Source organism: Zootermopsis nevadensis, unplaced genomic scaffold (genome assembly GCF_977971745.1).
Source record: "Zootermopsis nevadensis isolate Lab colony 2312 unplaced genomic scaffold, Znev_1.0 Znev_ptg000016l, whole genome shotgun sequence".
Lineage (NCBI taxonomy): Eukaryota > Metazoa > Arthropoda > Insecta > Blattodea > Termopsidae > Zootermopsis > Zootermopsis nevadensis.
The window spans coordinates 10,452,947-10,597,125 of record NW_028259148.1 but is presented as its reverse complement, the minus strand read 5'-3'; the positions used below and the strand labels follow the sequence as shown (position 1 = coordinate 10,597,125).

General features: G+C 38.7%; 7 protein-coding genes and 2 long non-coding RNA genes across 24 annotated transcripts; 4 read left to right on the top strand and 5 right to left on the bottom strand.

Annotated features, from left to right (window-relative positions):
• The first annotated feature begins 32,886 nt into the window (after nt 1-32,886).
• On the top strand, nt 32,887-39,515 carry LOC147873744 (uncharacterized). Its single transcript, XR_015535399.1, has 2 exons — nt 32,887-33,022; nt 34,638-39,515. It is a non-coding gene; the product is annotated as an uncharacterized LOC147873744 (long non-coding RNA).
• Nucleotides 39,516-41,580: 2,065 nt separating this feature from the next.
• On the bottom strand, nt 41,581-74,870 carry fzr (fizzy and cell division cycle 20 related). The gene is made up of 11 exons (XM_087349896.1): nt 74,784-74,870; nt 74,590-74,692; nt 61,167-61,277; nt 60,556-60,738; nt 55,628-55,765; nt 55,146-55,334; nt 53,675-53,899; nt 53,228-53,360; nt 47,566-47,729; nt 47,055-47,252; nt 41,581-46,932 (listed from the first exon to the last, which is right to left on the bottom strand). Exons 2-11 carry the CDS (start codon nt 74,593-74,595, stop codon nt 46,891-46,893), a joined length of 1,389 nt encoding a protein of 462 aa, XP_087206022.1. The 5' UTR covers nt 74,596-74,692; nt 74,784-74,870; the 3' UTR covers nt 41,581-46,890.
• Nucleotides 74,871-75,168: 298 nt separating this feature from the next.
• LOC110835006 (uncharacterized protein C9orf85 homolog) lies at nt 75,169-77,151 on the top strand. The gene is made up of 2 exons (XM_022074797.2): nt 75,169-75,867; nt 76,561-77,151. Exons 1-2 carry the CDS (start codon nt 75,429-75,431, stop codon nt 76,692-76,694), a joined length of 573 nt encoding a protein of 190 aa, XP_021930489.1. The 5' UTR covers nt 75,169-75,428; the 3' UTR covers nt 76,695-77,151.
• Nucleotides 77,152-80,868: 3,717 nt separating this feature from the next.
• LOC110835001 (uncharacterized) lies at nt 80,869-94,698 on the bottom strand. Of its 5 annotated transcripts, none has more exons than XR_002544753.2 (5): nt 91,408-91,830; nt 90,848-90,927; nt 89,607-89,909; nt 88,464-88,601; nt 80,869-82,586 (listed from the first exon to the last, which is right to left on the bottom strand). It is a non-coding gene; the product is annotated as an uncharacterized LOC110835001 (long non-coding RNA). The 5 variants fall into 5 exon arrangements; XR_002544754.2 differs by having other exon boundaries at nt 80,869-81,558; XR_015535396.1 differs by lacking the exons at nt 80,869-82,586; nt 91,408-91,830 and adding an exon at nt 94,589-94,698 and having other exon boundaries at nt 86,508-88,601.
• On the top strand, nt 82,735-87,617 carry LOC110835003 (fizzy-related protein homolog). 3 transcript variants are annotated; one of them, XR_015535389.1, is made up of 5 exons: nt 82,739-83,042; nt 83,357-83,489; nt 84,196-84,357; nt 84,449-84,614; nt 86,710-87,617. XR_015535389.1 is itself a non-coding variant. In XM_087349926.1 (4 exons), exons 1-3 carry the CDS (start codon nt 82,893-82,895, stop codon nt 84,324-84,326), a joined length of 414 nt encoding a protein of 137 aa, XP_087206052.1. In that variant the 5' UTR covers nt 82,735-82,892; the 3' UTR covers nt 84,327-84,357; nt 86,710-87,617. The 3 variants fall into 3 exon arrangements, 2 of the variants coding, with proteins under 2 accessions (XP_087206052.1, XP_087206051.1); XM_087349926.1 differs by lacking the exon at nt 84,449-84,614 and having other exon boundaries at nt 82,735-83,042; XM_087349925.1 differs by having other exon boundaries at nt 82,825-83,042; nt 84,449-87,617.
• Nucleotides 94,699-94,746: 48 nt separating the features above from the next.
• Nucleotides 94,747-124,329, top strand: LOC110835000 (cAMP-dependent protein kinase catalytic subunit PRKX). 10 transcript variants are annotated; one of them, XM_087349929.1, is made up of 8 exons: nt 94,747-95,043; nt 96,388-96,494; nt 96,960-97,104; nt 98,221-99,668; nt 100,493-100,783; nt 113,325-113,474; nt 119,514-119,607; nt 122,580-124,329. In XM_087349929.1, the coding sequence occupies exons 1-4, from the start codon at nt 95,005-95,007 to the stop codon at nt 98,260-98,262; spliced, it is 333 nt and encodes a 110-aa protein (XP_087206055.1). In that variant the 5' UTR covers nt 94,747-95,004; the 3' UTR covers nt 98,263-99,668; nt 100,493-100,783; nt 113,325-113,474; nt 119,514-119,607; nt 122,580-124,329. The 10 variants fall into 10 exon arrangements, with proteins under 10 accessions (XP_087206055.1, XP_087206057.1, XP_087206056.1 ...); XM_087349931.1 differs by having other exon boundaries at nt 122,558-124,329; XM_087349930.1 differs by lacking the exon at nt 100,493-100,783 and having other exon boundaries at nt 98,221-98,344; nt 119,514-120,178.
• On the bottom strand, nt 106,124-111,711 carry LOC110834997 (cuticle protein 18.6). Its single transcript, XM_022074787.2, has 4 exons — nt 111,618-111,711; nt 109,830-110,102; nt 107,472-107,697; nt 106,124-106,553 (listed from the first exon to the last, which is right to left on the bottom strand). The coding sequence occupies exons 1-4, from the start codon at nt 111,630-111,632 to the stop codon at nt 106,489-106,491; spliced, it is 579 nt and encodes a 192-aa protein (XP_021930479.2). The 5' UTR covers nt 111,633-111,711; the 3' UTR covers nt 106,124-106,488.
• Nucleotides 115,311-117,586, bottom strand: LOC110834998 (cuticle protein 19-like). Its single transcript, XM_022074788.2, has 3 exons — nt 117,497-117,586; nt 116,306-116,413; nt 115,311-115,879 (listed from the first exon to the last, which is right to left on the bottom strand). Exons 1-3 carry the CDS (start codon nt 117,509-117,511, stop codon nt 115,649-115,651), a joined length of 354 nt encoding a protein of 117 aa, XP_021930480.1. The 5' UTR covers nt 117,512-117,586; the 3' UTR covers nt 115,311-115,648.
• A 4,648-nt stretch (nt 124,330-128,977) lies between the features above and the next one.
• Nucleotides 128,978-131,624, bottom strand: LOC110835014 (cuticle protein 19-like). The gene is made up of 3 exons (XM_022074807.2): nt 131,528-131,624; nt 131,092-131,172; nt 128,978-129,934 (listed from the first exon to the last, which is right to left on the bottom strand). Exons 1-3 carry the CDS (start codon nt 131,540-131,542, stop codon nt 129,593-129,595), a joined length of 438 nt encoding a protein of 145 aa, XP_021930499.1. The 5' UTR covers nt 131,543-131,624; the 3' UTR covers nt 128,978-129,592.
• Between the last annotated feature and the right edge of the window lie 12,555 nt (nt 131,625-144,179).

Sequence of the window (144,179 nt, the reverse complement as noted above, 5' to 3'; positions counted from 1 at the left end):
ATTAAACATTTTATTACATAACTGAATTCTATTTCCGACGTTTAGATTGGATGATAATAATAGAATCACTTGGGAAAAGGTTCCGACAGATTTTGAATTATGCATTAAGCATGATAGATTTTAAACACCTAGGATGTATTTCACTGCTAACAATTGGAGGAATATACGTCAACTGTGGCATACACCAAACTTGGTACAGAAAGATAACTTTTGCAAAAGTACTGCTAAATATTTGACAAATGATGGCTTTTCTTTACGATTATTTTACTCATTGAAAATGTGAAAATACTTATTTCGTACTTTCATGTAACTGAACCATCAGTATGATTGATGGAGACAAATACAGCATCGCAGTAGAATAATCTGAAGATCTGAGGCAACGAATATAAATTCAATAATGGGGCAAATATTTCTTATATCTCCCACCGACAAAGTAACATATTTATTTGTATATCAGCTGCTTATAATTACATTAATTAATTATCGTGTGGCCGGCAACTCAGCTATGCTGAGGTCAGCGCGGCGTGCACCGGGGTAGTGGCCGGGAGACCGGGTAAAGGGGCGACTGCTGGGGTGGATTCCTCGGCACCGCTCCCCACTAAAGCCGGGGCCTCACAAGAGGTTAAAGGAGTGAGGGACGTGAAGTCGTCCCGCGGACCTCCCCCCGCTCACCCCGCCGCGCTGAAAACGCCAGGCGGGCCAGTCAAGCCCTCAGCCAAGGGACCCGACTCCCAGCCGGGACCCGCTTCCTCGATGGAGGAGGCACTTAGGCGCAGGTCTCCCCGGGCTTCCGGGGACCTGTCCGGGCCGCTGACTGGCGTGTCATCTGACGCCGCTTCATCCACGCCCAAGTGGAGAAAACGGCTCCGGGGGAGCGCCGTAACAAAACCCCGGTGTACGTCTCTGGGGTGAAGAACGTTCGCAGCTTCCTGCAAAGGATTCGCGCGAGGTCGGCCTGCGGGATCGTGGCGCAGATGAAGGGAGACCTCGTGACTCTGGTGCCTGAAACCGCCGACGGATTCCGGGCCACCGTCAGGGTCCTACGGTCCCTCGGTGAGAGCGAAGGTGTGAGTTTTCACACATTCTCCCTCCGCGAGGATCGGTGCGTGCGCCTGGTGATCAAAAACCTGGGCGTGCGCATGCCCGAGGCCGAGATACGCGGGGAGCTGGCCGCCATGCACATTGACGTGCAGGGGGTCATGCAACTGCGATCGAGGCGCCTGGCAATGGACCACGACGGTGACTGTCCCCTTACGTCGCAGTTTATTGTGTCGGTAGCACGGGGCCCCGACGTGGCGAAGGTACGTTCCCTTACCGAGATCTGCGGTCTGCGGGTCAAGGTGTAAACGTACGTCGCACCGAAGGGGCCCATGCAGTGTAAGCGGTGCCAACGCTTCGGGCACACGCAGCGAAACTGCGGTTATGCACCCAGGTGCGTGGCCTGCGGGGACGCCCAACCATCCGGGTCGTGTGCCACCCCCAAGCAGCAGCTTAAGTGCTGCAGCTGCGGGGGCAAACACACTGCAAACTATAGAGGTTGCAGTAAGTGGAGGAAGCTAAGGCGGCCGCTGCAAAGCGTGCAAAAGGGGATCGCGGCCGAAAGGACGGCGTCTCCACGCGCCTGCCAGCGCCCAAATCCGTGGTGGCCGCGTCGTCAGGGCTGAGGCTATGAAGAACCCCTCCCTAACGCCATCCGGCGCCATTGCACGGACTGAGCGGCAGGCTGTCCTTAAGGACGGCCGTACCAAGCCCGCTCGTCCTGTGGTGCCGGTGACAAATCCCACTGCACACGCTCCCAAGAAGCCCGCACCCGCTCCCAAGAAGACTGACCCCACCCCACCCAAGGGTCAGTCCCCGCTCCAGGGCATCTCAGATCTCCTGGAGAACCTCTCTCCACGGGCCTGCGTCCAGTTGACACGCCGTCTCCTCGCCGCGGCCCCTCCCAACCGGGGAGGCTCGTCCGCGAGCCATCCTCAAAACCGTTATTCTCTTCATAGCCGAGTATGACTGCACGGCCTAGAGGACACGGTGGTAAGGCCTTGCGGCTGGCTTATTGGAACACCGACGGTGTTCGCGGTAGGAAGCTGGAGCTGGAAAAGTTCCTCGGTGACTACGGAGTTGATGTTTGCCTCCTGAACGAGACGCACCTCACGTCGGGTCGGGCCTTGAGGTTCGCGAACTACGTTTGCCACCGTACGGACCGCCCGACGCAGGGGGGCGGCACAGCGATCCTTGTCCGCAGGGACATTGATCATTACCCTGTGCCGGTCTCGGGGTCTGCAGCAACTGGAAGCAACCGCCATTCACCTGGTGCTGGCAACCAGGAAAGTCAAGCTCGTGGCGGCATACCTCGCATCCACCCGGCCCTGGATTGAGTCGGGCCTGACCGAGTGCTTGGGCGGGGGTTTCCCGGCTGGTGACCTCAACGCGAAGCACACGGACTGGAATTCTAGGCTGATCTCTGCTAGGGGCTCGCTCCTGCGTGATTACGCCAACAGAAATAAGCTAAGGGACAACGCAGCAAGGTCTGGCGGGCTGGTGCCCTCCACACCGGGCATACCAAAGTTAAGTGCAGGAAAAAGCCTTAGGGGCTTCCTCCTCCTGGCAGGCGCGGTGTTGGTGAGTACACCGCGTGAGTCAGGATGGTGAAACCCAAGGTGGTTAGACATAACCCGCAAGGAGTGAAGAGAATTCTAGACGTCTCAGGCCCCTCAGGCCGACGAACAAAAACCAAAGTGACAACTAAAACGGATAAAGACAAACTAATAGACAAATCCATGAAAATGAAAAAACAGGCACAACATACACTTCGGTCCCCGTTAAGTACTGACTTCGAAAATTCGTCGTCAGAAATTTCAGACACAGAAATAACGTCTACTTGGCAACAGGGTCAAGTCCTTGCATCCGTAGACCCCTCAAAACACCTACAAGGAGCGAGAGTAACGGCAACCTCGCCAATAGCAGGCCCTTCTGGCACTCAAAATTTAGTTGTAGAGGCGGAGGTCCACTGTTCCCAAGGTGGGACTAAAACCGACAAGGTCAGTGCGCAGAAATCAACAGACTCTGCTACAGCGTCCTCTGAACTGTTGAATCCGGATGAAATTGTGGAGGGAGATGACTTCATTGTCATTACCTCCAAAAAGAAACTAGAACGAGCAACTCAAAAGCCCGCAATAACCGAAGAAGCAATTCACACTGAGTTACCTTCCTCTCCCACCCCTGAGACCCGTGATTCTGGGAAGACAGGACACACCAACAACCAATACCTAAACGTCCCGCGAGCGAAAATCCCACCGGTAGTCATTCACCACCACTATGAAGGTGACATGACCAGACTAAATAAGGACTTTCACGCAAAATTCCAGCGGCTGGGCTTCATTTCTCACAGATTAAAGTCCGGAATCGCTTGTCAAACGTCCACATACAAGGACTATCTAAACCTACAAACCTTCCTGAAAGACAACAAGGTGCCGTTTAATCTACTAAGTTCGAACGACTCCAAGCCGTTCAAAGTGGTCATAAAAGCCATTCCGCCAACCACCCCCCTAAAACCATCCAAAACGAACTGATCGCACTGGGACTGGCAGTTCAAACCGTTATCCCAATGACCGCTTGGAGAGACAAAACCCCTCTGCCAATGCATATACTCGAACTGGACAACGTTCCCCAAAGCCAAGAGATCTCTCAGCTGTCCCATCTCTGCTTTATAAAAATTACTGTTGAACCTTATAAGGGGCGAACCGTGCCGCCTCAGTGCGCACGGTGCCAACAGTTTTACCACGTGGCGGCAAACTGTCAGGCCCCTCCGGCCTGTGCCCACTGCGCGGAGGAACATTGCTCGTGGCAATGTGAAAATAGATTCCTCCCAAACTTTGTGCCGACCTGCGCCCTGTGCAAGATCGGGGAGCACGGCTCAAAGTACAGAGGGTGACCCTTCTTCCGTGACCTCATGGAGAGGGAGACGAAGAGCAGACCTCCGCAGGAAAATTCAAAAAGAATTGTTGGAGCGCGGGTCTCAGCTCAACCCCAGTGACCGCCCCCCCAAACGTTCCGCGACTTCCCCCCTATGGGTGCTGCAAATGCCTGGAGCAGGCCACTGAACTTTGTCAGCTCGCAACACAGCCTCCACCACATCCCTACAGCTTCCATCAACCACGGGACCTTTATTCTACCTATCATTTCACAAAGCCGCACATCATACAGCAACACGCCCGGCTTGCACACAGTGCTAACTGTCCCTGCTGCGTCCGGTCCAACACGTCAACACAGGCTACAGCGAGCAAGCCTCCGAATTCTGTAACCGGCATCTCTTCGCCGGTTCCGGACAGACCAGTCTTTCCCGCTCTCTGTAGTAGCGCAGGACGTCACACATGCCGAATCATCTCTCGGCCCAAAATCTAGGCCTTCAGGCCCCAAGACCAAAGCAACTAAAGGGAATAACACAGAACTACTCAGGCAGGGAAAAGAAGAATACACGGGTCAGAGAGAGACACACACACATCTCATGAACGCACCCAACAATACCCACACCCTCCCGCTGGTCTGAGACTCGGAAATCCTCACACTCAGCAGCAGAAAATAGAATTTGTTGAAATTGTTCGGACTTTCAATCCGAAATTCTCTTTCCAGTACCTTCTGACTTCCATCTCAGGAATGCTCCTGCAATTCATGCAGCACCCATATGAGAGCGCCCTCCCAATAATCTTTAATAACTTCCTAGCTACCCTCCTCGGTCTTCCTAATCATGGGTAGGTCCCTCAGTAACACTGACATCCTGTTCTGGAACGCCAGAGGCGTCAAGACAAAAAAATCAGAATTATTAAATTATTTAGAAACCAATAACATCCCCATAGCACTAATTAATGAAACTCATTTACAATCTGCAACAAAATATAAGTGCCCAAACTACACGACATTCCGGTCTGACAGGCTAAATCAGAGGGGTGGCGGAACGGCCATTCTAATTCGCCAGGGTTTCAAGCAACACATGGAAGCGACAGCTATCCAAGTTAACATCAATAGGGAAACAATAGTACTAATCTCTATCTACAACCCCCCGGGCAGAATTATAGAGAGTGACCTGGACCATCTTTTGGAAACCGGAAACAAAGTAATTCTAGCAGGCGATTTCAACGCCAAGCATTTAACCTGGAACGCTAGGCAGAAAAATGTAGCTGGGCAGACACTTCTCAAACACTACTATAAAAGTAATTACATAATCTCGGCTCCATCTCACCCCACACAGTTCCCAGATTGTAATCCTGGTGAAGCCGATATACTTGATTTTTCCATAATCAGTAACGTGCTTTCCAGCCACTCAATACGCACACAAGGCAGGCATTCGACATCCGACCACAACCCAGTTCTTCTTAGAATACGTGGTCCACTAGAACCAGACGAATTAAAACATACATTCGTCTACAGCGAAGCCAATTGGAATCTTTTTCAAAATTACATTTCTGAAAACCTAAAAACACAGTGCTCAGATGGGAACTGCTGTAACAGTGAGATTGATACAGCTGTTGACCATCTTACAGACGTTCTTAATAAGGCCATGCACCATTCTATTCCGCTCAGGAGAACTTTCAGGTCAATGCAAATTGCAGCATCCACTCGACTTCTCATTCAAGAAAGAAACAAACTGAGAAATCAGTGGCAAAGAACTCACGACATTAGGCTTCGTCCTCTCATTAACGCCTTGAAACAGAAAATAGACTCAGCCATTAAAGATCAAATATCGAACACCTGGCAACAAACACTCCAAGGCCTAGACACTACCAACACTAAAGACACGTGGAGGATAACAAAAAGCCTCACAAACACGGGCAATAAAATCCCACCCCTGAAACACAATGGCAACGTTGCAATTACAAATCAAGACAAGGTGAATATTTTTGCTGATACTTTAGAAGAAATATTCCAAACAAACCCAGACGTAGACACCAACTTCACCGTTAGCACAGAGCAGGTAGTAACCGACTTCCTGATGCAACCTCTGCAGGCCTCCGTAAGGCTTACAAACCATTGCGAGGTCGAATGGATTATCCGCCACCTCAAACCCCGCAAGGCTCCTGGCCCTGATGGGATTCAGAACATAGTATTAAAACAACTGCCACGGCCAGTTCTCAGATTTATTGCAAAAATATTTAACAAGTCATTAGCTTTAAATTATTTTCCTACCCAGTGGAAAAACGCTAAAGTTATCATGCTCCCAAAACCAAAACAGGGCCATGCCTCCCCATTAAATTATAGGCCAATAAGTTTATTAAATTCCCTAGGCAAAGTTTTTGAGAAAATCATCTTGAAAAGACTAAATTTTCAACTTAAGGAGCTCCACATTATCAGAAATTACCAGTATGGTTTTAAACAAGGACAGCTCAGTCAGTATAGTGACGAGCTACGGGCTGGACGACCGGGGTTCGATCCCCGACGGGGGCAGAGGATTTTTTTTATTGGGTACAAATGACCTAAGATCGACGAGAAATTTGGACTTGGTAATGGGAGAGGTGTACTCGCTGGTGACTACAGTAAAGAATAAATGTCGGAACTGCAACCTTGTCCTCAGTGGAGTGCTAAGGCGTAGAGATGTGTCATGGCGGCGTATTGGTGCTCTAAATGAGAGATTAGACTGGGTTGCAAACGTCCTTGGAATTACATTTGTTGATCCGAACAGCTGGATACAGGAAGGGGATTTTGCTGGGGATGGACTGCATCTGAATGGACGGGGAAGGAGACGATTAGGACAACTGTACGCTAGAGTTAGTGGACTTGATGGTGGAGGAGCAGCACGAAGGAAGACGTGACACGTTTGGGTGGACGGCACTCACAGAACGAGGACAACCAGGGAAACGCGGCATTCATCAACTGGAGAACAGAAGGCTTTGCATGAAATAAGGGGAACAGAGACGAGTAAATTGGTGAGTAGGGAAATAGAAGCTAGGGCAGGGGCAGAAACTTTAACTTCGGTAGCAGCATATAGGGTTGAAGGCAAGTCGTTAGTGGTGCTGCAGGTTAACTGTAGGAGTATCTATAATAAAGCCTTAGAGCTTTGGAATTTAGTTGACACGTATAACCCCGATATTGTTATAGGCACGGAGTCTTGGCTTAAAGAAGATATTAGCAATGCTGAAGTTTTTAGGACAGATTTTACAACTTTCAGGAGAGATAGGTCTGCCCGTGGTGGTGGGGTTTTCATATGTGTTAAACATTTCATTGCCTGTACGGAGTTATGGGTAGATGAGGATTTTGAGATGATTGCGGTAGAAGTGAAAGGAATAGATACAAAATATTCGTGGGAAATTATAGGAATATACAGAGCTCCTAACGAGGACATGCAAGTTTTTGAACGATTGGCAGCACGAACTAGTCATTTAGGAAATTCTACGAAGCGTAGTATCATTGGGGGTGATTTAAATTTGCCCTACGCAGATTGGAAGGGAAACGTGGAAGGTACTAGCAGAAATCAGGCATTTATAAATAGACTGGTATGGGAAAATGGGTACAAGCAGGTAGTCGATAGGCCAACCCGAGGGGATGCATTGCTGGATGTTTACCTGGTCCGGCCTGAAAGTTCGCTCACCTCTTGCAGCATTGTGCAGGGGATCAGTGACCACAGTGGGGTAATATTAGAAGTGGAATGGGAAGAAAAAATCCGTGAACCGCAGGTAGAAAGATTAGTCCCCATGTTCCATAAAACAAATGTTTTAGGATTACAAAGCTTTCTTCGGGAAAAGTTTAAATTATGGGCTGGAAATGGTAGTAGCGTGGAAGAGATATGGGAAAGCTATAAGGATATAGTCTTCGAGGGTATCGATCGTTTTGTACCTCAAAGAATCCTGAGTAAAAATCCGGATCCGGAATATTATACCAAGGAAGTGAAACGTCTGAAGGTAAAGGTGAGGAGGGTTTATAATAAGAGAAATTCTGGAGGGCAGTACCAAGCGGAGCTGAAACGGTTATCCAAGGAGTTGCTGATAGTAAAAAAGAAGGCTCAGGAGACATTCTTAACTTCGGTCTTGCAAAGAGAGGGGAGAAGCTGGACAGAGTTTTACAAATATGTTAAAAGACGTAAGGGTAATAGAGAAACTATTCCGGCAATCAAGGGCGTTAAAGGAAACCTCATCACAGATCAAACAGAAAAGGCCAACTCCCTTAACGCTTATTATGCGTCGGTATTCAGTTGCGAACGGATAATTTCGCTAAATAACCAGCTAATCCAATCAACAGATTCAGATAAAACGTTTACCATTAGTATCAATATCATAAGGAAACGGATAGCAGCAATCGGGAAAAATAAATCCGTCGGACCAGATGGCATCCCCGGGGAAATTTTAAAGTTAGGTGGGGAAGCAATGATTCCATACCTTGCGCGTCTGCTGGAGGTAACGATGAACAACAATTCTATCCCAGGGGACTGGAAGAAAGCTATAGTGGTCCCTATTTATAAAGGGGGAGATCGATCGGTAGTTGGGAACTATAGACCGGTCAGTTTAACCTCGGTGGTTTGCAAGCAAATGGAGCACGTTATAGCAGGGTATCTAAGGCAAGTCTGGGAAAGGAGTGAGTGGTTATATGAGGGTCAACATGGGTTTAGACCAGGGTACTCATGCGAAAGTCAAGTAGTCACGGTTTGTCAAGATGTTGCTGATTCATTGGACGAGGGAATCAGGACTGATGCGGTTATAATAGATTTCTCAAAGGCATTCGATTTAGTCCCACACGATAGGCTGATTACAAAAATTGCTGCAACCGGTGTGGACTTGAGGGTAGTGTTATGGGTAAAGGAATTTCTCTTAGGACGTTCGCAAAGAGTAAGAGTGGAAGGACAGCTATCTCATGAAGTCAGGGTAACGTCAGGGGTGCCGCAAGGGAGCGTATTAGGTCCCTTGCTATTCCTAGCTTATGTTAATGATATTTGGAAAAACATTGATTCAAATATACGGCTTTTCGCTGATGATTGTATAGTATACAGGAAAATAATGGATAGTAGTGACATTGATAAGTTACAGACAGATATGAATAGATTATGGGAATGGGCGGTAGAAAATGAAATGAAGATAAATCCAGGTAAAAGTAAAGCAGTCAGCTTCAATAGAGCTAGGGTGAAGGATAAGCTGAGTTACTTTTTTGGGGATCAATTAATTCCAGAGGCAAATAGCTTTAAGTACTTAGGAATACTTATTCGCAGTGATCTGAGCTGGGCAGATCATGTGAATTATACACTAATTAAAGCATGGAAGGCTCTCCATTTCGTAATGCGTATACTAAAAAAGGGAAATAACAATACGAAACGTTTAGCTTATACGTCGCTAGTGAGACCGATACTTGAATATGGAGCTGTGTGTTGGGACCCTTACAGGGAAGGACAGGTAAGAGCACTAAATCGGGTGCAGAAGAGAGCGGCTAAATTTGCTAATTTCACGAACGAATCTGGTTGGGAAACATTGGCACAGCGTAGATTGATAGCCCGAATGTGCGCCCTTTTCAAAGCATACACGGGGGGCCGGGCTTGGAAAATGATAGAGGATAGATTATTAAAGCCATGCTACCTGGGCAGGGACGATCATACTCGGAAAATTAGGACTAGGAAACAAAGAACGGATGTAGGCAAATATTCCTTTGTAAATAGGACCATAAGAAGCTGGAACCAATTACCTCCAGGCGTGCTAGAGTCTTTCCCCTGTAAATTAGGCACCTTTAGAAAGAGGGTCAGAAAAGTAGTTACAAGCTAAGGGTTATTAAGTTGGGAATAAATGGTGATAAGTGAAGTGAAGTGTCTTAGTCTCCAAGTGATGAAGGGCTGTAGTTCTTTGGGATAAAATTTTCATGTACTGAGAGCGGACTTTATATTCCACTCTTAAGTATTGTGATTAATTAGTGGATGTGTGTTTTTTTATTGTGTCAGATGTTTTATTTTGAGTGTGGTATGTTGTATTGTTGTGTCTCATTGTATTGTTGTGTGAGTGCATCAGTTCATGACGTTTGTAATACATTACAGTTATTGTCTTATGTCTAGGTGGTATTAAGTTCTTTTTTTTAAGTTAAGTACTTGAGGTTGGATGGTTTTGTAATTTATGAGTTGGTTGATTTTGAGTGGGATGTGTTGTTTTTGTTGTGTCCTTTTTTATTGTTTTGTTCTGTCTCTGTGTTGATGTATCTCATTGTATGTTGTGTCTTATGGTTTTTGTTGTGTCCTTTGTTTATTGTTTTGTTGTGTCTCATTGTGTTGATGTATCCCATTGTTTGTGTGTCATATTGTTTTTGTTGTGTCCTTTTGTTTATTGTTTTGTTCTGTCTCTGTGTTGATGTATCTCATTGTTTATTGTGTCTTATTGTTTTTGTTGTGTCCTTTGTTTATTGTTTTGTTGTGTCTCATTGTGTTGATGTATCCCATTGTTTGGGTGTCATATTGTTTTTGTTGTGTCCTTTTGTTTATTGTTTTGTTCTGTCTCTGTGTTGATGTATCTCATTGTTTATTGTGTCTTATTGTTTTTGTTGTGTCCTTTTGTTTATTGTTTTGTTCTGTCTCATTGTGTTGATGTATCTCATTGTTCTGTTCTGTCTCATTGTTTTGTATGTTATTGTAGGACACTGCCACCGGGTATAAACCCATTTGCAGTCAATAATAAATAATAAATAATAATTCCACAACACACACACTATTAAGAAATATAGAGAGAATCACTCACGGATTTAACAATAAGAAAGCTACAGTGGCATTGTTCCTGGACATAGAAAGAGCATTTGATAAAGTTTGGATCACGGGGCAAAATAGCAAAACTCACTAAAGTCAAAATTCCGCCTCACCTAATCCACGTAATTCTTAGTTACCTCCAGAACCGATCATTTTCTGTATCACATGGGAGCTCTCACTCAAGCTGCCGCCCCATCAGGGCCGGCGTTCCCCAGGGTAGCCTACTCGGGCCCACACTTTTTAACCTCTACATCAATGACATTCCATCTATTGAAAATGATTCCAACGTATCCATCTCGATCTATGCAGATGACACGAATATCAGTGCTCGCACAGGAAAATTAGACATAGCAATACCGAAATTAAACAGAGCAATAGGCCTTCTCGAACTCTGGTTTCGGAGATGGAGAATTAAGATCAACATTGACAAGTGCACCACGACGGTGTTTTCAAAACGTTTACGCGACTATCGCTGCACTGTTTCCACCGTAATTTTTTTTTAATAAAACCGTAGCTTTTACCTCCGAAACCAAATATCTGGGTGTCATTCTAGATTCTAAATTGACGTATAAGGCCCACATTCATCCATTCTCCGTACAGCAAACTTCAGACTGAGGCAACTATTTCCTTTACTAAATAAATCCTCCAGAATGGATGTAAATTCATCGTTAATGGTCTATAAATCACTCCTCCGGTCCATACTGACGTATGCCTCCCCCGCCTGGGGCTACGCTGCTAACACTCACTTTACAAAAACTTCAGACTTTTCAGAACAAAGTCCTCAGAATAATTAACAAATTGCCAAGGGTTGGTCCAATTAGTACCCTGCACGAACAGACCGGAATGCCGTTGCTCAAGACTTACATTAAAGGATTAGCGAATAGGCTATACTTGAAATCGGCCACGAGCTACAACAGCCAAATTCAAGAGCTAGGTCAGTACGATCTCAGCATTGACAAATACCTCCGCCCTCGAGCCTTTCTTGCAAGGTAACCCAACCTGCGGAATCCTCCAATCCTTTTGCTCAATAAACGGTCAGAGGAGTGCCTATGTAGTACATTGTTCTGAAACATTAGCCTAACAGCACACCTTAAAATTTCCTTCACCTCCTGCAAAAACGCAGCTAAACCTCAGCTTTTCTTTTGTAGCCCCCACTACAGAGCACCACCAGCCCGTTTTAGGTACCCCGGAGGGTCCAGTCCATAGGCGGTCACATCGACCACTCCCCTACGCTGGACCGACCGTGAACCAACGGACACAAGACGACCACGGCAAGGAAAATGGAAAAGTGAAAACGGATTTGTGGATTTGTACACTGTTTGTAATTGGATAAGCAACGAGGCAAGTTGGTCGTTTCCTATCCAAAACATATCTATGTAAAAAAAGAAAAGAAAAAATGTATCAATTTGTTAATAAAGGAAGCGCATGGACAGAGGCTAAAGTTAGGGCTCGTGATTTTAAATGCCGGACTGCTGGCTAGAAGTCAGCGCGCGTCCGGCCAACTCGACCAAGGTTTTCCGTGGTTTTCCTCGGTACTAGAGCAAATGCCGAGTTGGTACCCAAATTCCACGTTGCTCTGCATGCCTCCCATGCAGCCCTCCCAGAGTTAGCATCAAAGCTCCCCCCAAAATTCACGTAAATATTTTCCTAACGCCACTCCCAAGGCCAATATCAAAATTCAAAATAAACGCAAAGACCCGGATAAACTCCCCCCCTACTCCATTTCTTACCCCATCCCGTCTCTTAAATCCCTTGTCCTCACTAAACCTATTCATACCAGAAGGACGAGCGGGCACAAGAAAAACAAGAGTGGCTTAGACAAGAGAAGAAATGAAGGAAGTAGTGTGGTGTCACATGTATTGTGAAATATTTTATAATACATGTGGCACTTGTTACAAACAAATAGCTGCTGCCCTATGTACCTTAGGGACAAAGTCTGTCTCGGGTACATGGGAGTACATACCCCATAAAGTGGTAAATAGGTGGAATAATAATAACAACAATAATAATAACCCTGTCATAAAATAAAATTATATAATACATGTAGCACTTGTTAAAAACAATATGGATCCCGGAAATAGCTGCTGCCCTATGTACCTTAGAGACAAGGTCTGTCTCGGGTACATGGGAATACATACCCCATAAAGTGGTGAATAGATGGGATATAATAATAATAATAAATGCAGTGCGATTTTGTAAAATTAACTGTAAAGTGTGGTTAAGAAAGCAACTTTTAGGGTAGGATCTGAGGTTTTCACGATGGCGAGTCTAAAGATTGCTGTCTTCTAATTTGTTGTGCCCTGTAGTCTGGCAGATCATCGCCCTGATTATGGAGGCAGCAAGGACCTCTGAAACGTGTCGGTAAACTTCTATCAGACTACATAGAACAATAACCCAGAAGACAGCCATCTTGAACTTTTAAGGAACTGATCAAATATTTACAAGGAAAACCATAAAAACTGTATAGTTTACGTCTAGCTGTGAGAAAAGAAAGCAAGTCTTTGCGCCTGAAGTGTTCCACATAAAACCGGACACAAGAAATAAACACCTAAATCTGTTCGTAGCCTTATTTTGTCTGTTTCTGGAGGGTGTAGAGAAACGGAAGCGACTGATTGCAGCTCTTGCCCTAATGTGAATTGTTGCAGGAAGCTGATTGGTGGAGCCTTGAGATTTTGATATACGAGATGTCGGGCTCCACAAAGTCGAATTTGTCACTAGCAGATTTCAGTCCGTCGGTGAAAGCTTTTTGGACTTTGTAGACTCCGTTGTCGATGCTGCTGAGGTTTTACTGGGTTTTTCTCAGGAGCTTGAGATGGTGGATCTCATTCTACAGAACATGAATCCGTGGCAGAGGAACCACTTTGTTTTTTCCAAACGGCCGAAGGCAATGGGGGAATTATATGCCTTGGGTGGTGAACTATCAAACAGTGGTCGCCAGTTCGCAAAGGCTGGACGCCCTAGGCACCGTGCCTTCGGCGAGTGGTTCCAGCGGTTATTCACTCTCCCGCAGTAACAGAAGCGGCCCGAAGGGAGGTCGTTGCTGGAACTGTCGAGTTATGGCATAGGCGGTCAGAATATAAAAGGGGTACTAGTGGTCGTGGGAACCGACTCAAACGCCCTCCCTTGAGGAGCGGGCTTGTGCAGATATTTTCCTTCCCTAACGCGAGATTTAGGGCAAGACTATTCCGATCGCTGTGACCATGGATTTCTATATCTTGTAAACGTCTCCACCAGCCATCTTCGGTAGACACGGGCTGTGTGATTTCTCTGGTCTCTACGGATTTTGTTGAGACGTTACGGACGTCGGGCGTGCCGTGAGAAGATGCCGTCTGGAGTTAGTTTAGTTACTGCGGCATGGCAATAGAATCGAGTCTCTTGGAGGATCAGCTGCATATTAACATCCACGACTTCTCGTGGGACGACTTTCTCGTAGCGAGACGCTTACCTATGAGAGTAATTCTGGGCGCGGATTTTGTCTGTCACAGTGGCATGTTTCTTAATCCTCCTCGGGGGATATACCGCTTCCTGTTCAGACCTCAACAGAAGTACAAATTTATCTTTACATCGACAGGCACCTCCAGAAAGACAGCGATCCCCGTAAGTGAGAAGTCCGCTTGTAGTACTTCAACCTTCATCAAAGAATTTCCCGCGCTGTTCTCCGATAAATCGGGAGCGTCGAGGGGGCGCATTTGCGACACAGAACTGTCAGACGATGTGCCAGTGAGATCACCGCCGTAGGAGTGTTCGCCGCCAAGACTGATCGCCCTCCGGAATCATGTGATCGACTTGTTGAGAAATGCGAGTCCAGCTTTCCTCGTCGACAAAATGGGGGATATTTCGATTGGTCGCCTTCTTTAGTCGCCCCTTCTCTCCCGCTGATAGTACTCGACCTACGAAAAGGAATGTCTCGCTGTCGAACTGGGATGCGAGAGATTTCGGACGTATTTAGAACACAAGGAATTTGTGGTCCATACTGACAACGAGGCGCTCTCGTGGATGCGGCGGCATCCGCGTCAATTACAGCGCATAGGAAAATGGCTGCTACGCCTATTGTCGTTTAAATTTAAATTAGTTCATATCCGGGGTAGTGAAAACGTCGTGACTGGTTGCCTGTCACGAATGTTTGAGCCTGTGGATTCGCCGACTGCAGGACCTTCGGTGCGAGTTCTACAACCCCTCCCCGCCTTGTCTGAAACCGTAAAATATCACCAAAGTAAGGACCCCTATTGTATTGGTTTCCATCAACGCATTGCGGCCGGGGACACATCGGAAACTGTTCCGTGGCCTAGCAGTGTTTCTTCCGCGACGAGCAAAATGACCAAGGGTTCTGGTCCCGGAAGCTCTATTACCGATGATCTTGAATTATTTCCATGGTTCTCCTTTTGGAGCACACTTAATATCTACAAAACATATTACAAGATCAACAAGGATTTTTTTGGCCGTGAATGAAGAGCAAAATAAGGGATTATGCCTCAGATGTCAGAGTGGGAAGCCTGCTAGGAACACAAAGGTCGGATTTCATTCGGCCGACGTTTCTGTATGCCGTATGCAGCGAATATATGTTAACTATTTCGGGTTCATGGTGCGCTCGAAATCCGGTTATCGGCCTATTCTATAGAAGGGTTTTCCAAATTTGTTAACATGTATCCCGTACGGGCCACTGCAGCTAAATCAAGTGTCTCCCTCCTCGAAACCCGTCTTTTTGGAAATTTCGGGGTCCCGAGAGATATCGTGTCGGACTAGGCTTCAGTTTTCAATTCCCAGACACCCAGAGACATGTGTTTTAGATAGGGGAGGGGGGTTCGCATTTTACCACCAGTCTCTACCGACCCTCTCCCAACCATATCGAACGTTTTAATAGGAATCTTAAGGCCGCGTTGTCTAGTTTTTACGATTCTCTGCAGACTACATGGGATTGCAGTCTTCCCTACTTTGTCATATCTTTTAATAAGCCCTGACACGAATCTACTAAACAAACGCCAGCGAAGCTTTTCTTGGGACGAAATCTTAAGGACTCTTTTGACCTTCGTTGGGAGGTTACAGAGGTGCTGGGAGGAGGAGGTCTGGAGAGGGGCTCTGAGAAGCCTGCGTGTTGCCCGACAAAGGGTAGCACATCGGTACTACGACGGTAGATCAGCGAACCCTTTCAGGCCGGGAGATCGGGTGTTAAAGTTAACCCGACGAGTTCGGCCGTTAATCAAACTTTGGTCAAGTTGAGGTTAAGATGGTGACCTCGAGGTTCCTGACTAAAGTAACGGTTCAACTGGTGAATCATATGACTGGCGCACGAGTGGGGAAGGCCCATGTGTCTCAATTAAAAAGAAACGTAGAGCTTGTTTTAGGTGCCTTCCTCACTTGTTTTTGGGAGTGCCTCTACGATGGGGACTAGCCAGGGAACACAGCCCGATGGAGACACACACAGATCCCTCCTCCCATTTGCTATGCGAGGGGATAGGTACTCTGTATAATGTACATAGTATATTGTAAATAGAGTTAGAATTGTATAAATCCTTTTTTAAGAAATGAGACGGTAGTCCCCAAGATCATGTTTCGCGATAGCCCACCACTGGCTTCAAGTGCTCCTGCATGAAAGGCAAGATAATTTTTCATAATGGTTCCAATCTTTCGCGTTTTGTAATTGTAGACTGTTCGTTCCTTGATGTGGATGAATCTGACGTCGTTTGCTCTCAATATTTCTTCTCTTTTTTTCGTTTAAATTTTGCCTTCAATTTTTTATTCTTATGCATTTAAGAATAACTTAGTAGGATATGAGGTTTCCACGGCAGAGTCTTATAGGTTGTTACGCCGTGTAGTCTGGTAGAATTTTAGCCACGTTTTACAGGTGCATGCTGCCTCCATCATCAGGGCGACAGGCAAGGACCTGTGAAACATAGGTATACTTCTACCAGTCTACACGGCGCAACAACCCGGAAGACAGTCATCTTCAAGCACAATTTGTGTAGAAATTTTTTGTTGAAATATACACAGTGAATGACTTCGATTTCCTTATGTTATGCAGTCCGGCACAACACTCGTTATACACTTACTTCAGAATATCAGTGCATAACGAGAACGCATTATCGGCAGGTTATATCTGTACGTCCGTCCAATAATTCCAACTCGAGAAGCATTTGATGAATTTAGATGAAATTTGACGTAGTGCAATTCTGCACGACCTCAAAAATATTTTTAAATATCCTACGAGCGGTGACCATAAAATGACGGGCGAGGAAATTCGTGTGGCAGACACTGAGATGCTGCGATCTGGTGGCCTAAGTGGGAACTATCGCACAATTCAAATTTAACACCTCTGTCTAAATGTAGGCTGAAAAGAACGCATGAGCATGTTTGGTGTATTCCGGTACAGAATAACATATCCAAGCTTTTCGTGAACTACAGCAGGACTTCAGCCCTCCCTTTACTTCCTCATATTCTTCCCTCCATCTTATATATCATCCCATAACATAGTTTTAAACTTGACTCTACTCCATTACAACGTTCCTACAAATGCCGTATACACTAAAACCAGAAAGTGGTTTTTAATCGGTTAATGCACAGCATACGCTGCGGTAGCGCTGCATTTCCATATCAAGTGTCTGCAAGAAAATCGGCACAAGTGAGTTTAATATACAGGCATACCTCGGGGATATTGCGGATTCAATTCCAGACCACCTGTCGCATATGGACCATCTTGTCATATATCGACCCTTCACACATGTAATTGTGTATGACCGCATGCATTGTTTGATACTTTTAGTTCGTATTATTAATAGATACTTGTAATCATCAACCATATTGTAAGAGTCAGTAAGATACAGATGCTACAGGCCAGACTGGATATATTGAACTATAAATATGATGAGAAGATTACTATACAAAATCCCGATTATACTAATACCCCACGCCTCTCTAATTAAGTGTCGCCCTACGATAAACCCCCGCAGCTGTTGATGAGTCTGTTGCCCCCTCCGGCACTACAGCACACGACACACTTTTAATCCCTTTATAAACCACTGTCTGTAAGCACCACGCGGACTACACCGGAACTCACCACCGAACGTTACGTTCAACTCTGCATTACGCCTACCACAGTCTTGCTTCATAGTTTTCTGACTCGAGCTACTGTAAACTGGTGTAACTTTATTTCGTCGTTTGTCCTAACCACTGATGCTAGCAACGAAGCCAATGGAGCAATCCTAAGCCAAGGCCCAATAGGGAAAGATCTCCCCTTTGCCTACGCGAGTCGAACCCTGAACAACGCAGAATGAAACTATCCCACTGTAGAAAAGGAACTGTTAGCTATTGTGTGTAGGGATGCAAATATTTCAGGCAATACCTGTATGGTAGAAGATTCACAATAGTTACTGACCACAGCCCTTTAACATGGATATTCAGTGTAAAGTTTGGCCGAGATGCTGGCAGCTGCGCCATGGCCTCCCGTTGGCATCCTAGTGCGATACCGCCCTTAAAAAGTCTTCACCAGAATATCAGATTTACAATGGAACTGGAACAGAACAAAGTTCTGCCCTTATTAGACGTACTGGTAAGCAAAAGATCGGATGGCGCACTGGGACATACCATATACAGGAAACCGACACACACAGATTTGTATCTACTCACGAGTTCGGAACACCACCCGGCACAGAAGACGCTGGTTCACCGGGCAAGAACTATCTGTGACTCAGACAGCTTAGAGAATCAGATCAACCACCTGAGTAAGACGTTCAGACAGAACGGATACAGGAACCACGACATCAAGCGGGCCCTCACTCCAAGACCGAGGCCCGGAGCACAGAAGGAGAAACCGGTGGGCATAGCGATGATACCGTTCCAACAGGCGATTTCCCACAGAATTAGCAGAATCTTGACAAAAACATAACATCAGGACCATCCACGTCCCAATGAAGAAAAATAGTCAAATGCTGAGACCTATCAAGGACAAATTAGGCCTAAAAGTTGCGGGTGTATACCGCATACCATGTGAGTGCGGTAAGGTCTACATCGGAGAGACGGGCAGATCTATCGAAGCCAGATGTACGGAGCATAAAAGGCATATACGGTTAGTCCAGCCCGAGAAGTCAGCGATGGCGGAACACAAGTTTGAGACAGGGCACAACATCGATTTCGTCAACACCACGGTCCTGGAGAAGACAACAGGATATATGGACCGCAAAATAAAAGAGGCGGTCGAGATCAAGCTCCATCCAAATAACTTCAACAGAGAAGAGGAGAGAGAGACGGGGAGCAGTCAGAACACACACAACATTTATCGATAAAGTTCGCCGTCTTATATGGGCGCGGTTCGTGGCGCCCCAAAACAATTACAATAGTAACATCAAAGATCACTGATCACCATAACAGACATAATAATAATGAAAAAGTTGCTGTTGGAAAAATGGCGCCGATAGACTTGCTCGACGCAAGGTTGTCGTATCCCTGGCAGGGAATCGATGGGCCCTTGACTCCCCGCGTCAGGATACGAACTGTAGATCTGCAGAGCAGATGCAATCTTATCTGGTGGCCTTGGAGCTACTGAGTACGGCAGCGTTTAAGGGTGAAAGCCCAAGAACAATCTTCCGTCGACTATATAGAGATTTCTTTATTACTTAATATTAAAATGAAGACGGTGATACAGCAATGGTAGTTGTGCTGAGACGTTGGATCCTTGACTGCCACGGCCAAATCGTGAAGACCGGCGACAGCGTGACTGCCTCCGATAGGTTGTGAAAGCGTTGTCCCACCGATACTAGTTTTCGAAGTGCGTATAAAGGCCTCGGCAAAGGGACCTCCATGAATTAATTACTAAAGGGTACCCGGTTTCGTTCTTGCTGCTTCAAGGATCCACGTGACAGTGCGTGGAATGTGGGCTATACTACCATAAGGTGATCTTGCTGTTTTCTCGCACTTTGTGGTTTATTATATTTGGCGTTCTTCTCTGCACCAATTGTGTTACTTTTTGCCCCAAAATGAGTGGACAAAATAGACAACGGACCTATAATTTCAGTGCCGAGTGGGAAGAATCATATTGCTTCGTCGACATCAAAGGCAAATGTGTTTGTTTGTTGTGTGGTACTAGTGTTGCAGTACCGAAGAAACATAATGTTGAGCGTCATTCCAAGACTAATCACAGCTCCTTTGACGCTAACTATCCATTTAAATCTGAGTTAAGAAAAAAGAAAATAAAGGAACTGAAATCAAAACTCTCAGGCCAGCAGTCGATTTTCACTAGACCCGTGGTAAAATGTAGATGTGCCACTATTGCTTCCCTTAAAATTACTCACTTGCTTGCAAAGAAGAAAAAACCATTTCAAGATGGTGAGTTGTTGAAGGAAGCATTCCTGACTGGTGCTGGTTGCCTTTTTGAAGGGTTTTCCAACAAGCGTGAGATTATTATGGTAATACAAGACTTGCAGTTATCTGACAACACAGTTACGAGGAGGATACAAGTAATTTCATGCGACATGCAAACTCAACTAAAGAGTGACTTGGAAGTGTGTGACTGGTTCTCACTGCAATTCGATGAGTCGACAGATATATCAGACACTGCACAATTGGCAATCATGGTGAGAATGGTATTTAGCGACTTCACTGTAAAAGAGGAGCTGCTCAAAGTATTGCCTATGAAAAGGCAAACAAAAGGTGAGCATATTTATAACACATTTAAAACCTATGCAATGGAAATTAGTTTGCCTCTGCACAAGCTGTCTGCGATCGCTACTGATGGGGTACCAGGAATGTTGGGTAGCGTCAATGGATTCATTGCCCTCTGCAAGAAGGATGAATCCTTTCCGGACTTTTTATCTTATCACTGTATTATCCACCAGGAAGCTTTGTGTTAAAATACTTCCGTTTGGACACGTCATGAATGTTGTTAAAAAGACAATTAACTCTATTCGCGCGGCACCCTTGCAACACCGACTTTTTAAGGCCCTGCTGGAAAGGTTGAAATCAAACATTCTGATCTTATCCTATACACAGAAGTGCGATGGTTGAGCAAAGGTAAAGTTCTTGCACGGTTCTTAAGCTTGATTGAGGAGATAAAAGATTTTCTAAAGTCCAAGAATGCGGACTTCAACGAACTAAGTGACTCTTGCTGGCTATTGGACTTGGCCTTCCTTACCGACGTCGCTGACAAAGCGAACAGTTTAAATCTGGAGCTTCAGGGAAAAGAAAAACATGTGGCTCAAATGAGAGGCTCTGTAAAATCATTCAAAGCAAAACTAGTCTTGTGGATGTCACATATGAAGATGAAGTCTCTCGTACACTTCCCAAGTATGAAGAAAATGGTAGGGGAGAGTAATTTTAGCCCGTCACCATTTGTTGACCACCTTCAAACACTTCTGGAGGAGTTTGAAAAGAGATTTCAACAGTTCACCGCCATTGAACCAGTGGTAGCTTTTTTTTGTAAATCATTTTACTTGCCAAATAGAGGTTACAGAAACTGCTGCATCTATTGGAAGACTCATTCAAGCAAGGACAGAAGAACTGGAAATGGAGATTTTGGACCTTCAAAATGACGTTGTTCTGAAACCCTACGCAACACATGAAAACTTTTGGAATCTGGCTGATCGAGAAAAGTTCCTTCCGTAAAAAGTGCAGCGTACAAGATAAAATCTTATTTTGGTTCCACTTACCTGTGCAAATCACTGTTTTCAACCATGAACATTATAAAATCAAAGCACAGATCTCTACTTACTGATGCCCATCTTGACGATTGTTTGCGAGCAGCAACATCATCCTACACTCCCAAATTTGAAAAGCTGACTGATGAAATGCAGTGCCAAACATCACACCAACTTCCCACTTGAGTAATAATAATTGTACTTATAAAAGTACGTATTTTTGATTGCATGGTTTCTTGTATCATTAAACGTCGTGTTGTTTTGTGTATTATTTGGTGCCCATATCGTATTTGTCCAGAGAAAAGAAAATTTGACTTTGTTAATTGGTTGGTGCCCGCCACGATCTCATAAACTCTCAAATGTGCCCGTAGGCACAAAAAGGTTGGGGACCACTGCACTACAGTCTAGCGTGAACAGACATAATACCAACAGACGCGATGCTTTTAGTTGTCTTGGCAGTAATAGCCATAAGGGTCTCCCAAACGATGGCTGCGTTGACACACAGTGCCCAAGATCCCTATTGAAATAATCTCCCAAGGGATTCTCAACAAGTGGTCCGCAGTTCGGATGCGACAGGGTTGCCACAAACCTTCAAATTATAAAAAACGCAATATCTGCGAAGCGCAATAAAACGAGGTATGCCTGTAATAGCGAATTACCAGAGTGGATTTAGAAGTGGAAAATCAACAATAGATCAAATACACGCCTTGAGACAGATATTAGACAAAACCAAGGAGTACAATATAAGCACATATCACATCTTTGTTGATTTTAAAGCCGCATATGATAGCATTAAGGTCCCGCGCCGTAGCCGCGCGGTCTGAGGCATCATGCTTCGGACCGGCGATACGGAATGCGCGCTGGTTCGAGTCTCGGGGGAGAAATTTTCTCATGAGCTTTCGACCGGTGTATGGGACCGGTGCCAACCCAGCATCGTGAGGAAATTGGGGAGCTACAATGAGTAACGTAATCCAGTCAGGAAAACTAGCAATGGCTGGGGGTTCGTCATACTGACCACACGTCACCCTATATCTGGTTGGATGATCGTTCACCTCTGCTTAGGCATGTGAACGTGAGGCCAGCAGTCAAGCTAGTCGGCTTTGGATCTCTGGAGCTCTTACGCCACGATTTAATTTTTAATTTTTAATGATAGTATTAAGAGAGACAAATTATATGAGGCCATGGAGGAATCTGAAATGCCTGGAAAGTTAATAAATCTCACTAAAGCCACAGTACATAGAGTAAGGCCGGGCGCAAACGGGGCCACTAGTCACTGCCACAAGCTGCGGTCTGTATTTTGTATCCAGTTGTAATAGACTCAGCGCAGACACGGCGTTCGTAGTGGCCCGACCGGGCCACACGCTACGGTAGTGGCCGTGTCTCGCTGCTTGTGGCTGCGTTCGACCACCGTTTATCCCGCGCAAACGCAGCCACTCGCGTTCGCCACGCCAATCCTGATCGACAACCAAATACTGATCGAGATGGAGATGCGTCAGAAGAAATAATCCCCCCAAAAAACAGTGGGGGAAAAGTCTCGTACACCGAAAAGGCAGAAAATGAATTGCTACAATGAATTTCAGACAATATAACAAACAGGAAACGTCAAGATGATGATAATGATGATCCAGATCGGAACGTTTTGGTAACTCTCGTGCCTGATTTAAAAAGCATTCATGATGATTTCAAATTAGACATCAAGGCAGACATTATCGAACTTTTTAGAAAATACAAGACTTACAAACCAATGCAAAGTTATCATCCTCAAAAGAATTGATAGGCAGTGTCGCACACTGCCGCAGTTATTTTCGTGAAAACGTCAATCGTGTATAGTATATTGAAATTAAACAAAATTTTTGTTTTGAATCGTTTAATTCATTTGCAACTTACATTTATTGAATACAGGGTAGTGGTATGAGAAGTAGGATACATATAGCTTTGAAATTATTTGAATACCTCTTGCAAATGTCAAATCTATACAAGTTTTCCTTTGCGTGGTTGGTTTGTCCAAATCATTCACTAGTTCAAGTTTAAAGAATTTCTAAAGGTATGCAAGTAAGAGTTCTAAATTTTCGTCACTAGTGTTTAAATCGCCCATCAATACGAGCGGTATGTCACTATTATATTCTAGTTCGAATGTCTCTGCGTATTCACTGTATTGTATCAATTGGCTTATGATACGTTGCCTATATTCGCGGCAGTACTGCGCGTTGGTTTTGGGTCCGGGCCCGGCGTTTTCGGTGTCATTCTCTTTGGAATTTTATGCTCTACGCATTCGTGCCCGATTTTTGTAATTCTGGTTTTACTTTGCCCTCATATATCGCGGCATTTTAAGAAAATCGGGAAATTTTCAAACTTTTTTAAATTCACGCCTCGTATCTTTTTGAGTTTTTGAGATACACACTTGGTGGCCAGGATGAGTTGTAACATATACACTCCTCTTCAAAACAACACTTGGTTCACTCGGATCGGATAATTAGTCTCTGAGATATGATCCCGTTTATGGACACGTGTCGAATCCGGAAAGTCGAAAATCGTGGGTTCACTTTGCGCGTGCGCAGTTCGCGACGTCCGGCCGCCAGGAATGTCGGAGCGCTACTGGCACAAACTTTCATCCTTCCTCTTTAAAACGAGACTAAGATGGCGGCGCTATGTCTATTTTTAGCCGAGTTATTGAAGTTTTAAATTACTTCGACAGAAACTGTCGCTCATTTGGGCGCGATTGCCTCCCCACACCCGACATCGATTTTAAAGACGTTTTCACGTCAAAAAGGTCTGCATAAAGTGGGGACCACTAGTGGTCGTGTTTAGCCACAGGTGGCAGCCACCGGTGGCGGTGGCTAGTGGCTGCCAGTGGTCATGTTTAGCCACCAGCCACCGGTGGCTGCCACAAGCTGCGGTCTGTATTTTGTATGCAGTTTTAATAGACTCAGCGCAGACACGGCGTTCGTAGTGGCCGTGTCTCGCTGCTTGTGGCTGCGTTCGACCACCGTTTATCCCGCGCAAACACAGCCACTCGCGTCCGCCACGCCAATCCTGATCGACAACCAAATACTGATCGAGATGGAGATGCGTCAGAAGAAATAATCCCCCCACCCACTACCTCACCGCAGCCGGCAGGCCAGTTGCCGTACTGCGCGTTACCGGAGTGTACATGTACGCCATGGAGACATTCGATACTGAATTATTCATCCATGGAATTGAGACCCGTCCAGCTATCTGGGATATGCGGTCTGAATTATACAGCAACAAGACAGAGAAAACAAAATCCTGGGAAGAACTCTGCCAACTTCAAGGAGAAGAGTATATAAGAAAAAAATATTGCGGGTGAGTTAATATTTGTTGATTTTTGTATATTGATACACATATTTACTATAAATACATTGTATACGTACTTATATACATATACAGAGTGATTCAAACTTTACAACTTTCTATACACTTTCAAAGTTGTAAAGTCCTTTTTGAATCATCTGGTATACTAACGAGTAGGCCTCGCCACTGTCCCGGTGGGTTTGCAAGTTGTAACGTTTACCATCGGAATCAAACTCTAGTAAAATGGGGTTACAACAACTACGAGAATAGTACATATATTGCTACTGTCAAAATGCAGGTGACAGGACTGTACTAATGGTGGATAGCTAGTCATCGTTTAATAATCAACAAGTGCGAACATCATTAACTGCCGCACTTTTGTTAGTTAGACGTACTAAACTTGCACATAGGTTCATATACATCGATGTCCAAACTGCACGTTTTGGAGAAGAATGTATAATAATGAGTTATACAGACTGTATGGAAACCAGGATTTGGTCTCACATATTAAAGTGGGACGGATTAGATGGACAGGGCATGTGACCAGGTTAGAGGATTCAGACCCAGCTAAACAACTTTATGGAACCCAGAAAGTTGGTATGCCCAAACTGAGATGGGCAGATAGCGTAGCCCAAGATGTTAAAAAACTTGAAAGCAACAATTGGAAGAAAGTAGCCCGGGATAGAATGAAGTGGAGGAGATTTCTAGTGGAAGCCAGGACCCGATCTGGGTTGTAGAGCACGTAATGATGATTAATGAAAGTAAGACAAAATACATGGAAATATCACAGACCAACCAATATGCAATGCTTGAAAGTAAATAATTACAAGTTTGGAAAAGTAAACGAATTTAAAAAATTTGGGCATTAATATAATTTGTTATTTATTGAAATAAAATATAATAACTTTCAAGTATATGTCATTTATCCACACGCATTAAGCTAACCTAACCTAACCTATTTGTAAAGCGATGTGTCCCGATAACCCACAAGATCCAGGCTCCTCACCCTTAAGACAAAATGCAAACTATACAAGACACTTCTACGACCTTTGTTGCTCTATGGGAGTGAAAGCTGGGCTCTGACGAATTACATGAGAACAAATTCAGAGTATTCGAAAGGAAAATCTTAAGGAAAATATACGGTCCAAAGAATGAAGGGGGAAACTGGCGAATCAGATATAATGATGAATTATACCATTTATATATTGTAATTAAAGTAATAAAGACAGGAAGAATAAAGTTGCTGGGACACCTGTATAGAGCCAGTGAAGCACACCCAAGCAAGAAAGTAACATTTACCAATATAGAAGGAACAAGAAAGAGAGGAAGACCCCCCCCCCCCACTAGGTGGCTGGAAAGTGTAGAACAAGATCTTCAAGCTCTTGGAGTACAGGGACCAAAAAGGAAGGCCATACACAGGGACCAATTCTCAAATCAAGTACACATTAAGTAATTTTTAAATGCTTTAAAATCTGTCTCAGCCTGAATTTCGATGTATTTAGGGCCCTCTTCAGTTTCCCGGGCATTAGCAGCAATAATCTGAGGTAGATTGCCACAAATTCTGCAGATTTCTCCATTTGTATATGAGACGGTTGGCTACCTAGTCATGGTTCTGTGGTAAAACAAAATGTTCTCGCTTCCCTACCTTTCGGTGAAACTGGTCTTTATTCTTTGTTCTTACAGCGACCAGTAGATGGTGACACTGTACCTGCTACAGCAGTCGCACCACCACGCAGAGTACTCCAGTAGCTCTCAGCTGTTTTCATACCTTTGTCACACTATTATGATCGCTGTTCTCCTGGAACCAAGATTTTACTCTGTAGCTGTGAAAGTATTAGACGTAATAATTGCTAGAAAATTAAATACTATTTATATTTTCAACTGAGCGTGAACAATTTAATTAATACAAAAACAATGAACATCACAATGGCAAATTCTCGTCTACAAATCAGGTCTTTAGGAAACCCCCAAACAAAAAAGCACCATAACGCTAAAGCAGGGCTGTGGAGTCAGTACTAAAATCTCCGACTCCTACTCCTTCATAAAAGCTCAATATGTATTAATAATGGTAAACCTACTAAAATGGTAAATGGCACCACAAGCGATTTCATCAGGCTACTTTTTAGACTTATAACCTATATTTAAATATACGGGGTCTGCAGTGGCCGCGCGGTCTGAGGCGTGGGCCTTCCTCCGCTTGGTCGCTGGGACCATGGGTTCAAGCCATGGATGTTTGTCCGCGTTTTTCTGTGTTGTGCTGTCCTGTGTACAGGTAGAAGCCTTGAGAAGGGCCGATTCCTCGTCCAAGGAGTCCTGTCGAATGTCTATAGATCAAGCCAACGAAAAGTTGGGACACGCAGTGCTCAGGCACTTGAAGAACGGGTCGTTCCCAGTATAACATTATTTAAATATGAAATCTGAAGATTTTATGTCTAGGTCGGTACATTTTTACCGACTCCACAGCCCTGAGCTAAAGTCTCATAAAAATTCTAAGAATAATAATTCAATTAAATGTCCTTTACAACAGCTGAGAAGCCAAAAGAATGCCCCATTAAGGAAAAGCTCCTATAGATGGCGTTGACAGCAGAAACACATTTGGCTGAGGCAGTGACCTTCAAATTACGAAGTGCAGTACAAGCAAAGTAATCTCTGATTTAACCTATTGGGTATGCGCATTATGACAATCCAAAGTGGATGAGCACCTTTAACAGAATTAACAATAAAATGGCATAAATTTGAGTCTTAAATTTAGTGTTAAGAGATTCAAATCAAGTATATTATCTTCATACATACAGTTGCAAAACGCCATTAAAATCCTGCATAACATAAAGTTGCACCAAACTAAACGTAACTAACAAACTAGATGGCTTAGGGAACCAGAAGGTTCATCACCAAATTAACCGAAGCCCTTCACCAGTCCCTGTACTGGGCCAGAAAAATCCAATCGCCTTCAACTCCTACCTCCCATAGATCCTGCCTGAGATTTTCCTCCCATCTACGTCTAGGTCTCCCCAGCGGTCTCTTCCCCTTAGGCTTCCCAACCAATACCTGGTGGACACCTCTTACCCTCCTGACCCATCCATGCGCCATGCCCATCTTCTTGACTTAATCACCCTGACAATATTGGGGAAGGAGTATAAATTTTTAAGCTCATCATTATGCAGTTTTCTCCATACCCCATCCTCTTCTCTCCTAGGCCCGAATATCCTCCTCAACACTCTATTGTCAAACACCTGCATTCTATGTTCCTACTTCAGAGTGAGAGACCGTATTCGCATCCACACAAAACAACAGGCAAAATTATTGTTTTGTATACTTTAATGTTTAGGTTCCAAGAAATCACATGGGAAAACAAAATATTTTGGAATGAAAAGTAGCAAACACTTCCAGAATTTAGTCTCCTCCTAATTTCCTCATAAATAACATTCTGGTTTGTTATTGTTGTACCCAAATATTTGGACTTTGTGACACTTTCAACCACGGCATGGCACATCCTCAGGTTGCAGAAAAAGGAACAGCCTCCACTTATGGAGGTTAGCTGCGAATATATTGAATAAGCAGTCGCATACAGCTGACAAGGGGTGGTCCTCCAGCTTGGGAGATGGGCGTGAGGCCAACAACTTTTGGCCGTAAACAAACTGTATAGTTATGAAAAATTATACCAACCCTTGAAACCGGAGGGATGACCAAGGCTATTAAAAAAAGGATTTGAGTTTCTGAACTTGAAGTGTTAGGAGTCTCTAAATGGCAGGGGCACTGAAATCAGTGAGTAGGGAATTAAGAGAATTTTAAGTTATATTTAGTGGCAGTGCAGGAGGTGCGATGGAAGGAGGAGGGGAAGGTGTGATCCCAATGGAATATTCCACATTTTTCTATGAAAGCTGGAATGATAATCATCACTTAGGGACAGGTTTATTTGTTCATAGCAGAATTAGGGCAGCAGTTAAGAGAGCAAAATTTGTTTGTGACAGGTATTCTTACATAATTCTGGCAGGACGTTGGTGAGATATTATTGCCCTTAATATTCAAGCCCCTACTGAGGACAAAAATGATGAAACAAATGATAGCTTTTATCAAAAAGTAGATTCAGTATTTGATACATTTGTCAATTATCACATAAAATTTCTGCTAGGAGATTTCAATGCAAAAATTGAGATAAAAGATATTTTCAAACTAACAATAGGTAACAAGAGTCTACATGAAATTAGAAATGACACTGGTGTTAGAGCAACACACTTTTCTATGTCAAAATATCTAATTGTAAAGAGTCAAAAATTGTCACATCATAATATTCATAAATACACTTGGGCAACTCCATATGGTAGCACAGTATGGATGGCTCAGGGAACCAGTAGGTTCATCACCAAATTAACTGAAGCCCTTCACCAGTCCCTGTCCTGGGCCAGAAAAATCCAATTGCCTTCAACTCCTACCTCCCACAGATCCTGCCTGAGAGTTTCCTCCCATCTACGTCTAGGTCTCCCCAGCGGTCTCTTCCCCTCAAGCTTCCCAACCAATACCCGGTGCACACCTCTTGTCCCATCCATACATGCCACATGCCCCGCCCATCTCATTCTTCTCGACTTAATCACCCTGACAATATTGGGGGAGGAGTACAGATTTTTAAGCTCATTATTATGCAGTTTTCTCCATGCCCCATCATCTTCTCTCTTAGGCCCAAATATCCTCCTCAACACCCTATTCCCAAACACCTGCAATCTGTGTTCCTCCCTCTGAGTGAGAGACCATGTTTCACACCCATACAAAACAACAGTAAAATTATTGTTTTGTATATTTTAATTTTCAGGTTCTTAGGACTCAGATGGGAAGACAAAATATTTTGATCTGAGAAGTAGCAAGCATTTCCGGAATTTAGCCTCCTTCTAACTTCCTCACGAGTATCATTTTGATTGTGACACTGATCATTATCTGATAGTGGCAAAACTGAGGGAGAGGCTTTCAGTAGATTGACGAACTAAGCAAAATTTTGACACAGATTTCAAAAAATTAAATGAGGGAGAGGTAAAGAAATAATATGAAGTTAAAATTTCGAATAGGTTTCAAATTTTAGAGACAGATAAAATTATGAAAACATGGATATCAACAGAAAATGGGAAAAAGTCAGAGACTGTACCAAACTTTCATCCAAAGAGAACCTTGGATACTACAGGAGAAAGCATAATAAACCATAGTTTGATGAAGAATGTTCAGAATTAATAGATCAAAGAAAGCAAACAAGATTTCAATGGTTGCAGGACCCAAACAAAACAAATATGAATAATCTATGTAATGTAAGACATGAAGCTAGTAGAATCTTTAGGAATAAAAAAGGGAATATCTGAAAGCCAAAATTAATGAGCTTGAGATAAATAGTAAGAAAAAAAATATCAGAAATCTGTAAAGAGACATAAATAATTTTAAGAAAGAATATCAACCTCAGACTAATATGGTAATGGATGATAATGGCAATTTATTTGCAAATCTAATCAAAATGTTGAATTGGTGGAAAAAATTGTTTGACCAGCTCTCAAATGTTTATGAGACAGATGATGTTAGACAGATTAAGATACATACAGCTGAACTGTTAATGCCAGAACCTAGTTTAGATGAAGCTGAACTACCCATTGGAAAGTTGAAAAGTTATAAATCTCTAGGTAGTGATTAAATTCCAGCAGAATTAATTACAGAAGGTGGCAAAGGGTTGCATATGAAGACCTATAAGCTTATTCAGTTAATTTGGGATAAGGAAAAGATGCCACAACAAAGGAAGGAATCTATAATTATTCCTATTCATAAGAAGGGGGACAAGACTGAGTGTGGTAATTACCGAGGAATTTCTCTCCTATTAGCCTCATACAAAATTATTATATTAAACATTCTTCTGGCAAGATTAACTCTAAATGTGTATATAATTGTTGGTGATAATCTGTGTGGTTTCAGATGTAACAGATCAAGGACTGATCAGATCTTTTGCACCCATCAGATACTACAGAAAATGTGAGAGTACAGTTTATAGATTTCAAAAAGCCTATACCATATTCTTATTGAATATGATATACCAAAGAAGCTAGTGAGTCTAATAAAAATGTGCCTAAATGAAACCTGCAGCAAAATTCATATAGGTAAATAGTTATCTGATTTATTTTACATCAAGAACAGTCTGAAACAAGGAGATGCTTTGTCTACATTGCTCTTCGACTTTGTGCTTGAATATGCCATCAGGAAAGTCCAAGATAGGCAGGAGGGTTTGCAAATGAATGGGATACATCAGCTATTGGCATATGCTGATGATGTTAATTTATTGGGAGACGATATGAATACAATAAAGAGGAACACAGAAATTTTACTAGAGGCTAGTAGATAGATGGGGATAGAAGTAAATTCAGAAAAAACAAAGTACATGATAGTATCCCATCGGCAGACAGGCGGGCAAAATCATATTAGGGTGGATAATAAATCCTTTGAAAGTTTGACAAAGTTCAAAAATATGGGAACAACAATAACAAACCAAAATGATATTCATTAAGAAATTAGGATGAGACTAAATTCCGAAAGTTCTTGCTACTTCAAGTTCAAAATATTGTGTCTTCCTGTCTGCTTTCTAAGAACCTGAAAATTAAAATATATAAAATAATAATTTTGATTGTTGTTTTGTATGGGTGTGAAACATAGTCTATCAATCTGAGGGAGAAACAAAGATTGCAGGTGTTTGAGAATAGAGTGTTCAAAAGGATATTTGAGCCTAGGAGAGAAGATGATGGGGAATGGAGAAAATTGCCCAGGGCAAGGTCCGGTGGAGGGCTTTGGTTAGTTAGTTAGTTATTGATTCTTTGAGGAATTGTGAGGTGGAAGGAACACCATTCAGTATGCGATAACAAAGTTTTCCAAACAGGTATGATTGGTTATGTTTTCTGACAACTTTCATGTGTTTCTATAAAGTGAATTGTGTCTTGTCATTAGCAGAAAAGCCTCCGGCATAATGAAAGAACAAGTTCCTCTGTAACTTCTACTTGAGGATCTCAAATATCAGCTTGGTAAGGTGTTTCATTAAAGTCATGATCGAGTCCTAGTGTTTACAAAAGCTGTGTTGCATTAGCCAATTATATAATGAAGCTATACCTCAATTCCACCGCGTCTTCATAGCATGGTATTACTTAAGCATCACAGATAAATTTATATTGCCTTCATAAGTTTAAAAAAACTGATGCTTGCCTCAACTTCAAAGTCCTTAACATTAATTATTACACAGAACGCTTTACACTGCAGTGTCGTAATCATTACTTTCTATAAAAACGATGCTTTGAAAGAAAATTTTTGTATAACCTGTTAGTCTCTTCCCACATTTCAAGGTGTGTTGCTTGAATTCATATCCCAAGATCAAATACAGACTATGATGGAACAGAGAGAATTCTGCACACATACGCCTCCTGTGAATTTCAAACACGAAAAGCGATTTTGTGTAGGCCTACATACAGCAGCATCCTTCACGTCAACATAAGCCTAGTAGAAAATAAACACAAAAACATTGAATCTGACTTCAAACTCACCTTTATCTTTCCTTCCGTAAAAAGTACACATCAATGGAACAAAATTCCATCATGTCCATCCAGTGCTGAAAGTTATTAGTCCTCTCCGTGTCTTCATTGTGCCAACTGTTCAAGAATGTTCTGTGAGCAACTTCGTATTCTAATCCGTGATTCAATGTGTACCAGCAGAAATAACCCTTGATAATAAAATGTTTCATATTGTTTTATCATAATGCACACTGTAAGACTGGTATCTTCTACACCACAAATAAAGACATAGAGTATTTAATGCTGTATGGGACTGCGCAAACACGATTCATAGTTACACAAATTCTCAACTGACATTTTAAGCGTCACTTCAACTGTAATCTGTGTCACACCTGCCACGCTATATTACAATGAAAACCATCGACAATAAACACAAATCTGTATTTTATTACTATTCAAGTCACTTTCAACACCACACAACGAAGCGTGACTACCTAAGCATGTAACCTTGCAGCTAAGAGGGAGAGTCAAAGAATATCGTGACGAGAACGAAATGATGATGATGATGAAGAAGAGGAGGAGGGGAAGGAGAAGACATTATTATAGGTGCTTCTGTATTTTTGAGACAGTTTTGTCCCACGGACTCATTTTTCCATGTAAAGTGGCAAAGATTAAAATATAGAACACTACAATTTTAGCTGCTGATTTGTATGGGAGTGAAAATATATTTTAGGGAATTAAAATGTGGGTTGGAAGGATCTGGTGCATGGTAGGGACTGGCTGTAAGCTACAACAAACTAGACAATAAATCATTTCCATAAAGAGAAGAGAATACCTTGACTATGTGAGCATATGACCAGCTAGTCCTTAACTATACAAAGGTATATTTTTGTACTTTTTTCTTAGGATTAAAAAACAATTTGAACCCATATTACCTTGGTTGTTGTTGCCACTTTGAATGTCATGTAAATGATATCCAGCCTTGTATGCAGTCTTCCTCACCTTTAATATTACAGGAGTAGGTTAGTTAATGTCAACGATGGATGTGCTATTTCAGGGTAAAATGTGGTTTGGATGAGAAGTAGAGGTATTGTCAAATCTGGTCCCTAATGAATTATAACCAGGTTTCTTACTAGAATGTCTCTTAAAACTGTATACACATGCCTGTTAACTATCACAACTAGAAGTCATATATTTCACCATACAACACACCCTCATAATTTGCCAGAAATACAACTAAATGTTCATAATGCTTGATGTACTGCAACTTCAAATACCTCAAATTAACTTGACCCAAATTTTTAACTCTTGCCTCACTTAATTGTTTATAAACTATTTATATAATTTAATTTCTTAAAGTTGGTTCCAAAATTCTTTTCTAGTCATAAATTTGATTCATTTATGAAGACACATCTCCTCTGTTTAATAACTGGTATCCACTGCCGCCACGGTGGTCTAGCGGTCAGAACACTAGCCTTGTAATCCTGGGGTCCCGGGTTCAATTCCCAGTGGTGCTCAGATTTATAACTTGTGTTGGGCAAGGCCGTGGTCTAGGCATCACGGAGTTTTCCTCCTTCTCCGGTTTCTCCGTGGCATCCCAACAATTACTCCACTCACACACACAGGAAGGCAATGGCAAACCACTTCTGATCATCTGCCAAGAATGTATATATGTATGAGCAGGTCCCTGACAACCTGAAGAGGATGGAAGGATCCTGTTCATAATATATGGACCTGTCATCAGACAGAACACTAATAATAATAATAATAATCCAAGCATGTGTAATTTTAATAATCTTGGAAGACCACAGCTTCTAAAACACCCTTCTCAGTTTCTGATTTGATTTAAAATTCCTCACAACTCACTAGCAGATTTTAGTCAGTCCCTTCTACTTATGAGGCGTCACCCCTCAGAGAACATCTCTGATTGGCTGGCTTCTAACAATGTAGACTTTTGACAGTTGAAAGCAAGAAATGCCCTGCACTTTTCCTTCCATCCATTCTTCCTTTAAGAATGGTTTAACCAGTCTGTCACAACTGAATCAAATGGCAGGTCCAACCTTGGCTTGAATTTCTTGTGTTTTATCCAAGCTTGAAACAGTAACCTTTAAAAATTTAGCTCTGGAAAATACAAAAATATCAAGAAGTTCATTTTTAAACCAGTAAAACTAAATTATAAAACCTATAGGTGTTCAAATTCTATAGCTGTCTTTTCCATTCATTCAAGTCACTTTTTGCTAACTAAATTGCTAACTAAACTGAAATTGAGAAATCTCATAATTCTCAGATACTGATGAGTTCCTAACTGTTTGTTCTTGACTGCTAGGACTGTGCATTGTATACACTTTATACTCCTATATAAAAAATATCCAATAATATCATAGAGACATGAGTAACAGACAGAAAGAAATATGATCTTGGAAGAACTCATACTCTTCCATGCATAAATTATAATGTAATAAGTATGTAATAAAGGAAAGAATCTTATGTTCATAGGTTGTCACCATAAGACATATGTTACAGTGATGACCAAAGAATCACCAATGATAAAACTGTCTTCCTGAATCACCAGAATTACCGAAGTTGCACTTCACAGCTATAACAGTGGTGCCTGTAACTGAAACTTGTGGCAGACTGTATCTTCAGAACCATAAAAAATCAACAAATATTATATTCTTCACAGGTAGGTCTTTTGTGGAGTTGCAACTCACTGCATTGTCACAGTTACCAAATATCTGACATTCATACAGTCCTTATAATAACTCAATTTTGTAAAGGTTGCAGGCCATTTTTATATGCATTCCTTGCACAATGTATCAAATGCAGAATTTGTGACCATCCATCTGTTCACATTTGTTCTACTTTGCAATATTTTAATTATTTTGTAATTGAGGTTTTTCTAAAACTTCTGAGCAGTTTTAATTTTGGTCAGAATTAGTAAAATAAGTAATCTAATGTGCATGAAGCTGACATGAAACTAAATATTTTTTAGATAATTACCATACAATTTTCTGTACATAACCAGCACTATCACATTCATAATTTTCTAAAAAAAAATTGGTTATAAATGTTAACTGTTGTGAATTTAAAATAGAGTCTATTTGGCTGTCTAAATTAATTCTAACTAACTACATAGCTTAGGGAACCTGAAGGTTCATCACCAAATTAACTAACTTCTACAAATTATATATTAATTACTTTTGAATATGTTGAATGTGTTGCTTGAATTAACAACTTCATGAGGTAATACATATTTGAGACAACTCTGTACATATTCACCTAGTCTTAACTCCAACAATGACAAAAAGATGGATTTGTTAGTATTTATGAATACATTTATAACCTGAATGTAAAGCTTACTACAAATAAACAGAAATATATTACATCTGGCTTCACACTCACATCAGAAATGTGTTTCATGATATGCTCAGTCTGTACAGTGTAAATTGAGATAACTGGAGGAAACAAGACTTAAACAGTTGACATCACAATTTCCAGGACATAAACTTGCTTCTTTTATGCAATACATAGAACGATTACAGACATGCACTCTGCAGTTGTTTGACTGCTGATGGAGTGTTCAAAATTTGTTCTGAAACAGTCATAATTTTATTGCCTGCATGAGATTAAATGCTGCTTATAACAAACCATTAGACTTTACACATCAGTCCAAATAAATTAATTCCTTTAGAATTATATAAGGCAGATACAATTACTGCATCAATATTTTCACATTCACATTCTATTAACATTTCCAAACAATGTACACGAAATTTGTGTTACTCTCTACAGATACTTGTACATAACAGTTAGAGTAAATTTCAGCCATCCACACAAAATTTGGGTGACACTTCTATTGAAATCTGATGAATTAGAAAACAATGCATTGCTATTGTGGAGTCTAACATTAAACAATGTAACTAATTCTGAAAAAATGTCAGTTCAGAATGATTTCATTGTTATTCTTTGGTCTATTTATTTGTCTGCACTGTGGCATCTGTTCATGTTGTCTTTGGTATGATGGCAGACACCTGTACAAGGTACATCCATAGAAAGTTACAGAACCAGCCAAAACCAATCTCCTTAAATGTAAATCAAGAGATGCAGAAAACGATGGCCAAAGTGATAAAGAATGGACTTCTCCCAAACACACTTTTGCTGCAGCACTATGGAGCAACATACATAGGTTAGGTTAGGTTATGTCTGGTTGGGTTAGAACACTAGCAATAACTTCAAGGGCACCAAGTTTCGTGATGTCTATCCTCTGTATGTAGTAACTCCAGAACTCTAAACACAGTATCATGAAATTTGATATTGGATATTAAACTAGAATTTTGGATTAAAACTGACAACAATAACAGACACTTTAAAGAACATGCATTTATGTGTACATCATCAGCAATATGCAGAGTTGCAAATGCACCAACAAACATTAATATCTCATACACATGCATGGAATAGAAACTAATTTTCAGGGAAGACACAGATCTATGATAATGTGGTTTGAACACAGGGGAAAGACAGTCACATCCTGTGTTATATCAACCTGTAGGAGAGAGGAACTGTGCATGAATTCACACTACTACTTCTACCATGGCTGTATCTAAAGTTGTCAACTGTTTCTCCTGTCTTTACGTTCAGTGAACTTCATGTATCATATCAGGTTCTCAACTGGTGTGCCATGAGCTTTTACCAAGTGAGATGCAAGGATCTGAATACAATAAATGTATAAAATTACTAAATATGCAAGTTAAAAAAATGAAATAACATTGTTATTTGTAATTGAGCATATTTTAGTGATAAGTTAAAGTTCATCATCTTTGATTTGTGATAATTTTACATTACTTTAAAATTTGTGTACCTTTTGTAAATTTTAGTTCTCAGTTTTTATTCTAGTGTACCACAATAAAAAAGAGTATCCCAAGTATGCTGCAAGAACCAAAAGGTTGAGAACCAATGTATCAGAACCACTGCCTTCTGAATAATTTCTCTGCTAAGTGCAAAGTTAAATTTAAGATTAACTAATGCTAACACAACAAAGATGTAAGAATGGTGATAGAAAAGAAAGATAAAAATACTGATAATGAGACTGCTGTCTATAGACTGAATGACTGGGTTTCAATCCCCAGCAGGGGCAAAGGATTTCTCTTTTGGCCTCAGAGTGCAGACTAGCTCTGGGGCCCCTGCCCAATGGGTACCACAAGTCATTTATTTAAGGGTAAAGCAGAGCTGGGGTATGATGATGCTGACTACTCACCCCCATCTAGTGTTGAGGTCAAGGATTAGCAGCAGCTGTATCTCCTCTGCCCCATTTGCCTCCATGGCATGTATTGGGAGAGCTTTACTTTTCTTAAAAATTATGTATGTGAAAGAGCTAATGACATCTCAAAGATACATGACAATTCTGACATAAACCTTTCAAATCACATGTATTCCCAAAGGATTTCAAGCCCCCAGTGGCCAAGTCACTTTCTTCCCCATCATAATCTTTATGGCATTCTTGTCAGGGTATTTGCAATCATAAATTATTAATGGAACAAATCAATACAGAAAGATAAAATTTGAAAGCATAGCTTAAAAAGAAGAGTCTGAGAAACTTCTGACCCTGACAGAGCTCAAAGTATTTCTCAACAAGGGCATGAAACCAAAACCAGAACCCAAAGACTATTTTTTCTGAAGGCTGCCTGGACAGATGTCTGTTTCTAAAAATATATATTTACTGGGGATCAGAGATCTTTCAATTGTTCCATGTTGAGACCTCTGAGCCCTGCTGCTGCTCAAATTATTTATTTTTATTTAGTGTTCTGTCTGATGACAGGTCCATATGAACAGGATCCTTCCATCCTTTTCTCGGACTGGGACCTGTTCATATACGTTCTTGGCAGATGATCCAGAAGTGGTTTGCCATTGCCTTCTTCTGTGTGTGAATGGAGTAATTGTTGGGATGCCACGGAGAAACCGGGGAAGCCCCCGGAGGAAAACTCCGTGTTGCCTAGACCACGGCCTTGCCCAACACAAGTTATAAATTCGGGCACCGCCGGGAATCGAACCCGAGACCCCAGGAATACAAGGTCAGCGTTCTAACCGCTAGACCACCGTGGCGGTCGTCTGCTCAAATTAGGGGAGACAAAATTTACAAGTGGTGTATCATCTTGAAGTGCTACAATCCACTAAAACCAGTTCATCAAGCAGAAATACATTTAAAATTATGCAATTTGATTAATAAATCTCTGATGTATGTGTTTTCATTAACCATATACAAAAAGACTGGAAAGGTGCAAAGCCCGCAGTTTCTGCATTTGTTCTTTGCACCTTGGCTTCCTGAATGTCCTAGCAATGGTTTGATATTGTTTTCACATTTTATTGTACTAAACGTTCATATTCATATTATGACATCTTCCATATCCTTGACTTGAACTTTGAAGGATGTATAGAATATAAATACATTCTAATTGAAATTCTAATGATATACTGACAATGTTCAGACAACATTCCAGTTAAGACAATTAACACTTTAGTCTTGTAGTGAAGATTGCTGTCTTCCGGGTTGTTGTGCCGTGTAGTCTGGTAGATTTCCACCGTTTCAGAGGTCATACTGCCTCCATCATCAGGGCGATGAATGTGTCTTGTGGTCATTGCTCTAATAACAACATTCCAAAATTAATATTTAACATTTTAATGCTGAGAGGTAATTGTGTGTACCACCACCTTTAATGTTCCATTCTATTTCATTCTATTCAGTAATTCTGCATTTTACCCACAGAATATATTTATGGGTTTCATTTTATTCTCAAATTACACAGCAGTTATTTCCTTAAACAGCATCAACAACAGATCTTTGTGATGGAGATAGTTTTCTTTTTCAGGAGTAAGAAAATTTTTAATTATTTGAACTTAAAACCCAAAAGGTTAATTATTGAGTTAAGTGTGAACAGTGAATCCAACCAAATAATGTTGCAACTCTCAATTATACTCGGCTGCAATCATTACAGCTGTGCACCATCTCTTCTTATAATGTACTGTAGCTCATAAGTTGGTGCTCTTGTCTCATGCACAGATGATCTTATGATCAAATCCAACTCAGGTCAATTGCTTTCATCACTTGCACCTGTAAATATGTCAGAAAATGTTGTTACTTTAGAGGGGACAGAGAACTTATATACACACTTGTATGTCAAATTTGTCGAGCATAACCTCAAAGTTTCGTATTGTCACCATGTCGGTAACTGTAAACTTACAAGCAATACTTCATGCTATTTGTAGGTATAATACATTTACAATCTATCTCTGTACAAAATTTCAAATGTCTACCTATAATGGTTCATTAGTTATCACAGTCAAACATAAATCTGAATAAAATATTTGTAAAACTGCCATGTTGTTGCTTTACATTCTACACAAAAATCACAAAATAATGATGTTCTTCTGGATCGAGATCCCATATGGACCTAAAGAAGTCTATCTATGAGTCCTCATGACTTCACAACACAAAAGGACAATATTGTTATCTTCACTGCTATGAGAACCTCACATTTCACATACCTTAACAAACGTTGCATATTTTATTATTTATTGCCATAATTTCAGGGCCCTACATTAAGTAGTGCTAGTGTTGTTACCACCTTACTAGTTTAGCTTACACCATATTGTTAATGCCTATTTTAGAAAATTAAACAGTACAAGTTTGGGGTTACCTTTAATAGCATAACATAATCAAATTTCACCACAACAAACCCTAGAGTTCTTGATCTGAAACTTACAAAGAGAATTGCAAAACATGTGCATTTTATGTGCATGTGGCAAAGAATGCAAAATAACGGAAACAGTATGGGTCATGTTCCACCACATCCAATTAATACCTCCACCAACTGGATGTCAACAATTTACTCACAATGCATGAAAACTTTCTCAATTTGGCTTCATTCCATAGCATCAACAAACTCCCAGGCTTTCCAGTTTAAAGCTGTCACCCCAAAACATAACATATTAACAGGGTTTACCAAGAACATGAGTGTAGAAGATGTTGCATAGTGATCAGAATGGTCATAAAGGAGGACAAATCAGAATTTTTGAGCTGTCCTTGTTCTTTGTACAACATTGTGTATAAACACCATGCCACTTGTTCAATCTGAGCTCTCAAAGTGACTAAGTATAATAGCTCTTCTTGGGCTACCAGCAGTGTAAGTTGGATTAATGAATAAAACATCATTTCAAGATCCAGGGTACCCTGAGGACGAGGGCAAAGACGGTTCTCGAAAGCCAACTTACATAGCTGGTATAGCCTGAGAATAATTTATTATACCATGCCATTCTATTGCATGACTAAAACTGTGTTATCAATTTTTCTGTTAATGTAACCCTACAAGAACCATTTTTCTTCTGAATCCACATTGCTATACAATGGTCTGAATACAAAACAAAATCTAATCAGAATCTGTAGGTTCCTGATGATGTAAAATTATTATTTTGAACTTTGTCCATCATCAAATTATAAAATAATAAAACTACAACATTTTGAAGTCTGGATTCTGCTTGTCTTCTGGCTAAAAAGGGAAAGAGGACAGAAATCCTACCTGCTGGCCTCTTGGTTCAGCTAACCTCATTGTCAGACCTGGTCCAGACCAGCAGTTGGAATTTCTACCCTCTTCTCCTTTACAGGAAGATGGAAGAATAATTCAGCTTCCAAAACATTGTAGTTTTATTATTTTATAAATCAGATAATAGACAAAGTTCACCATCGCCAGTAACCTTCAGACTTTGATTAGATTTTATGTTTTGTATTCAAATCATTTAATAACCATATGAATTCACAAAAAAAAAAAAGGTTCTTGTAGGGTTACATTAAGATAATACTAAATTTAATGCAGATGAAAAAAAATACTGTCCTGAATGAATGTTACATACTTCTGTCACTCAGCAGTTTAGCCACAGCCATTTGCCCTGTCTGGCATGTAACACGCCCAAAGCACACATCTGCTTCAACAGCTAACCCAAAACTGAATGCATAAGTCAGGGTAGACAAGATTACAACAACAGGGCCTGTGGCAAGCCATCCTGTGACATACAGACAACATATTAGCATTTCAGTACTTTCATTTTCCATTATATTTCAAAAGGATTTTTTAAAATATGTTTTGAGTCCTTAATCCTTTTAGTGATCTACATGTCTGTTTTATATCTGACTGAGAATTTCACAGCAATGAGAGATCAGACAGTGGTCTTCTGTACTACAACAATGTGCAGTCTCATAGGTTATTACCACCATTTCATAGGTACATACTGCCTCCATCTTCACATTCCTCAAAAACAATGACAAGACTGCATGGTGTCATAATCCAGAAGACTACAATATGTACATGTACAGATTGTAGTCTAACATTACCACATTTTCTCAAATACCTCATGCATTTCTTTCTAAGAAAGAGAAAATACAACCAAACTTTGGGTATATATTTTATTTGTATGAAATTTGGCAACAGTATTAATTAACAGTGCCATCTTAAACTTCCATATACCCACAAGCCAAGCCAAGCACAACTTCAGTGTACACAGGTACTTTTTGCATATGATGGAAGGAATCCTAGAAATCAGAAATATAAATCAAGTTGTCATCCCCAGGGCAATGACATGAATGCTGCATCTATACATAAGCTGTGTAAGATTTGACGTTTTCACAGCGGTGAGTACGAAGATTTCTGTCTTCTGGATTGTTGCGCTGTGTAGTCTTGTCAATGTTAACCAACGTTTCAGAGGTCATACTGCCTCCGTCATCAGGGCGCCCTGATGATGGAGGCAGTATGACCTCTGAAACGTTGGTTAACATCGACCAGACTACACAGCGCAACAACCCAGAAGACAGAAATCTTTATACAAAAGCCATTTGAAGCTGGAATGAAAGAAAACACAAGCAAGAGATGGTTGAAATTTTGAAAGCATTAAATCACACCAACAATGAAAATAAAGTGGCTCAACACTCAACAGTTTTGTATGATGATAAAAAGTGCACAGGCATGCATAATGTCCGTGTTAATGTGAAAAGGAGTTGATGGCACCGAGGATAACCACTCATGGGACAGCAATCCTGACATGTCATCTCCCTGGGGCCACCATAGAACAGTAAAACCTCTCTAACTTGGACACTTGCAGTTCCACGATAATGTGTCCAACTTACAGAGGTGTCCAGGATAGAGGGAAAATCATCCTTTCAAATTGTGGTGTAATGACAGTGTGGTAATTGTAGAGTATTATGGAGCCCTTCCGAAAAAGGAAATTATTGATAAGAAAAAGCAAAAGAGTACATTACATTTTTACAAATTTTGTTTTCACTAAATTAAACTTGCATGGATAAGCTCAAAGGGAAGGGCACCAATACTTTAAGTTTACCGACAATGCAATCTATTTACTTACATAATCTAACTACTGTAGGCTTACTTGAATTAAGACTAATTTAATTATTAATTATAATAATATTTTGAAACCCACTCTCATGGTTGCACATTACACCCCAGCCTCAATGAAATTTTAAATATTCAGAATGTATTTTTTTAATTGTACTTAAGCTGTAGCTCAACATATGATGTCACTTATTTCTTGTAAAAAGGTCCGTCACAAAACACTGCTTTTTTGCTTTTATCTTGGAATTTGCCATCCTCTTTCTAATTTTTGCCGCAATCCAAATAAGGTTTCAACCATTCCTTGTTGGTTATGAGCGAAAGCATACCATTCTAATTTCTGTTAACACTGTTTAAATCAGTTGCAAGCACAGTACTGACAAAGTTGAAACTCCAGTGAGGGGTTTAACAAAAGAATAACTTTTCACTTTCACTGCATTCCAATGATGTGTTCAATGACTCACGCCCTCAGGTAGAAGGCATTCATCAGTCAGAAATTCAAAACAACAAAATATTAACTGTAAACGTTTCCCATAAAAGCATTGAAACTAAGTGCATGTGTGCACCTGTCCAACTTACAACAAAAGGGGTGACCAAGTTCCAGGACAAAGGGGTGTCCAAGATATAGGGTGTTGTGGACATGTAAAATTATAGGATATTCGCCGGTTCCAATTAAAAGTGTCCAATATAGAGGGGTGTCCAGGATATATGGGTCCAACTAGAGGGATTTTACTGTACTTCATAAATCAAAATGATGAATGAATTCTGTCCCATTCTGTACATTTATTCCAGTTAGGCACCTACGAATTTGAGGACTATTCATGAGGTGCATTTAAATTGAACTCATTATCCTCACAGGATAGTACAATGTATGCAATAAAAAAGGTTGACAAATCAAATACCAACTTTATAATTTTTTAGATGTACCTAAGGCCTTTCTATTTTTTATCTTTACATGTAAATAAAGATCTCATTGCTAAAATTACAGAAGCAATGCACCCAAGTAAATAACTATAACAGCACTAATTTATACATAAAACTGATAATGCTGCATTAACTAGGGGTGGCAGAATTTTATCCAGATTAATCCATCACCCCTAATGAAGCTTACTCTTTACATGCATGTCTGTCATTACACATATGCAACACAAACAGACGAATATGCATTCGCTCTCTCTCACAAATTATTTAACAGAGAACCCCCACCCCCAAAGGATGATCACAGATAATGAACTTAAAAAAAATCAATACACTATACAAACATCATGAATATAACAGGTGCTGAACACTTTGTGTACACTTTTCCAGAATCAGTGAAATGACAAACAATATACTGTGCCATGATTGCAGTGTGCCAACTGAATAATGCCAATACTGTATGTGACTTTAAATGGAGCAGCAGTTACAGAAATACAGTTCTCTTAATGCCAAAATGTGAGCACCAATCCTGCTTACCTGAATTATTACAAAATTTTACAGAATGAAAGTTACAATATAGCTGAAAATATTTTACAAAATAAATAAAGCATTTACTATGTTTAATAAGATCAAGAATATAATTCTGTGCAAAAAGATACAGAAAAACCCAAAAAGGGTAAATATTTCGCAGCTGTGATATGTCATGAACTTTCTTTTATATGTGATACTGCATTAGCTGCTGACAGCAACTCAAGTTAGCAGTGAAAAAACAGAAAGTGGTATTACATTCCTTTGCAATATTCATGTGTGACTCACTGCTGGATACAAATAGGCTTAAACAATTAGCACAAAGAATGACAGAGAAGTCATAAGAACAGTCCTTGGTGTTCAAGTTCCCCACAGAAACAGTTATTAATAAAGAGCTGACATTAGTACAACAAAATGTCAATATAAAGTTCTAACAGAAGAAAAGAATGCCAATATATGACCTTGGCATCAACATTCACCTTATAAAGCTCATATGGGTCTTGTGCAATAAAACAGATCTATCAAAAGAGACCATGAAAACTGCTACAAAATTACTGAAACTATGTAGGATTTGAGGTTTTCATGGCAGCAAGTCTGAAGATGGCTGTCTTCTGTGTTCTCGTGCAGTGTAGTCTGGAAGAAGTTTGCCAACATCTCAGAGGTCCTTGCTGCCTCCATCATCATCGCACTGATGACAGCAGACAGCCATCTTCATCACTGAAACCATCCGTACCTAATACAGAATGAAGTATTACACTGCACCATACATGAGTACTGCATGGGAGTAAGTATACATCACTTTCTCTACTGACTAAAATTAACTTGCGACAAGACACAGATATCACTTACAGTGGAAAGTTAATGCCATAGCAGTTACCAAATATCCATACAGTAGAAATACTTATGATTATAAAGCACCAAAAACCAAGTATTACAATACACCATTAAAAATTATTTCCCAAACATTGTTCCAAAAGAAGCATAATACTGGGAATTACATTCAAAATGCAGCCCCAGCTCCTGCACATGAATCCCTTTTAGACAAAAGATGATGAAACGAATGGTGATATTAAATTTTTGCAGCTGCATCTTGCTACAGCAGATGATGCACTACTTCAAATTGGAACGGCCATAATTCCAGGTGTTTTGTCACTCCATGAACACCTGTCACAGATAAACACTTTCTTTGTCCCAAAATTTTATTACTTCTCTGTGTATTGTTGTCTTATTTGACACTTCCTTGAGAGAATATGCATTGTTAAATACTTAATAAATAGCTGAAAATGATTTTGATACAAAGAAATGTTTGAGAATAAACACCTTCCACTCATCAATACACCTTGTTTGCAAATGAACAGCCCAACTGGTGTGAGCAACGGCCTGGTAACCAGAATGAACTTCACTGGACTGTCATGGGGAAGGTTGGGAGAGTGCATTACACTGGGTTGAACATGCTTCTGATTCCATTTTTGTACCATAGTACAAGATACTCAGTTGCATTTTCAATGGTATACAATTAATTACAATTTCTCAAAAACTACCTAAAGAGTATGAAGAACTAATTAATTTTCATAAAGCTCTTATTTCATCAAGAAAGAAACATGGCTACCTTCTTTTTCAGATAGGAAATGCTGATCAGACTCCAATATGGTGGGATAACAATACCTGCAAAATTCTAACTGCTATGATTTAACTCAAGATAAATTTTTAATCTGAGTTAATTTCGCAAGACAAATGAAGTGGTTAATTATGATAAATGGCATGTCTGAATAACATATATAATGGCAACTGAGTATATATGAAAAACCTGATCAAAAATAAATGGACTTAAGTGCAGTTTGCATGTAATATTGTAATGCCTGCCCATTATTTTAGTACATCTGGAATTTTCCTGTTTCACTATAACAGAATGCAGCACCGAATACCAAAACAGTGTCAAACTGAAAAAAAATCTGAATAGCTGACACTATACATAACATAAAACACAGAAATGAATCTTCACATAATGGCTGCATCCAGAAAAGGAAGTACATGAGCACCGGAAAATAATAATAAATGACTCACAAAGACACATTCCTGTTTGTGGAAATGACCAATTTTTTAAGACAGTGTGGATGCTGGCTTCGCCATTTACAGCCTGGTATCCAAACAGTTGCCACTGCTCAATGTGGCAAATGAAATCCCAAATAGATTTGAAAATGGTGGTGCTTTACAATGCCGGGATAAGACAATTCATCAACTGTAACCTGATCATACACTGGCAGTGAAAGATAATGATGTAAAAGCATACAAAACAAAATTACAAACAACAGAAAGAATTACAGAATGTACAAAAGGTTACAAATGTCTCAAGTGCTATTAAGAAGTATCCAATCCATATTTGGCGTGAAATTTCAGGATAACTACAAGTTACATTTCAAAGACAAGAATACTTTTAAACATTGAAAATTATATTATAAAGTGTATTATTTTAAAGTACAATTTTCAACATAATACACATTTTCACCAATTTTAATTTTACAATGTTTTTAAGATCTAACACCACCAATATGACTGCCAAAATGCAAAAATTTGGTTAATTTCCATCTGAAAGTCCTCCTGGTTCCACAGCAGGCATATTAAAAATATTCCACGATACAGTAATCGTGATAGCAATCAGATATTTATCAGCACCCTTTCCTAGTTTTTGCATCTGTAAAACAGATTCTTATTTCTTCTTTAAACATAAATACTCTACTACTTTCTTGTTTATATATATATAAAGATGCCAAATAGCTGGTTACCTATAAAAAGATTTATAAACCATGTACTTTTGTGTACATGGCATTAAAGAGTCAAAATGAATTTTTTATCTAACAATATAATTAAAAATAAACACTTGAGCAATACATCAACTAGCATCTTTAGATTCTTCAACGGATGCTGGTGAAAAGGTTCAAGACTGATTTGTTCTCCTAAAACAAAAGACAAAAATAACATCAATTTTTTTATAAGTGTCTACAAAAATAACTTTAAAAAATGTTAACATTACAAGATATATGCACCCCCCCCCCCATGAATGAGTTAAGCATCTTACCTTCTGTGATCGAGCTTTGCTAAACACATTCCAGAAGCGAAGAGTCTCATCCCCAGCCCCAGTTACAATTGCTTCTCCATCAGGAGACATGGCCAGATAGAGTACTCTATACGAATGGCCAGTAAGATTTGCAACCTGTGTCAGGCTAGGATATTTCCAGACGAGAATCTGGTTTTGAGAGTAGCCATGGGTGCTAACCTACAACAAACAATTAAATTTCCACAAGAAATGAAATTAAAAGTAACAGTCTGGAATAACCTTCAATGACATCACATTCATATGAAATTCCATGAAAATTTGTCAGCCATTCTCAATTAGCAGGTAATGATCCCCACAATGGTGCAGCCAATGACAGCATAACAGGTGATGACATAATCAGTTATTTCAATTTAATCTTATAGGTTACAAACACTGCACAATTTGTACCAAACATAAAATAGAACTTCTACTTCTATCAACATTATCATTCCAAGTACAAACTGCAGTGCACATCAAAATGCAAGGAACTTACCAGTTCAGAGGAATGTTTTGACCATGCAAGATTACAGACTTGAGATCCCGTGTCTACACACTGCATTGGTTGGCCTGTGAGTGTGTTCCAGAAACGAATACATCGATCAGCTGTACCTCCACCACTAGCCAAGAGTCCATGATGATGCGGGGACCATGCAATAGCTGTAAAATAAAATTTGAGTACATTAATAAATTGTGTCCAAATGATCAGTATGATGCATGTTGACACATAAAATATAACACAAAGAAAGGGAATGGTGGAGGCATAAAGGAGAAATGTAAAAAATTTAGTTTGGTAATTATAAATGCTGAATAGTTGGAAAATTAACGCAAGAAGAGGAGTTAAAAACAGAATGAAAGCGGTCTGCAAAGGCCTCTGCAATAGACTGTGGTTCAGTAATAAATCTCTCTCCACCTTTAATTTGTGTAATAGAATGATCATTCTTTTTAAATTTAGAAATATATTTCCAAAAGTGCTTTGGTTGGGTTCTCAAATTATCATCAATTGTTTTTAACCAAATCAATCGATCTGCCTTAATAGTCATTTTAACTAGTTTACAATAATACGAAAAAATGTCGTAATGATAATCATCTTAGGATTTTTTAATTTCTTAAGAGAAAAATAAGAGATTTGGAAAACCAGTGAGGATAGGTAGAATTTTTGGGATTTACAAAGGGAATAGCTAGGCTAATAGCCTTTGACACAGTAGCTGTGAGATTATTAATTGCAGCATCAACAAAATGATGGTATAAATAACTATAATTAATGGAAGGCAGGTTGCCCTAAGTGGAATAGTGGTTAGCGTGCTCACCACTAGGCCCAAGTTTCCACGAGTTCAAACCTGGCTGAGGTCGATGGATTTTTAAGGGTGATAAAAATCCATAGCACAACTTCCTTCAGAGGGGAAGTAAAACTGGTGGTCCCATGTCGCAGATTTACAGCATAAAAAAGAACCTTATGAGCATGAATGAGATGTTTTGTAAGCAAAATTCAGCAGCCATGTGTCACGCAAGGCTCTCCTGATTCTCTACTAGATGGCTCTAGCAGACAAATCAGGATTGGGTAGAAATTGTGCAGAGGCAGTGGGCCTGTCACTCTAGTTGGGTTGTTTTTGTGAGCAGACGTGTTTGGGAAAGAGCTGTGAATAATGGGTTGCTACCTGGAGGACTACTGAGCCCGCATGGGTACCTGGGCAGGGAGAACTTCATGGCGTACTATACGAGGAGGAGACAGATTTGGACATGGAAGCTACTTAGGGAACACGATTCTGTGTGCAGCGGCTTTAGCTGTACTCCTGATAATCAGTGGTGTGGAGCAGAATCCTGGACCTGGTTCTGAGAACATTTTGCAAGTCTTGTGTTGTGTCTGCGACAGAAACTTAAAATCTGGAACACAATGCGACACATGTGGACGGTGGTTTCACAACAGTTGTGGAAACGTAAAAGCTCATATGGTGGACAGCGGGAGGTGGTGCTGTGATAGGTGTAGATGGGACAGACTTCATCAAATAGAGGAAAAAACTGGAAAACGCTCTGCATCAAATTGAAGATCTAAAACGGCAGAACAAGAGACTGGAAGAGCAGTTGCGAGGGGCTGCAGCGGGATGTGAGGTTAGCAGGCGGGATACGGCGCAGAATCTTCAGGGTGGTGCAGAGTGCCTAATGTTGGGTGACTCTATAATACGAGACGTGGGTACTGAACATGGAAATATCAAGGTGGAGTGCTTTCCAGGAATCAGAACTGAACAGCTACAAAGAGTTATGGAGCACAGGGATCTTGGGAGCCCAGACATGGTCATAATTCATGTAGATACAAATGATTTAAGAAGAGCTGCAAATCTAGACTATGTGATGGGCGATGTGTACGCTCTTGTGCAGAAGGCAAAAACTAAATTTCCCAAATCAAAATTAGTCCTGAGTGGTGTGCTTAGGCATAGAGACGTTTCATGGCGTCGTATCGGAGCATTAAACGACAGATACGACTGGGTAGCAAGGACCACTGGAGTTACTTTTGTAGACCCGAACAGTTGGATTGATGATTGGGACTTCGGCAGGGACGGATTACACATCAACCGAGGAGGAGCGAGAAGACTGGGCAAACTATATCATAGAGTTTGTGGATTCGACGGCAGAGGTCAGAAGTTGAATGAGTGAATGTTGCTGAATACTACCAGTGAGGGGGCATCTAACATAACGCGGAAGATCATCAAGGAAAATCCGACGCTGGTCTGGGAGAAGAAAGGGAGGAAGGAAGCGAGGACAATTCAGGCTAGGAATGAGACAGAAGGCAGGATAAGTGATGATGGGGTAGCCAAGAGCAGATGGAGGAAAATTCGCTGGTTTTGCTGCATGTAAATTGGAGGAGTATCCTCAATAAGTCTTTGGATTTTTGGAATTTAGTTGACACATACAATCCCGATGTTGTAATAGGCACAGAATCATGGCTTAGAGAGGAAATTAGTAATGCCGAAGTATTTAGGGACGATTACAAAACCTTTAGGAGAGATAGGAATGCACGAGGTGGCGGAGTGTTCATTTGTGTAAAAAATTACATACCTTGCGCGGAACTATGGGTGGACGAGGATTTTGAGATGTTAGCAGTTGAAGCGAAAGGCAGGGACCCTAAATTCACATGGGATATCATAGGCATCTACAGGGCTCCGAACGAGGACATTTGAGTTATAGAAAGATTGGCAGCCCAAACCAGTTATTTAGGAAATTCTACAAAGCGTAGCATCATTGGAGGTGATTTAAACTTGCCCTATGCAGATTGGAAGGGAAACATGGAATGTACTAGCAGAAATCAGGCACTTATGAATAGACTGGTATGGGAAAATGGGTACACACAGGTAGTAGAGAGGCCAACCCGAGGTGATGCACTGCTGGATGTTTACCTTGTCCAGCCTGAAAGTTCGTTCACCTCTTGCAGCATTGTACAGCGGATCAGTGACCACTGCAGGGTATTATTGGAAGTGGAATGGGAAGAAAATAGCTGTGAACCTCAGGTAGAAAGAAGTGTCCCCCTGTACCATAAAACAAATATTTTCGGATTACAAACCTTCCTCAGGGAAAAATTCGCAATTTGGGCAAGTAATGGGAGATGTGTCGAGGAGATATGGGATAATTTCAAGAATATAATATTCGAGAGTATCCAACGTTTTGTGCCACATAAAATACTGAGAAAAAATTCAGACCCTGAATACTACAATAAGGAGGTGAAACGGTTAAAGTCAAAGGTGAGAAAAGCATATAACAGCAGAAAATTAGGACAACAGCACCAAGAGGAACTGAAACGTCTATCAAAGCAGTTGCTATTAGCTAAACAAAATGCGCAGGAAACATTTTTACGGACAATATTAAGAAATGAAGGTAAATGCTGGGTTGATTTCCACAAGTATGTAAAACGACGTAAAGGAAACAGGGAAAATATTCTGGCGATCAAAGATGGTAATGGACGGCTCATTACTGACTCGATAGAAAAGGCCAACTCCCTTAATTTCTATTATTCTACGGTATTTAGCTGCGAGCGTAGCATCCTGCAGATATAATGCGCTAACTCAGGCGAACCCTTCGCCATTAGTACTAAAATCATTAGGAAAAGGCTAGCAGGGATGGGAAAAAGCAAATCAGTAGGGCCTGACAGGGTTTCTGGGGAAATTCTAAAACTGGGTGGGGAAGCCATGATTCCATACCTGGCGCGATTATTGGACGTAACAATTAATAATGCCACTATACCAAGGGACTGGTAAAAAGCCATAGTGGTTCCTATTTACAAAGGAGGTGATCGATCATTGGTCACAAATTACAGACCGGTCAGTTTAACATTGGTGGTCTGCAAACAAATGGAACACGTTATAGCATCGTACCTGAGGAAAAACTGGGAGGAAAAGAATTGGTTATTCAAGGGTCAACATGGGTTCAGGCCGGGATATTCATGTGAAAGTCAAGTAATCACGGTTTGTCAGGACATTGCAGACACACTGGATAACGGAGGAAGGTTAGACGCGATTATAATCGATTTTTCGAAGGCCTTCGATTTAGTTCCTCACGATGGGCTGCTTATGAAAATCACGGCATTGGGCGTGGACTCGAGGATAGTCGTATGGGTAAGGGAATTCCTTTTAGACCTAACGCAGAGAGTTAGAGTAGGAGTGCAACTATCAGAGGAAGTCAGAGTAACGTCAGGTGTACCGCAAGGGAGTGTATTGGGTCCACTTCTATTCCTCGCGTACGTAAATGATATTTGGAGGAACATTGAATCGACTGTTAAGACTTTTTGCAGATGACTGTATAATATATAGGAAAATTATAAATAGTAAAGATATAGAAAGGATGCAGATGGATCTAAACAGTCTGGGGGAATGGGCGGTTGAAAATGTTATGAAAATTAACCCAAGTAAAAGTAAAGCAGTTAGTTTCACGAGAAGTCGGGTGAAGGAACCACTAAACTATTTGTTACGGGACCAAATAATTCCGGAAGCAAGCAGTTGTAAATACTTGGGAATACTCTTAAGCAGCAATTTAAGCTGGGCTGATCAAGTAAATTATACGGTGAAGAAAGCCTGGAAGGAACTTCATTTTACAATGCGTGTTCTCAAAAAGGGGAATAGTAACAATAAAAGTCTAGCCTACACATCACTAGTGCGTCCGATTCTGGAATATGGGGCGGCGTGCTGGGATTCTTACAGGGAGGGACAGATAAATGAGTTAGAACGGGTCCAAAAGAAAGCAAGTAAATTTGCATATCATAGGAGCGATTCGGACTGGGAAACCCTGGCACAGCATAGAAAGATAGCACGTATATGTGCTCTCTCCAAAGTGTATACGGGAGAACGGGCATGGAAGGCAAAGGCCATACTATCTGAGCAGGGTCGATCATATTCAGAAAATTAGGAGCAGAAAGCAAAGAACAGATATCGGAAAATATTCCTTTGTAAATAGGACCATCCAACTCTGGAACCAGCTACCTGCTGATGTTTTAGGGACTCTCTCCTGTAAACCAAGTACTTTTAGGAAGAAGGTTAGAAAAGTGATAAATGAGGTGAAGTGAAGGGAATACATGGGTGGGTGCAGTGAAGGGGGGTAAAGTGGGGTGAGGATGGAAAGGTTTCATAAGTGTAGTGAAGTGTAGAGAAGGTCCTGATGAAATGTGAGTGCATCAGTTCATGACGTATGTAATTCATTACTGTTACTATCTTATGTCTAGTTGGTATTAATTTTTAAGTTATGTACTTTAGGTTATATGGTTTTGTAATATTATGAGTTGTTTCATTTTGAGTGTGGTGTGTTGTTCTGTTGTTTCTTATTGTTTTTTGTGTCTTATTGTTTTGTTCTGTTGTGTCTTATTGTAGGACAACTGCCACCGGGTAAAAACCCATTTGCAGTCAAATAAATAATAATATACTCATAAATACACACTTGAAAAGATAAAGAAACCTCCCACATGGGAGGAGGCCAAGGCTTAACTTCAGGCTGTTGCACCAAGGAATAAGAAGAATGAAAGGCAAACAGAAGTCACATATGATGCTTCCATCACTTCTGGTTTTAAGTGCTTGATTTTTGTTGCAGCACAGAGTGAACAAACACATGATAATATAAAAACAATATTTACTCACTTCATAGAATCTCATTTCAATCTGTTATAAATGGCGATAACAAACCTTTCACTGCTGCCAAATGCTCAGTGTAAGTCTGGACAGGTGAAAGCGAATGCAGATTCCAAACATGGAGGCGATTGTCGTTGCCACCAGAGGCCAGGCTCTGGTTGTCTGGAGACCACTTCAAGCCACAAACCTTTAAACAAAAGATACTTATAGTAATTCAAATTAATGACAATAGATTTTAAAACATATTCTTAACCAGCAACAATAATAGAATTATTTCAGGTGAGATTTGAGTTTCTCACAGTTGTGAACATGTTGATGCTGTTCCTCTGGCTTGTGATGTGGAGATATATTGTCTTTATCTTAGGAGCTGAAGATGGAGACTATATGTATCTCTAAAACTCTGGTATCTATGTAAGTCCACATGGTGTCACGATCCAGAAAAACAACAACTATTTTGTAGTAATAACAAAATTCATAACACTTAAATACTTCTCTACTAACCTCTTGTCGATGGCCAACCAATCTTCTCTCTGTAACAAGACTAGGAGTTCTGACATCACGTTGTAAGATAAGTCGATCACGACTTCCTGATGAGAGAACATCACCATTCCAAGCAAGTGCTCCAACTCTGGCTGAATGTCCCTGCAGCTTATTAACTTGTTTGTTTACAGCAACGTCCCAGACTTGCACGTAGCCATGATGTGTGCCAACTGCTACCAAATTTCCCTACAAATGCAACACAACAGGTCATAAATGTGTCCAATAATAAGAGCCATTCCTAAATTATGTTAGATGTGATATGATGGGTTATCTGTTCGGTAACATTTCCTGGTCAGAATATGCAATTTCTTACCTATTATCTACAGTTGCTGCAGAATATGGCCATAAAACTTCAGTTATATAACATTATGACATCGTGGTACATCAGAATACAGACAAATACATTTTTGATCGTAGGTCTTCATGATTGGAGTAGCCTATATGAGGCCTTCAGAACTGCGTGTATCTGCAATGTTTGCCGAATGATGGTTAACACTAAACAATTGACTTGGTTCTCACCCAAAAACTGAAGTTGCAGAGACAAATATATGTATCCTGAAATAAATACAGCTGCCTCTCAACAAAAATCTGTATAAGACAAATCACTTGGCAGGCTGAGGACACAATTTTTTTTCTGCTTTCCTCCAGAAGGTTTGTAACAATAAATCCAAATTTCCATATTTTTTTATGCAAAGAACAGTGAGCTTTAGAAATCCCAAGATGTTTCCTTTGTACTGATATAGAACATAAAATGGAGCAGAAAGAACCCATAGAATGGGGTTAGTAGCTGACACTGATTCAAGATGTATACAAGACAACTAGAGCAGAACTGCAGGAAGAACAAGTGGCCAGTATTGGAAAATATCAAAATGGGGACTTTGGAAACTTTCAGAATTCAAGACAGAAGTTCGTAGACTTACTGGGCATGAGACAGGCCTGAGGAAAGTGAGATTCTGACCAGCAGTAAGGATTCAAATCTTACCTTTACATAACCCTTCGTATTCCTGTGTTGCCCATTAAGGGAACTTCTTTTGCTCTAGCTTCACATGCACATTCTACAAGTTACATGTCAGCTACATTTCAAGGAAACTTCTAATAATATAGGATAGAAAAGCACAATATAGTACAGTGTGAGACGGGAAGAGGCTATGAAAAGCTCATCAAATATTTGCTACATTATAACAAGACCTGTTCGCCAGTAAACAAATGTGTCATTTGTAAACTATCAATTGTCACATAGTAATCCAGTGTTGGGTAACCAAATGATGCATGTATTTTATGCACTGCACGACAATTTTCCAATACAATTAATAATGCATTGATGCATAACTCATACTTTAAAGATTAACAACAAAAACAGCAATAATCAAATTCCAGTTTAGCAGAAGTACTTTTCATTGACCTAGGCTAAAATAGTCTGACCAATACTTACACGCTCATTCCATGCAACTGAAGTTACAGAGTTCCCATCTCCAGATAAATCACAAAGCCTTGTAACTTGACTAGTGCATGCAGACCAAAGATAAACACAACTTCCTAATCCCACGCTTAACACATTCTGTGAAGACCAGTCAACAAGATTGAGGTAGAAGTCATCTTGAAGCTCAGGGGCATCCAACACCTTAAAGAAAAATACATAAACTTCAATAAATCAGGACAAATAATGAAGTACAACACATGACAATCTTAAAGCTTCATATAAAGAATAACATTATAACTATTTCATAACACACACACACTATCATTGTCTCCTGGCTTGTGCTGGCAGTACGGTTGATCACGAAATCAAAACATCCACGTCAGATTTCATCAGAGACCAGGGGAGAATCAGACACTGAGATGGGATGTGGAGTGAGCACAGACACTTCATTTGTGGAGTTTATAAGATTAAAACTAATACAAAATATGACTAACCTTGAAGGGTATTCGTGATATTTTGCGTGTTGCTTTTCTTGGTGATCTAAGCAACTTTTGGCTTTGTGCACTAAGTGGTGACAATGAATATGCCAAAGATGCTTCATCACGAATTGCATTCCGATTGGGTATTGTATACTGTAAGAAAACAACATTCCTGTTATTACCCATGTCAGAGCCTCGCCTTTTTTAGCTTAAAATCAAAAGCACAGAGGTGCTTGACATATATTGATTGCAATTTCCTTGGTCATAAAGTTTGAAGTAAAAATGTTAACCCAATAAATTCATTAAATATCTTTCATCAAAACATCAGAGGACTAAAAAATAAAAGTGATGAGTTAAAACATTCTTTGGAAATAGACAGCATAAATCCCCATATATTGTGCCTAAGCGAACATCACATGGTTGAACAGGATTTGCTGCACCTCACATTAGATGGTTATTCATTAGGTTCCAGTTTCTGTAGACAAAACCTGCAGAGGGGAGGAGTATGTATTTTTGTTAAGAAAGACCAATGTTTCAACAAAATTGATATTTCACAACACTGTAAAGAACAGGATTTAGAAATTTGTGCAATTCAGCTAGAGACAGAAACAGCTAACTTAGTTATATTAAGCCTATACAGAGCTCCATTAGGTAATTTTCAACAATTTCTAAAGGGACTAGATGCTACTCTAAAGTATCTGTATAATCCAAAAACTGAATTTTTAATCTGTGGCGACATGAATGTAGACTATCTAAATGAAAACTGTCGGAAAAAACATTTAAACTCACTACTAGCAACATATAATTTGATACATACTGTAAATTTTGCAACAAGAATTCAAAATGACTCAAGAACAGCAATTGATAACATTTTTGTGGATAGTATAAGACTTAGCTCAACTTCTACTTCTCCCATAATAAATGGACTATCAGACCATAATGCCCAGTACCTTATGATTAATAATATTGCTGCAGATACCAACTTAATACCTTTGAAGCAGAAGAGAATAAAAGTAAATAATGAAAAAAATCATGCAGTTTCAGCTTCTTCTGAAGAATGAAACATGGGAATCTGTGTATGAAGTCAATGATACCAACAAAAAGTTTAACTCATTTTTGTGTACTTTTATAAATATTTTTGAAGCTAGTTTCCCTATTACATATGAAACTATAGGCAAAATAAAGAATGACTGGATTACGCAAGGAATAAAAGTATCTTGAAACAATAAAAGGAGTCTGTTTATCTACAGTAGGAACAGTAAAGACCCAAATGCAAGAGCATTTTATGTTAAGTATTGTAAAATTCTGAACAATGTTATAAAAGAGGCTAAAAAGCAGCATTACAGTAGACTTATAGCAAAATCAGACAATAAAATAAAAACAACATGGAACATAATAAAAAGGGAGACAGGAAAAATATATTTATCAGAACAGATGCCATCTCTTCTAATAAATAATGAAAAAGTAAATGATCCTGGAACAGTGGCTAATGCCTTCAATAAGTTTTTTCTAACAATTACTGAAAGCTTAAATTTAAATCAAACAGGGACCAAAGATGCTGTTTCCATTTTAAAAGCTGCATTTCCTGTAAAATTTTCTGGCCTTAATATCATTCCAACCACCGAAACTGAGGTGAAAAGTGTAATAAATTCCCTCAAATCAAAAAACTCATCAGGTTATGATGAAATAACAAGTAAAATTTTAAAGGCTTGTTCAGCTTTAATTAGTCATCCATTAACCCACATTTGTAATCACTCATTATACACAGGCATTTTCCCGGACTGCCTTAAAATATCAGTAGTACGACCATTGTACAAGAAAGGGAACAAAACCAATATGACAAATTACAGACCAATTTCACTTTTAACTACCTTTTCTAAAGTGCTTGAGAAGATTATGTACAATAGATTAAGTCATCATATGCATGCTAACAACATATTAGTCCAGGAACAATTTGGCTTCAGGAAAGGTGTATCCACTGAAGATACAGCCTTCGAGCTAACAGACAATGTGCTTAAATCTATTAACCAAAAAATGCATGTTGGAGGAATTTTCTGTGATTTAGCAAAAGCTTTTGACTGTGTAAATCATGAAATTTTGTTGGATAAATTGCATTTTTATGGCATTCAAGGAATAGTAGCGCAATGGTTCAGATCCTATTTAACAGATAGAAAACAAAAGGTTGAAGTAAAAGCACCTAAAAACAAACAAAATTTTTTCTCAAACTGGGGAACAATAAAACTTGGAATTCCCCAAAGGTCAATTTTAGGGCCCTTGCTTTTTATAATATACATAAATGACCTTCCTCCAACAATAAAAATAATAAATACTTTAACAGAACCCATAATATTTGCTGATGACACAAGTGTCATAATTTCTAATAAAAATTTTGATGATTTCTGTTCAACATCAAACACAGTTCTGTCTCATATGAGTAAATGGTTTACTGCTAACAAGCTGGCCCTAAATTTAGATAAAACGAATATAATAAAATTTATAACAAATAACTCACCACAATGTGCTTTAAGTATTGGTTATAATGGGAAGTATATACAAGAGTCAATAAACACAAAATTCTTGGGTTTGCAAATTGATAATCACCTAAATTGGACTAATCATATTGATAAACTGATACCTAAGTTAAGTGGTGCATGTTACGCAGTTAGATCTCTGTTGCATGTCAGTAAGACTGACACACTCTGATCAGTATATTTTGCCTATTTTCACTCTTTAATGAAATATGGAATAATTTTTTGGGGAAATTCATCAAACATCAAAAAGATATTCACTTTACAAAAGAAAATTGTTAGATTATTGGCTGGTGTAAAACCTAGGAATTCATGTAGATGTCTATTTAAGAGATTAGAAATCTTACCTCTTCCATGTGAATACATATTCTCATTAATGAACTTTATTGTAAATAACCAAGAACATTTTCAAACTAATTCTGCTATACACAGTGTCAACACAAGAAATAAAAATCAGCTTCATAGACCAACTGCCAACCTCTCATGTTTTCAGAAGAGTGCATATTATGCAGGGATCAAAATTTTCAACAGTCTACCATCTAATCTCTCAAGTCTTGTAAATAAAAAGGCACAATTTAAAACAGCATTGAAAAGATACTTAATTACACACTCCTTTTACTCTGTCGATGAATTCCTAATGTCTACAAGTAAGTCGTAATTTATCCTTTGTTTGTATTTTTGTGACATTTATATGACTTGTATTTGTATAACATGTATTGTATTATTATGACTTATTCTACATCCTATTGTCATCTGACTAACTTATGGATCCATGGAATGTAATAAAGATGTATGTATGTAAATGAACCTTTGATAACAGGTATGACATTTACTTATATACACAGTATTCAATTTCAGTCTAAAGCAACACGAAAATGGCTGTCATCTGGGTTGTAGTGCCGTGTGGTCTCGTAGAAGTTTACCAATGTTTCAAATGTGCTTCCTGCCTCCATCACTTGGGCAATGAGTAGATATGATGATGGAACTGTAGGAGGCATGGGACCATGTCTTAGTATCTCCAATGCAATAGGAAGTACAGGGAACAAAGTCTTTCAGCTTTCCAAGGGTTCTGAATCTCAAAATGTAATTACCAATAGCTTTCCCATAAGGTTTACCAAGTGAGATTATAGTTGTCATGGCAGCAAGTATGAAGATGGCTGTCTTCTGGGTTCTTGCACTAAGTAGTCTAGCAGAAGTTAACCAACTTAATTACAGAGGTACCTGCTCCCTCTGTCATCAAGGCAATCTTCATACTCACCCTTGTAAGAACCTCGAATCTCACTAAATAAACACACATTTCTAAAATCTGTCAATTTTGTTTCCACATAACTCAATCACTTCCCTCAATGTCAAAATTACAATACTGACCCTAAACAGAAGAATCACAATAATAAACCCAACATCTTTAACATCCTTGTAGAAGCATGACAATATGTTTGCAGTAAACATTATGTTACTCTTGCAGTAGAATACGTATTATACCTGCAGAACACCAGAATGAGATTTACAACATATACTCAATCTGTGATGGTGCACCTGTCTGCCTTGCACTCTTGATTAATACTTTCTGTTTGTTAACAAAACATTACTGGACTGCATATTCTTTACACACAAACATCTTCTCTCTTCAATATCACAAGCTACATATTTTGGTATATGCTTTCCATTGCTCTTAATACAATTTGAGATGGAAATTTTGAAACATATAGTTCAATTATATAAATACTATAAAACTGCAGAGTTCAAATCTGTGTTTGTGTGGATATAACATGCATAAAAACAGTTGACACTGGGAGTCTTATATCCATGGGTGATCTTAAAATTAATGCCAGTCTTCCACCCTACCAGCTATGCTACCAGAGATTACAGATGTCAGAGCAAAGCGCTGTCCTCTCCTGTTTTTTGCCGCTGAACCTAGTCACATATTTTGGAAAAGTCATTTACATTAATTAATGTTTGTCTTCAAATTAGGCACACATCTGCATAGTTTCTGGCATACATAAATGTAATAATGCAAGGCAGAGAAAAATTCACGTATGAGAAAATTATGAATATTGGATTTATTATGCCAGATGTACCATGTTCTGTTACAGATTTAGAAAATTGTAAGTACTTGATTTTTGTAGCACAGTCTACCAACTACATCAATAAAGTCCTGCCACATGTGCCAATGCTGCCAATTAAATATGCCAATCTTCTATATTTTTAATAGGAATATGGTTTCACTGGAGGACACTTTTCCTTTGTATAAACCTACTTCATTTGTTCTTTATTATTTCTTTGTATTTATTACATATTTTAAGAGCTTTAACAATTACAGACTACAGCCTTTCAACAAATCAAAATTAATTTTCTTATTATTATTGTTCTTACTGCTGATATCTATTGATATATACTAAAGTAGAGGTATCATACCCGAAAGAGATTTGATCCCTCCAATGGACTAAATGTTCTTCTCTCATCACACTGGCCTTTAAGATCTTCAATGTTGGCACCAAGAAGTTCATTTTTCAGCAGACAAGAGTAAGCCAATCCGTCACGGCCTCCTTCACCATTTTCACGAGCCTTTTTTGTAGTTAATCCATTACGGCCAGACTCCTATATTTACAAACAGATACAAATTTAATTGACATTCCTACAACTAGCTTGCATTAAGAGAAATTCATAAAGCTTATAGAAAATGGGGAATTGACAACTTCAGGCAAAAGACCTGACCTGATGGGAAATTAGCTACAGAAGTACATCACAAATAGTAGTTTTAAATAATGATATGATACACTCACTCAAAATCCAAACATAAGCAAAAAAAATCAGAAAGACACACAGTACTTCTCATATACTCAATTTGATAACCTAGTAATATTTTTGTACAGTGTAATTGTAGTACTGTAGAAAGAAACCAATTTCTGTGGATAAAAAGTAGTCATGAAAATAAATTGTTCTCATCCACAGTACAGCATTCTAACTGCATCAATCAACTACTTTTATAAAATCGCAAAAATCATAACTTAGTGAAAATCACTTACTGTGATCATGGCAAACTTGGTTTGCCAATCATTTCCAGCACGTGACGGAATGAAACGGTCACCGCCGTTGTTCATACGTCCTGGAGTCCGATGCATAAATGAAAAATGTGACTGCAAGTATGGAAAATATATCAGTAGAATCTCACAATTCCTTTAACCATATATTATAAACTTACTAAGGGAACAATACAATATGAAGATAACTGTTTCTGGGACACTGTGCCAAGTAGCCTGGTAGAAATCTACAGATGTTTCAAAGGTGCTTGCTGGGTTCATTATCAGAGTGATGGAGGCCGAATGTGCATCTGAAATAATGTCAGACATCTAACAGACTACATGGTACAACATCCAGAGTAATCTTCATACCTGCTGCCATGAGAATGTGAAATGTCACCAGTATATTCTACGTAACACATTTTTAATTCAGCACTTAAACTGTATTAAATGCCAGAGAAAAATTCTTATACTGAACTGCACACTTCAGTTTTCTGTTTGCCTGAACACAAGACAAAGGCAGCTGCCTACTTTAGCAAGTGAAAACCAAGAAGCATCCTCAGTTCATACACCAGATATACCACTACAGTCAAAATGTTTTCATCACCACTAAACAGTACTATAATAAACAAAGTTATCAGAACAACAAAGCAAATTTAAACTTGGGTTGTAAATGAATCCACACAGTGCTGTTGCAGACATGAAACTTTACATATAGAAACTTTTTACAATGGTGATACATAGATGGAAGGATAATATCAGGCAGGATCTATGGGAGATAGGAGTTGATGGCAACTGGATTTTGCTGGCCCTGGATAAGAACCGGTGGAGGGCTTTGGTAAATTCAGTCTAAGCCATCTAGTTAGTTAGATACAAATATGACCACATGAGTAGAATTTTATGAGGTTATAACATTAGACTGATGCAAATGTAGCAGGCAGGAAACTGTTAAAACAAATGCCTTTTCATTCAATTGTTAAGTATCTGATTATACAGTGACATCTTAGACCCAAGACAATCAGTTAACACAATGTACCTACAAGAATAAAACTGTTTACATATTTTATATGATATCTAAATGTACGGTGGTCTAGCGGTTAGAACGCTGGCCTTGTAATGCTGGGGTCTCGGGTTCGATTCCCGGCGGTGCCCGAATTTATAACTTGTGTTGGGCAAGATCGTGGTCTAAGCAACACGGAGTTTTCCTCCGGGGGCTTCCCCGGTTTCTCCGTGGCATCCCAACAATTACTCCATTCACACACAGAAGAAGGCAATGGCAAACCACTTCTGGATCATCTGCCAAGAACGTATATGAACAGGTCCAAGTCCGAGAAAAAGGATGAAAGGATCCTGTTCATATGGACCTGTCGTCAGACAGAACACTACAAAAATAAAAAAAATAATCTAAATGTACCAGAGGTTAATAACATATATACTTACATTACCAAGAAAAATGTCTAAAGATGGTTCCTTCATCTGCTTATACGAGGGTTACTTCAAAAGTCATGCCAAATAATTTTGGGGGCAAACACGTCATATTGAAGAACGTTCAAAATATACATATGAAATGGCACGATATACTCCTCCAATTGGTGTAGTCAGATCAGGTAGGTGTGAATGGGTGTAGGTATAGTAGGCAAGAAAAAAGGCACATTACGGAATGACCGTTTTCATTCTTTAATCCTCGAAAAATGCAATTGTGATTAAAAAAAATTGACAGTGGAACCACGGTTCCTGAGAATCTGACGTAAATACATCTTTGTATTTAAATTACATTTAGGCAATAAATACAATGAAAGGAAGTTTATATATTAGCTTTATTCTAAGTATTCCCTTTATACATGCTTTACAATTGAGTAAATAGTTTGATGAAGACATTGCTTATTTAATTATCCCTCATACGTTCAGCATTAGTTTTTGGTATTTTTTTGGGGAACTTCATGGTTCATTATTTAATACTTCTATTTTTTTACGTTTTCTGTACTGTCACATAAATTCTGCATTACGGACTCTTTTGGCTTCAATGCCATCCATCTTGTTATCTCTACATAGTATGACGCAACACACAAACACAGCAGTAGCGTGAAGTGCGATGCGCCTTTATTTGTACAAATAAATGTTTGTAGAACCTAAACCATTTGTGGTATGTAAAATCTGAAAACAGATATGGAAAGCTCAAGAGGTAATATGTATTTCGTACGCAATATGTCCCGATCCATCTCTTACGGTTTGAGAGGCGGGCGCTTAACGCGCCAGATGCATCGACAATTGTACACATTGGTTCATTAAAATTACAATAAATGTATAAACAATTATAATTACAATAAAATACATTACAGATTCTTATTTACTGGTCATTTTACATATAGACTGCATTACCCTTACTCTTACTATTCCTGAAGAATGAACATTTAAAGGTGACTCGGCGCTGGATCTTACACATCGTAACTAACGCTGTTTTTGCTGAATAACCCTTCCGTATAAACGTATTTACGTCAAAAATTGAATGTGAGTTAAATCAGAATTCTTACATTACGACTAGCAACATTCAAAGTAGTCTTCGAGTGTATCAAGTACTTCCTGCCAACGACGAGGAAGACGACGAATACCATCAGCTTCACCATCTCGCACCGAATGAAAAAAAGGTCATTCCGTAATGTCTTTCTTCTTGCCTACTATACCTACATCCATTCACACCTACCTGACCTGACTACGCCAATCGGAGGAGTATATCATGCCATTTCATATGTATATTATGAACTTTCTTCAATATAACGTGTTTGCCCCCCAAAAATTAGTTGGCATGACTTTTGAAGTAACCCTCGTATAAGCAGATGAAGGAACCATCTTTAGACATTTTTCTTGGTAATGTAAGTATATATATTATTAACCTCTGGTACATTTAGATATTATATAAAATATGTAAACAGTTTTATTCTTGTAGATACATTGTGTTAACTGATTGTCTTGGGTCTAAGATGTCACTGTATAATCAGATAATTTGAAAGCTTGTTCAGCTTTAATTAGTCGTCCATTATCCCACATTTGTAATCATTCATTATACACAGGCATTTTCCCGGACTGCCTTAAAATATCAGTAGTACGACCGATGTACAAGAAAGGGGACAAAACCAGTATGACAAATTACAGGCCAATTTCACTTTTAACTACTTTTCTAAAGTGTTTGAAAAGATTATGTACAATAGATTAAGTCATCATATGCGTGCTAACAACATATTAGTCCAGGAACAATTTGGCTTCAGGAAAGGTGTATCCACTGAAGATGCGGCCTTCAAGCTAACAGACAATGTGCTTAATTCTATTAACCAAAAAATGCATGTTGGAGGAATTTTCTGTGATTTAGCAAAAGCTTTTGACTGTGTAAATCATGAAATTTTGTTGGATAAATTGCATTTTTATGGCATTCAAGGAATAGTAGCGCAATGGTTCAGATCCTATTTAACAGATAGAAAACAAAAGGTTGAAGTAAAAGCACCTAAAAACAAACAAAATTTTTTCTCAAACTGGGGAACAATAAAACTTGGAATTCCCCAAAGGTCAATTTTAGGGCCCTTGCTTTTTATAATATACATAAATGACCTTCCTCCAACAATAAAAATAATAAATACTTTAACAGAACCCATAATATTTGCTGATGACACAAGTGTGATAATTTCTAATAAAAATTTTGATGATTTCTGTTCAACATCAAACACAGTTCTGTCTCATATGAGTAAATGGTTTACTGCTAACAAGCTGGCCCTAAATTTAGATAAAACGAATATAATAAAATTTATAACAAATAACTCACCACAATGTGCTTTAAGTATTGGTTATAATGGGAAGTATATACAAGAGTCAATAAACACAAAATTCTTGGGTTTGCAAATTGATAATCACCTAAATTGGACTAATCATATTGATAAACTGATACCTAAGTTAAGTGGCGCATGTTACGCAGTTAGATCTCTGATGCATGTCAGCAACACTGACACACTCAGATCAGTATATTTTGCCTATTTTCACTCTTTAATGAAGTATGGAATAATTTTTGGGGGAAATTCATCAAACAGTAAAAAAATATTCACTTTACAAAAGAAAATTATTAGATTATTGGCTGGTGTAAAACCTAGAAATTCATGTAGAAGTTTATTTAAGAGATTAGGGATCTTAGCTCTACCTTGTGAATACATATTCTCGTTAATGAACTTTATTGTAAATAACCAAGAACTCTTTCAAACTAATTCTGCTGTACACAGTGTCAACACAAGGAATAAAAATCATCTTCATAGACCAATTGCCAACCTCTCATGCTTTCAGAAGAGTGCATATTATGCAGGAATCAAAATTTTCAACAGTCTACCATCAAATCTCATAAGTCTTGTAAATAAGAAGGAGCAATTTAAGGTAGCATTAAAAAGATACTTAATTACACACTCCTTTTACTCTGTCAATGAATTTATGTTGTTTACAAATAAGTGATAAATTTTTCTTGTGTGTAATGGGTTGATCTATCTGTAGCTTATCATTTCTCTGGGTGAATACTTTTTTTGTATTATGTGAAATTTATATAATAGTACGAATTGTACTTTATAATATGTATTGTATTATTATTATTTTTATTATGACTTTTTCCACATCCTATCGTCATCTGACTGTCTTATGGATCCATGGAAAATGTAAATAAATTATTATTATTATTGTCCAATTTTATCTTTTTCTCTCTCCCTTAATGAAGCACACGTGTATATGCACATGCCACTGTTTCATATCAAACACTGATAAGATATTGCTTACAAAGTCCAAAATGTTATCTTACCCATGAATCCTAATGACCAGCAACCTACATTATGTGGGGGTCAATGTCATGATGGCAGAGAGTAACAGAAATGCATGAAATTAATAATGTCTAAAAGCAACACCTTGTCACCTGCAATAATAAAGATATGAAGGGAAAATCTTCAACACAGAAAAATATTATTTATTTATTTGTGGTTTACTTGATGACACTTTCAGTACTTCAAACTATACAGCATCAAATGCTACAATGGTTACTGAATATGGAAGGAAGTGGTCACAACTTAGTTCAAATACTATCTTGACATTTACCCAGAGGGACTGAAGAAAACCATCAACAACTTCATTTAAAATAGTCAGAACCTCCCAAACATAGTGCTAACAGCTTAACTGTGACATTAAGTAAAGAAATGTTATATTCAGGGACAGGTTGTAATTTAATTACAGGTAGGCAGGTGCAAACCAATGGCCACACTAATTTTCAGCGGGTATATGTTACAGTTACTTTAGTTGTATATTTCTGTTTAATGTAAAGAAAATGAATCAGGTGTCTTTATTTGGCCCAGCACACTTGTGACACCTCTGACATTTGGTGTGAAACAGATTGCGCCCATCAGTGGGTTTCACTGGATAAATAACAAATTACACTGACCCTATTATGATAACCTCATGGCCTGAAGATACACTTCTGAAGAGGGCAGCTTTCTGGGTTACAAATTATGACTGCACTGAATTCTGCCCTGCCTAAGCAACAAAGTGCAAGTCTCTTCACAAAGATGAACCATAATATTTAACGCGAAAGTAAATGATGAACTCCACATAAATAAGCAGGGCTGTGGAGTCGGTATTAAAATCTCCGACTCCTTCATAAAAGCTCAATATGTATTAATAATGGTACACCTACTAAAATGGTAAATGGCACCGTAAGAGATTTCATCACCACCACGTGAATCATCAGCCTACTTTTTAGACTTATAACCTATATTCAAATATACATCTAATGGTTATTGCAGAAATCGGTTGATTTGTAGACAGTTTGTATTCTTAAGGTACTAGAGTCAAAGTTATAAAGCATTATTCCCTCACCATGCGGCTCAATGTATCGTTGAATCTCCCTAAGCATGAGGCCGCCGGCGGCTCACATGGTACAGAAATTGTTCTTAAGATTTTATATCGAGGTCAGAGTCGGTACATTTTTACTGACTCGGACTCCACAGTCCTCTAAATAAGGCATGTGGTCATAATTGCAGCCTTGCTTCCTTTAGGTACGACTTGAGGTACTCATGACAGCAAGTGTGGAGATGGCTGTTTTGAGGGTTGCACATTGTGTAGTCTGGTACAAGTTTACCAATATTTCAGATGTACTTGCTGTCTTCATCATCAGGGTGACTGATAGCCCTCATGATGGGAGGCAGCAAGTAACTCTGAAATGTCAGTGAACTTCTACCAGACTACATGGTGCTAGAACCAAGAAAACAGCCATCTCCTTGCTTGTTCTGGACAAAGGACTTGGTTTGGCTCTAGAGCTGTTTGGATACGTTGATAATGCAAAACTGAAATGTACCCACTGGGATTTGTTCCCAGCCATCCAATTCAACCAATTAAATTACACATCATGCTACCATGGTCATCAGTGATCATCTACTCAATATCCAAACATATAAAAAATCAGAAATAAACTCCACTTACCATTTTAGTAAGTGCTGATATGACTTTTAAAAGGATTTATAATTAGTGAAGCATTTTAACATCAACCACCTTCTTATCTAATAAACACATGAATTTAGTTCAGGCTCAAATGGACAAAAGTTATATTAATATAATAATGGGAAAGGAGAAAAAGAACACTGAATAAAAGATACAACTATTGAAACAATGGTCCATAAGTACTGTTTAAATCAGGGGTGACCAAACCGCGGCCCGCATGTGGCCCGCCTTGAACATTTTTCTGGCCCGCGAGATTCATCACACTTTTACAAAATATATTTATTTTATAATGGCCAAAGTAGTGAAAACCAATGTATTAAAAAAATACATTATTTGTGCATCCATATATTCAAAAATTATCTGTCGAAATTACGAGAAAAAATTAACTTTGATTTTAAAATAATATTCTTGCGAATATATGACAGATATTGCCTGTGTGAAAGAATGTTTGGAAGCTGTTGTGAAGGATATTTTGCCTGATAAAAGTAAACTGTTTTCGAACCTAAGCCTATCTCGGCAAACAGTGTGTCGTCGAATTAATGACATTTCAAATGAAATTATCTTCAAACTGCGCGACAGAATTCGAGATTTCAAATATTTTTCCTTGGCATTTGACAAAAGCACAGACATTTCAGACTCAGCTCAGCTTGTAGTGTTCCTTCGTGGAGTAAATGAATCATTTCAAGTAACTGAAGAAATGTTAAATTTGATAAGTTTAAAAGGTACAACAACAGGAAAAGATATTTTCCATGCTGTTGAAAACTGTTTATGCGAAAACAACTTGGATTTGGAAATACTTTCTGGAATATCAACTGATGGAGCACCTGCTATGATAGGTAAAGAAAAGGGAGCTATAAAATTACTAATCGATAAAATAGAATCCAACAACAAAACTAGCAATCACTCCAAAAGAGAGGATTTAATTATAATCCACTGTTTGATTCATCAACAAAATTTATGTGCCCAAGTATTATCGATGGATCATGTTATGCAAGTAGTTATAAAAACAGTGAATTACATTCGATCACATGCACTTCCGCATCGACAATTTAAGGAGTTCCTGAAAGAATTAGATTCTGAATATGGTGACGTTGTATACTTCAGTCAAGTCAGATGGTTAAGTCATGGAAGATGTTTACAGCAGTTTTATGAGTTACGAGAAGAAATTGACTTGTTTATGAATGACAAGCAAAGACCTGTACCAGAATTAAGAAATGATGAGTGGTTATTGGATTTATGCTTTTTAGTGGATATTGTCAAAAAACTTAATCAATTAAATATATCATTGCAAGGAAAAGATAACCTTATAATCGATACATTTAATCACATCAAAGCATTTCAGAAGAAATTGTTGTTATTTGAATCGCAATTGAAAAGTAATAACGCTCACCACTTTCCATTGTTGAAAGAATTTAAGAAATCAAAATGTAACAATTACATCAAATATGCAAAAGAAATAAGAAAACTTACAGCTGCTTTTGAAAGCCGATTCAGTAATTTAGAGTTAGACAAATACAACAAAATTTTTGAGATATATTCATCTCCCTTTCATGTTAAAATCGAGTCGGCCCCAGAATATCTCCAAATGGAACTGGTTGACTTACAGTGCAATATTGAATTAAAACACATTTTTGAAACATCAGAATCAAAAATAGATTTTTATAACACTTACGTCACAAAAGAGAAATTTTCCAATTTGAGAAATCTGGCACAAAAAGTTGTTAGCGCTTTTGGTTCAACTTACACCTGCGAATAGTTTTTTTCGAAAATGAAATTGACCAAACACAGAACACGCTCAAACATAACGGACGCTAACCTGCAACACCAATTACGATGTGCAAATACCCAAATTGAGATCGATTTGCAAAAGCTAAGTAAAAGAGTGGAGAAACAAATATCGCACTAGTAAAATAAATATTTTTTAATGATTTCATTATTTTTATTTCATTCATATTTATATATTTTTTATATTTAATTTTTAGTGCTATATATTTCTTTACAATGTACGCTTAGTATCATTATTATTATATTATCTATGTTTACATGTAAGAATAATAGTAAACACAATAATAATAACTCATTATGTTTCAATTTTTCACTCCAAAAAAATGTCTATAGTGTATCTAAATCTAATATGGGGATATATAATTTTATATGTGGCCCGCGGAGTTATGATGCATTTCCAAAGTGGCCCGAAAGATCATTTGGGTTGGCCACCCCTGGTTTAAATACTACTTTGTATCTGAGGATTTTTTCTTTTCATATTTTATCTTCACAGTAAATATACTATGATTCCCAAGAAGATGATGTTTACTTTAGAAAAAATATAGATTTTTAGAGGTCAACTCAGTGTTTCTCAACCTGTCAAAAGTCTCATTATAAATATTAGGATATATATCCCATTCTGTTTCTAGAATTTTATTAACACTTTTTCAAATATGAAATCATTCGCTGCAAAAGAAATACCAACTTTTTTATACGACCCATTCTTCAGTGCCTGAGTATCTGCGGGTCCCAACTTTTTGTTGGCTCTGATCTATAGACAGTTAGTAGGACTCCTTGGACGAGTGATCGGCCCATCGCAAGGCCTCTACCTGTACACAGGACAGCACAACAAAGAAAGACACAGACAAACATCCATGCCTTGAGTGGGATTCCAACCCATGATCCCAGTGACCAAGCAGCACAAGGCCCAAGCCTCAGACCATGCGGCCACTGTGACGGCCAATATGCAAAAACTAGTCATTATGAAAGGTTTTACATTGGACAACTTGTTCTATTTAAAAAAAAATGTATTTCATATTTACTTGACTTGACTCTAACCTATGACAGAGCAATTCAGATCGTGCACGACATAAAGGTTTCAATTTTTTTGCAATTGTGATGATTCACACCTTACAACTAAGGAAGAGAATCAGTGACCTATCTTACTGAAAAAAAAGCTTGCTTAGTCTTTTATTTTTCCTCTATTTACTATACCTTTTTTGAAATGTTTCAAATGGCTGCCATTAGTAATAGATTTTGCTGCAGCTCAACCATCGCGTATTTCTTTATGTCACATTTTTTACACTATGCTATAATCTTTAGCAATTTTTGTCACATATTTCCAAATTTACCACATAATTTGTTATCTATCATTGTTATTTTATTTATTTATTTATTTACAAGTTCCAGAAATCCAATAGTGGATATAGAACACGTCACAAACTCAAGTATAAAAGCATAAAATACATACATTAAAGAATTACATCTAGACAAGCAGCGTACTAAATTCAAGACAATATAATTAGTATTTTTATTACAATAGTTATCCAATTAAGTACTCATCCACAGTGTAAAACGAGTGAGTAATTAAAAAATGCCTTAATGCAACCTTGAACTTTTTAAGATTATTTGAGGTACTCTTAACCTCTATGGGTAATTTATTAAATATCTTTATACCCGCATAGTGAACTCCTTTCTGATAGATAGTTAAATTGGCTTGGGGTAGATACAAATTTTGTCTCTGTCTAGTATCAATAGTATGAGAGTCAATGTTTGATGGAAAAAGAGTTTTGTTTTGTAATACAAACAATGATAAAGAAAATATATATTGTGATGCCAACGGTAAGATATCTAATTCTTTGAATATATTTCTACACGATACTCTATTGCCACATCCCATCATTGTTCTAATTGCCTTTTTCTGAAGGAGAAAAAAAGTGTAACTACGAGATGAATTTCCCCAGAAAATGATGCCATAGCTCATTAAGGAATGAAAAAAAGCATAATAAATTGTCTTTAGTACTGAAATAGACATATATGGTTTCATATTTCTAATTACATAGCAAGCCTTGCTCAATTTTTTAATAAGTAGATCAAAATGATTCTTCCAAGTTAATGCACCATCAATCATAATTCCCAAGAATTTAGTACAGAAGATATTATTAATGAATTTATTATTATAACTTATTGTGACAGTATCTGACATTTTTCTCTTAATTTTAAAATTAATATAATGTGTCTTATTAAAGTTTAGTGATAATCTGTTCATTCTAAACCATCTATTTATATTTTCAAATGTTGCATGAATGTGTTTGTTAAAGTCGTTTATATTAGAATGAGAAAATAGGATGCTAGTATCATCAGCAAAAATTATAGGTGTAGCAAGTTTAGTTATTATACTGGGTAAATCATTTATGTATAAAAGAAACAACAAAGGTCCCAATATAGACCCTTGTGGAACTCCATGTCTAACTTTAAGCCAATCCGAGGCTGTATTGTTATTGTCATTAGTATGTAATACTGTTCTAATGTATCTGTTATTTAAGTAAGATTCATAGAGTGCGTGATCTTTCCCATTGATACCATAAAATTTAAGTTTAAATAACAAAATTTCATTATCAACACAATCAAAAGCTTTTTCCAAATCACAGAAGATGCCTCCCACTATTTGTTTGTTATTCATGGCATTTAAAATCCCTGTAGTCAATTTATAGATTGCATTATCTGTTTTTAATCCTTTCCTAAATCCATATTGTTCAGTACTTAAAATATTGTATTTATTGAGATGATCCAAAATTCTTGAGTACATTACAGTTTCAAATATTTTTGAAAAAGATGTTAAAAGTGATATAGGTCTATAATTAGACACATCATATATATCACCATTCTTATATAATGGTTTTATTAATGCATATTTTAATGTTATTCCTTGCATACTACAGTTGTGACATCTGCAGGACAAAAGAATAGGCACAAAAACAATTCAAAATGTTGTAAGAAGCTTAAACACTTCACAAAAACAAGCAACCATTACACACTATTTCTATAAATGAATGTCAGTTGTGTTAAAAGATAAAGTAATTTGTGATATTTTTTGAGTCAAAGTTTACGAGAAGAATGAACTGCACAACTAACAAATTAAAATTTAAAGATGGCACCAACCAAATGCTGAGAAATCCCTGGAACTTCTAATTATTATATCTGATTACATTTAATGTTAGCGCAGAACAAAGGATTTATCTTACTCATCCAGTTTTAAAGCATTTAATGAAAGAAGTTTTTCAAAGATGAAACAAATCAGAAAATTCCTGCAATGTTGTAATGACAACAAGTTTTAAAAGTCTAGCAATTACGTTGACAGAAAATATTATAACATTTGGTTGCAGACATACAGGTTTGTTGTCATGTTTTAGTTCTAAACAATAAAATATAACAACAAAAATTACATGCTCTGCTTCTCCACTTCATGACAAATATATTGCTAATATATGAACAGTTGCTGGAGCATTTCTTTTAAATGAGAGCAATTTGCATAAAATCACAAACAATAGAAATTTCAACAACTTCTAGTTTCAACTTCATTTCTTTATGACAAAATCCTTCTTTTGCCACAATTTCTTGATATTCCAACTATGTAATTTAAAATTCTGAACTATTGCTGCTTTTCCTAAATGATCAACAATTTGGAAGAATTATGACCTTTTCAATCATTTTTCTGTTATCTGACATTTAACTAACATCTGATCAGAAGATTTATGTCTTCTGGGTTGTTGCGCCGTGTAGTATGGTAGATGTTTACCAACATTTTGGAGGTCATATGACCTCCAAAATGTTGGTAAACATCTACCATACTACACGGCGCAACAACCCAGAAGACAGAAATCTTCAAACTCACTGCTGTGAAAACCTCAAATCATACATAACATCTGATCTGTCACTATTACTGGAGACTTTCAAATAAAAATTATCCTTTTGTGAATATTAGAAAACATTAACATAACTATCCGATTATTTTAATTACAGTAGTAAGATATATGCCAGCCACATATGATGCTGTGAAAACCTCAAATCATACATAACATCTGATCTGTCATTATTACTGGAGACTTTCAAATAAAAATTATCCTTTTGTGAATATTAGAAAACATTAACATAACTATCCGATTATTTTAATTACAGTAGTAAGATATATGCCAGTCACATATGATGCGTGGGCCTTGTACACTTGGACAGTGAGACTGTGGGTTCCCACTTAAGGCTTGGATGTTTGTCTGCATCTTTCTGTGTTGTGTTATCCTGAGTAAAGGTACAGACCTTGCAATGGGCTGATTACTTATCCAAGGAGTCCTACCAAATGTCTAATAAATCAAGAAACCTCTAAACACCCAAATGGAAAAAATGTAAGGTACATGCACTACATGTTTCAGCAATATGCAATCTTCAAGTGCTCACATACATTTATGTCACTAATGTAAGATAAAAATAGGTTAATGATGTTCAATGTTACATGTTTTCAATCCCTAGTATCCCTAGTGGTTATCACAAGGTAAAGAATTTTGGTAACCACATGATCAATGCTTCACAGTCAGTTTTCAATTGTATTTGGAAGTTAAAAGTAGTATCATAATTATGGAACGTACGAAAAATTATTAAATATCTGCCAGCGTGAAAGGTGATGTCACAAGACCTTGTTGATCCCCTTCAGTATGTGCGTATGATTGGTAGTAAGCGGAAGTACCCAGTCTAAAGGAGTACTCAAACCCTTAAACATCAATTTCCTGATCTTGTTATTGACAGTGATTAATCAGAGTTCAATTGGCGAGGGATTAATCATAAACAATGACCCGAATAAACGTATCTATCAGTATCAAACCTCACCGAAGTACCTTTATCAAATGAACAAGAAACTACAGCACGAATACAAATTAACTGATAATCTATAATAATCTCATTTTAAACAGTTAATTTATAGCAAAGCCACATCAACAGTCAAGGTAGGGGGCTTTTAAACACAAACTACTTAGCTATTTACACCTATTAGTTTAACGTATTTCTGATATATTAATTAATATATCCCGTGTATGTTTAGGAAACTTGATGATTGCTCTTTATCAGTCTATAAAAACATCAAAAGCATTCCTTCACATCTCTAACTTCTTACCTGCATTTAACAAACAACGTCAACGACAGATGAGAGATGGTAGATTTCCAAACCACGGGTCGAAATTAGTGGCGAAGTGCTTCTCCTGCCATCTAGGGACGAACTTGAAATAACATAAAGATTTAATTTCAGTGAGAGCGTTCAGTCCGCAAAGAACTTGTGTTTCATATTAATGGCTACCTTGTGGGACATACGGCTGTGTAGTCTAGTAGTAATTTACTACTGTTTCACATGTAATTGCGGGTTTCCATCATCAAGTCGATAGGTATCTTCTACCAAGCCTTCTTCTTCTTCTTCTTTAAAGTGCCTATCCGTTCCGGATGTTGGCGATCAGCATAGTAATTTCAACTTTACTGGCTGCTACTTGAAACAGCCCGCTAGTGGACATCGAGAACCAAATTTTTAGGTTTTGAAGCCAGGAGATTCTTCGCCTGCCAGGTCCCCTCAAGCCACTCAGTGTTAAAACCCAGAATATATCTTCGTTCTCACTGCTGTGAGAACCAGATAGAAGTAATTGTACCCACGTGGGACACGTATGGCAGTGCATAGTTTCCGCGCTGAACTGTGAGAAAGTCACGCGTTCCGGATGATCACTGAATTTCAAGTGTGCCATGGACAATATAAATGAAAACACCTAGTACTGGACCTGGACTGTGAAAGACTACACTAAAGATAAAAAGTAATGTACGTTGTGCGTGATTGATTTATATAAACTGCTTACGACGTATTTCTTGGCTGGCTTTTTGACTATATTATTTTATTCTTCACATGGGCAAATGCGTTGGGGGGGGGGCATGTTTTTGGCTTTGATTTTTTCGTAAAACATTTCAGTCTGAGATATGAGCTGCCAGCGAGGTAATGTTAAACGGACACGGCCCCAGAAGTACAAGAATAAAACTGCTTTCAAAAATGACTTGCACGATACTAGTTCTAAAATTAAGCAGGTTAATAATATTGAAATTGTGAACGTATGTGTAAAATGTAAGACTATATTAGAATGGAAGATCAAATACAAGAAGTATAAACTGCTGAAAGCTCCTAAGAAATGTACCAAGTGTGAACAAAAGACTGTAAAAAATGCATATCATATGATGTGCATTCCCTGTGCTGAAATGCAGAAAGTTTGCCCAAAGTGTGGGAAAGTTGAGGAAATTGTGAAGAAAAACGAATTTGACCAGGGGAAAATGGACACTCAATTACAGAAGCTCATCAGAGATTTACCAGAAAGAAAGAGACGGACATTTTTTCGTTATATATCACAAAACGAAAAGACAAGTGGTAAGATTCCTTGTGCAAATTATACAAGTACGAAGCATGACTAACCATATTTATTTGTTCCATCATTACTATAGAGGATAACGTGTACGAGATTTTGTTTACTAACATGTACGACAGTATTGTGTAGGTTCTTAATCGTTTGCAGTTTTAATGTTGTTGTATGGAATAATGCCACTGAAGTTCTTTGACTGGTGAAAACCCTATTAATGATATGACAGAAATTGTGGTAGAGTTGGCAGGCCCTCCTATACTATAAAATTCATGCAGTGGGCCTCATGTAATCATTGAACAAGGGACCAGATTCCTTGTACAGATTAAGTTTCATTCCGTAAAGATGCATGAATGACCCTAATGTTTCTCTTGAATGTCATGTCATCCCTTGTTTCAAATATTCATAGCTACATAACCTTTGAGAATCAAACCCATTTTCATATGATATTTGACTGGGAATGAAGATGGAAATAAGATACTGAAGCATTGACATGAATTTGCCAGACATTCTGTATGCAAATACCTTTTTGTAGTTGTGGCTGGTGATGGTTTAGAATTTTGTGGGTTGTTGTTTGTTTTATTTCAGTAAAGCATATGTCAGCAAGTTCAATGTTTGTTCACCCCCCTTGCATGTGACTGACTTACTCAGCCAAAGAGATACTCCCATTACTGTGCTGTCCTAATATGAATATTTGTTTTCAGGCAAAGAAGCCAGAAACACTGAGGACACCAAAGAAGAGATGATGGAAAAATTTAAGTCATTGAATTTAGAACCAGAAGAAGAGGAATACACTTCTGGTGATGAATCTGATAATATGTCTGAGCACTCTTATTGAGGCAAGGGTTAGTGAAGCTTGCATATTATGGAGATTGCTGTTTTGGGATGTTATACCATGTAGTCTGGTATAAATTGATTAACATTTCAGAGGTGATTACCACCTCTGAAACGTCAGTGAATTTCTACCAGACTACATGATGCAACATTCCAGAAGATAGCCATCTTCATATTTATCTCCATGAGAGCCTGATATTCCATTTTGCTTCTTGTGGTTCAAAGAACGTCATGTAATGCTGTGTTAAATAAACAAGGCTATTACTCAGTGCATCAAAGATCTTAGTGATATGATCAGTAAAACTTGTAGTAACATGGATATGTTGTTAAGCTAACTGACTGAAGTAAACAGTATTGTTATTTTCTTATATTCTTGAGGTCTAAAGGTTTTAAATCCTTGCTAGAATTGCATAGCATGTATAAGAAATTTTCTAAGTCTGAAATAAATTAGTAACACCTTTTTACAGCCTACCAAAATCCTAATGCAACCCTGGTGTGACATAAGGTTGCACAGTGCAACAAGACGAGACCACATAATGAAAATGTTGGGCTTTAAGATATACTTTATGAAGAACATTGTAATCTCTTTGAAACTGGTTTAATGATTCTTGCTTTTGCATAGCTCAGTCAGTATAGTGACTAGCTTCGAGCTGGACAACCGATGTTCAATCCCTGGAAGGGAGCAGAGGATTTGTCCTCCAGCCTCTGTGTCCAGACTTGCTCTGGGGCCCACCCAGATTCCTATCCAATGGGTACCTTGGTCCTTTCCTGGGGGGTAAAGTGTGGCTGAGGTGTGATGCTGATCACTCACCCCATCTAGTGCCAAGGTCAAGAATGAGTAGCAACTATACCTCCACTCCCCTACATGATGTGTTTTGGGACTGCTTTACTTATTACTTATTCTTGCATCTTTAAATGAATCAGAGTATAACTTTATTAAGCGTGGACACTGCTTACTATGCTACGAGTGCTGTAACATGTAAGGTAGTAAGCAATGTTAATATTTAAATAATTTTGTCAACACATTTGATACCAAGAATACATTATTGCCAGTATTCCCAAGATATGATGGTGATAAAAATGGCATGCAGTGATATACCTAGATATTAAAAGAAGGTTTTGTACTCAAACGTGCACAACAAATAATCGTGTAATATTGTACATTAAGGATACAGTGCAAAAGAATGTGATTTCTCTTTAATAGAATTCTGAAACACTACAAAAACATGTTAATAAACTCAAACTGTTACTTAAACCTCAATATGGCATTCATTTTCACATAACTAATGATTTGAGTCACGCTGTTCTTCCACTCGTACATTAAGTGATCTTTTTATGCATGAAGAAACAATTTCAGTCGAACCTAGAGCCATCACATTTTTGCACTGGGCCCTTCAATTGCAAGACATGAACAGCTGATATAACAGTAGAAGTGGACTATAGTGATAACAGAAAACTTTTCTGAGGTGGTTGTGTACTGAATTACAGAAACCCAGATGCACTGGAAAGTCCTTACAGCAACATTCCAGTATATAAATAGACACACAGAGGATTCTGTTGTCTTCCAAAAAAAAAAAAAAATCCATCACTGCAGTCAGATATGGCAGATAATGGTTTACGATTTATTTTCTCAATTCAAGAGTGTTCTTTACCCACAAAAATTCAGATTAGTTTTCATAGTGTTATCACAATATGAGCCGGGATAGCTCAGTCAGTATAGTGACTAGCTACGGGCTGGACAACTGGGGTTCGATCCCCGACGGGGGCAGAGGATTTTTCCTCTAGCCTCTGTGTCCAGACCAGCTGTGGGGCCCACCAAGCCTCCTCTACAATGGGTACCGGGGGGGCGTGATGCTGACCACTCACCCCAAGCGCCTGTATGGCACGTAGCGGGACAAACTTACTTTAGTTTTATCACAATGAATGGACACTTACAGTACAAAGTGTTGTACTGTTTACATGCATTAATATTTTTGTAAACGTGTATCAAGGTGTTTCAGTTGCTAAGCTAATTAGAAAAAAAATAAATTCATTGGAATGGGAATGAAAATAGGTAATTTGGACACTACTCACAAGAAACAAACAAAAGGGAGAAATGTTTGTTAAGGTGACATAATTTGAAGCAAAATGGGGAAAAAATGTAACAGCAGGATAAATAGAAAGAGACCAGATACAGCATTAAGCTAGTAAAACAGTAACAAATACTTACAGAAACAATATATTAAAGGATAACAATCTCTTGAAGGTTAAAGGGAATACAATTTATGGGACGGGTAAGAACTGAGAAAATAAATGCTAAAATCAGAATCACTCAGATTGTGGAAAATAGGAGTTAGCAGGAATTCAACATGAACAGAAGATACACTATGTTACCTTTCTTGTGAAGTATAAATAAGTTGATTTTTGAAGAAGAAAAAAAGACAAGTGACAAACAGATTTTCTAGGAAATGACATAAGAGAAGAGAAAACATACATTGTAAATTCTAACAGTTCCCAAGTTCAGAGATGTGGCTCCACAAAGTAATGTTAATGGAAGTAAATGGTAAAGCTGTCCTCTAGGTTCATTAACCTTGATCAATTGTGTCAAGGTTTATGTTCTGCCCAGCTGACCATGCACTACACTAAAAACTGCTAAATCATAAATCCCAGAGTTAAAGTCTGTCCAGCAGCCTTATTATATAGGATTTTCCCCCCTCTTCCAGAACTACATATAAAAGGTTAATCACCACATGATGATATATGAGGGAAGGAGGTAGAACACCACACAATCCTAAATTAGGTAGATAAGTGATCAGCTTTATGTTCTGGCCAGTTGAGAAAGAGCATAAGATACTAATCAATTCTACAGGAGGCTGTATGAAATTCAGGGTCAGCCTAGATGTGATAACAAACACAAAAATCCCTGTCTTTACCAGGAATCAAACCTTGGTCTTTATGGTAGTAAGAAAGTTAAACTTTTAGCACAACTGTAACATGATCTAGGAATTCTGTAAGGATTTGGTTTTTTATTTAATTTTTAAAAACTGTGTAAGTTAATGTCACGCTATAAGTTATGTGTTTAAACTTTAGTCAAGATGAAATTAAGTGTCACTCCCATTGGTTCAGTCAATTTTGAAAGGTTAATCGGTGGCCATTTCAGCATATGGAATCATTATTGCCACCCATGACTTCATGATATTACTACATTACATACTGATAAGTGATTATTTATCTTAACAAACAAACTTAAAAATATGTTTGGAATGGTATACTCTTTGGGGTACATTGATGTTCCAATGATGTGAACCAAGGCCATTTTTACATGATGATTTATCCCATAATATTGTTGAGCTACATATCCAGCAATGACAGTTCATTTTTGCACTCATGTGCAACCAGGATGATGGAAACACAAGTGACCAGACTTGGTGGCCCATGGCGCAAACCTCCTAGAACAGTTGCCAGGGACCAGACCTCAAAAAAGCAAGTATCCTGGGAAAGGACCTGGGTGGTAGTATCATACATCTATTTACATTGTAGCTTCCTGGTCACAACACAAAAATACACTGAGTTAAAACAAAATGTTTTGTGTCAGTAAATTTATTTGAATAAAGAAGTGTTCATGTTCCTTTCTTATTCAAAATTTATTAATCTCCTGTTTGGAGTAATCTAGTTATTCCCGGATGAAGATATGGTTACTACACCAAGTCAGACTCACATTTTGAAGGTATTCGGTTCAAGTCATATTTGGAGATAGCTTTTCTCACTTAATTTTTTTCTATTTCTAGGAGAATTCCAGGATATTACCAAAAGTAAAATAGGTAACAGCATCTTCCATGTATCTTTCTAAGCAAAATGTGTGTCAGGCTGACACATCTTATTTGGCACCCTATAAGCACTGCCTGTATTCATGACAGACCTATGTCCATTTCTGGTTTGGTTCCAGGATATCCATTCACTATCCAGACAAGACACTTTACAATTTTCTGAGCTGTCTGTTGTTACTGACTTTCTGTTAGTGGTTTTGAGTTTGTAGGTTATAACATCTGGTATTTAATTTTATCTGTGATGTTTGCTTCTAGGTGAACAGTGACCTAATAAACACAAATGCAAACTGGTTCACAACCACAGGGAAGGGAAGAAAGTATATTTACTTTATATATATATTTAGGATGTGATAGGTTAAGTTGCTCCACATGTGACCATACAGCCCCAGTAAGCATTTAATTGTTCATATTATACACAATTAAAGAACTATTTCAATTCACAAATTAGCACAACAATATTGCAGTATTGTGCACAAGTCTTGAAAAAAGGCAATTGTTTCCATACCTAGATCAGTAACATTCATGGCAGTCTGTTTCTATGCTGTGTACAGAAATAGTGTTCTTTGGAATTTTTTAAAGCATTGAATTATGAAAAAATACAACCAGGAGACACGCACCTGAGTGTCAATATTAACATTCATAATCCATTTGAATATACGAAATTATTGAATACTGCACAGATGACCCAGACACAAATTAAAAATGTTTAAATGGAATTTAAACACATATAATATATATTTCAATTTCAGCCATGGGATATCACTTCTTGGGTTATTTATGCCCTGACAATTTAAGGGACAGCCCTTGTAGATGAACATTTACAAGCAAAGCTATAGGGCAATTCAAATTATATGTAACTTTTAATAACAGCATATTTAAACCATAATACAACTTGACTTCTCTTGAGGCAGCTGGTCTCACTTCACAAGTAAGAAAAAATACTTGAAAGTTCCAATGATCAATTTCCTAGTTCTCAAGTAATTATTAAGTGTCTTATTACTGGGTTATCTATCCTTAAGAATTGTATATTCAAGCAAGTACTATTGCTCCAACTACCCAAATCTGAAATCCAAGATTGTAAGAAATTATTATTTTTTACTTCATTTCTCTAAAAATGGCATCATATGATTTCTGTGCATTATCAAACAGTTACTTCTGTGTACTGATGGCAGTGGTCACACAGTCTAGGTATGGATCTTGACCACTTGGATATTGGGATCAATAGTGTGAATCCTACTGGAGGCATAGATCTTTGTCTTCTGATGTGCTGACCAACCACACATCCAACGAGTCCTATCACATTATTCAATTCTGAAACCTAATGTGAGGTGACAAAGGTTCTTCAAGAAGCAAGTACTAGAAGTAATAAAAACATTGGTTTAGAAGTTTACTCTGATGGAAAATACAGAAATACAGGGATATTGCTTTGCCTCCCCCACCCCCAACTGCCAACATGGTACTTAGCAGAACAGATTGATAATAATAACCTTTACTGGGTCAATACTGGTAAATACATACACCTGAAAATTATAATGGAATATTGTAAAGAGCAATGAATAAAACTGCACTAAGATGTCTGCTTTCCTCAGGCCTGTGTCATGCCCAGTAAGTCTATGAACTTTCCAAAGTCCCCATTTTGACTTTTCCCAATACTGGCCTCTTGTTCTTCCTGCAGTTCTGCTCTAGTTGTCTTGTATACATCTTGAATCAGTGTCAGCTACTAACACCATTCAATGGGTTCTTTCTGCTCTTTATTTTATGTTCTATATCAGTACAAAGGAAACATCTTGGGATTTCTAAAGCTCACTGTTCTTTGCATAAAAAAAAAATGGAAATTTGGATTTATTGTTACAAACCTTCTGGAGGAAAGCAGAAAAAAAACTGTGTCCTCAGCCTGCCAAGTGATTTGTCTTATACAGATTTTTGTTGAGAGGTAGCTGTATTTATTTCAGGAAACATGTATTTGTCTGTGTAACTTCAGGTTTTGGGTGAGAGCCAAGTCAATTGTTTAATGTTAACCATCATTCGGCAAACATTGCAGATACACGCAGGTCTGAAGGCGTCATATAGGCTACTCCAGTCATGAAGACCTACGATCAAAAATGTATTTGTCTGTATTCTGATGTACCACGATGTCATAATCTTATATAACTGAAGTATTATGGTCATATTCTTCAGCAACTGTAGATAGTAGGTAAGAAATTACATATTCTGACCAGGAAATGTTACCGAACAGATAACCCATCATATCACATCTAACATAATTTAGGAATGGCTCTTATTATTGGACACATTTATGACCTGTTGTGTTGCATTTGTAGGGAAATTTGGTAGCAGTTGGCACACATCATGGCTACGTGCAAGTCTGGGACGTTGCTGTAAATAAACAAGTTAATATGCTGCTGGGCCAGTCAGCCAGAGTTGGAGCACTTGCTTGGAATGGTGATGTTCTCTCATCAGGAAGTCGTGATCGACTTATCTTACAACGTGATGTCAGAACTCCTAGTCTTGTGACAGAGAGAAGATTGGTTGGCCATCGACAAGAGGTTAGTAGAGAAGTATTTAAGTGTTATGAATTTTGTTATTACTACAAAATAGTTGTTGTTTTTCTGGATCGTGACACCATGTGGACTTACATAGATACCAGAGTTTTAGAGATACATATAGTCTCCATCTTCAGCTCCTAAGATAAAGACAATATATCTCCACATCACAAGCCAGAGGAACAGCATCAACATGTTCACAACTGTGAGAAACTCAAATCTCACCTGAAATAATTCTATTATTGTTGCTGGTTAAGAATATGTTTTAAAATCTATTGTCATTAATTTGAATTACTATAAGTATCTTTTGTTCAAAGGTTTGTGGCTTGAAGTGGTCTCCAGACAACCAGAGCCTGGCCTCTGGTGGCAACGACAATCGCCTCCATGTTTGGAATCTGCATTCGCTTTCACCTGTCCAGACTTACACTGAGCATTTGGCAGCAGTGAAAGGTTTGTTATCGCCATTTATAACAGATTGAAATGAGATTCTATGAAGTGAGTAAATATTGTTTTTATATTACCATGTGTTTGTGCACTCTGTGCTGCAACAAAAATCAAGCACTTAAAACCAGAAGTGATGGAAGCATCATAATTATGCCCATATGTGACTTCTGTCTGCCTTCCATTAATTACAGTTATTTACACCATCATTTTTGTGGATATATTCCAAATGTGAAATAAAAAGCAAATGATGTTTTTAGATCATATTAAAAAATATATTGATCATGGAAGAGGTTAATTGAAAACAATAGGAGAAAATATTGTTAAATGCCAACATGCCATGTCTACAGCATTGATTGAAATATGCCAAATCTTCTTTTATCTGTTTGTTAATACAATTTTAAACCAGAGTAGTTATCTATAAACACTGTATTTAATTTCCCTTTACTGTGTGCTCTGCTGAAACAGAAAATTCAGAAGAGCAAAATATAACTGATACAAGTTCATGGTTTCTCCAATATGGTGCTCATATTCTTTGGATGTCATTGATTTCACTGTTCTGCGCAGCATTTATAATTTGCAAAGTAAATTTATTCACATTTCTCATCTCTGCCTCAGCCATTCTCTTTGTTTATTTTAATATTCTATGCAGCATGATGCATCATACTGATCATTTGGACACAATTTATTAATGTACTCAAATTTTATTTTACAGCTATTGCATGGTCCCCGCATCATCATGGACTCTTGGCTAGTGGTGGAGCTACAGCTGATCGATATATTCGTTTCTGGAACACACTCACAGGCCAACCAATGCATTGTGTAGACACTGAATCTCGTCTGTAATCTTACCTGGTCAAAACATTCCTCTGAATTGGTAAGTTCTTTGCATATTGGTGTGGTCTGCAGTTTGTACTTGGAATGATAATGCTGATAGAAGTAGGAATTCTATTTTATATTTGGTACAGGCACCTCCTTTACAATGGGTACCGGGGTCCTTTCCCGGGGGTAAAGCCGGCCGGGTCGTGATGCCGACCACTCACCCCTATCTAGTGCCGAGGTCAAGAAAGAGAGGAGCTATACCTCCACTCACCCCAAGCGCCTGTATGGCACGTAGCGGGACAAACTTTACAGGTAGTGAGTGAAGTGTTTGTTACCTATCTGATTAAACTGAAATATATATTGTGAATGTGTTAACACCCCAAAATCTAATCCACAAATTCCATTTGCTGCAGACAGAATTTATAAAATCATTTGTACTTGGATGAAGAATGCACTTAATGTAACCATAAAATTAAAACTGTGAAGTCATCTCCACTTGGGACAATTCCTTACCTTTACTCAATGTTGGCAGTATAAACGGGTCAGCTTAACATTCTATGGTTTCATTAGGTTAATACTTGTATTTTACAGAGGAATGAACAGGATTTTCATTCATCCACTTTTCACAGATTCTACTCACAAACTGAAGTTTTGAATTTTCCAAAAATAAAACCTTGGGAAAATGAAGTATGCCAGGCCCCACTGTGGTTCAGAGCACACATTAAACTGTAGGCCCCTTTTTGGTTGGTGTAATGGAATCTGTCCTGTGGTTGCTCCCACCTGAACAGGAGATTCTAAACTTGCCCAGGGTTGGCAGAGGTCTGGAAAGATCATCCCTGGAGATATTAGTAACCAGCCACATTTAAAAGGATGTAGAACTGAATTTTCCTTTTTCTAGAATACCTTTGCTGCATATAATGTACCAGTACATATTTTCTAGACATGTTTGTGTCCCTGCAGAGCACCTAATAAGTTTTCTTTGTCCATTCATTCACATATAACTCTAGAATGACTGAATAGATTTTCTTGATGTTTGGAATGGAAATTATGCTGTTTGAGGCTACTCCATAATTGTACTTTGCAATCTGTAATACCAACATAACATGCTACAAGTTGTGAGGTAGCTGGATTACAATCCACAGTGACCCCATTAATTATCCTCTGCAATAAATGATGATGTCATCACTTGCTATGCTGTCATTGTTGACACCCTTATCTATTAATTGAAAATGGCTGACAAATTTTCATGGTATTTGGTGTTGATGTTATATCATTAGAAGTAATTACAGACTGTTACTTTTTTCCATTTCTTATGGAAATTTAATAGTGTTGTAGGTTAGCACCCATGGCTACTCTCAACACCAGATACTCGTGTGGAAATATCCTAGCCTGATACAGGTTGCAAATCTCACTGGCCATTCATATAGAGTGCACTGTCTTACTGTCTCCTGATGGAGAAGCAATTGTGAGGGGTGAGACTCTTCACTTTTGGAATGTGTTCAGCAAAGCTCATTCATTTGCTGAAGTGTGCAGTAGCAACTGCTAGGTAACAAGTCTATAAATGGCAAAGCCAACATCCATACTGTCATAAAAACTGCATTTCCACAAGCAGGAATGTGTTCTTGTGAGCCATTTATTGTCCAGTGTGACCTGTTTTGGTTGAGTTTCATTGCTTCAGTGTTAACACCCCCTAAACACTGAACACCAATCAGAAGTGACTTTCAAATAAGAAAATGGAGCAGAAGAGCCAAACAAAATGTGTGGCAATACACCTGTTCCCTGGTCTTTTATTCACTCCATTACCTCACTGTAATTTATAAAAACACTTAGTATGACTTTGGGTAAACTGCTTAACTTCTTCTCGGCTGCACTAAAATTGCATTCTCTCCCAGTGAGGGAGGGTTTGCAGAATTACTTTTATCAGTGCACTGGTGTGACCCTCCACATGGCTAGTTAGTATTTGTTATGGACACTGTCAAATGATTATTGCAAAAAGTTTGTAGGATTAAGGTAGAACACGAGTCAGGAAACCAGGAACTGGCCAATTATCACAGTATGCCAGAGCAGTTAACACACAACTAGAACATGGGTGCATCTCTGATAATCACAACCCACAGTGGGCCCAGAGGGAGAACTTTATACCAGCAAACACTAAACATAAATTACAATAATAAATAATAAATGGTCACCCCATAATAATAAACATTCAACTCTCCATGTAAAGTATATTTGGTCCCAAGTTTTCTTTTAGCATTGATAAAGTAACACATCAAAGCTACATTACACATGGCAACAACAGATTTTATACAACCCATAGACTATTTAATATTTTAAATTATTGATTTTAAATGTGCAATGTTTTAATTTTAATATTGCAACATTCTGCATTATTGTTATTATTATGAAGGGAGGCAACTGCCTGTCTGGAAATGCATCTGACAGAAACCTGATAATACAGCCCACAAATAATGCAGAGCAATGGACAATAATAATCTAGTGTCCGAGGGAACCAAAGAGTTCTGAGATGAGTGTGTGCCAGTGTCATTTTGCCCACCAAATCCAACATGGACTTCCTTGAGTGTCAACCCAGGCTCCCACATTGAGAACCTGGCAACTAACCACCAGAGCTGTGACACGACCCAAGCAGCTGTGGACTTTGTCTAAGGTCAGTTGATGAATACAGCCTGCCATGATGGAATTTTGTTTTGGGGAATAAATTCAAGGTTGGCAAATATGACCGAGATGTATCTTAATCTGTAAATGTAATATTTTTAACATCATACAATTTTGTTCATTGCTGTATATTGTGAGAGACAAGCAAAATTACACTTGCCAACATATAATCCATTTCATAAAACACTTTTTGGTAGAGCCTAAAAATGGTTAAATTTGGACGAAGCCTATAGTTATTTATCTAATAAGTAGCTTGTTATTTTCTTGTCTATTTTTTAAGGATAAGCAATAAAATATCACTGATTGTGTGAGGCAGAAATAAAAAGCACCATTCCTTAACTTTATAATTTGTAATGGATATATCAGATACAAACTCAGAAACTAATGTAGGCCATGTATTATCACTGCGTTTGGGTGCTGCTAGTGGATTTCATCCAGAGGAGGTGACACAAGTGAGAAACTCTGCGATACATATTACAGAAGTCGCACGTAAGCAGGCAAATTCATATGTACTGAAATGTCCTTACTCCAGTGTTTATAAGATAAGAAAAATGTTATGTCTCTGGCAACAAGATTATAAACTTGTATCTTCACTGTAAAACAGAGACTAGGCTTATACAAATTAAACAGCTATCTCTGTTGTATTTGACTCTGAATGTTCAACACAGCCTATCTCAGTGTCTATCATCGGACCTCACTCACCTCACAGTAATCCACATTATCAACACAGATTTATTAACATATAATTTCAGGTCCTCACAGCAATGAATATGAAGATATGTTCCGTGTGGTTTGCTGCGCCATGTAGTCTGGCAGAAGTTGACCCACATTTCAGAGGTACTTGCTGCCTCAAACATAATCTCCCTGATGATGGAGGTAGTAAGCACTTCTGAAATGTCTGTAATCTTCTACCACATGATAGCATTACAACCCACAGGGCAGCTACCTTCTTAAAAGGTAAGTTTAAACATTTTCAACATGTTAAGTGGATCCCATGCCACCATGGCACAGGTTGTCCCCTGCGGAATGAGAGGATGTCCAAACACAGAATGGGCGGAGTGCTATGACCTACTCACTGTAAAAGTTCTAGTATGTTATAAAATGTTAGACATGGCAAATTTCTTGACTAGCTGAGCAAATTCTCAGCTTCTAGAAAAGACTGTACTTCAAGGTGTTAATAACCCATTATGTTACTGTTATCACTGTCTGCATGACCATTATTTTGCTAATACCTGCTGTTTATATGCATGAACCAAGTTAATGAATATGGCAGTGTGAATGTTGAATCTCACTCTGTGCACCATACCACAGTTACAGAGCACAAATATCAGCCAAGGCCTAATCAGAACAGCAAAATTTATAATATTATGTAACATGAAGGCAACATGCCCCTCAGTTTCAGCACCTGCTATAAAAGTAACAGAAAGACCAGACAAAAACTATTCTGATGCAACACATACTAGAACTTTGCAAAATACTTGTGCTGACCTAGAAAGTGTGATCAGCCTTGTGACACTGAGTGCCTGGTAACTGGTCTTCATCATCATCGACAATGATGCTGTGATCCAGAAGAAGTAATTAGGGCAGAAGTACTACCCTTGCCCTGATATCATCCCACATGGTGTCCTGTAATATAAAACAAAAGCATTAATGGTACAGAACAGAGTGCTTACTGCAGATTGGCACCTGGCAAAGCAGACGTGAGAACACCTCAGTTTAAAAGACCTTCAATTGTCAAGAAAGTGCATACAAGGATCATGAAATGAAGTCTTCTGTGTGGATATAAACTGTAGAGCAATATATAAGTGTTTTGCAATGTCACATTTACTGGGAGGGAAGTTTCAAGTTGTCTGGTCATGTACTGAGAGGTTTCTTCTAAAATTTTGACCTGTCACTAAGTTTTGCAGTGTCTTCCTATGCCTCCTAATGTAATTTTACTACTTAACTACTGCCAGTGTTTCAAGATTTATTGTACACAAGATGTTCCATTAGGAGGAGCCATTCCCATAGGGGCAAAGGGCCTGGGTGAAGCAGTCTATGTGGGGCTATTCCATAAGATTTGTAGAGGAAAGAAAAATCAGATCAGATATCTTGTAAGTTTTACTTTACTTTACTTTACTTTACTTACATTGTAATAAGCATTCTTATCACTATCCTAAGATTATAATTAAACCAATATACTTTGGGTTAATTTTCTTTCTATAGGGTGCTTAATTTGTCAATCAGCATTAAATATATCATACATCATTATGTCAAAATGTGGGGCCCTGAACACTCACCCCAACCTATGGATAGCTTGCTGCTGGGAATGTAAACCAAACTTTTTATTTATTTACTTAAGTTAAAAAAATCAAAAGAAGAAAACATAATCAAAAAAACTTTACTGAAACTGTGCACTAGGTTTTCTTATTAACACAGTAGGGCCCCAATTATCTGACCTTCGGTTATCTGACATTCCCTTTTATCAACATGCCATGTCAGAATGCTCCATTTTATCAGCTATCAACTCAGTATGTAGCAGAATGAATCACACTTCCTGAAAAAGCTCCTACATTTTGTGAAATCAGTTTCTTTAGAGTGCCTTCATTATTGGTTTTGGAAAGAATTTGGTGTTAGCAGTGTTACACTCACGTTTTTCTTCAGTCTTCTGAATTATCTGACATTTTTAATTATCTGACCATCCTTCCATCCTGTTTAGATTTGATAATCAGGACTCTACTGCATTAGATCCATGAACAAGGCAGTTTAGAACTGAAATATTTATATTGTATGGTAACGGATGTGGGAAAAGAACTTGGTGTAGAATAGATGCCTCTTGATTTCCGAGACTCACTTAAATATCGTCTGCTGGTTGTTTTCTCCTTTTACTTCAAAAGGCATAGCCCTTGACAATATTTCACACACCAAAACACCAAGGCTTCACCAATCAGCTGTCTGCAACAATTCAAATTAGAGCAGCAGCTGCAATCAGTCACTTTCATTTCTCCACACCTTCCCTCACAGATGCTCAAAAGGGCCTCCAGAAACAGGGAAATAAGGATATGAACAAATAGAGCTGTTTATTTCTTGCATCCAATTTTAAATGCAACATTTCTAAGAATAAAGAGCTGCTTTCTTCATAAATCAAGATGACACAGGTATTGTAGTCAGACAAAACTATGCTGAGTTTTCCTATGGTTTTCCTTGTACATTTTTTATTCATAAGTTAAAAGTCACTTTCTTAACTTCACTTTTCAATTAATATTACAAAATCATACTGTATTTACATTTGACATTTATGACCTCAAAAAATGAGTTAGCAATATTAACAAATATAATTAAAATCCGATCCCGGGTTCTTCCAGGTGGACAAATAAACAGACAGACATCTAACAAAAATAAACAAGGTAGCAGGAGTATTTCTGCAAATTTTAGTTGCTAAGGTGCCTGTGTTTTTAATGACTTTGACGTGTATTTATTACACTGCTGCAAGCTGAAACACATATCTTGTTAAAACAAGTTGTTGAAAATGTTGATGTGTACTTTAGTACAAAAAGTGAATGCCACACTATATTTAACATTTAAATTTCAGTTTATGTATTAGACGTTAATATCTTGAAAGTTTTGAAGGATAATGGAGGCAACATAAACATTTACAGCTACTTTATCTTATGACAGCATACAAACAGACAAAGAATTAATAAGTGTTACTGAGTACTTCAGTGTCTCTCCAGTGCTTGTAATTTAAATTCCACTTTCTTACAAATATGCATTAGCTATTCCTTCAGATACCAGGCAGGTGACTGCACCAGTTTCAGGAATCATACTGGTGGTTCAGTTACATGAAACTACAAAATCATTATTTTTACATCTTCATGGAATGGAATACTTACCATGATGTGTCCTGTCCCCCCACTGTTTCAGGGTCCATGTATTGTGGTGTACTGCAGAAAAAGTATGTTAGTTTATCCTGCTGAGAAAACAACATTTTTAAATAAGTTACGTGTGATAGGACTTGAGACACAAAGATGCTACTCACTATATGTGGTACTACAAGCAAAACATTGAGGACTGGTAACACTGAAGATTGCCACTGGAAGCAGTTCAAAGCCAGTTAAGTTCATCACCTATCCTCACAACCTGTTTATCTAACATATAGGTTAATGTGTATCCTGTCTCCATCTTGGTCTTAGCGATTATGCCCTTGAAAGCATCCATAATGTTGAACAGTGTCACTGAGGATATTGTACTCAATCATGAATTATTCAAAACATTACACAGAGGATTATTGATAAAATATCAGGGTAACAATTAAGCATTGATATCACTTCACTTTTGCCAGACCACTGTTCTGAGAAGATATTCAAGAACATGGTCAGCCATCACAGAAAGATAGATACTGCTGGAAAATACATTTTCAATAGCCTTAATTTAGGGATAACAAAATCTGTACCTTTTATGACTTTTTTCAGTCATCTGTTATGAATTCTTGAAAAAAGGAAAGATCTCCGATAATTTGATACAAGAATTGTATGTAAGATTTGGCTGAGTTTATGAATTTTACAGTTAGATATCAGCTGTTCATTACTGTAAAGCAAGCATATCATACTCGCGGCCCAAAACGAATATTTTTGCGGCCCAGCCAATATAACGATATGTAAGAAACGTTTTAATAAAAATTTCGTAACTTAATTTGAAGGCAAAATTCAGTGAAGTTGGCGTGCCTGGATTTTACAAATATTTACCTGCCAGGTTTGAAAATACTCGAAAATTCGCATATGAAATTATTTCCATGTTTGGAAGTACTTATCGGTGTGAGCAGTTATTTACAATTATGAAAGGAAATAAGTCTCCTGTCAGATCCAGAATTACTGACATTCACCTTGGGTTAGTTTTGAAAGTAATCACTGCGAACAAGATTTCCCCCGAAGTAGGAAAGATAGTAGCAGAGAAGAGATGCCAAGTGTCAGGAAGAAAACATTAATTTTATCATTGTTATTGTTCTTCTTTTTTTTATACTATACTTTTCGAAATAAACCTACGTTTCTATTAAAATTGATTTTTTTTGCGGCCCACATAAACTTGAACCTTGTTTATTTGGCCCGTGTTAGCCTTTGAGTTTGACATGCTTGCTGTAAAGGTTTGTACACAGTTAACAGCTGAAACTGTAATCTCTACAACTTTCCTGCAGTGATGTAGTCCAACAAAAAAATTAAGTGACAGTTAGTGAACTGGTGTTCAGTAAAGGCTTGTTCACACACAGCCAGTAATTTAGTCGAGTAGCTAGTAGTAACTAACACTAAAATGGTTTAGTCGCTTTTAATGTGTCCGGACTAGTACAGTTGAGCGTTTGAATTCATGCAAGATGGACAGACGACACCGTGCAGTTATAAATAATGGTATCAGAAACCTTGCCAATTTTATATTAGAGGAAATTGAAGAAGAAATTTCATACGAACGAAAGCGACTGTGGGTTAGAAAGTGGATTAGTAGAAGAGATTTATTGGGGGCTTCATGTTGTCTTCTCAGAGAACTAGAATTAGAAGATCCAGCAGAAGACACACTCAGGATGTCTGAAACTAATTTCGATTTCTTGTAAAACAATGTTAAAGCTCGAATTCAACGAAGAGATACTCATATGCGCAGTGCAATTCTAGCAAAAACGAAACTTCAAACCACGCTGTACTTGCTTGCAACGGGATGCAGCTTAAGAACCCTGCAACATATTTTTAGACTTGGGAAATCAACAATTTCTAGTTTTATTCCAGAAGTTTGTGAAGCTATTTACGAATCACCGAAGGACTTCGTAAAGTAAGGTAACAAAAATTATTCTTTGTACATTTTTAACTGTTTATTTCATTTGTTCCTACAACATAATTTTTCAGAAGATGGTTAATCGTTGTTGTTATTATTAAAGGTAAAGTACATGGCACGCGCAATAATGTAGTCCGATGATGAATCATTGGAGTGAGACTGCTCTGAGTACTCTTGAGCAGAAGTAAAGTTTGTATCTTGATTGGGTGATTGGATATTTGCGAACCCTGAAGTCAAACTCATAGAATCTATATGGCGAAGGAGTCGGAACTGGAATTTGTTTCCAACGTGTGTCCTGACGAGGAAGCTGATGCCCAAGGTGCTGCAATCGAGCTCTAGTCAAATATGTTTGGATGTGCTGTTGGGTTTGCAAAGCACTTTCTAACGGCATTGCCTTCAGTTGCAAGCCAACATTTCTTGGCGATGGTGAAGAGTCAATTGAATACAAATTTTCTTGGATATTATCCATCGTCTAGTAAATATAAAACGTAAAACGACGTTTCGGAGATTGGACTCTATCTCCGTCTTCAGATTCCTACACAGTTGGACCCACTAGATAGAGCTAATCCCTATCTCCGGACAAAGTAAAAAAGTGAAAGTCCCGGAATAAAAAGGCATTACCACACCATCCATCCGTGGGACGTAAACGAATAGTATGTAGAAATCAAAATTCATAAACACGATAAAGCCAAAAACAAAAACTCACAAAAGGTGGGAATAAATACACATGAATATTAATTCGAAACTCAATGCCCAACTTGTATTTCTTCGGAGATTACAGGTATCCAAATAGGAGATAAATCCAAACTAGGCTGGCTGATAGGGTTGGCGAGTAGTGCCATGTGTGTCGCCTCCTTGTATTTTCTGTAGATGGTATTGGGTTCTGTTAATAATACTCTGGCTCCATCCCAACAGACATGATGATCTTCTTCGTACGCATGTTGGGCCAATCTGGATTTCTCCAGCAGGCCCTGTCTGAAATTATATTTGTGTTCCTTTAAGCGTACCTCCAGAGGTCTGCTGGTTCCCCTTTTAACGTGGGGAGTGGTTTACAGTCTGGTCAATAGAGCATACATCATATGTCCAGAGAAAAACAATTTTAACAGAGAAATTCAGAACATCAAACATGATCTATCTCTGAATGGGTATCCCCGACAGTTAATTGAATCTGTTATTAAGTCCGAAAAAAAACATCCGGCCTTCTCCTGACAGAACGCCTCTGGGTACGGCGGCTATCCCATATGTCAGAGGTGTCTCTGAGAAATTTAGAAGAATTGGGAACCGATAAAACATCAGGACAATCTTTAAAACCGGTCACACTCTCCGTGGTTTATTGATGTCCATGAGACCCAGAACAGTCGAGAGACAGACTAGGCAGTGTGTGTACGGGATCCCTTGTGACTGCGGTAGATGGTATATCGGCGAAACCAGCAGACCTCTGGAGGTACGCATAAAGGAACACAAATATAATTTCAGACAGGGCCTGCTGGTGAAATCCAGATTGGCCCAATATGCGTACCACGTGCCTTTGATAGTACCACATATCCCATGCAGATAAAGGTGATGCTCTCAGTTAACAGATGCATTATTTATTAATGGTATTTTGTATGGTACTTCTAAGTATTTTAATGTGCAAGTAAAAAATACACGTAACTAGGAACTTGCTTTTAAGACAGCGAACCAAAGTCATAGTCGTTCATAAAAAAGAACATCCAACACCAGGGTCCGTGAAGTACTTTACTGTCCCACTTTACTATTCTTTAATACATATATATTTAACTCTCTCCCAAGTAAACTATAGTTTTTAAATCTCAGCTTACAAATTTTTTACACTGCCGTTCTATTTTAAAGCTGAAAATCACTCTTGAAATGTCAACGAACATTACAGCAACTCGTCAACGATAGGTAGGGCACATCAGAGAAAATATCGTGTCAAAGAAATAAAAAACATACAGAGAGACTGGACTGTTCTAAACTTCTGTGACATTCCACTAGGTTATGACTGTCAGTACGCTTTGTCTGACGTATTTCAGTTGTTAAAATTTATTTATCCGTGATCAGATTGTGTGTCTTAGACCAATATTGAATGGAAAGTGCAACTAACATTCGTTTGATGTTCTCAGAATTTGAGGAGCAGAACTCAGAAGCACAGAACCCTTTTAATTGTAGTACATCTGTGTGCAATTCGTATGGTTTTTCACCATAAATAAACAAATAATATAAACATAAATTACCAATGTTAGAAGATAGACTAATGGAAACTAAGTTGGATAAGGTAAAAGGACGACTAAGATGTTATTTTATGAGAAAATTTGTGGATAACACAGCTCACAGGGTATTGACAATTTGGTGAACTGAAGGATGTTACAATATGTATGGTACAGAGTCTTGGTGGGATAAACTTACAAAGAGCCAAGTTAGAAGATAAGGAAGCAGATGGAAATACAGAATTAAGAGGAATATTAAAAAGATAAATTCTTCAGGCATGAGAAAAATGATACTGGATGAGATCTGTATCCAATGGTTTTTGGAATTGAAAAGCTTAGTTTAACTACTGGGAAGTTAGTTACTAGTTGTTTTGTGTCTCAAATTGCTTTCATTGATTTGTAAAACGATGTTTCTATCAACGGCTTAAATGTGCATATTCCTTCTGCTGCACGCTTTTCTACATGGCTTCAGAGATCAAAGGCAAAGGACATACCATGGTAAGTTTCTTATACATTGACAATCTGACAATGATGATTTTATGGTTTCATGTGAATGAACCAACAATTATATTAATGTAAACAAATCAGGCATTAGAATGTAATAATCTGACTGAATGGATCCACAAATTTAAACTCCATGGGGGATAAGATGTTGTTCTGCCAATGCCCCCCCCCCCCCTCCACATGGAAGGACCAAACTGAAAAATTATTTTAAAATGTGTTTGTTTACCAACTGCTCATAATAACATGCATATTGGAGTTACTCCACATTACAGGCAGCAGAATATTTTATCTGTATTTGATGTAGTTAACTTTGTGCCATCTTGTGTTGTGACAGATTAATATTTGTTGGCAGATCGCATATTAAACACAGGTAGTGAACAAACACTGAACTGGCCAGTGATTATTCTGTAGTTCTGTCCTCTTGCTGCTCAAACAGGAAAGTAGCTTAGAGTATCAATGTTTTCTCCAAAACCCCCCAAAATATGGAAAAATATGTTACCAGCTTACATACTGAGATTTATGGAATAAAAGAAATGTATGAAGAGATTTTGAACTAAAGTAGAGAAGAACTTTTACCGTAACATGAACTAGTACGATGGTTAATAAATCAATTTTAAGGTACTGATGCAGCATTCACTATGCAAATCATACAAAAACTCAGCACAGTCTCTGCTGGGTTGGGACTAAACTCATACCAATGTGAAAAACTTAAATGGAGAATAAATAAATAAATATATACATATAGATCATACATAGGAATCGCCCATAAAAACGTAAGACAATAAATTAACAACACTTTGTTCATTCTGAAAAATCTGTTTTTTTTATATTTTTGTGAACATGTAAGAGTCTTTAGAACTGAAAAGTGACTGATTTTATCTGTTGCCCGAAATTTGTTTTTGTTGCAGGCAGTTGACTGGTGGAGTCTGCATATCCTTGTCAATGAGATGCACACAGGAGTCACTCCATTTGAATCAGAGGGTGAAGACAGCGACAACTTTGTGAAGCTTTACGAGTGAGCTATTGAGTTTGTAGTTTGTTGTAAGAGATGTTATGGGCAAGCTCCTTTAAACACGTTTCTATAGAAATTAGTTTGTTGCTATGTTTTGTTTTTAATATTAATAACCAGGCCCAAACACTTGAAGCACATGCTAAATAAATAAATAAAATAAATAGGGTGCTGAACGAAATGCAGTCTAATAACTGCCTGGTGACCAAAACCAAGTAATAACTGAAGATTGTACAAGGCTGTAATTGACTATGAGGGATAAGAAAGTAAAGTGTTTGAAATGTGTCCTTATTGATGATCTGTCTTAAACATCTGTTGTAACACCCACTTCACAGATGGCCACGTAAATCAACCAGTGATCAGGTCTCTCATAATAGAAATGACAGACATTAGACAAACTAATTACGAATGCATGTTTTTAATATGTATGTTTTTGTATAGAAATACAAGAATTGCCTTTTTCCTTTACAGCCGAATTCTGACAGAGAACCCAGAGATGCCTAGAGAGTTTTCTGCAGAAGTGGCAGAATTCATCACACAGTTGTTACAGAAGGACCCACGTTTAGGTGGAAGGAAGAATGGTGCCGAGGACATCAAGAGGCATCAATTCTTCAACGTGAGTTCTGTCTCCATGTCTTTTCTAGCACAGTACTGCATATAAATATTTCAGTTTTGAACTGTGTCTTGTCCATTTAACATATATTAAGAAAATCGAGGGTTGTCTTAGAAACCACACATTATGAGACTTTCGACACTTGCTTCTGTATGACTTTATTATTTTAAAATTTCAATAAGTGAAACATGTGGTTTACATCATGAGCAGAAATGCTTGTCTGTTAGAAATGTCATAACACTGACAGAATTTGTTTTATAGGTTGACAATAACAAGCTTGCATAGAATTTGCATAAATTTATAATAAGATATATAAGATCATGTAATTAAAAGTATAAATTTTATTTTATTACAATATTTTGTATAGTAAAGAGGTTCTGTTCTTAGGTTATGACTAAAGGATGTGATTTAATGAGGAATTATCACATGAGGGGAACGAAGGTTACTTGACATTTCTAGTACACACATACTTGGAGTTTGTTCCCAAGCTTTAAGAATTAACTTACACTGTTAGTCATACGTTGCCTTTGTGTAATCCTACTGTGTCACCCCCATGTGCATATTGCTACAATTCCCACTCCTTTGGCCAACACCTAAGATGAAACATATAAATACTCATGTTGTGAGCAATGTGGGGGAATTCTTTTGACTCCACACTCTAGTTAGTGCTACTGTGCACTACAACTTATTTTTCAGTTGTAAATTCTTCTTCACTTAGACTTAGATTCTGGAAGATGCAAGGATACCTCTAACTCTCCTTGAGTAGGACTTAGCTCCACTCCGAATTCAACAACCATCCCGAATACAAGACTTGTTCAACAATCATCATCTATGATTGAATAAGCAAACTGAAATCACAAGTTATTTCAAATTATTGACAGATGAGATTTGCTAATAACTTGCTTAGAATCTGTGCACATTCTCAAACACCCCTCCCAGCAATCTGCACTATTGTTAAATAACTTACAGCAGAGACCATTTATAGCCACACTGAAAGTTAATTTCAAAATCCTTGGTTTGTCTCGACAATTCAAGTGTCTGTTCAAATAAGATGTCCTTCCTTCTGCTTTGCAGTCAGTATTGTGGTCAGTGCCATTAATGCTTGTGTTTCATTTTCAGAACATCAACTGGGCTGATATGACGCAAAAAGCTGCCTCTTGATGATGTCATCTTTCTCGGCGCCGAAGATAATCACCATCTTCCATCCTCTGCTAAATCCCAGGATTGTGACATGACTTCCAAGGTCAGAACAGTTATTTTGTGTGATGTTTTAGTACACGGTGCATGAGGAGGGGCTTTATTTTGGGTGCTTCTACTGCCTTTGCTACAGGTGTTGGAAGCTGAGGGCTCTACTGCCACCAAGGTCTTGCAGTGATTAAGAATTTTGTGATTGTCCTTATGTCTTAGCTGGTTTTTGTGCTCTGTAACTCTGGTATCATGCATGCAGTCAACTTAAACATTCATGAAGAAGTTGTATGAACATAAAATGCAGGATTTGTCACAGTAATGATCATCATTCCAGACTGCAGACAAAGATAATAGTAACATTGGGGGTTGTCAACTACTAGAAATGTTTATTGTGACTGAAGAAAGTAAATGCCTTTCTGTTTGTCTTTATTAAGATAAGTTGATCTGAAATAATGGAACCGCTTTATCATAGTGGCAATGTTACAAACACATGGAGTACAATTTAATTGCCTGCAACAAAATATAAGAATGAGTTCTCTGTGCCAAAGCAGTGACAAGAGTTTACATGTCATTTCTAAGTTACAGCTATCTTCTCATAAAATAAGCAAACAAACAAACTACAGTGAAACCTCTATCCATCGTTCCCGGAACTATCGTTTTCCCGGATGCATCGTCCGTTTTGTTCGGTCCCGGATACATCCCATATAAAATAATGTTACATTTTCCCGCTTCTATCGTTCCTCGAACTATCGTTTTATCACATCGATCGTTCAAAAATCTTAATCCCGGCCCACAATTTTCCCGCAATGATCGTTTCTGAGAAATTAAAATGCTGGGTTTTGAGATAAATTAATACCGAAAGACGCACAATGTTTTTGGAATACACAGTGGTGGTAACCTGTTATGTTGCCCAACCAGCACAGATTCTTTTGGAATGAGGGGTCAGCGGTGCAGGGGTGATAGTTGGAGCGAATGGCGGTGCCCAATGTCAGAAATTTTACGAGTTTAATTAGGGTGCACTCATATTTCGTTCCAGCGATGCCAGATGGCATGTGCAGTGTGAATTTCTTCACAAATGCTTTTATTTTAAGTACAAAGGAAAGGCGGGCGGCACTTTTCATTCTTCTGGTTCATCTCGTGTCTTCTACAGCTACGTTTCGTTGAGTTCGGCAGTAATAGTATTTCCATTCTTCCTGTTATTGTTCGCGAAGGGGGTGGGAGTGGTGAGGAAGTGGAAGACGACGAATGCGAGCCCGAAGCTGTGCCGAGTTTTACCGAAGCATTGGCAAAAGTGAAGTCGTTCTTTTATGCGCGTAATATTAGTGAACGTGACGAGAAAGGCATTTTGAACGTGGAAAGGGCTCTGTTTGGCCTAAAACGTAAGTTTTGACAAACCAGTTGTACATTAAAGACTTTTTTGGTAAAAAGAAGTAACTTTACTCTTCCGATATTTCAAGACGTGAGACCACAAAGTAGTTATTCACCACGTAAAGTAAATAAAATACATTAAAGTAGTATGTAACAGAATTAAAATTTAAGAAAACCCAACCATCGCAGAGCTGGATCTTGCGTAAGGCAACCGTTTGGAAGGGTTCTTGAGCAGATGCAGATGTGAAGGTTCCAGGTGAAAACGAAAGTGTTTCGGCAAGTCACGGAAACTACGCGCGTAACTGACTGAGCATGCGCGAGTTTTTACCATGGCCACTGATAGGATTTTGATACTGCTCTGTCATTAATATAATACTGGGGATATGCGAATAACCAAGCCCCATACAAAAAGAGACCTGTAGTAAACTTGCACAATGCTTCCAGTAGCTAGCTGGTTCGCACGAAGCTTATGGACGCCTGATAAAGTACAAGGAGGACAACTTACCCTCTTCGAGTGACGATTTTCAGTCACCAACGTTACAATTGATGATGAGGTTCTTATGGTTAGTCTGCACGGTGTCACAATCGAGAAGATGTCATCTTCACGAATGTGAGAACCCCAAACCTGACACTGAAAAACATCCCGGACGAAAGAGACAAAGTACCTATTCAGGGGTTGTCCAAATAAAATCAGTTCGAGGTTCTGACAGGGAATACGAACTGTCGCAGATCACGTGTTTATGGGTATGACACACCGGCAATCGACCTTGACTTGTGTACCAGAACGGGTATGTTAGAGCTAACGGAAGCAGTGTGTGACATGGTTAAATTCTAGCGTTTCAGATACACGTGTCGGCTCGTCTCAAGAGAGATCCAAAGGGCCGTGCGTTCGGGTTGGGTTGGGTCACAATGTCCACGCAGCGGTGGTGCACTCGTTCCAACAGCAGCCAAGGGGATTCTTTGCTGAGGGTTCCAACGGGTGGCGTGTCATCGGTGTGCCCTAACGGACTCAACACATTCGCGTAGAATCGAACGGCTTTCGTTTGAAGAAACCTCAACATTATCAAATGTGACGGTTAAGTCGTGCATCTTTGGTCATCTACGGAAGAACGCGCCTCTCATCAAAGTAATTATGGAGAGAAATCTCGCATATTGCCTCCATGGTTCTGCTCTTTTTTGTTCCAAATGTAGATGTATGTATAGGTTTTGTTGGTGGTAATTAGAATAAATTGATCTCTCCTGTTACTTTACGGTGGTCCTTGGTTTACGGCTTCGCTGAAAACGTGTTAAAATCTAACACACCGTTCAGTGGTTGTATGGATAAATTTGATGATTGATACGTACAAGACAGGTTCAGTTTTTGAGATTTTAACAATATTGTTTGCTACTGAAATTAAAAAGGCCAGTTCTCAGGCGCATACACAACATTTCGGTATAGTGAACATTATATATATATATATTACATGCGAAGGTCTAGTGCAGGGGTCGGTAAACTACGGCCCGCAGGCCAAATCCGGCCCGCCGCCTCTTTTTATATGGCCCGCGAGCTAAGAACGGATTTTACATATTTAAATTCTTTGAAATTTCAAAGTGCGAGCTATAACGAAACGGCCGAGTTGAGTAGTTGAGAGAAAGAATTCTATAAATGTCTTCCAAGCAATGAATACGGTCAGTTAAGATCATATGCTCAGGGATTTATATCTGTATTTGGCAGCGCCTACCTGTGTGAAAAGACACTTTCAAAGATGAAATATGTAAAATCTTAATACAGATCAGCATTAACGGATGCACATTTGCAATCAATTTTGAAGATGGGGAGTACTGAATTTAAACCTCAGTTTGGTGAAATGTCATCTCATAAACAGGCAATTCCATTCTTCTCAATAGTAGAGCTGTATTTCAAACAATTGTAGTCTACTTATTATTATTACGTTTCATTTTGTTCAATAAATTTGTTAAAACCTCGTTTTTTCTTGTTACATAAGTAGGTTTACCTATATAAATATCCTCGAGTTTGCCTCTTGGCCCGCAGAGCCTAAAATATTTACTATTTGGACCTTTAGAAAAAAATGTTTGCCGACCCCTGGTCTAGTGGAACAACGTCAAAAAGTCTGGGTATTGCTGCATCGTTTCCGCGTCTCGTGATAGTGAATGCGCAGCCACTATGTCTCAACCCCCCCTTTCCCCAGTTGATTACGCTTCACAATTTCCTACCCCCAAAATAGTCTCCTGCGCAGGCCAAGTTCCGTTCATAAAACAAGAGACCAGTGCTAATTCTACAGTCTCCTACAATTTCCACAAACCAATTGGAATGTAATTTCAACACATGCTGAAATTGTCCTGCATCCTGTTGTACACATAACCAAACCCGTTCATCGGAAATCATTAGTGGACTCCCTTCCGTGTAGACTGTTAAGTCGAAGAATGGTTGACTTATTTGGTTCAGCACCATCCGGGAAGTGCACGTGTTGTATTTGTTTAAATGAGTTCAGAAATAGTATTCAGAAACAAACACGATGAGTAATTAAAATTTCTTTATGAATGTATTATCCTCTCACACTAATAAATTATTTGAATCTTAATATTCTGGTTGCAGTACTTTTGGGACTCACTGGATTTCAGTATGACTGGTCTGTAAATTTGAAGAAATATGCTATATAAGTGTCAGAATTATGACGTAGGTATATATATATATATATATATATATATATCAAATGCAATGTCATGTGCCTTTTCCTAATGTATTGAAGAAACATTGTCTAAAATTTACTTCAGAGGTTTATTAATTTCCGTTAAATTCTGGACCTCATAAACACTACAGATAATATTGTTTGTCAACCGTATATTTTTCCTCAGTTATAAATATAACTATACCTTAAACTTGTAAAAACATTGTAGTACAGCTTTTCGATTTAAAAGTTGTGATAATGTTGCATGCACAGCAAAATTATCTGTCACAAAGTTTTGGCGGTGGCTTGTCATAGTCTGTCACAGTTAAATGCATGCAAAATTGTTTGGGAAATGGGACTCGTTAGAAATCTCGGCCATTAAATGACACATCTATCACGGTACCCTCGGGTAAAGAAGTATACTACAGAGTGAAAAACTTTTTTGTTTAAAGTGTGGCATGCCGTTTTAATGCAATGAGACCTTTATTATCGTTAAATTATGCTTATACAGTCTATTCCGGTTAATTGGAACACATCTGGATTAGAACACTTTGGCCCAATTAAGCGGCTGCCCCAATTATGAGAAGTTCCGCGTAAAGAGTTAAAGAGGTTTAAAACAAAACACAAAGTCCCGTTTATTGAGATGATTTATTAAGCAACAAAAATACTGTAAATTAATTCTGAAACAAATGGTATAGGTAAGAGAAAAGTATTTACGCTAAAAACAATTTCAATTTAATGTATCAAACATGCATGTATGTAGTTCTCAACTTTTAATGATGTTGGAGGAATTTATCGAGTGTACCCTGCCGTGTTCTCTTGTTTGACTGCAACTGAACAAAATAAGCCCAGGTATCTAGTGCACTGCCTTCATTGCCTTCCTGCATGAAGTAGCGTCGTAATCCAGCAGCAAATTTCCCGGCATCCTGGTTAGTACTCGCTCAAGGTCAGGTGTGTCGTCCTCATAACTTTCCGGGTTTCTGGTGTCTTGGTTTTTTGCTGCAATTTGTTCAAGAATTGCGTCCTCATAATCTTAATTTTCATTGTAACATTGAAGACTGTTGTCGATGCATCCGAACTCTTTGCAGTATTTGACGTGTTGCACTTCCAAAATGGCGTCATTTTTACTCTCGGTCGTATCTGGCATTTTCAAGCCTGAATTCTTAAAACCACAGCGAGCAAAGTAGTTCTGAATGGTCATGCTGCTTATTGCTCGCAAGCAGAATCACGTGTTCATTACTGAGTGAATCAGCGATGACTCACTGACTCCTCCACGCCACAAGCGCACCATCTAGCATTCATTGTTCCGATTAAATGGCATGGTGTCCCAAATAAGCGAAGCAAATTCCGGTTATTTGCTCGATTTGTTTTTGTTCTTTAAGATTTGTGCCAAATAAATGATCGCCCCAATTAACCGATAACCCAATTAATCGGAATCTACTGTACTTGGATTTAGCATTATCGTTATTTCCCTTCTGGTATCTTTGGTTTTCTGTACAATGTTGCTTCTCTGATCTGTGTGGCTTTTTAGAACTAGACTGGATGTTTTTAGATTCAAATGTGAAAACATTTTTTGCTGTTGTTTCTTATTTCACTTGCTTTCAAACAATTCTCAAAGTTCTGTCATCTGTATGACTTTTCATTAAAATTTTATTTCCCACTATCTAACGAACGTTTTGTCTTTTTTAAATTTTTTATCACTAAATTATCTTGTTTCAATGTTTGTTTAATCCATTTAATAGCGCTGTATTTTTCATGTAAAATTTATTCCACTGTCTTTGTTTTATATTTATATTTTATTAGGCCACTTATCTTTGGCAGCTCTTAGCTCCGTGTATATATATGTATAAATGTTTCATGTAATTTTGTTTAAGTAATTAATGTCTCCATGTTTATGATGCATAGGTTCCTTCCACGTTTCTGTATTTCCTTCCTCCTGTAACAGCACGTGTAACTGTAAGATTTGTATTTAAAACACTGTATAATCCTTGATCGAGATTTCGTTAATGTTTATCGGGTATGTTTGTTGCATTATTTATTAATGCCATTCTTTAAATTAGCATAATTATTATCCATTGTGCCGGCCACGCGGTCTGAGGCATGAACCTCGTGCTCCTGGCCGTTGGGACCGTGGGTTCGAGTCCCACTCAAGGCATAGATGTTTGTCCGCGTCTTTATGCGTTTGTATAGGTAGAGGCGTTTCCAAAATACTTAGGAACATCTCAGTATGTATTTGCGGACACGTTAGAAGTCAGGTGCCTTTCATTACACTGGTTGGTGCGAGTGTCCAGATGGCAACCTGCTTAGATTCAGTACTGTTTTATATAAGGAGCACATTCAGTATGCCAAAAGTGTTTTGTGGCTAGCTCACCTTTAAGTTGGATTTACATATCTGGATAGTGGAAATACAGAGGATGTAATCAACTTTTCTTTTTGAATAGATAATTTGATCTTTTATACTTCTAGTTTGAATGCATAAAATTTCGGCAAATATAATTTTCAGGTTACATGTTTAAAACCTTATCGTATGTTTTCCTCTTTTAAAAACAAATTTTATTCTGGTGTCAAGTTGCAACTTGTGCCCCTTTCTTTAAGTATGAGTGTGTGGGGGGAGGTGTACAAAATCATATTTTATCCAAACCCCACCATTCGTTTAAGTGGGCTGTCACCTCAACCTTTACCTTCTGTTCTTATTTTTCCTTATATTGGCATAATTCGATTGAGTAGAAATGTTTATGTACAGAGTGAATGGTCAGTGGCTTTAATTTCTTATGTTGTTCACTGCACCTTTACCAAATCTTCAGTGTTTATTTCGTATTACAGGAGGACTTCCTTCTTTCCTTTCATTCTTTCTTTGTTTCTTTCTCTTTTCCTTCATAACGTCTAATCCCATAATACCTTTTTCAAACTTGACTGTACTTAATCACAATGTTTGTGTAAAGGCTGAAATCAGCAATTGGCGCTTAGTCGGTTAATGCACAGCATTGTTTGCGGTTGCCCTGTATATCCATGGCAAACGTTTGAGAAAAGGCCGGCTCAAGAGACTTTAATGCATTATTCAAGAGGCATAACAAAGAATACAGAAGCACTGAACATCCGCACTACGTAGCATCATTTACCTTCAACAGCTTTCTCTTGTTCTTTACCAACGCCTACCTCTATTTGATTTAAAATTGTGTCTTCAGAATCTGTTAGATATTCTATGCAGAGCCTTAAAATACGAATATATGCGACACTTTGTATGTTATTTTCAAAATTATCAAATATAAAGCTTTAACCACATAGACATTTTATAATATGTAGGTAGGTTATCTAATAAAAATATTTGTCACTATTCGTATTATTGAATTTACTGGTGCCTTTTAATTGCAGAAGCTACTATATTTGAAATATCCTTAAGTTTTACATGTTATCACGCTGTGTGTTGAGCTGTGTCATAACTCAGCCGGTTACTCACCAAGTTCTCACAGTAGAGGTGTGATTTCGCGCCAGGTCAGTCCTTGTGGGATTTGTGGCGGAGAAAGTGCGCTGGAACAGGTCTTTCTCCGAGTCCTTCGGTTTTTTCCTGTCAATATCCTTCCACCACTCCTTCATATTCAATCATGTATCATCCGGGGGACAGACACTGGGCCCGTTAGCGGCCGCAGTTCCACGCAGACATAATTTCACCCCATCGTAAAAAAACACATTCAGAAGTATGTTTACAAACTTCGTGTGCGTGTTCCAGGATCAAAAATATGAAAAAAATGTTCGTATGAACATGGGGTCGCAAATGTTGCATTTTTGAAATAATAGCCAAAAATAAGTTTCAGTATATGCCTTTATTGCCAAGTATAAGGACGGAAGTTTCTTTATAACAGATGCTCGAAGGTTGTTCCTCCATTCTCCACACATGCATGAGCACGACGTACACAAGACTGACGACGGACTTCAAGTGACCCCATAGATAAAAGTCCAATGGAGTTAGGTCCGGTGACCTCGGTGGCCATGCTACTGGGCCACCACGCCCAATCCATCGATGAGGGTACTGTTCATTGAAATGATATCTGACGCGATGGGAGAAGTGTGTCCGGGCTCTGTCGTGCATAAACCACATTTGTCTTCTTGTATTCAGTGGTACATCTTCAGGGAGACGTGGTAAGTGTCTTCTTAAGAATCGCCGTTATGAAGGTCCTCTTAGACGCGATGGAAGCATGTGTGGACCAATAAGCATGTCGTCAACAATTCCTGCCGAAACGTTAATTGAAAATATTTGCTGGAAGCTGGATTCACTTTGATGTAAAGTCAATTCATTGAAACTTATGTTTGGCTATTATTTCGAAAATGAAACATTTGCGAGCCCATGTTCATAGGAACATATTTACTTATTCTTGATCCTGCAACATGCACACAGAGTTTGTAAACATACTTCTGACTCGCCCTGTATAGTTATATAATCCAGTGACGATCTCTTTTAGACATGGTAATTTTTCTTCGGATTCCATAACAGGTGGGGAATTTGTTAAGTACCTGAGTAACTATATTTAACGTTGAATGTAGATTATGCTGAATTGAGGCAGCCCGTTTGTAGCTCTGCGCAGCGCTAATGAAAGTCGCTTTATTCTTTTCGTCTGGCTGTATGCATGTAACTTCAAAATGATTAAATGAATTTTCATGAAATTTTTTTTGGGAGTTTTACGAGAAAGTGTGGAGGCTTTTCACTTAGGTCTGACAGGTTTATACTTAAGAGAATTTTCTTGGTAGAATATTGTTACTCACGCGGCATTAACCTAAAGACCTTTGTAATGGTGACACGTTGTGTTTCATTTAAGGTAGGAACTGAGTTTTCAATTCTTTTGTTGCTATGGCAAAGTCAGAGAAATGTCTGTTTTGCTGCCTCGCTTATTTTAATTAAAATGGTCAATATATGTTTTACTTAAGTTGTTCGAGCATTCCAGTTGGTAGGGAAGAACATGCAAGACACAATGGAGAAAGTACTTACCCCATAACAAGCACAAGTTTCAGTTTACACAGAACTTTCAAAAGATGTATTTGATTTCTGCTAAGAAAAGTGTTCGTGTACAAGTTAGTGTTTATTCTCGAAACATTAGTTACAATTTTTAACAACGATGCGCTGAATCCCAGATGGTACCTAGTGTCACTTACCACGGACAACATAAGTACCAGGATTGTTGTTTTTCGCCGTATTGTGTACTTGAGCCTGAAAGCCATTGTTGTCTGCGACGTACTTGACTGTTCTCACGTTGCCGTCCGGTTCCTGGACCGAGTATTGGCCCACTACGGTATCTCCGTCACGTGCCTCTTGCTGCGAGTGAGTATCCCCAGTGCGTACGTCCGCTACACGGTAACCATACTTGTAGCTTGGATAGGCCTACAAGACAATTTACAATCTATAATTGTCATAATAGGCCTATATAACTTTCTGTTGCAGCTGCAGGACTTACACTGTTTATTTCTCTGAAAAATGTTTTGAGTGAGTAACTGAAAAGTAGGAACGTATCGATATTGGAATTCTACGTTGTAACTGTATGTAGGCTTTTCCAGCACTGAAAATTGAGAGAGCACATTTTTATGGGCCTTAGTTCACACAGCCTTACGACCCAAAGACCAAGATCGACGTCTTTATCGCTGTGAGGACCTCAGATCTCGCAAGTAGTATTTATTTTCCGCGTTATTATAAGCTCACGAGCATCGCGACCGAGTTGGTAGCACTGATCCTATTCGTGAAGTGTGTTGTTTAAATCTCGTCTCGAAGACAGATTATGCTAATTTGAAATTTTATTGGATTTCCTTCGCTCTTCTAGGCAAGTTCTGGGATAGTACGTTAAAATATGGCGACAATAGGTTCGTTCCGTATCCTTTTGAGTTTGTATTTCATTAACAATCCTATAATTCATCGTTATGTAGACTGAGCTATTGATATAGACAGTAGTATCGTCTTTGTGACATTCTACGGAGCATAACTGGTTAAGAAATTTCCCACTCTTTGTTGGAATTCGAAGGAATCCTGAGCAAATTGTATCCAGTTGTCACCCTCATATCTTATATTGTTAAGATCCGTCTACTTCTCAAAGTGATGTCTTCCTTTCCGGCTAAAATTCTATTTACGTTAAGATGACTACCTTCTGGAATAGTTCACAGTGTAGTCTGGTAGAAGTTTACAAAATTTCACGGGTGGTTTCTGCTTCCATCATAAGGAGGCAATAAGAACCTCTGACACGCCAATAAACTTCTACTAGACTACACGGCGCAGTGTCTCAGAAGACAGCCATCTTCATACTCGCCGCCATGAGAACTTGAAATCTCAAGTTTGTATTCATTTGTCACTTCCCCTACATGATCTCCCCCTTCCCGTCCTCCTTGATAATATTTCGTAAAAAGTACAGAAATTGAATTATTGTTGGTGTTGGCGCATTTAAATATAAACTTTGAAACTCGGGGCCATTATAAGTAATAAATGACAATAATATCACCTATTAGTAACTACCTACGAGCTGGGGTTTCTCAGTATAGTAACTGACTACGAACTAGATGACAGGGGTTTGATTCCCTGCAGGGGCAGAGGATTTTATTCTGGTCTATGTGCTCAGACCGGCTCTGGGGCCCACCCATGCTCCTGTCCACTGGATACAGGGGTCCCTTTCTGGGAGTAAAGCACGGCCGGATCGTGATTCTGTACCTCATCTCCCCTCAAGCGCCTACATGGCGTGTAGCCTGACAGCTTTTTTTTTACTTTCTAAAACAAAATAAATAATTACAATACTGATACTTCTTTTTTAAATGCTTCATAGTTAGTTCCATGTTGCTCAGCAAATTTAAATTCTGTGACCACAATCGCAGTAATTTTTAAATTTCTTGGAGTAATGTTCAATTTCTTCTGCAGGAAGGGACTAGAAAAGCAAGCATGCTAACATTGAATCCAGCGACTGGAAAATTAGGAAGCAAATTAATCAGGTGGCAAAGTAGGTTTCGTGGGAGTCCAAAAAGTTGAATTATACCAAATAAATTAATCATTCTGCTGACATAAATATTTTAGCTTTCTTAGTCTTTGGAGGCACAGAAATAAATAAGACGTCCTAGAATGGTATTGTTAAGAATTTGTATTTGGAGAGAGTATCTCTAACTAGACTACGTTTTACATACGCCTGTGAAGTTAAAAAATGTACTTATGGTGTTGACAAAAATAAATATTCCACATATTCTGCATTGGCATTGCAATACAAACCCACAGGCATAATGTTTTACTTAAAAACTGCAAGACCTAAAAGTGTTGGAGGTTTTCTATACCGCGAATTACGTTCATGTTTTTATGTAATTATGAAATCACGTACCTCAAAATGTTGTCTAATTTACAGCTACGTAAATTGTGTTCATGTTTTTGTATGGGCATGAAAATTTATCTCACATCCTACATGTATTAGCGTGCCTCAAGTGATTTAGAACAGGCGAAGATATCTGCAATTGGTCTATATGATTTTGTCACCGCAGGGTTATTTTGCTTACGGAATAGTCAACAGAAAGTCCTTCAGGTGCCCCTGCAACTCCTGCGACACCAAGTCCTCCAGCAGTGCTACGTACGCCAGCTACTCCGAAACGTCCAAGGCTTCCAGCACCGCTTCCGCTTCCCACCGAATTTAGAATAACCGGTTTTGCGGGGGTGGCTACAGGTCCATTGAAATAAGCGTAGGTGTTTCCAGTCTCTTTACCAGCCACGGGGTAAATTCCGGCCTTAACGTTCTGCCACAAGTGGGCTGTCAGCAGTAAGGCTGTTAACATCTGAAAAGAGAAAAGTGTAAATAATAATAGCACTTTGAAATAAACATTATGTCTACTTAAGCTTATGCAGATCGTTTCGAAGTTTTCCGCCTTTTATGGAACATGAAAGTTTGTTGCCCTGTTAAAAATAGCACGCCATTGGTTACTATCCTGAGCCAAATGAATCCAGTCCACGTTCTCACACTGCATTTATTTACAAGATGAATTTTAATATTATCCTCCCATCTGTTCCTATGCCTTGTAAGTAATATCTTTAATTCGGGTTTTTTGACTATAATATTAAAGGCATCCGTTACTTCTCCCATGCGTATTATATGCTTTGCCCATTTACATACTTCTTGATTTGATCACTCTAACAATGTTTTAAAAACAGTAGGCCTTGTAAATTATGAAGCTCCAAACAATGTATTTTTCTGCACTCGCTATTACTTCCTCTCCCTGATACCCAAAATTCTCCTCATTACCTTGTTCTCAAATTCCCTTACTATAAGAACAAATTACGCGCACTGTTATTGGTAGTGTTGTTCAAAATGCACAGCTGTACTTAAAATCGTATTATTTTATTGTTATTTGACGTGGCTGCCACAGTTAGGCGAGTTGCGTTAGGTAATGATCATAGCAGCTTGTCGGGTAACTGATTCGTCGGAATTTGTAATGAATCTGTAGATAAACCGTCGGTTGTAGTTGCATAGAAGTTTAGAGCTAAACCTTTCCACTCATATGACGTAATAACGGCAGTCATGAATCACGCGGTTTCACCCTAAAGAAACCTACACGCATGTCGAAGCATATGTGGGCGGAGCTTTTCTTAACTATTGCTTTGCCCAATATATTAAACCAGTGGTATTCAACCTTTTTTGTTCGCGTACCCCCAGATATAATTTCTCTTTAACTTTGTACCCCCAAAGTTGTTGGTGTATAATTCAAGTAATACATAGTATATAATCTCCCAAATCGAATGTCCTTCCGTCTGGTTCTCCTGTGGCTAACCCTAAATCTGGCCCTGATTATTCAGTATTTATCATAAAATAATATATATATATATTTATATATATATTTAAATTTCACATACCCCCTAAGATATCTTCGCGTACCCCAGGTTGAATACCACTGCATTAAACGACCCATATTATGTGATGATCGGGGCAATTTGCAAGTCTTATTATATTGATTGGAGCTGAGTGAAAATCGCTAATGTCTCTTTTGTTAAGGTCGCGTATTCCGTAAAATGTATTTTAAAGTCTTTAAACTGTATTTCTTTGATACCCATTTATATGACTACATATAATTTTCGACTAATTGTGCGCTCTCCTAATTGTATAATTTTTCACACAGATTGTCATTAAAATAAAAGCAGCCGAATTATTCGCAGACCCGTTTGTTGGAGTGTATGTTCGTCATCACATTTTAATATGTAATTTACAGGAATAAGCATAAGAATATAAATGTTATTTTAATAAATTTTAATAAATTCAATTGCGTGTATTTTTGACACTTGGTGTAACTTCCATTTACCGTTATTGTAGCCATTTTACAGTGAAGTCCGATGAAATAATTCTAGAGGTCTTGATTGCTGAATGAAGTACAAGACGAAACTGATGCCTTTACAAAATCGCTGATGCGTTATATACCACCTTGCGAGCATGAGAACTTGGTAGGGTGCATTTAGAAATGTAATCCATGACGCGAAGGCGCCCATTGTCTTACATTACAAATGGATCCAATGTTTCGCTTCAGAGAACATGACAGAACACAATAAATTGGTTTTCACTATTAACCATTATTTAGCCCATCATTCTTTGAAGCTAATAAATACAGTAGAATAGGATCCTTGCCTACATTGCACTAAATTATTCGGAATTTTCAGAAATTCCTATCTCACAATACGAATACTGCGAAAAAATACAGAAGTTTACGGTTTAAACGATCCGTTTAGGAATTAAAATAACGTTCAACTGAACGTTACATTTGTTTAAGTGTGCTGATTACGTTTAAGAGACGTCAGCAAAGAACTTAGAAAGTTGAAGTCTTGTTCCGTCAAGCGATGATTTTAGTAATACTGAATTAGTCCATAACAGAAGTATCGACAAATTCCACTAACTTCTTTTTATGGAACCATTATCAGATCCAATACGTCCTTCTGCCAAAAGCGTCGCCTACGAAACAGACTATTGTGTTTTCTTTTATTCGTACAAGTGGAAATAAAAAATAAATGCAAGAATTGTATTTTTTGAACCCTAGAAGGCAATTTTTTACAAATATAAAAATTATGAAATCTAATTGGTTGTAAATACCGTTTTGGGACAAGGCAGTGCCTTTATTTTTCCACTTAAAATGCGCCATTTTGAACTACTGTGACTGACAGTTTGAAAAAATATTTCTCACTAATATAATAGCTTCACTTTGATGAAAGTATGTGCTGTGTTGCTATCTGTGATTTCAAATTATAAAAGATGAAGTACGACGGCCGTCAACAATTTACTAACGCGCCTCTGTATTTGACTGACACTTTTGAAAAATTCTAGTGGATCCGCTGATCTGAATTGGACACATCAGCTTCTAGTCTGCCCTATTTGTGTAAATTATTGGACGAAATCGATGCCACAAAGGAAGAAAGCAGAAGCATTATTAGATGTTAGGAGACCGATAACCACAGAGGAACCTCAGTTATGTCCATCATGAAATTGTAGGATAAAACAAAAATTAAGCACACGTAATAAATCCTTTGAAAATGCACTACGTCAAAGTGTTTGGGAACGGCAGTAAACAAAAAATTGCATTTGTGAGGAAATTAGAAGCAGATTAAATTTAAGGAATTCCTGCCACAATTAGCTTCAGAATCAATTGTTTTCCTGTCTGATATCGATGTGGAACTTGGTGTCTCTTGTTAAGGGAAGAAGACGAATTTGAAAGAGGGTGCTGAAGAGAATTTCTGGACCTGAGAGGACAAACTGAAAGAAGGCTGAATAAAATTGCTCGGCGAGATGATTCATAATTTTCATTCTTTATACAATATTATTAAGATGATGAAACATAGACAAATGAGATGGGCTTGGCATGCAGCACACATGGAGATGATAAGTGTAATAACATATTTTTACGAACATGTGAAGGGATGAGGCCACTTAGAAGACATTATCATACATGTGAATATAATATTATAATCGATTTTACAGGAATTGGATTGAAGGACATGGGCTTGATTTGTTTGACTCGTGATAGGGACCGGAGTCGTGGTGTTTTGTAAGACGGGATTTCTTGACTGGCTGGGCTACTGTCGCTACTGAAGAAGACCGATTGCTTCATGGAGCGAGTTATCCTGGGCATGTGGTCAAACATATGTGCAGAAGAGAGAATTAGAAAAATTCGCAGGTAAAATGGCGACCCAGTTAGGGATGTGCAGACCTGTATTATTGTCATGTCCCACGTAAGAGAGGTTTGTCCATGAACTGTACAAAACGCAGAGTTTACTATTAAATTAGTTGGTACGTTTAAGTCCCAGAGGGATTTTGAAGGTTTAAGAACCTCAGAGAAGCTTGTCGGCTGTTCAGAAAACTTCGGAATGCCAATCAAGCAGGAAACCTCGCTATTAATTGCCATGTGCTTCCACTCCGTTTTGTGAGTAAAAATTTTACTCATAGACCTACTTTCCGATGGTCATACATTTTAATTATTTTACTGCTATTTTCAGTTTTGAAGCGTTATTATACCCGGTCCTTTATTCCCAAATCTGTTAAATCCGTGAAGATGTGTGTCTTCTGGGATGTTGCACCGTATAGTCTGTTAGATACATACAGATCGTTATACTGATGATGGAGGCAGTAAGCTCTTCTGAAACTCTGGTCAATATCTACCATACTACACGTCGAAATATTTCAGAAGATACCTGTCGCCGTGAGAGCCTGAAATCTTGCAGCGTTAACTCCATTTGACCATTTGATGTATAATTTCTCTGAATTTAATATCTTTGTTTGTTACCCTCTTTGCTTTTGTTACGTGTGGTTTTACTGGTTTGATGTCCATCTGTTTTATTTTCAGTGTGCACTTGTTAAGATTTCCAGTGTGTTGTGTTTGTGTTTGACAGCCAAACGACTTTTAATGCTTTCTGCATATTCACGGACGTATGTCATCGCACTGAGGTAACACGGACACAGATCGATATTGCAGAATTAATTGAAAAGTATTGCAAGTTTAGTGCATAAAATTAGTACTTCATCCTGCTGATTTTGATGTATGAAGTTCAGGCTTTGAACTTCGCTTAAGATTGCTCTTTGTCTGTCGTACATCATTACATCATGACCGATCAACAGACGACCACTATTTAATTGTTTATTTTCGTCTTGTTTCTAAACGAAACCTCTTGTTTGCTGTTTGAGTGTACCTGTAATGGACGTTTGACTAATTATTTGTTTTGTAACACTCGGCAGGAAAGCCAGGTCAGCAGACGACTTATTTTTCAACACTTTCAATTTCTTGGCATGGAGCCCTTGCGAAGCTTCTGACGAAATTTAATGTCGATATCGTCCGTTAATACATAGGCCTAGCGAAGACATTTCCAGAAAGCTAAAATAATTTTCATAAATCACGTGTTAAAAGTGAAGGAAATATGTACCCTTAATACAACAGTTGTTGAGCTGATGGAGATTACATTTCGTGTATCTCAAGTTTCATTTCCAAAAGCAATTACACGGTGTTTCTGAAATAATCTTTAGCTAACACAAATTGAGTTAGATCAAGCAAATTCGAATTTGGACTTCATCGAATTACCGCTACTGCTAACACGTATCTGACTTAAGGCGTATTGACTTACAGCAAATGAGATCGGTTGTGATAGGCTGTAAATTTTTCCATTAAAGATGAACATTAAATTTGTGCGTTTCAGGACATGAATTTGAACGTATGCCCAATGATAAAATCTCTATACATTTGTACAGAAATTTGTGTATTTTTCAGGATCTTAAAGAAATAGGACATAATGGATTCATCTGGCTCAGTGTATGATCCAATGATGAATTGTTGTGAATACTGTAATGAACTATTTAGTTCCATAAAAAGGCAAATAATTTCTTATCCATTTCAGCGACTTGTAACTACTTCAATGGTGTTGCTAATTTCAATATGATGTTCAAAGTTGGTGACCGTGTTGAACTGTGAGTGAATTTTAAAGCTGCCAATGCTTTTATAAGAAGGAGAAAAAGAGAAAAATAATTAACTTCAACAATTTTATTACAAGGCCAACAATTCAAACATACAACAATTCTGACTGATGAATGATGGAACAATTATAGGAAGTCACGAAGTGCCCTAAGTACGGCGAGGCCTGCATTAACGATTTATTTATTTTACAACGGAGGCTTAGTCATACTCATTACCATTGTAAAGAAACGGCCAAGAATCCCGGTGACAAGTTCAGATACTTGTTATACTATTTGGTAAACGGTCGAAATGAAATGACGCATTGAAATTACAAATGAGAAAACACTGAAACTTTATGATAAAATGAGAAAACAACCGTGCTGGAATTATAGATGTGTTCTGATGATCTATTAGTTGTGATGCTGTTGAATAGGATGAATGGCGTGTCCGGACCTCACGACCTGAGCGTGGAACCCGGTGTGTTTGTCAGAAGTGTAGTGGACCGTGCGAGTGGTGCCATCAGGTTCAACCAACTTGTAGTAGCCTTCGACTTTGTCGCCGTCACGTTTCTCTGCCTGCTCCTTGATGTCGTGTGTGTGTTCGTCCTTCACCCCGTATTTGAATTCGTACTTGGGGTGTGCCTGAAAGGAATGGTCATAATTTTAGGTGTCTATTTATACTTATACAATTATAACAATCTCCAGACAGACCCCGGGGTCTACCCAGCTCTTTATTCAACGAATACCTAGCTAAAGTACACGAAGCGTGAAATCTATATCTGCTGAAGAAGTGGCACAGCGTTATCTACACGCCCTCTATACAGTAACACACGGTGTTTTGATTAGGCATTCGAGCAATTTCTTTGTTTTTTACAGTAGCAGGAAAGATTTCGAGCGACATTAACAATGAAGTAAGAAGGGCCGAGATATGTATGTCGATGGTAGAAGTTCTACAGCCATATTAATCCATTCCATTAGCAAAAATTCTCTTTTAATAGAATCCCCCCGTCTGCGCTTTGGCACCCTAGTGGTACAAAGTTTTCGAGTGTGCCGTGTCGTAGTACTTACGTGGTGGTATTCTTCTATGTGATGTTCGACAGGAAGTTGATTTTGTTCCACAGCGTGGTGATACTGCGCAAACGTCACTGCAGTCAGGAACGCTAGCGTTACAGAGACCTGCAGACAAAGTAGTCCTGCTGAAACCCTGTGAATTTTGTATAGTAGGCAGTGGATTTGGTCGCAAGGAAAGTGGTCTCAGAAAGAATGTATGATGACTCGCGTTCGTTTCTCCGTGAAATTAACAAACCCTGATGACGGAGGTAGTATGACCTCAGAAACGTTGGTTAACACCGACCAGTCTACACAGCGCAACAACCCCGAAGACAGAAATATTTATACTCACCCCTGTGAAAACCTCAAATCTTACAACAAACCGTTAGCTTGAACCAAATGTGCCGAGACTCAGAAATCTGGTGATTTTTAAAATATGATGGTTGTTTCCTGTATCGTACCGAACGTATTGGTCAAGTAGTTAACATTCCTAGCTTTAAGTTTATAATCGAGGACTGTTTATCCTGAGGCATTTTGTGGTTTTACTTGGTCTATACAGTCAAATTTCGGGATAGCGTTCTTGAATAGATCACAACGCGCTTACTTCAGTATCATCTTCAATACATGATTCGTGAATAATCAAGCCATTTCATTCTGAACATCCTAGGGAGTTGAAAAGCGTTGTGAAATAAGCAAGAATCAATCCCTTATACCTGACTGTATTTCTTAGCTTATAAATAATTTATTTGTTTGGATTCTGTATCGAGTGTGTTGAAGATTATTTTAATCCAGCTTATGAAAATGAATGTCTTCTAGGTTGTAGCGCCGTGTAATCTGGTAGAAATGTACCAGCGTTGCAGAGGTTCTTGATACCTCCATCAAAGTACACGTTGTTACAACCGATAAGTCAGCCACGCTCGTACTCACCGCCGTGAGAACCTCAAACTCAACAAATATCCAGCTTAATGTTTGTCACTTCTTATTCCAAGATGTGAGGTTGTCACGGCGGTTAAGGTGTCGATGTTGGTCTTCAGGATTCTGTCATCATGTAATTAGTCTTGTAGGTTTCGTAGGAACCTGCCGCCTCCGTCTGTAATGCTGGCAACCACATGAAAGACTACGCAGTAGTAAAACCCAGAAGACCACAATCGCCATTCAATAGAGCCCACCATTGCATTTACTCAAGAAAAGTTTTTTTTTTTAGCTTACCGTATGAATAGACATGGTGCTGCTGGAACCAAGTATTGCCGACTGAATGTGACAATTACAGGACAGTCTTCTGTTTATATATGTTGCCGAGTTCCGTGAGAGGTGGACTGCACAACACGCTGTCTGAGTAACTACCGTGTTTCGGTTTGCATGTAGTTTACATACATTTCCGTCTTTCAGTTAACATATATTTTATTTTTTAGAGCCTAGCTCGTAGACAAAGTTAATGAGTTGAAACTGGGTGTAGTCACAGAGCGTGGAGAATGTAATTAGTGTGTAGGGGGTTGCATACGTGGAACATGTACACTTAAGATTCTAAATTGTTCGATTATATAAAATTGCCAACACCTTTCCTTTCTACCTCGTAATGAGTTGCAAATACTACATTTATAACTGTATTATATATATTTATTTATCTTCAATGTATTATTACATTTTTATACCAGTTTATTGAAAAACTCGAAAAAGAGTTAAATGTAAAGTAGATCTATATGTTTTATAGTTGAAAGAGACAAATTGTTTTACAAAACGTCATTGGATACAATTCTATCATAACTTATTTACAAGAACCTAAAGATTAAAATGTATGGCACAGCAGTTTTTGCCTATTGTCTCTGTATGGGTGTAACACATGTCACTCAAATAGAAGAGCATGCAAATAGATTGAGGGTGTTGGAGAAGAGGACGCTGAGGGGAATATTTGGACCTAAAATAGAGAGGGAGCTGGAGGATGAAGACAAATACGTAGTGACAAAATCTACGAATATGGATGAAAGAGGCGTGTAGGACGCATAGGATGAGAAATGGATGCAAAGGTTTAGGTCGAAAAATCTGAATAGAATAGATAATTAATTTAAAGACCTATTCGTATTCGTAGGTGGAGGAATAATATAAAATGGATCTTAAAGAAAGTGTGTAACGGTTTGGACCTGATGAATGTTGTTCAGTTAGGGTCCACTGTCTGTCTGTTCGACAATTTCTTGATGACAGTTGATATAACTAGCGTCTGAAGTAGGACTCTTCTTCATGGAATTAGTTACGCATGCGAAGTAGATGTTGGATTGTGACGCCTTATGGACTCGTACGTAGATACAAACGTTTCGGGAAGTGAATCACACACATGTGAATATCTGTTATACATTTTTATATTAATTATATGAAGCCCATGCTTAAAATTTCTTTCACAAATGCTTGGTTCGTCCCAAACGTTGCGGATTTAGGAAAGATGTGGAGAGTAAATGCGAAAATAATGAGTAATCGGTCGCAGAGAGCCGACTTACACATTAGACTTTGTCTGTTCGAATTTATTTTGATGTACGCGTAATTTTACAAAAAGAAACGTTTTCTTGGCTTGGGCGACGCACCATCACACTGGGACAATAACAGCTTCGCTATATTGTTAAAGTAGTGGAGAAGTTCCGCTAAGCATTTGCAAAGTGCGACTAAAAGTAAAATGAAGATTTCAGTCTTCTGGGTTGTTGCGCCGTGTAGTATGGTAGATGTTTACCAACGTTTCAGAGGTCATACTGCCTCCGTCATCAGGGCGCTGTGAAAACCTCAATTCACACACAAAAGTAAAATATTTACTTAGTGATGAATAAGGATAAAGGGGGAAACAGCCAAAGAGAATTAAAACTGTGGAGTTTGTTTCAGGCAAGTTGCTAAGGAAAGAGAATTCGGAAAATTTCACGAATGGCTGTATCCTTATTAGATGCGTTTCGGTACGTGTGAAAGCGGTTGGACCATGAAATCTGTTCTTGGTGCCAAGATCTGAAAATGTAGCACTCTATCTGCCTGTGCTCCTGCGACGGTGAATTATAAAGAACGCAGAATAATCGACCGTGGAATTTTGTAATATATTATGACATTCCGTGCTCATCTTCAGTGTTTCGTGACAACCACGAGAATCCTAAGTCTGAATTGATACCACTGTTTCGAGATTTAACCCGGGAACCTTCTACATACAAATACACTTTACAGTTGCTTTCTGTTTGGTATAACGTCATTTCTGTTTCAGAATCACTAGTGATGTTGTGCTTCGAACGTGTTTGTATCTACTATTTCCAGTTAACTTCAACTGTCACAGTTCTTGAAAGGAGCTCCTTGAGAAGGTACGTAGTCAAATTCTCCGGCTTTTATGTAACCCCAAGTTTTATTAACCTGATCTCAGGGATCCGCCACGGGTTTCTGTTCTTGGCCGTATGGATCCAATCCAGAACTTAATACCACATTTCCTTTTGCCCTTCCGTCTATGCCAAAGTCTTTTAGGAGTCTCTTCCCTTAAAGCATTCCCACTAAAATTCCATAGCTTCTAAAGAATTATCCTGTTTCATATAGTTAGATATTTCATCGGACTCAAATCACTGGTAGGGCTTTAAAGTTTAGGGCGTTGAACTTTGTTTTTCGGTAGCGCTGTTTATCAAAGTTTCGCCTTATCAAAGATTACTTACACTTAACATTTGCCCACAAAGTACGAGTATTGATATAAAACTGAAAGTTTGCTGCGTTATAGAGTGGTACTGTCTCGTCTGTCTCTTATGGATTTCGTGCCTTTCTCCGAGCACGTTCCCGACACGCGGGGTGTCTCAGTGGCAGACATCGCGAATTGGCCCGTCACCTGGAGGAACGCAGACCGGTCCGGCAACATTTCTCTGTGACGTGTGACATTTGCAAGTCATTCCGGTAAAATGGCAAACGCCTGGAACTGTGTAGATTCCTGTCTCTTAATATATTTATTTTCTGTTTATGGCTTATTCAAATAAGTTGTCAGTAGCTCAGATCATATGGCGTTGAGTGGTAAGATGATTAATAAGTAATGCATTAGACAGAATGTGAAAGGAATCGGTCGTGGCATTGTCTGAGATAGTGCCCTGGCATATTTTATGAGGGACTGAGGAAAACTACGAAAGCCCTCGGACCTGATAGGTGGTGTCAGAGCTGAGATTTGAACCCATTATCTCACGAATATGAAACTGCGACTTTCGATATCTTTTATACAGGATCACTATCATAATTACTAAGATGGTCGCACCTTTTTTCGTAATGACCCTATTGGGGCAGTATTCCGTCAAATTCTTTACCCATTGCACACCTTAATTTGCCAGACATGCGGCACAAAACAAAGTTTCGTCTCATGAAAAGGTTGTACGAAATTGTATAGATAAGTAATACGTGTTGGATAAAACCGTCAATTGTGAACTTTTGTTTGCTTGTGTATTACGAATTCTAACTGCGACAAGATAAGATTTTGCCTTCTTCCAAGTATAATGTGTGAAAACAATATTTCTTATAAAAATACTCCTGTTGCGGAACGCTGTTCCTGGCAATAGAGTAAGCTGTTCCATGCATCTTTGAAATACAGGTATCCCTCGATTTGTGCCGGTTCAATTTGCGCCTATTCAGAATAACGCCGATTTTGAAACCAGTAAATCAAAAAGCGAAAAAATATACTTTACTATTATTTATAACGTTTTACAATATATGTCGTACTGATTCTTATACTAAATCGTAATTCTTACATCGCTGATTTATAATAAAAATTATAAATACAGTCACCTCTGCAATTACGTATATTTCGTTAACGCGAATTTGCTCCAATGAGCTCGATGAATCGGTAAAAGCTGTTTGTGAAATTCAAACTTTTGCATATGCGAATTTGCTCTTATGCAGTTTCATTCCTGGCGCTTTAAACTTTCAAAGGACTAATTTAATCTCTACGGAGGTACCGGGGTTATTTTTACTACGCGATTTTCTTTAGGTCCGCGTCATACATGAATGCAACTATCGCATAACAGCAGAGATGACTGTACACATCAGTCACATGAAAGAATCGCAGTCAATCGCGGGGACCAACGAATTGCCGATTGTAAGTGTATAAAATATATTTTTTAAATTCCCTTTATTTTATTTACGTTATTTCAGAGCTTTAAATGTAATGCCATTATATTACTCGTCAATGTTTTGGTGCTGGGAACGCATGTCATTGACTTCCCATTGATTTACATTATAAAAGAGTTTCAATTTACGCCGATTCCTATTACGCCGGTTCGTCCAGGAACGCATCCCCGGCGTAAATCAAGGGCTACCTGCGGAGCAGACCGGCTCCGTTACTTACATTCCATAATCATTGTCTAGAGCGGCATTTCTAGTTGTCATATGTTGTGGTTATCCTCAGTTTACCCCCCACATTCTTTAATTGTTTAAAGTCATCCCTGGTACTTAATTAAGCACCAAGTCAAACAGGTGTATGGGAGAGTAGAGGTATGTCTCCTCCACGCGTTCTTAACATTGACAATAAGTAGTAATGAGTCGTTAGCCTCACGCCCCACCACTTTGCCCCTAAGAAAGATCCCGCTATACAATGGATAAAAGAATGAATTGACCCCATAGCCGGTCTTCATATTGTGACAAAGAGATAAGTATTGCCCTGCCAGGAATCGAATCCGAGTCATCCAGTCCGTAGCATAGCCACTGTTCCGGCCATATTTAAAACACTAGAGCAGTGGTCGCCAACCTTTTTGTGCCTACGGTCACATTTGAGAGTTTATGAGATCGTGGCGGGCACCAACCAATTAACAAAGCCAAATTTTCTTTTCTCTGGACAAATAAGATATATACACCAAATAATATACGAAACAACACGACGTTTAATGATACAAGAAACCATGCAATCAAAAATACGTAGTTTTGTAAGTACAATTATTATTACTCAAGTGGGAAGTTGGTGTGATGTTTGGCGCTGCATTTCATCGGCCAGTTTTTCAAATTTGGGAGTGTAGGATGATGTTGCTGCTCGCAAACAATCGTCAAGATGGGCGTCAGTAAGTCGAGATCTGTGTTTTTATTTTATAATGTTCATGGTTGAATGACCTTCATTATTCAGTATAACCTCTTCCGTAACAACGCGGGCACCTAAAAAGGTTTTGGCGGGCGCCATGGCGCCCGCGGGCACCGCGTTGGGGACCACTGCACTAGAGTAATAACTTACGTGTACCCCACTCACTTTGACGTGCAATCCTTTGGAGTTCATTCTATATCGGGACATGTTTATATTAAAATCAGTTTTGTGATTGTTATATTACAGTAGCTGTTTTCGCGGATGTGTTTTAACGTTTGATTTGTGCTAAGACAAACTGGATCAACAACCAAAGCACGTACAATGTCTTATCATTTATTTTCGGCAAATATGAAATACAGCTGTGAAACATCGACTGTGATGTAAGGAACTGCTTCAGAATTTCATAAATACAACAACTAATATTTTGGGAGACAAATCCACATAACAACAGACACCCTGACAACTGACATTGCAGGCGCATTCTGGCAGCCAGCGTCTCGGCCGATGAGAATTTTTCAGTGTGTTGATAGAAGATTCCATACCACACCAGATGCGACGCAGAAAATTAACATTTCCCACACTCAACGTTCTTCTTCAACCTGTTTTCCGGTACCGGATAAGTCGGGTAAGATTGATAGTGAATGGACTAAAGCTGGACGTCTTAAAGATCTTGCGTGTTCCTGAACTTCGAGGAGGAAAATCGAATGAGTTTGATATTTTGGTGTACGTGACTACCGGATATTGGTAAGGACGGTCTGTGTGTTGTGTCAGCCAGGAGGGTTGAAGATTTAAAACTTTGTCGTATGTGGACTCGCTCGGGGCCGGTGAAACTGGCGGACTTTATCCGGAAACCTGGTGAAACAGATTGTACTGTGTGGCTGCCTTTTGCCGGCAAGCTGGAATGTGAAAGACCACTTAGACTCCTTTATCTGCTATTTCTTCAGTATCTCTATTACTCAACCAGCATCCCTCGCTTTTCACTTCTATTTATAGAAATGGACAACAAAACTCCTAAATCCTCTACGAAAGTAATCTGACATTATATTCTAATTCAATTCAATTCATTTATTAAAGTGCTTGACAACAGCCAATAACAGCCAAGCACTAACAACAATACTGAAATTACAATACAAAAGCAAACAAACAAAGAACTGAAAACATAACTGTACAATATTGATTTATTGCAAAATAACTCATAAGTAAAAAACTAAATGTTATAGATAAGTAAAATAATAATTATACTAAAAACAGTTTAATATTGGACAAAAAACATACACAATAAAATGTCATACTAAGTAAACAATAAAAAACCATGATTATTGTTTAAAAAGCTGACTGACCTCAGTAAGCAAAACACGATCTTTGTTAAAGATGTCGATGCTCCTGCAGACTGCATTGGCACCAGAAACACATCTGGCAGAGGGACTGGCCTTGAAATTACGTTGTACAGTAAAGGTAGAATAGTCTCTGATAGACCTAATGGGTAGGCAGAGACTAACTGTATCAACAACAGATGAGCAACTAATTTTGCCTTTAAAAACATTCACGAGGAAAAGAGCATCCAAAAGCCTCCTCCTTAAATGTAACGATAAGAAATTTAATCTAACTAATATTTCATCATAATTATAGGCACAAACGCCATTAAAGAATCTAGCGTAACATAGGGCTACAAATTTCCTTTGAATCCTTTCCAGTTTAAAGGAATCAGTATTAGTAATAGAGTTCCAAACAACGGAAGCATACTCAATTTTGGAACGGACTAAGGTACTGTACAAGACCAAAAGGCTATCAACAGTGGAGAAGGAAGAAGTAATGTACCGAATCAAACCTAGCATTTTCAAGCTCTGTGAGAATATATAGTTGATATGCTGGTGAAAATAAAGCTTACAGTCCAATAGAACACCGAGATCTTTAACACAATGGGAGCGTGCCACCAGGTTGTTACACAATTTGTAATTAAAATAAATACTGTTTGTCTTCCGGGTGAATGATATAACAGTCGTTTTACTTAAATTAAGTTGCATCCCATTCACAAGACACCAATTTTGCACTGAATGGATGTCGTCCTGCAACAGTTTGCAGTCATCAACATCGCTAATACTCCGATATATCTTTAAGTCATCAGCAAATAAAAGGCACTGTGAATTATGTATGGAGTCGCAGATGTCATTAATGAATATATTAAAAAGTAAGGGGCCTAGGGTGGAACCCTGAGGCACTCCACACTTAACACGATAAGGATACGAAAGAGTTCCAGATACACGAACAAAAGATTGCCTGTCAGAAAGATAACTATGGAACCAATCAACATAACTGGGTGATAGTCCAAAGTTTCTAAGTTTCCCAAGAAGAATATTATGAGGGACTAAGTCAAATGCTTTAGTAAGATCAAAGTATACTGAATCTGTTTGTCCTTGAGTACTAACTGAAGGTAAAACGGAATTAAGGTAAGTAACCAAATTTGTTGCTGTGGAATTAAATTTACGAAAACCATGCTGTGAGGGATTTAATCTGTACTTAAAAAAATGTTGCAAATGATCATAGACAATAAATTCAAATATTTTTGAAAAGTTATTAAGAATAGAGATGGGTCTATAATTACTAACAATGGAACTGTTGCCTTTTTTAAACACAGGAACAACAGCTGTTTCTTTCCACAGGGACGGAAAGGTGGCACTAGTTACACTTAAATTAAAAATATAGGTTAATAAGGGAGTGAAAATATCAGAACAACCCTTAATTACTAACGAAGGAATTCCATCTAACCCCACACACTTTGAGGGTCTGAGGCGCTTGATCGCCTTGCTAACTTCAGCAGGAGAGATAGGAGCGGCGGGCAAAAAATCAGAAGTAAAAGTATCGGTAGGAGTGACGGACCGGCAAGAAGTGTTAAAAATTGATTCAAAATGCGTAGCAAATTCATCAGCAATGTGTTTGGGGTCAGTGACAAACTGATCACCAATTTTTAGCTGAATGAAGGAGTTATCTTTTCTTTTGAAATTTGAAACGTATTTCCAAAAATGCTGAGGGTGAGTTTTAAGACTGTCATCAACAGACTTTAACCACCGCCGCCTATCAGACTTAATGGTAGCCTTAACTAATTTACGAAAGTGTGCAAAGTAGGAGTAATGTACATCAGAGTTGGTCTTTTTAAACCGACGAAAATAATGATTCTTTTTATTAATATAATGTTTTAAGGTGCCGGAAAACCAGATAGGAAATTTAGACTTACTAGAATGCTTATTGGGAATAGCTAAGTTTAAAGCATCAGTAACCACCGACTTGAGCTGATCAGCGGCGGAGTCCGCAGAGGACTGATTATAAACGCAGGACCAATTATAAGAAAATAAATACCTATAAAGTAGTAAATAGTCAGCACGCGCGTAATTGCGGGAACATCGAGAGGGCTGTGAATTGGCAGTCAGAGACATTTCTAATATCAATAACCAGGGAAGGATGAAAAACATCAGGTTAAACCAAATCGTGATTAAAAATCGTAACGTTGACAGAGGAAAAATTAGCAAAAACAAGATCGAGCAGATTCTTGTTTTGAATGGTAAGGTTGTGTTGAGAAAGTCCGAGGAAGCATGCGGCATTGTGAACGACATCCCCTTTAATTTTGGTATAGTAATGTGAGTTTGCTTGAGGGAAGCCATGTACCCAATCAAAGCCAGGAATATTAAAATCACCTAAGAGAACTACCCGAAAATTTTGTGGGTTTAAATTCTTTTCCAGAGAATTAAAATAATTTTCAATAACTTTACCATCAGTGTTAGGTGAAAAGTAGTGGTTTCCAACGAGTAAGTTGAAACCATCAGGAAGTGGAACTTCAATCCAAACACATTCGCTGGTAAGTTCAAGATCATACCTGCGTTTACAACCAGCCAGAGATTGGTGAACTGCCGTCAGAACACCACCACCTCTGGTTAAGTTGAGATCGGTATAACCTCTGTCAGCGCGGAAAACGAGATAGTCATCAGGAAACAAATTGCGATTACAAAACGAATCATTAAGCCACGTCTCGGTAATACATATAATTTTTAAATCATTAATACAGACATTATCATGAAAGTTGTTACATTTAGTACGCAAACCTCTAACATTTTGGTAAAAGATATCAATAGAATCCAAACACTTAGAACCAGACGTGGTGAGACGATCCGAAATGGTGGCACAACAATTACCTGGCATAGTTAGGCGGTATTGATGCTTCCCCCAAGATCCTCACAAGTGCTGGTTGGCTTCGTTGTAGGGCTCATTGCAGTAGCAGAGTCAGAGTCAGCCGTTGTAGGTACCGAACTAAGAGGTGCATCAGGGGAGTACACCTGATCAGGGGTTAGTTTCCCATAAAAGGGAGCAATCAGGCACCCATTTGGCCATACTCCGGTGTTATTTATAAGGGGAAAATCCTCTTCATTGACCGAAATGTGAAATGAAGCATAAGAATTAAATTTTGTTTTAAGCCTAGTGCAGACTAACCTTTTGATGCTTAACTGCGCTTTTAAAGACTTATCCACGTCAGCAGCCGTGACCTCAGGGCTAAATCGTGAGACAAAAAGTGCCTTAGACCTTTCCCTTTTGGATACAATGGGTAGAGAAGCAGAGTTTCTCACCCCTAACAACGGCTGTCTGCGTTGTCTAACTGTGTTGGCCGGGGTTGTCCCAGAAGATGGCTTCTTTTTATGATTTACTGTTGTAAAACCTTCAGTGTCCACACTGGAGACTTTAGGTTTTAACCCAGCAGATAATACATCCTTGTAGGATTTCGATCCCACGTCGGCGACAGAAGAGGCAGAACGAGGAGCCGCATCCGTGGCTTTGTTTGCAGGAACATTATGAACTAAGGTGGTTGTCCCCTGGATGGAAGATTTCGTTGCTGGTGCTGTCGGCGTAGGAGCGCTGGAAGCTAGTTTGTTCAAGTGGTATTTCAAATATTCGTTGTCCTTCCGAAGTAGCTGTACATCTTCGGAAAGTTTAAAAACCATCTGGACGAGATTCTCAATAACCTTTTGTGTGCTAACTCCACTGAGCCGCACCATCTCGATCTGGCGGCCGAGTGACTCGGGGTCTGAAAGAATAGGCTCACCATCAGGAGAAACTTCCTTCACTGAAAGCCCCGAAGTTGAGGCAGATCTCAAGCTTCTTCTAGATGCGTTCTTAGCGCTACAAGCGCGATTAGCAACAACACACGATGCACAATTGTACGTCGATTTCCCTTCCACCATGAGAAACGAATATTCAGTGTCGCTCATTTTGAGGCAGGAGAGATGAAACCTTGTTCCACAAGGCCCGCTACATCTAATAAATTTCTGTTTACCGTAGAACGGTTTCTTACACACCGAGCAACAGTCTTTGCTAGCAGCCATAGTGCCGGCAGGCTGCGGGCGAAGCACACTCACTCACAGTTATACAGCAGGTACGGAGAGCTCACAAAAACACGTCCGCAGCAGACCAAAAAAGCATTTCAATATATACGGGTGTCCCAAATTGATGTAGACACAATGCTGACATATGTAATAATTGTGTGAATACATTTTCTTGGGACACCTGTGTATGTTTAAATGTTTCTTAGCCAATTGGTTTCAATAAAAAGATAATGGAAGAAAACGCCAGTTCTTTTACCAAAACTAATTTCTGTCTGTAGAAATAATTTTTATAAATGTCTATGTATATACTTGAAATCAAAAACGACGTAACATAATGTGCATTATTTAGCTCGGTGGTAGCATACACTGCACTGTTGTCTCCATGCCCCGTTTTCGCTCACTGCTCAAAAAGAAAAATCTCAGCGCTTTGCGTTCCGACACACGTAGCATGTTCTCAGCTGCCTGTTTGACACCATGTTTCTGAGGCATACGACACTGTTGGTCCGATGACGGCTTTATGCAACTTCAAAGCTCTTAAAATTAATTTTGATCTCAATAGTAACTAGAGCGCATAACACCTACTTCCTGCTGCTAATTTCATTATATTCTGTTATGAGTGATCCTAAACCCAAAGTTAAAGACCAATTGAGACAAAACATCTCTTTATTTCAGAATGTTTTTTATGGAAAATTAGATAAATATTTAAAATAAAGTAAAGCTGTCCCGGTATACGCCATGTAGGCGCTTGGGAGAAGTGAGAGAGTAGCTCCTACTCATTCATGACCTCGGCACTAGACGGGGGTGAGTGGTCAGCGTCACGCCCCGGCCGCGTTTTATCCCTGGGAAAGGAACCCGGTACCAACTGGATAGGAGGCTGGGTGGGCCCCAGAGCCGGTCTGGACGCAGTATAGAGGAATCTTCTAGCCCTTTCGGGGATCAAATCCCGGCCGTCCAGTCCGTAGTCAGTCAATAGACTGACTGAGCTACACCGGCTCTTCTGTTGTTCAAATTAGTGTACCAGTTCCTGAACTTTCTCTATTTTTCACAGACCGCGGCAACATCTACACATCTCTCTTTTGTAACATCACTTTGACAAGTTGTAAAGTTTAACGCAGTATTGCGAACAAAGCGAATAGATTCAGTACCCTGATTTCAGTTGTTCTGACATTCTACACACGTAAGAAATTTGTAATTACTGATACATAGAGCCGTACAGTAGAAGTTAATGACAACTGTTTACCACAGGTTCCAGCTCTTCGAAATAAAATATACAGAGAGGAATTTGTATAATATTTAATACCTATAAAGTATTTAATACATTCACACATCGTAAACGAATTATATACAGTCTCTATGAAGAAATACAAACAGATACCAATGTGTAGATGGAAATGCGAAACAACGATGAACATATGAAGTAGTGTGACAGAAAGTTTACACATCACACATCCTTGGAAGGCTAAAATCTAGCTTTTGAAAAGATTCAGTTTCCTAAGTCAATAATTGATAGCTTAAAATCTTTGAGACCATTCATGAAACTCCAGTTTTTATGTTGCTACTAACTTCGAAGACGATCGAATGAATAATAAAGCATATAACATATACCAGAACATATTTAAGGTATGTTAAATACATATCAACTACGAATCTGCAATCGGCGCCCTCACTAAACCTGCCCTGGGCATTTTCTGCATTGAGATTTACGTATTACATAAGCGAGATATTAAAATAAGATATACATTTACAGATTCAATCAACAATAATCGGCGAGCTCTTCTGTGTATTTTCTATAATACGTTAGTGAAATTAAGCTGACGTAAATGTGGAGTGCGGACTTTTGAATTGCATGAGCCTTCAGTCTAACCTTCCAAGGACGACATCAGTTTCTTCAGTTTAGAAGTTGAAACTGCTGTAGCTTTCGGCGTCACCGGATGATTTTTGAGAGTAAGACGGTAAGGGAACCTCTTCATATTTAGGGAGTACAATTTTCTTTACGGGGAGGATGATCTTCTTCTCTTGTTGAATAGGATGAATGGCGTGTCCGGACCTCACGACCTGAGCGTGGAACCCGGTGTGTTTGTCAGAAGTGTAGTGGACCGTACGAGTGGTGCCATCAGGTTCAACCAACTTGTAGTAGCCTTCGACTTTGTCGCCGTCACGTTTCTCTGCCTGCTCCTTGATGTCGTGTGTGTGTTCGTCCTTCACCCCGTATTTGAACTCGTACTTAGGGTGCGCCTATTAAGAGATAATTTAATTTGAATTGTGATACTGTTTAAACTCATAGTATTGTCCTGTAGTTTCAAAGTCGGCCTCTCCGACATGCTCCACAGAAGTGATTCGAAATTATATGCTGCATTGCCTAATAGCATTTAGTTAAAAATCGTAACTTCTCGATATAGGTATTTGATAGTATTATGATCGGTTGCTTAACGACGTGAAGTTAGTTACTAGACTTCTATAAGAGCTGTAACAAATTAAATATGCAATTCGCCTAGTAACTGAAGGAAATGGCAAATCTATCCCTCTGCGATCAATCGTTATGGCAGCTGAAGCTACCTAGTCTCGAACCCGGAACTGCTTGGTTGTTAACATCAGCTCGTGCTAGGTTATTCATGCATTAGACTTGTTCCTGTAAGGAAGTCTATGGCGGTTGAAGAGTTTACTTGAGTTGTATTAAGCGGCTTCTTGGGTTAAGGTGGTAGATCAGTGTGGTCGGTTTAAAGCAGAAAATGATTTTATATTGGACAGTTAAACTATAAAGTCGACATGGAATTAAATGACGTAGTTTGAGACCAGCGGCCAGCTCGTGTGCACATGGTAATGAAGCTGCTGGTTTTATAAAAATGTGGGGAAATTTATGTGCAGCTAAGTGACTATTACATTCTCAAGAATACTCTGCTTCATGCAAATAACAATTATAATAATTATATTTCCTATCATAACCTAAAGATTCAACAAAAATCCTAACACACGAAACCGCCATTCGTAAATAACCCTAGTCAGTTTAGTCCATTCCACAACATCACAACCATTTTATGCAATATTAGTATTGTAATTAAGCAAGTGACTATTCACGTGTAGGCCTATGCACAAACAGAGAAACAGGTCAGCGATATGGAAATATATGCATTAATGGTTACCATTTCGCTGTCATTTCTTAACATACGCATGCAACAGCGTTGGACCATGTTCGGAAGTTTGTGGTAAACATTTTGATCATTATAAAGTACAAAACCTTGTTATCAGGCGCGGCGTATATTTTAGTGCAATTTTTTGAAAATTGATTCACCGTTTCAAACTTTAAGTACAACAATTCTATTTATCTGATCTGAAGAAGGTTACCTCTTCATCCAGCCGCTGAATTTACAGTACCAATGTCATTAATTACTTACGTATTGCTCAATCTCCTTGTGTTCTTCGTAGACGGGGACTGACAGTACGAGCGCCATCATCGTGGTGAAAGCAACAGCAACCTTAAACACATTAGGCTTGTTAAATGCAGGATTGCACAATTTCACGGAAAAGGTGTAGATAATAACACTTTCGTACATAACAAATTTATTTGTGCGTTCAAAAATAATAAACCCACCGAAAAAGAAGAGTTCCTTATTGCCAAATTTCCAAGAATGCACGTATGTTTGTTAAAATCATAGAAATTTGAAAAAAAAAGTTCGAATTCTTAAAAGTAAACGAATATATAATTAATACACAATAAATTACTAATTAATAATCTGTTAATATGAAATGAAATTTATCAAGGCTTGTATCATAAACATTCTCGAAACTTTAAAGCAGTAGTGAGCCTATGTATGGTTTCAAAATGCATACCTTAAATGAAATCATATCTGCACTTTGCTTTTCTTGGACGCTTTCGAGTTACAAGACTTGTAATTTGACTGACAAACTTGGGAATACAAAACCTTTATATATTGAACAAAGAAAGTAAGAAATGTTTAATAGACACGCCCTCTCAACTATGTGTAAGAAATTTGTTTGTATTTTTAGTCTTTGTTGCCGTCCTCGTTTTAATCCCTCTCATTGGCATTCCAGCGATGATATAACTGTGAGCGTGGTTCAGACCAGCTGATACAAACGCATACAGGAAATGGCAAAGTTTTGGCAACACGTGGATTGAAACATTCACTTACTTTCCTTGTTCGAGGGAGTACTGAACAAGCCCTGCACTACTTGACATGGTTCACAGTCTGGCCTGAATGTCGTAACACGGGAACAGTCCTGCTAATTAATATAAGTGCTAACAATTATCACTACCTTGTAGTGACAACTCTTTGTGGTATCACCTGCTTTAAAAATTAGTAACTATACATTGTATAACCTGACTGAGATTTTCGTGGTTTTCCTCACATTTTTGTTCCAAGTTTGACATTATTAGCCACGAAAATTTCCTTTAGACATATGACTAAATCCTTCTTTCCATAAACTACTAATTTCATGGAATTGAATCTTTTGTAAGTAGCTGTTAGTCGCTCAGCTGGTCAAGAAATTCCTCGCCTCTTATAGAACGCAAAGGTTAGTTACTAAGTTGACAAGTTCACGCCATTACCCAGACAAATCAGTCCATATACCGACATCCTATTTCCTTAAGACCCATTTCAGTATTCTGTTTCTATAGACGATTTTGTCTCCAAAAGCGTCACTTTCCTTCAGGTTTCGGTACTAACATTCATATGCATTTCTCATCTCTCCGTGTGTACTACATTTCCCACCCACCCATCCTCCTTGATTTCATAACAATAGTAAATTTAATTCCCTTCATTCATGTGTTCGAAACAGCCAAACAATGCCCATTACCCCTAAGCACTAACAACAACAGTACAAGATAGCATACTGTAATTAAACCTAAAATGTCGTAAAATGTCAAGACATAAAGAAGAAACAGCCCAGTTGTACAACATAAAACCTGAAAAGAAGGAACAAAGAAAACTTAAAAGAAATTCTAATCACAAGTCATCTTATAAAGTACCTGTAAATGAAATATAATGTTTGTTAAAAATGTTAGTGTCCTTGTATGCAACACGGCAGCAGAAAGACGTCTAGTTCAGGGACTGATCTAGTAGTGACACTGACAGAATCAAATATGGAAGAACAATTGATTTTGTCTTTCTCGTAAATACATCAATCTGGAAAATGACATTTGCATGTTGCCTGAAATAATGAGTTTAAAAATTCATTCTATCATTTCAATTCAGTTCTTTATTATTAGTGTGTTGTATCAACGGCCAGAAGGCCAATTACAGATACAACAAAAGAGATGAGCACACGAACGGAATAATAAATATAGAAAGGCAATAAAAATACATGAGGTCAGAGAACGTTAATACACAAAAAATTGCTTCTAAATAGATTAGTATATATGTAGTAATAATTTAAATACATTATGTAAATTAGACTGTTATAGAATGTGATAAGGGTAACCGTTTTGTTTAAAATATATATCCAAGTCCCTGCAGACAACATTAGCGGCTGATACGCAGCTAGCAGGACTGTTTTTAATAGAAGGGCTACAAATGAACATAGAAAAATCTCTCACGTTCCGAGTGGGAATTCGAACACCGACAGCTTCCAGAAGGGAAGGACAGTATTTAAAACAACGACAAACCTGCGCAAGGAGCAGTGCATCACTACAGTACCTTCTTTTACTCAGGGTCTAAACTTTTAAATACTAGCACAGCTATGATTCACACGGGGAGGAAACGATTATAACAAAGGGCTGCAAATTTCTGTTGGATATGTTCCAGTTTGTTGACATCAGTAGTCGTAATAGAACTCCGGACGACCGAGGCGTACTCGAGCTTGGATCTAACTAAGGTTACATATAACATATATAGGCAGAGTAAATGACAGTTTGAAGTTGATTGCATTCGTTAGGAGATTTAATGGCACAAACATTTTTGATGTCAGCGAAAAGAAGGCATTTCGAATGATTAATTGCATTGCATATGTCGCCAATAACTGATTTGAAAAGTGGAGGATCCAAAACAGATCCCTGAGGAACCCCAGAGAGCACTACAAAAAGGAAACGAAAGAGTTCCAGAAGCACAAACCTGAGATTGTCTGTTGGTTAACTACGAAACTAGTTTACATAACCACCAGAAAGCCCAAAAGCACTGAGATATTTGAGTAGCAGAGTATGACGGACAAGATCAAATGCACTACTAAGATCAAAATAAATAGCACCATCTTGACCTTGGGAGTGTAGCTAAGTAACCAGATATTTTACGGTAGATTTGGATTTTGTAAAATCATGCTGAGAAAGATTTCATTTATACTTTACATAATGTAAGACATGATCATGAATAATAAATTCAAATAATTTCGAAAAATGATATTAATTATAGAAAGAGGTCGGTAGTTGATAACAGTCGCAGAGTTACCTTTCTTAAGAACAGGAACTACTGCTGCCTGTTTCTATACAGCAGACAAATAATGCTGTTAGACTTGGATTAAAGAAATATTTAAGAACATGAACGAAGATTTCAGAACAACCCTTTATAACGAAGCAAGGGATGTCAGCAAATCCGACAGATTTAGATGGTTTCAGACGACGAATTGCTTTACAAATGTCCAAGTCGTTAAGCCATGTCTCGGTTAAACATATTATATTGTGATCAGAGGACCAGACGTTATCATACAATTGCTTGGTCCTGAGACCTCTGACGTTTTTATAACAAATGCCTAAAAAATTTACTAGGTGAATCTTAGACATGGAGAAACCACATATGTTTGCATCACATATATGAGTCATTAACAAAGTGAAGCAGCCCCACCTTCCTGAAATCCGTCAGAATTTGCATATGCACCTTTTATGCCTAACTTTGTAACCCCTGTACCAGGGGAAGAACGACAAACACCGGTATTGTTGGTAAGGTGATTGTCATCTTCTACAACTGAGGTATGCAATAGAGCGTTGGAACTTTTTTTTTTGATTTAGTGCAGGTAAGCGAGTTTGTAGCCGAGCCAGGTGACTGTAATCTTGAAACCTGCGGGGCGAGGAAGTGGGGTGAAGGAGGAAAGATGGCGTCTGCTATGCGGTATAGTAGTACAGCATCCGTTCAGAACATATTGGCCACGAGTATGCTTGTGTAGTGCTCAAGTGAACTGAACTGATGTAATTGCGTTTGTATCTGTAGGTTTCATTGTAGTGTAAGGCATCGTTTCAGATCACAGTGGCCACTGACAGATTTCTTTATTTAGTGTGTGTAATTCGAGAGTCTATTGCAATAACTGTGTTCAGGTAGAGTGCCGAAATAATGTCGCCTCCACGGAATGTTACCATTCACCGGGCGGCTATGGAAATAATATCAAACGTAATTGAGAAATGTGATGAGGAATCACGTCAAAAACTATTGTTGCTACCGATTAACAAGCCAACAGAGAGGGCAGCACTGTATACGGGGGAATCTCGGTCATCTATTTTAATAATCAGGAGGAAACACACCGAAAGCAATGCTACCAATCCGACCCATCTTCTCAAATCACCAGGAAAGAAGAGAGGAAAACGTTCACTTTGATAAGTGCGTTACCAGAAATACAGTTCAGGATTTCTATATTCAGGAAAAAAGTGCCAACAATGCCAAAGCTGCTATTCATTATAAAAAAGAAAATACATTTTCATTAGGGACGTAAATCGTTGGAGATGATTGTAAAGAGCCTTGAATTTAAATGGAGAAAATGCCAGTCGAAACGCAAAATTCTGATAGAGAGAGCAGACATTGTTGACTGGAGATCAAGATATCTTGTGAAAATAAAGTAGTACCCGGATAACGGACACCCAATATTTTATATTGATGAATCATGGGTTGACAGCAACCTAACCTTTCGTAAATGCTGACAAACGAAGAAGTCGTGGGTACAGGCCAATTTGATCTCTGGGAACAGGCTTATCATGCTGCATGTAGGAGGAATTAATGGGTTTCTTCCTAATGCAGCATTTATTTATAAGGCTGGAAATGCAACTGGGACTACCATGGTCAAATGAATGCTGCAAATTTTGAGGAATTGGCAGTCGAAAACCTGATTCCCAATCTTCTCGCTCAGCCAGTAATTGTCCTTGACAACTTACCTTATCACCGTCTCCAGATTGGCAAACGGCCATCATCCTACTCAAGAAAGACAGACATGATTTCCTCTCTCCGCAAGAAAGGTGTGAACTGTAACGAGACCATGCGAAAAAATTAGCTATATAAACTAATTCTGCCACTGAAACCCAAAGAGAAGATCTACAAAATTGATCACATCTTGGAAAAATGCGGCCATACAGTTGTTAGACTACCTTCATATATGTGCTATTTAAATCTCATAGAACTTGCATGGACGAAAATAAAGATATTCGTGCGTGAAAACAACGTCACAGGAGATCTGAGCCTGCAAAAATTACCACAAGTGACGAAAGATGCAGTGGCACTTATGACAAAGGAAGACTGGGAAGGGTTTTGTAGACATACGGAAACAGTCGAAAGCCGATATTGGGAAAGAGACGGCATCCTTCCAGATGTGACAGACCGTATTGTCATTAATCTCGATCCTGGCAGCGACAGTTACAGTGATACCAACTCTCAAAGTGACTGTGAAACTGCCAGTGAGTACAATGTTACTACGCCTGATGAAGACACTGACATGGAGCTTGCACAGCCACTATAGAATAAGTAGTTAATGTTTTTGCTTAGGTCTGCTACCTGATGTCGGCCCAGACTTTAACGCTTTGAACTTACTGCATTCCTTGCAAGTCTCAAGATTACAGTCGCTAACAGCAGTTTAACATTCTCTTCCTAGCAACAGTGACAAAGCCGTTGTGAGCAGACTGAGGCACCAGAGCGGAAGTAAGGGAAAGTCCAGGTGCCGCGGTTACCTCAGGTTGCATTCCATTTATTGTAGTCCTGGGCTTTACAGATATCCTCATGTTTTATTGCAACGTTCACCTAACGCCGTGCTTCGTATTCGGGAGGTCGCGGACTGAAATCTCAGCTTGGAGACCGGCTATCCTGATTGGGGGTTTTGTTTTACTCAATCCCTTCATGCAAATTTCGGGAAAGACATATCCCTTCTAATTCACAATTCACTATCATCCTCTCATTTCACGTTATTTAGTCTGAGCTGCTGAAAAAGAGTCGTTAAATAAACTACAACTTGCAACGTTCATTTAGAGTTATTAAATCTACCTTTTTCGATAGTTATCACTGTGGCTAGCAGAACGAAGAACTTTAATGTCTTCCTTACAAATGTTCTCTACCGTAATTTTGTCACCAAAGCTCGTAGGATGTTGAAAATATGTTTCGAGGCCATGCAGAATAGCACAAACTCTACATCAAGTTTCATCCAAATCCACTATACCAGTACAGAACCCCTGTAACTGTTTGAATTCAAATTTGAACTGGCCAGCTAGCAAGAGATCTGGAAAGTCGGTCAAGGACATTTGCAGTACGCCAGTGGAGGCAGTCGACAGCGGGCCTTCAGCAATTAAACCAAACAGTCTCATCCAGTAAGCGTTGTGCCCGTTATGGGAATTGTGTATCAGAGGATCTAATTTTCAAGAGTAAAAGTATTTTGTGTTCTTATTTAATTTGTTGTTTCTTTGGATTTATATAAACAAATTACCACGTCAACTCTGAGGTGATCCTTGTTCCCCACTGACTCTAGTTCGGGATATGACTCTCTCTTGCCGAAGGAGCAAAGGGGGAGGGCAGTGAGAGAGTATAGTTATACCACCCAGTGGTTCTCGAGTTCAATCGACTGGATAAACGGACGAACAGACAGACATGACACTGTTACTGTCCTCCTAATAGTTTTATGTCAGTGTCCTAGAGCTGTGCATACCTCATCCACAAAATTAATTCAGATAATTTTGCCCGTTTCAAAGTTTATTCTTAATCTTTAATACACTGATATTTGCTAACGAAGTCCATGGAACTGATTCTAGCTTGTAAAGTTAATAGCCGCACCTAATCAATGAATTATTCATCTTGTTCGTCTGGAAGTTGGAGACTTCCAGATATGTGATTTCAGTTATCAGTTTTCTAGTTCTTACACATACAACTTTGACTGTAATATTATGGATATAAAAATAACACATTGTTCGTTACGGTCATGATGACTATTAGCATTTATGCTTTCAAATAATCCAAGGAATGTTTCAGGAGTGGTAAATAATAAAGGGCACTTTTAAATTCTGTAGATTATATTGAAAAATAATTCCACTAAATTATAAAATTCCCTACCCTGAATGCCACTAGGTCTGTATGCCTATAAATTTATTTCACTCATCTTAGAATGTAGTAACGATATTAATGTCTTTTTTTTTAAGTTAGTCGAAACAAAATCTGCTTCACAACATTCATAACAGAAAAATAAAAAATAGAAATGCGTGGTCCATTGCAAAAAAACAGTGTCTACACCTGCGTTATTGGCAGATTTTGAATTTTGAATGCTCACAGCTGATAAAATAACACATGCACTGCGCAAGTTTTAGAATGAAGTGTCGTCTGTATAACGTACTAATACATACAAGCAATGTAAAACATAACCATAGCTCTTCAACGTAAGTTTTATAAATTAACTCTTACCTTCTTCTTTCTTTATCAATATATGCAATATATTGCTTAAGACAATTTTTGAAATGTCTCTTAACCTGTTAATTTTAAATACATAATTTATCCTACTTAGATAATTTTAGTTTCAACTGCAGCAATTACCTAAGGACATGATTGCGCAGTAATAGAAATGGAAGCCATTGTTGGAACACATTGAACAGCAGTGTCCTTGGTTGACGTTTCGTGGTTACGTAAAAAGACAAAGTAACAGCTACTGGAGCACGGAATATCCTGATGCTGTTCATAAAGTGCCATTACATGACATAAAAGTTGAGTTGGTGTACAATTAGTGCGCGGAGGATAATTGGGCCCCTGTTATTAAGAAACAATCAATTTGGAACGTTATGTGAGATTGAGTCCTTCACCATTCTTTGATCAACTGACAGCTTAAAAAAATCATACGGATATTTTATGCAATATAACGCAACAGCATACACTGCGAAAACATCTGTGGTGTCTTGGGCAAACGAGTCGTACGCAAGCACAGGATTGTAGCCTCTGCTATCGCTGCATTTAAACCCCTGTGGCTTTTAATTCTGTGGCACGCTGAAAGAAAAGTTTATTTTAAAATCCACACTCTTTGGAAGAACTTCAAGAAAATATTAGGTTTGAAATTTCCACTATTCCCGTACATTAACTTCTGCGCGTTTCATAAATAAATTATAATTATGTGAGACTTAGGCTCAGGGGATCGTCACTTCGAGACTTTTCTATAAAATAAGGTAAGTTGTATACAGCGGAAACGCGTGCTATAAATACCTGGCGACCACATCGTGTCTACGAAAGAGGCGTCCCGTGTCAGCTGCCGGATCCAGTCTAGGGATAAACGATTTATCCTGTATGAGGTGCGATCGGAAAGTTTAAAGACTGCGCCTATAAAAACCCGTACACTTATCTCAGGTATTAAATTCATCCATCACCCTCGAAGTAGTTCCCCTGGGAGTGAACACAACGATATCAGCGCCGCTGCCAAGCCTGGAAGCATCCCTGGAAATCTTTCTTCGTCAGCCTGTCAAGCACCATCTGCGATTCTACCTGAATCTCTTCTATCGTCTCAAATCTCCTTCCCTTTAGCTGAATTTTCATCTTTGGGAAGAGGAAGAAGTCACACGGCGAATAAGGAGGGTGCGGGATGACGGCCATGGTGTTTGAGGCCAAAAACTGCCGAACTTTGAGGGCGGTGTGCGCTGGCGCGTTGTCATGATGCGTCGCATGTGGAGTTCTTCCTTTAGAATCAGCTGACAGGTCCCATAGCCTATCCCAACAATGTCGCACAAGTCGTTGATGGTACGACGTCGATCTTCGTGAATGGCCTGCCGAATCTTCGTAACACTTTCGGGCGTTGTGCTCGAAAATGGTCGTCCAGAACGCTCGTCATCATCGAGAGAGGTTCGGCCATTTTTAAAACGTGAATGCCACACAAAAGTTTGTACACGACCCATTGCGAACTCCCCAAATGCTTGCTTTAGCATTTCATAGGTTTCCGTAGCCGTTTTGGCGAGTCTTTGGCAAAATTTGATGCACACGCCATTCCGAAATCGCAGGAGGGTCGGTGTAATGCACTACGAAAACGCCCGTAACTAAGAAACAAATGCTAATTCGATGATGCCGGCTGGCACACTGATTCACTATGAATGTAGACCGCACCCCCTAGCGGCAGAAGCTCGTACTACATCCGGTTCGCCCTCTATTGACACAGTCTTGAAACTTTCCGATCGCACCTCGTATGTATGTATGTATGTATGTATGTATGTATGTATGTATGTATGTATGTATGTATGTATGTATGTATGTATGTATGTATGTATGTATGTATGTATGTATGTATGTATGTATGTATGTATGTATGTATGTATGTATGTATGTATGTATGTATGTATGTATGTATGTATGTATGTATGTATGTATGTATGTATGTATGTATGTATGTATGTATGTATGTATGTATGTATGTATGTATGTATGTATGTATGTATGTATGTATGTATGTATGTATGTATGTATGTATGTATGTATGTATGTATGTATGTATGTATGTATGTATGTATGTATGTATGTATGTATGTATGTATGTATGTATGTATGTATGTATGTATGTATGTATGTATGTATGTATGTATGTATGTATGTATGTATGTATGTATGTATGTATGTATGTATGTATGTATGTATGTATGTATGTATGTATGTATGTATGTATGTATGTATGTATGTATGTATGTATGTATGTATGTATGTATGTATGTATGTATGTATGTATGTATGTATGTATGTATGTTTGTATGTATGCATGCATGTGTGCATGCATGCATGCATGTATGAATGTATGTATGTATGCATGCATGCATGTACGTATGTACGTACGTACGTACGTACATATCGGTTTCTGAATAGTGTCTTCCGAATCCATTCGCCATTTTTCTCTGTCCCATTTAAGCAATTCAATTCAATTTAATTCATTTATTTAAGTGCTTGACAACAGCCAAAAAACCCAATAACAGCCAAGCACTAACAGCAATATCAAACATTACAATACAAAAGCAAACAAACAATGAACTGATTATATAAGTGTACAATATTAATAATAAAAGCAATAATAATCTTGCAAGCAAAAGTAATCTGAATAATTAGAGAGGGCACGGATGCATTTCCTTTGGTGCGAGATGCATCTTGAGCATTCCGGTCTCTCGCAACAAAACCTGCGAGACTATGTCAACCATCTGCGAAGGAAAGTCTGACTCCGAAGAGCAAAATCCAGCTGCGGCTACACGACCAGTACAAGCGGGAGAAATTATCGTACCACGTCCTCCAGCTGTAACTGTTGATGTCTATATTAGAACGCTGTTCCATCAATTTTTGAACTCCTTTAAACATCTGAAGGACAGGCAGCGAACAGTCCACCATAAGATACCGCTGCGGGCCAAACATCTAGCCGAAATGAACGAAGTCCTAGATGAATTCTTAAAAGACGATTCTGATCTGTTTCCCATCAACCGCGCCGTCTACACCGCAGGTAGGTTATTAGCAACCCCAGGTTTCAGATAAAGCTGAACAGCCAACAAAACATCTGAACGCAAAATTAAAGTTCGAAAGGCAATTGGTATCCACAATTCAGTGTGTGATTAACTATGTAAACTCTGGTCGGAGATTTACCACCAAGCTGAGGCTTATTGCCCGCTCTCTCAAGGACAAATATCACACACTGAACAAGAATACGCTGCTGACCATCAAGCAGCACTCTCTGGACAAAATACGGGCACTAACCGCGGACAGGAAGAAGTGAGTGAAACGTTATAGGGAGATAAAGGAGAACATCATCTTTCTTGTATGTCCTTCCCGTCTCTTTAGAAAGGACACTCAAGTTGTCTATTCCCCGCCAGCTGCAACGCAGGTCGAATCATTCTGGAAGGAACTCTACGAAACTAGGTTTCCATTAAACATAGATTCTCCAGCCATTGGCCTCTTAAGGTAGTTCTGTGATCGCCATTTAGAGGATGACGTGGTGCCCCTGATAGTCACCGAACAAGATATGAAACGTGCCTTTACTGGCAAAAAGAATTTTTCGACTTATGGAATAGATGCCATCAACAAGTTTTGGTGGAAAAAATTCACGAGCACACACAGACATCTGTATCATATCTTCACATCTTTCTTGTCTGGTACAGACCCCATTTCACCTTGGTTGACAGAAGGGCGCACTGTTCTCATCCAAAAGAAAGGATATTTGTCTAATCCAAACAATTACCTATCTTAATACTGTATACAAGGCGTTCACCTCCATCTTGAACGAACGCATACTGCACTACATCGACCCCATCTGGAAAGAGGTATACGAGCAGCGGTGTTCAAAATGTGGCATTGCAGGTTACAAGGACAATCTGTTGATTGACAGATGCATCTGTCAAGATGCAGTCCATTATAAGCGCAACCTGTCGATGGCCTGGGTGGACTACAAAAAAGCTTTTGACACAACTTCTCATGAACTGATTCTCTTCTTGCTCAAAGTGCTGAAAGTCCAACCTGACATAGTGCGATGCATCGAAAACCTGATACCGCCCCGGAAAACGCGCTTCATTTTGACATCTGGGAAGCGTGTAGTGTCGACAGAGTTGGTATGCTACCACCGCGGTGTATTTCGAGGTGACAGCTTAAGTCCTCTTCTTTTCTGCGTCTCGCTACTACTTCTTTCCGTTGTGCTAACACGTGAGCGCGGATACATGCGTGGTGTACCTTCAAACCGCAGGCACAAAGTCATCCACTTTTTTATATAGATGATATGAAGCTTTATGCCGCCAGCGACAGTGGCATTCAAAGTGCACTGAACACCGTGCAAGTATACACTCAGGATATCGGCATGGAATTTGGATTGGACAAGTGTGCAGTTCTGCATTTGAACAGGGGAAGAAATAGGGATTTCGGCGAAGACGTGCAACTCGTGGACGGAAGCATCATACACCATCTTGATGCCGAAGAGTCCTATACATATCTTGGTGTGAGTGAGAGTCACGTCCAAGATGTCTCCAAGGTCAAAGAGGCTCTGTGCAGCAAGTATAGACACACCCTACGACAGATTTGGAGTTCCGAGCTCTCTGGTAGAAACAAAGTCACTGCCACCAACATGCTTGCTGTTCCGATCCTGCTCTATACTTTTGGAGTAATAAAATATACAGTTCATGAGTTGAAAAATCTGAAAAGGGCCACCAGAAAAATAATGGCCATGCACCGAAGTCTTCATCCCAAATCCACCGTCGAACGCATATACCTCCCACGTCATCTTTGAGGTAGAGGTCTCTTGGGTCTGGAAAGTTTTCACAACAGGATAGTACAGCTCATTCTATCATAAATAGCTCTGATCCCCTCTTGACATTCGTATGTTCGCATGAGTCTGTGGGTGTAGGGGAGCAAAGAGAGCAGCAAATGACCTCGGACTTGACTTTGACATCAGTTTAGCTAGACGGCGAAGGCAGATCAATTCAAGGGCTCTGTTAAGAAGGCTGAGCAAACTTTGTTACTCAGGCATCATGCATCATGAGACTTTCTTTGACAACGTCAAACTTAATGGGCTTGTCGTAAGACCTGACGTTCGCCTTTCTACGTTCGGCTGGACTGAAGTTTGAAACCAAGAGTTTCACCTTAGCGTGGGTGTGGGAGTAGCGGATACTGTCTGCAGGGCTTGCCGAATGCAACCAGAGACACTGATGAATCTTCTGTCGGTATGTAAACACTATGCCAGCTGCACCTACATTCATCGGCATAATGCTGCTTTACGTATACTCTATTATCACCTGAGGCACTTTTACGGCATGCCGTACGCCACGATAAGTGTAAAATTTATTGGGTCTATTTGTTCCCCACTACCAGGCAGTTAACAGCTACCAAGCCTGATATCATTCTCATCGGTGTCTCTGAACGCACTATGTATGTCATTAAGTTTTCGGCCCCAGTTGAAACAAACATAGCTGTAAAGGAGACTGGAAAACGGACCAAGTATCAAGACCTTGTGTTTGACCTAAGACAGCTGTATCCCGGATTTACTGTCAAATTAGTAGTCCTCATAATCGGAGTTCTTGGAGGAGTCAAGCCGTCACTTCTGGCTAACATTAAGTTTATTCCGGCATACCAGCGTAACGCTGAAGCATTACTCAGCCGCAAGCAAAGGGCCGTACTAATCGGTTCGCTCCAACTAATGCGCGTGCGCACGATCCCAACACACACACACACACACACACACACACACACACACACACTGCAGCCGCCCATTTCGAGCCGTGGCTACAGTTTCACCTGGTTTACAAGCAGTCGAGTTATGACGGCCGAAAGCACGAGAAACCGGGGAAGCCCCCGGAGGAAAACTCCGTGTTGCCTAGACAACG

Bases quoted from the DNA above. Each gene is read 5' to 3' on its own strand.
- fzr (XM_087349896.1), bottom strand. The intron at 53,900-55,145 runs GTAAGTATTGGT...TTGCATTTGTAG, and splicing joins CAGTTGCATGGAATGAGCGT to GGAAATTTGGTAGCAGTTGG. The intron at 53,361-53,674 runs GTTAGTAGAGAA...TTTTGTTTAAAG, and splicing joins TGGTTGGCCATCGACAAGAG to GTTTGTGGCTTGAAGTGGTC.
- LOC110835006 (XM_022074797.2), top strand. From the start codon at position 75,429: ATGAGCTGCCAGCGAGGTAATGTTAAACGGACACGGCCCCAGAAGTAC. The intron at 75,868-76,560 runs GTAAGATTCCTT...ATTTGTTTTCAG, and splicing joins ACAAAACGAAAAGACAAGTG to GCAAAGAAGCCAGAAACACT.
- LOC110835003 (XM_087349926.1), top strand. From the start codon at position 82,893: ATGCTGCTGGGCCAGTCAGCCAGAGTTGGAGCACTTGCTTGGAATGGT. The intron at 83,043-83,356 runs GTTAGTAGAGAA...TTTTGTTCAAAG, and splicing joins TGGTTGGCCATCGACAAGAG to GTTTGTGGCTTGAAGTGGTC. The intron at 83,490-84,195 runs GTTTGTTATCGC...TTTATTTTACAG, and splicing joins GCATTTGGCAGCAGTGAAAG to CTATTGCATGGTCCCCGCAT.
- LOC110835000 (XM_022074789.2), top strand. From the start codon at position 95,005: ATGTTAGAAGATAGACTAATGGAAACTAAGTTGGATAAG. The intron at 96,495-96,959 runs GTGAGCTATTGA...TTTCCTTTACAG, and splicing joins AACTTTGTGAAGCTTTACGA to CCGAATTCTGACAGAGAACC. The intron at 97,105-98,220 runs GTGAGTTCTGTC...TTTCATTTTCAG, and splicing joins AGAGGCATCAATTCTTCAAC to AACATCAACTGGGCTGATAT.
- LOC110834997 (XM_022074787.2), bottom strand. The intron at 107,698-109,829 runs GTAAGCAAAATA...ATTGTCTTGTAG, and splicing joins GACTTTCTGTTGACTATTCC to GCCTATCCAAGCTACAAGTA. The intron at 106,554-107,471 runs GTAAGTGACACT...ACGTTTCGGCAG, and splicing joins TGGTACTTATGTTGTCCGTG to GAATTGTTGACGACATGCTT.
- LOC110834998 (XM_022074788.2), bottom strand. The intron at 115,880-116,305 runs GTAAGTACTACG...CATTCCTTTCAG, and splicing joins ACATAGAAGAATACCACCAC to GCACACCCCAAGTACGAATT.
- LOC110835014 (XM_022074807.2), bottom strand. The intron at 129,935-131,091 runs GTAAGTAATTAA...ATCTCTTAATAG, and splicing joins ACAAGGAGATTGAGCAATAC to GCGCACCCTAAGTACGAGTT.